At 42.9% G+C, this 144,179-nt stretch overlaps 2 protein-coding genes across 10 annotated transcripts in view; both read left to right on the top strand.

The window, feature by feature from the left end:
* The first annotated feature begins 3,775 nt into the window (after positions 1 to 3,775).
* On the top strand, positions 3,776 to 72,953 carry RNF128 (ring finger protein 128). 3 transcript variants are annotated; one of them, XM_030576055.1, is made up of 8 exons: positions 3,776 to 4,254; positions 52,676 to 52,923; positions 55,014 to 55,091; positions 64,096 to 64,167; positions 65,205 to 65,287; positions 68,674 to 68,770; positions 69,891 to 70,059; positions 71,423 to 72,953. In XM_030576055.1, the coding sequence occupies exons 1-8, from the start codon at positions 3,858 to 3,860 to the stop codon at positions 71,539 to 71,541; spliced, it is 1,263 nt and encodes a 420-aa protein (XP_030431915.1). In that variant the 5' UTR covers positions 3,776 to 3,857; the 3' UTR covers positions 71,542 to 72,953. The 3 variants fall into 3 exon arrangements, with proteins under 3 accessions (XP_030431915.1, XP_030431917.1, XP_030431916.1); XM_030576057.1 differs by lacking the exon at positions 55,014 to 55,091 and having other exon boundaries at positions 3,780 to 4,254; XM_030576056.1 differs by lacking the exons at positions 3,776 to 4,254; positions 55,014 to 55,091 and adding an exon at positions 29,676 to 30,096.
* A 17,779-nt stretch (positions 72,954 to 90,732) lies between these two features.
* Positions 90,733 to 144,179, top strand: part of TBC1D8B (TBC1 domain family member 8B) — a 54,715-nt gene continuing 1,268 nt past the window's right edge. Inside the window, exons 1-21 of one of the 7 annotated variants that reach the window (XM_030574427.1) lie at positions 90,733 to 90,937; positions 98,508 to 98,618; positions 107,340 to 107,458; positions 109,309 to 109,534; positions 110,948 to 111,188; positions 113,711 to 113,918; positions 117,058 to 117,225; positions 120,716 to 120,868; positions 126,301 to 126,451; positions 129,317 to 129,531; positions 130,024 to 130,141; positions 130,807 to 131,092; positions 132,088 to 132,217; positions 135,263 to 135,361; positions 136,595 to 136,663; positions 136,873 to 137,113; positions 138,133 to 138,198; positions 139,694 to 139,777; positions 140,985 to 141,041; positions 142,079 to 142,179; positions 143,589 to 144,179. The exon at positions 143,589 to 144,179 is cut by the window's right edge and continues 1,268 nt beyond it. In XM_030574427.1, coding sequence (XP_030430287.1) covers positions 90,811 to 90,937; positions 98,508 to 98,618; positions 107,340 to 107,458; positions 109,309 to 109,534; positions 110,948 to 111,188; positions 113,711 to 113,918; positions 117,058 to 117,225; positions 120,716 to 120,868; positions 126,301 to 126,451; positions 129,317 to 129,531; positions 130,024 to 130,141; positions 130,807 to 131,092; positions 132,088 to 132,217; positions 135,263 to 135,361; positions 136,595 to 136,663; positions 136,873 to 137,113; positions 138,133 to 138,198; positions 139,694 to 139,777; positions 140,985 to 141,041; positions 142,079 to 142,179; positions 143,589 to 144,002 — 3,384 coding nt within the window. In that variant the 5' untranslated portion in view covers positions 90,733 to 90,810 and the 3' untranslated portion in view covers positions 144,003 to 144,179. Of the gene's footprint in view, positions 90,938 to 91,534; positions 91,578 to 98,507; positions 98,619 to 107,339; positions 107,459 to 109,308; positions 109,535 to 110,947; positions 111,189 to 113,710; positions 113,919 to 117,057; positions 117,226 to 120,715; positions 120,869 to 126,300; positions 126,452 to 129,316; positions 129,532 to 130,023; positions 130,142 to 130,806; positions 131,093 to 132,087; positions 132,218 to 135,262; positions 135,362 to 136,594; positions 136,664 to 136,872; positions 137,114 to 138,132; positions 138,199 to 139,693; positions 139,778 to 140,984; positions 141,042 to 142,078; positions 142,180 to 143,588 lie in introns of those variants that run through there. The other 6 variants (XM_030574429.1, XM_030574433.1, XM_030574432.1 and 3 more) reach the window with 6 other exon arrangements.

The raw sequence follows: 144,179 nt of genomic DNA on the forward strand, positions 1-144,179 counted from the left end.
GCGCGGATTTTATGCTCAGGACCACGATCCTGATATCATGGCCAGCGGGCGCCAGCCCCGAAGCAGAAAGAGCCTTGGCGAATGCAAGGTGTACTCTGCAGGGGCCCTGCACCTCTGGGTAGCAAAGCAACAAGCCTTGCTTAGCTGCGATAATTATAGCACCGGGGTGGAGGAGTTTCTCCCTCGAACCTCCCACCTAGAGTTCGCTGCCGTCTTGGAGGACGGGGGAAAGAATTTACCCTTTGTTGGTAAAGGCATCTTCGCGGCAGAGACAGCCCCAGACTGCGAAGCCTGCTGGACAATAGGGTCCTAATGCGTCTCAGCATGTATACACCTGCGACCAAACGCAGGCCTTTATGGCCCCAGCCGCCATACTCTGTGCCTAGCCAGAGGCAGAACTCTGGAAAACGGCAAGGCCAAGGTGGTCGCAGACAAACGTCAGGCCCCCTAAAAAGCCAAAGTCAAGGTCCCTCGCAATTACCACTGGGACCAAAGACGGACCTTCCAAGGTTCGCCGGAGGGCGGTGTACCAGTCGCAGGACGGGATCCTGATCCCGCTTTCTCCTGGCATGGCCCCAGTTACTTTTAGATCGCTGGGTCCTGCGCACGATGGAGCATAGGTACCACCTTAAAATTGCTCCAGCCCTGTCCCCCTTCAGCGGACGAAAGGGGCTAGGGGTTTTACTCCCGTTATGCCCTAGTCCCCCACTCGACCACAGGTCAGACCTCCCTGGTCCTGCATGGACTCAACCGGTTTGGGATAAGGTTGAAGTTCTGCATGGTATCCCTGGGAACCATTATTCCATCCTTGCCTCCGGGGGGCTACTATGCCGCCCTGGATACGAAGGACGCGTACTTTTGCAATGCCATCTTCCCTCCGCATGGGAGATGCCTCCGCTTTATAGCCAGCGGTGAATACTCCCGGTTTACGGCCATAGTCGCCGCCTACCGTAGCTATGTCGGATATGCGTTTTTCCGTATTGGGACGATTCGCTTATCCGAGGAGACTCTGACACACAAACCACTCAGCCCGTGGGCATCGTCACGGTCTTATTCACAGATCAAGGCCTGATGATTACTAATAGAGCAATCCGCTCTGGTTCCCACGCAGAGGTTGGGCTTCCTAGGGGCTATCTTGGTCTCCTACCTAGCCGGAGCCTGCTTATCGCAACTGCGGTTTTAGGCGATGGCATCAATCATCTGAGGTCTGAAGGCTTTCCCAACGACCTCAGCTCGTTCTTGTCTCAGTCTCCTGGGTCCATGGTTGCCCGCAAGTTTGTAACCAAACGCGCCAAGCTCCGCCTCCGTCCTCTCCAAGTCCGGCCCACCTCGGCGTACCGCTTGGACAGGGAGCCAATGGTCATGGTAGTCACCGTTCCCTCGAACGCCTTAGGCTCCCTAGAGTGGTGGCTAACTCCCTCCTTGGTGTGGACAGGATGCGGTTTCATCCGCCCCAGCCCTCACTGCCCCTGACGGCGGACGCATCATCTCTCTGCTCGAGTGCTCATGGTCACCTCCGAGCTTAAGGCCTTCGGTCTTCTAGGGAGCTGGCATTCCTCATTAATGCCCCAAAAATGAGAGTAGTCCGCCTGGCATGCCAGGGGTTCCATCGGCAGCTGCGAGGCCGTTGTATCTCGGTGTTTACAGCCAACACAATGGCCAGGTGCTTCATAAGCATTCAGGGGGGACATAGTCCTCCCCCCTTTTTTGTCAGGAGGCCATCCATTTCCGGGTCTTTTGCATGGCCCACTCGATGGAGCTGGCGACGTCCTTTCTCCCAGGCGTTCGGAACGTCTTATCTCTTTGACTCAGCAGGTCTTTCCTGTCTTACGAGTCATCACTCTGCCCCATGTGAGGCGTCCCGCTTTCCGGAAGTGGAAATGGTTCCTCACACAGACCTGTTCGCTCACCGCGAGTGCAGGAAATGCCAGGTGTTCTGCTCCTTCCAAGGTCTCTCCTCGGAATCGATCTTGGACGCATTCCTGATGCCGTGGAACGGCCAACTGCATTATGCCTTCCCGCTGTTCCCACTGGTTCGTTACGTCCTGCTCAAATTCCGCAGGGGCGGAGCGTGCATCATCATGATCACTCCAGAGTGGTCCAGGCAGCACTGACATACCACGTTGCTCGGCCTGTCAGCCCAGACCTCATCACTCAGGGCAATGACAGGCTTCGTCACTTGGACCTGCAGCCTCTTCGCCTCACGTACCTGAGTCGGGGTGACAGGCAGCCTTCCGCCTGGTCAACGTACCGAGCCAGGTGGAAGCGTTTCCTTTACAGCTGCAGTACGCTCGATCTTGCTCCTGCTGAGGTCTCGATCCCCTCTATTTGGCCTGCCTCTGGCCTTCAGCGGCAGGATCTGGCGGTATCATCGCTGAGGATACTCTCAGCAGCCATCCCTACCTTCCAGCAGGCTAAGATGGACGTTCAGTGTCCCACTATGGGTTCGAGGTCCCTCAAGGGCTTGGAGCGCTTGCACCCTCGGGTGCGCCGCCCAGCCCCGCCCTGGGGCCTCAACCTAGTCTTGGCCAGACGGGTCTCTGAGATCAGAGCTCTTACGAAGGTTCCACAAAGACAAGGTGCAGTTATGACCGCACCCGGCTTTCCTCCCTAAGGTGTTTTGGCCTTTCATGTTACCCACAGCTCAACGCAATGGGCATAACCGTTGCACTCCTTGGACATCTGTGGAGTGCTCGCATTATGTTGTGCTGACAGAATCATTTCCTAAGGTGCCCCAGCTCTGCCCCGGTAGCGGGCCAAAGGGAGGGCTTGCTTGTTTTCCTCTCAGAGGATCTCATCTTGGGTGATGGCGGACATCCCCACTTGTTATGATTTGGCTCATATTTCCCCAAGCCACATCACCGTGCATTCTACCAGGGCTCAGGCTTCATCTGCCGCCTTGCTGGCTCGTGTTTCTACCCACGAGACCTGTCGCGAAGCTCCATTGGTCCTCGGTCCTTACCTTTGCTTCGCAGTATGCCCTGGTTCAAGAGAGGCTGTAGCCTCTGGCTCGGCAGTTTTATTCTGCCACATTTCACTCCGACCCCACCGCCTTTGTAAGGCTTGGGATTCACCTAACTGGAATGGATATGAGCAATCACTCGAAGAAGAAAGACGGTTACTCACCTTTGTAACTGTTGTTCTTCGAGATGTGTTGCTCATATCCATTCCGCACCCGCCCTCCTTCCCCACTGTCGGAGTAGCCGGCAAGAAGGAACTGAGGAGCGGGTGGGCCGGCAGGAGTATATATGGAGCGCCATGGTGGCGCCACTCTAGGGGGCGACCTGCCGGCCCACTGAGTTGCTAGGGTAAAAGTTTTCCGACGAATGTGCACGCGCGGCGCGTACACCTAACTGGAATGGATATGAGCAACACATCTCGAAGAACAACAGTTACAAAGGTGAGTAACCGTCTTTTTCTGACCCCTTGCAAGAGGCATTTCAGACTAAATAGGAGCCTATCCTGGATGTGAATGTGGCCTGTATGAATTAAACTCTCCTCTGGCTACTGCTCGGGGGCTGATGCAACCACCTACAAAGTGCCACCAACATACAGATGGAAACCTATAAAGAAAGGGAAAAAGCTGATGGACCATAAGAAGTGGCAGGAATATGGGGCCAAAGTTTACGTTTACAGGCACTCATAGTAACAGTAACCAGGTGTGGGGATTTTCCCCCCTCGATAAGCTATTTGTAATAGAGCTGACGCACTGAGGACTTATATTTCCGTGGGTGGTATCAGTTACCTACTTTGGCCTGAAATTTCAAACTCCTTAGGGAAGTGATGGACTAACAATGGTCGTTGTTAGTTGAAAATATCTATAGACTTCTTACATTTTATGCTTCAGTTAATAAGCAATGAAGAAGGAGAAAAAGTCCAGCTATTCCTGCCTCCTGGTTCTTGCTATTTTATTCAGAGCTGCAGAGACTGTTCCAGCCTACGTGAATCTATTCTATTTCAACACTACTAGCAACAGCACTGTGACCGAGCAATGTGAATGTGGTGTGTATGGAGCAAACTCTCCTCTGGGTATGGCAACGGGGCTGGTGGGCGTTCCTAAATCTGCTAACCTTCAAGCCTGTGAATCTAACATGGAGTTCACTGTCACGGAAGCGCCATGGATTGCATTGATTGAAAGAGGCAATTGCAGATTTTCAGAAAAGATTAAACTGGCAGCCAAAAAGGGTGCTGAAGCTGTTGTGATCTACAATGCCCCAGAAAGTGGCAGTTATCTCATCCCTATGGCACACTCTGGTGAGTACTACAATAATCAACTCTGGGAGCCTGCTAATTTCTGTCCAGTTCAATATGCCATTTCCACTGAAGGCAACCTGACATGACATGTTGAAAGTATTTTTTGTGTTTATCTTCTGATTTTGTGTTGGTTGGTTGCTACTTTTATGGAGAAGATTTTGGGACCCAAACCCTGCAAGTCCTTACTTGCAAAATTTGGCCTTTCTTATTTACTCAAAGAGTCCCATTGAGTAAGGGTTTGTGGCACCGGGAATCTTGCATTTTGATAGATTTCACTAAGTTTGTATGCTCTCTTCTGAGGACTATTAGTATGATCCAAAGCCATTCTACTCCTGGGGAAATTCTACATCACTGCACATGCACAGAATTTATGTCCCCTGCAGATCTCTTTGCTTCCTGGCAGAAAAATGACTTTCTGACGGGAAAGCAAAGAGAAGCCACAAGAGTGGTCACGTGATCCTCCCCAGTAGTATGTTTCGGGTGCCCAGCAGGGCCAGTGCTACCATTTAGGCCAACTAGGTGGTTGCCTAGGGCGCCAAGATTTGGGGGTGCCAAAAAGGGCACCTCCAATTTTTTTTAAAGTGTTTCAGCGGCTGCTGCGCTGGGAGGGAGAGGGAATCTGAGCTGCTGGCAGGCAGCCCAGGGGATCCCCTGGGTCAGCGTGCCGCCACCGGCAGGCAGCCCAGAGGTTCCCCTAAGTCAGCGCACCGCCGGCAGCCCAGGGGTTCGGGCTGCCAGTGGCACGCTGACCCAGAGGAACCCCTGGGCTGCCTGCCAGCAGTTCAGACTCCCTCTCCCTCCCAGCGCAGCAGCCACTCCATCCTATGCGATTCTTCTCATTGCCGGTGGTGGCACCAGCGGCTGGACAGAGCTCTGCAGCTCTGGTTAGCGCACATGGCACGAGCTTGTGGAGCTGGGGCGAGGAGGTGCCGCACGGCTCCCCGGGGGCGGTGAGCTGCCACAGGGGGGCACCTCAGGGCAGGGGGTGAGCTGCCGTGGGGGTGCGCAGGGTGGAAGTTTCACCTAGGGCGCGAAACTTCCTTGCACCAGCCCTGGTGCCCAGGGCAGCCGGCAGAAAGGTAAATCACTGTGGAGTGAGTAGGAGGTGGGACTGTGGAAGACCTGACGGTTGGCTCCTACCGTGTAACGAGCTCAGCTGTTACTACCGGCTGGGTTGGGGAGGACAGCGCTACTTCTTCACCTGCATGGCATCTGGGGCTGGGTAAGACCCATCCCCCAGATTTCTCCCCTGTTTGCAGGAAGCTCTGCAAACACCTCCACTCTCATGCTTCCTGCACCCATTGCTCCTCAGCTGCAGAAGGAGGGATCTCTGCACAGGGAGCTGCTCCCCTCTCTGCCCACCCCTCATGCTCAGACCCTCCTGCCAAGCCTCACCGCCCCTGCAGTCAGAACCCCCCGATGAATCATAGAATATCAGAGTTGGAAGGGACCTCAGGAGGTCATCTAGTCCAACCCCCTGCTCAAAGCAGGACCAATTCCCAACTAAATCATCCCAGCCAGGGCTTTGTCAAGCCTGACCTTAAGAACCTCTAAGGAAGGAGATTCCACCACCTCCCTTTCCAGCACCCATTCCAGTGCTTCACCACCCTCCTAGTGAAAAAGTTTTTCCTAATATCCAACCTAAACCTCCCCCACTGCAATTTGAGACCATTACTCCTTGTTCTGTCATCAGGTACCACTGAGAACAGTCTAGATCCATCCTCTTTGGAACCCCCTTTCAGATAGTTGAAAGCAGCTATCAAATCCCCCCTCATTCTTCTCTTCTGCAGACTATAAACAATCCCAGTTCCCTCAGCCTCTCCTCATAAGTCATGTGCTCCAGACCCCTAATCATTTTTGTTGCCTTCCCCTGGACTCTTTCCAATTTTTTCACATCCTTCTTATAGTGTGGGGCCCAAAACTGGACGCGGTACTCCAGATGAGGCCTTACTAGTGTCAAATAGAGGGGAATGATCACATCCCTCGATCTGTTGGCAGTGCCCCTACTTATACAGCCCAAAATGTCGTTAGCCTTCTTAGCAACAAGGGCACACTGTTGACTCATATCCAGCTTCTCATCCACTGTAATACCTAGGTCCTTTTCTGCAGAGCTGCTTCTTAGCCATTTGGTTCCTAGTCTGTAACAGTGAATGAGATTCTTCCATCCTAAGTGCAAGACTCTGCACTTGTCCTTGTTGAACCTCATCAGGTTTCTTTTGGCCCAATTCTCTAATTTCTCTAGGGAAATGAGCCCTGCCCCCCCTGCACCTGGACCGCCCTGATGATCCACCTGCACCCAGATCCCCACACTGAGTCTCCCGCACCCAGATTGCCCCATACAGAACCCTCTGAACCCACACCTGGATCTCCCCACAGTAAGCTCCTCCACACTTCAATCCTGCCATGCCCTGGGGTGTTTCTGGGGCAGGCTGGGTCCTTGCGCTGTGTCACGGTTGGGTGAGACCGCTGAGTCTGTGTCCCGAGGGGGAGCTACACAGTGGCCTGTGCTCCCCAGTGCCGTGCTGGAGCTTCCACATTTATTTGGCAAATAAAATTTGCAGAATTTTAAAATATTGTGTGCAGAATTTTAAATTTTTTGTTGCAGAATGCCCTCAGGAGTATCACTGGATCAAATGGGAGCCTTTCCATTGATTTCAGAAAAATTTGCATCGGGTCCTGTTTGTGTCTAGATTTTGTCATCAGACACTTTTATACCCGAGATGTTTTGTATCAGAGGGGTAGCCGTGTTAGTCTGGATCTGTAAAAGCAGCAAAGAGTCCTGTGGCATCTTATAGACTAACAGACGTTTTGGAGCATGAGCTTTTGTGGGTGAATGCATCTGACGAAGTGGGTATTCACCCACGAAAGCTCATGCTCCAAAACGTCTGTTAGTCTATAAGGTGCCACAGGACTCTTTGCTGCTTTTTGAGATGTTTTGGTAATCTAATTAATGTGAAGAACGAACGTACTACTTCCATTAGCTTGTTTCTAAGACGTTGCTTACACTACAAACTTATGTCAGTATAATTGCATCTCTCAGAAGTGTGGAAAATCCATACCCCAAGCAACATAGTTATGCTGACCTACCCCCCAGCGTAGACATCACTGTGTCAATGGGAGGGCTTCTTCTGTCGACATAGCTCACACCTCTGGGAGAAGTGCTCTCTTCAGCATGATTGTATAGTCATACAATAGAAGATTAATTGTATATGACGATGGAAGCAAATTACATATATATTTATAATACAGTGTATAATTCCCTTACACTCTACTAATATGATGGGTAGTGTTTACAGTTGGAATTTAAAATATTTTACCTAACATATGTGAAAGTATGGCCAATTAACTGAAGATTTTCTTTTGTATTATTAGGGGAAAGTGATTTATCTAAACAATTTAGAAAAACTGGCTGATATTGATATAAAGGATCTCCTATGGCTTTATTTTATTTTTTTTTGAGATTGTTGACTTGTCTGTCTGTAAGAAAAATACATTCTGTTTAGCTGTAGATAAGGTCTTCTGCTCAATTTCTAATGCAGGGGTCGGCAATCTACGGCACATGTGCCAAAGGTGGCACGTGAGCCGATTTTTTGATGGCATGCAGCGGCGGGCTGAGCGACTCAGCCCACCACTGCTTTGGGGTTCTGGCTGCTGCCTCGTTGCTAGCTGGGATCCCTGCCGCTGGCCCCCCTCAGCCCGCTGCCAGTCTGGAGTTCTGCTCACTCAGGCCGACAAGAGGCTGAGTGGGGCCGGCGGCTGGCACCCTGACTGGCAATGGGCCAGCAGCCGGAACTCCAGACCGGCAGCAGGCTGAGTGCTGCTGGCACCTCAGACTGGCAGCGGACTGAGCCACTCAGCCCCCGGCTCAGCCCGCCACTGGCCTGTTCAGCCTGCTGCCGGCTGAGTGAATGGAAGCCCAGACCAGCAGCGAGCTGAGCAGGTCCAGCGGCTGGATCCCAGGCCGGCAGCGGGCTGAGTGGGGCTGGTAGCTGGAACCCCAGACAAGGATCACACTAAACTGATAAGATCTGCATTTTAATTTTATTTTAAATAAAGCTTCTTAAATATTTTAAAAACCTTATTTACTTTAAATACAACAATAGTTTATATAATACAGACATAGAGAGACCTTCTACAAACATTAAAATGTATTACTGGCGTGCGAAACCTTAAATTACAGTGAACTGGGCACACCACTTCTGAAAGGTTGCTGACCCCTGTTCTAATGGAACAATAGAAACCCCAAGTGGCCAAACAAGTTAATTCAGATGAAGTGAAATCAAAAGCTAGATTTACCAGCCAGAATCCCTGAAGCATTCTTTGGCCTGGTCTACACTGGGGGAGGGGTGAGCTAAATCAGTCTGTTACGCAACTTCAGCTACGAAAATAGCATACCTGAAGTCGATGTACTTACAGCTACTTACAGCAATGTCTTCACTGCGGTAGGTCGACTGCTGATGCCCCCCCGTCGACTCTGCCTACGCTTTTTGCTCTGATGGAGTACTGAAGTCGACAGGAGAGCGCTCAGCGGTCAATTTATCGTGGCTTCACTCCAGCATTTCCCAGAAACATTCCTCATCCAGATACAGTACTAGTTGGGATGTCACAAACAGCACTCTGAGCAAGAAAAAAGGAGCCCAAGTAAGATGATGCAGAAAGCACATCCTATTTTCATTCAAATATTTCTGGTAGTTTAAAAAAAGAGATAAAAATACATATAAAAAACAAAACAGGAAAGCAGCAGAACTCTCTGAATAATATTCTCTGAGGTCCACACAGACCTCATTGCATTTATTTTTCCAGAAGACAAGTTCTGATTTATTTATTTATTTTTAATATTTCTTTTCATTGAAACATAAAAAGAAGATACATTTGGTGGTGATAATTTAAGGTTTATAAATCAATGTAATTTTCAAATTTAACATTAAATACAGCAAGGGCTAAGTACAAGAACATCAGCTTAGGAGATGCTTTTCTTTCTGTTTACTTTACATGTGGTTCCTTTCCCTCATTGTGTTTGTAGATACATGTATTTCTAAATGAAATTAAAGAACTCTTCCTTCCAAAACAAAAATCAAAACAAAAAAGTGTCCTGTGTTCTCAGTGGCCAAGACCTGTCACTGTTGGCTTGTATGAAATGAGATGCTGCTGCCCTTCCAGTTCCCAGTGTGCAGTTATCGTTTAAAAAAAAGAAAAAAATCCTTTATTGAAATGGCCAGCAATGATGACACCTAAAGGACTGCATGAGCATGAAGGCTAATCTACTCTCTTAGCCCTCAGGTGATCTCTTCAGGTCAGCATTGAATCTTAGCGGCAGGACAGTGTGAGGAAGCTTACACTGCCCCTGTGATATGTACCTGTTCGTGGATAAGTAAAGAACATCAACCTCCAAAGTAATCAGTAGGATACCAACACCAAACTGTTTACAAAAATCAGCTTTTGTGATTCCTTTATTGCTGCTGTGCATTGTGACCGACCTTTGAGAAGAATTGTTTATTAGAATTACTCATCTAATTTATTTATTAGGCCTCTGCTGCTGGTTTTCAGTTCCTCCTCCTCTTACATCCCACTGGCTTTTCCATTAAGTTAACGGAGTTTATGGTAGACTACATCTCCCATGCTACAGCAAGTGCCATAATGTGTGTATGGTCTGCTGAGTGACTCACTAACTGAAACAGGTACCAGTAAAATCCTGCCCCTTGTAAAGCGCACTGAATATTTCAAAGATAACAGATTTAAATTGGTGGAGAGGGGAAGGGGTTCCCCTGTCTGATCCATTGCCAGCTCCCACCTGTTCCTCCTCAGTTTCATTTGTCAGTGGGCATTTATGTTCTTAAATCTATTCTTAGGCACCTAGGGCTCAACGCTCAAAAGGAATTAGGTGCTGAAGTCCCTGTTTTAGGTGTCAGAGTCTTTGTTTCGAGACCACTGCAATCCACAAAATTCCAGCTGAAATCCTGTAGGCACCTAAACTCTGTCAGCACCTAAGGTTTTATAGTAAATGTTCCATAGGCACCTATGTTTCTGCCTCCCCGTAGGGTCCAGATGCCTGTCTCCTGCTTAAGCCCCAGAATGATTCACAAAGCAGCAGTAGATGGACATTTGGCCACCCAACTCAGAAGTGTGCCTAATAGATGAACTTCACAAAACAGCTGGGGGCAGGGGAAGGTGGACTTCCCTCATAACTTTTAGCCCATGGGTTAAGGTACTCACATGAGATCCCCAGTTCAAGACTCCCCTCGGCGGAGAAGGGATTTGAACAGGGATCTGCCACCTCTCAGGCAAGTGCTCTAACCAGTGGGAGATGGGGTATTCTGATGTAAGCAGTCCCTCAGTCTCCGTTGAAGCTGTTGTACTGTGGATAAATAATGAAAGAATCATTGGAGCGTGGGAACTGTATCCTGAGTCTCTCTCATCCTGGCTGAGCGCTCTAACCACTAGGCTCTGGAGTCATTCTCATGCTTGTGCTTTGAGTAAGTGATGAGGAACATACCGGGATTTAAGCAGGATGCTGCTACTTAAGTAAAAAAGATAAAAGCATGTCTTTGTAATTCAGGGCAAAACAGGCTTATAAAATCATACTACTCGGCTGCAAACCAACTCCATGAAATTCAACCAGCATTAATAGTGTTTATGGACAACACTTCTTCTGCATTGTGAACAGGAACCAACAGAGGGTAGTGATTATCTTTTCAGTTATTTTTACAAAGAACCTTTTTCATTTTCAAAATAGAATAGGAGGCTGAAGGACACAGGTACATAGAACAGGAAATCAGATAATTTGTATTGCTCACTTCTGAAATAATTCAAATATGTTGGCTACAGTACAGGTTAAGGTTGCTGTGGCAGATACATTTAACCTCAGTCTATGAAAACTAAAATTTTTAGTGGTTAATGCATTCCATGCTAATAAAGTAAATCACACTCTGGCAGACGTATGTTACATATTTAGCAGGAGTATATTTCCCTCAGTTCACACAGCTCGCCTAATTCCCCCACCCCCACCCTGTGAGAGGCAGTAGCTGTGAATTAACCACCCTCCTGAGCTTCTGCCGACATAGCACTGTCCACACTGGCTCTTAAGTTGGCATAAGTAATGTCGCTCGGGGAGGGGGGCCTAATTCACACCCCTGTGTGACATAACTTATGTCAACTTAAGCTGTAATGTAGCCATAGAGTTATTCAGTGTGTCACCGCTAAATACAAGATGGAACAGCATAATTAGTTAACACACATTTCAAGGGACCATTCAAGGTGAAGTGGCCCATTAACAACATCCAGGCATAGGAAGCGGACCAGGAGCTCGCGGGGGGGCAGCAGACCCAGGGTCTGAACCATGCCCCCAAAGCTGCAAACTAAACTGAAAACAGCTTAAGAAGTGCTCCTGTCTCCAGCACCTGGACACCCAGCTCCCAATGGCATCCAAACCCCGAATGAATCCGTTTTACTCTGTACAAAGTTTACACAAGGTAAACTCATAAATTGTCTGCCCTCTATAACACTGAGAGATATGCATAGCTGTTAGTCCCCCAGCTATTAATTACTTTGGGTTAATTAATAAGCAAAAGTGATTGTATTAAGTATAAAAAGTAGGATTTAAGTGGTTCCAAGTAATAACAGACAGAACAAAGTAAGTTACCAAGCAAAATAAAACAAAACACGCAAGTCTAAGCCTAATACAGTAGGAAACTGAACACAGGTAAATCTCACTCTCAGAGATGTTCCAATAAGCTTCTTTCACAGACTAGACTCCTTCCTAGTCTGGGCCCAATCCTTTTCAAACTAATGTGGTTTATGGCCTGGGTCCAGCAATCACTCACACCCCAGTAGTTACAGTGCTTTGTTCCAGTTTCTTTCAGGCATCTCTTTGGGGTGGAGAGGCCATCTCTTGAGCCATCTGAAGACAAAATGGAGAGGCTTCCAGGGCCTTTTATATTCTCTCTTGTGGGTGGAAGCCGCTTTGCTTTTCTGTGCAAAATCACAGCAACAACATGGAGTTTGTAGCCACCTGGGCAAGTCACATATCCATGAATGATTCAGCTTTTTGCAGGTCAACACCATCCTTTATATGTTAGTTTGAATGTTCCCACGACCGCTCAGATTTGGATTGGCGTCTCCCAAAGTCCATTGTCAGTTAAGTGCTTCTTGATAGGACTATTCTCAGTAAGTGCCCATTCTCAAGAAGCTGACCAGAAGCTCCTCTGATGCTACTTAGAATCAAACACATTGAGATACAAGTACATAGCCAATATTCATAACTTCAAATACAAAAATGATACACACATACAGCCAGCATAATCATAACCAGCAAATTACAGCCTTTCCATAGACACCTTACTTGACCTCCTTTGTACAAGATTTGGTGCAACTATAGGATCTTCATTGCAACAATGATCTATACGGTCACAGTTCATGTCGATAATGTCACGCCATGATTTTTAGTATCTAGCAAGTAATGAATTTAAGCTCTCAGGCTCATCTTCTGAAAGTGTTGTATAGGATTTTGTTTTGTTTTTGAGAATGAGGACTAAGGTCAGATACAGAGTGATCATTTGTGAAAAGTGTTCACCCACCTTTGATGTTTTTATATTTTATCATTTTCCTGTGTGAGTTAATTTGAGAACCTACTGATTGTCTGGTTCTACCCACATAGTTGCTGTTGCAGCATCTCACCCACTTTGCTTCTCCACGGGCAGCCCAGCAAGTCCCTGAAAAATGGAACCTCCTCTCAGGACACAGGCAGACAGAGACCGCGAGATTCAGGTCTGGTATATGCAAGTTGATCAAACCTTGTCACCAACAGAAGACTGATCTGGAACCTAAACATCTCCAGGTTCCGATATCCCACCCTAATCCCAATGTGTCCTTAATTCCTTAACACAGTAGCTACTTTGCTGTCAAACCTAGGAGTCTTGTACTTAATTTGAATGCTCATTGTGATTTTATTATGCATCAGTGCACGTGTAGGTGAGCGTAAACAGTGGGGCCTGAATTCAGGTCCCACTCAAGTGAATAAGAATTTTGCCAGTTGGATCAGGCTACATTCCTCTTGTGGGACTATACTGCCAACAAAACAATATAAGCAGTGTGGAGGGGTATCTTATATACACCTGTCCACTAGGAGCTTCCCAAATCTTTCAGTTCAGCTAATTTTGAGTTCGTTTTCCAGACCTGAGGACGAGCTCTTTGTAAGCTCAAAAGCTTGTCTCTCTCACCAACAGAAGTTGGTCCAATAAAATATATTATCTCACCCACCTTGTCTCTCTAATATCCTGGGACCAACACAACTGCAACTACACTGCAGATTTCAGCTATCGATAGAAGCTGGACAGACAAGCAGAGTTGTTTGTGAATCATTTCTCCAATAACAAGATGACCACTATTCTATGATGAAAACCCAGAGGACAAAGAGTTAACTTCCAATCACTGGCAAATGTTCGGCATGCTGTAGAGTTCATGCAGTTTCGTCAGTCACTTATCAGTCAGTTTAACCTTTGTTATGGTGATATCAGTCATGCTGCTGAGGTTGAAATTGTGCTAGTTTGTACAGTCAGGGAGTTCAATAAAAAATTCAGCCCGAGTTATATGCTGGAAACATGGTATTTAGTTTCCTTGTCTTTAAATTTAAAAAAAAAAAGTTTTAATATTATTGGAATGGAGGGGGAACTATTAGTCCAAGCAGCCATTTCCCCCTTATGTCTAATTCTCAGCTGGTATAATTGGTTGTCTAATCTAAGGTTTTTCTATAGCACAGGGATCAGCAACCTTTGGCATGTGGCCTGCCAGGGAAAGCCCCTGGTGGGCTGGGCTGGTTTGTTTACCTGCAGTGTCCACAGGTTTAGTCAATCCTGGCTCCTACTGGTGGGCCAAGGGATGTGCTGGCCACCCTTCCCACAGCCCCCATTGGCCTGGGATGGTGAACAGCGGCCAGTGGGAGCTGCAATCGGCCAAACTGGCAAACGCTGCAGGTAAACAAGCTGTCCTGGCCCACTAGTGGCTTTCCCTAGTGGGCTGTGTGCCAAAGGTTGCTGATCCCTGCTATAGCACATATCACTGTGCCATCAAAGCATGGTGCTGAGATTGGGCCTGATCTAAAACTCTTTGAAGTCAATGGGAACATAAGAATGGCCATATTGGGTCAGACCAATGGACCATCTTGACCAATACCCTTCTGTCTTCTGACAGTGGCCAATACCAGGTGCCCCAGAGGGTAGTGATGACTCAGGACATTTTGTTCATTTTTAAGAACACTATTGCTGCAGATTTGGTAAAACGCAAAGGTACCAATGTGAGATTTCTAAAGACAGCTAAAGCACTTGACCCACGCTTTAAGAATCTGCAGTGCCTTCCAAAATCTGAGAGGGATGAGATGTGAAGATGCTTTCAGAAGTCTTAAAAGAGCAATATTCTGATGCAGAAACTACAGAACCCGAACCACCAAAAACGAAAATCAACCTTTTGCTGGTGGCATCTGACTCAGAGGATGAAAATGAATATGCATCGGTCCACACTGCTTTGGATTGTTATTGAGCAGAACCTGTCATCAGCATGGACACATGCCCTCTGGAATGGTGGTTGAAGCATGAAGGGACATATGACTCTCTTTAGCACATCTGGCATGTAAATATCTTGCGATGCCGGTTACAACACTGCCATGCAAATACCTGTTCTCACTTTCACGTAACATTCTGAACAAGAAGCGGGCAGCATTATCTCCTGCAAATGTAAACAAATTTGTTTGTCTGAGTGATTGACTGAACAAGAAATAGGACTGAGTTGACTTGTAGGCGCTAACATTTTACATTGTTTTATTTTTGAATGCAGTTATTTATTGTACATAATTCTACATTTGTAAGTTCAACTTCCATGATAAAGAGATTGCACTACAGTACTTGTATTAATATCAGAGGGGTAGCCGTGTTAGTCTGGATCTGTAAAAGCAGCAAAGAATCCTGTGGCACCTTATAGACTAACAGACGTTTTGGAGCATGAGCTTTCATGGGTGAATACTCACTTCGTCGGATGCAATTACTTGTATTAGGTGAATTGAAAAATATTATTTCTTCTGTTTTTTACAGTGCAAATATTTGTAATCAGAAATAAATGTAAAGTGAGCACTGTACGGTTTGTATGTGTTGTAATTGAAATCAATATATTTGAAAATGTAGAAAACATCCAAAATTATTTAAATAAATGGTATTCTATTATTTATTAACAGAGCGATTAATCACAGTTAATTTTTTTTAATCACTTGACAGCCCTAGTATTTATCCATTCAGAAGTTATCTCTGCTTACATGGACTGTCTGTCTTGTAATAGTCTGTTTCGGGTTGCAGTCAAGTCCTGCTTTTCTATCCACTTGTCCAGCTGGGCTGGCTGAGACGTAAAGAGAGCTAGTGTGGTGCTAGTACAAAAAGTTTTTGAATCCTGTCAGACAGTGAATATTCTAGTATAGAAACTGATTCAAAATAAAATATCAAAATTACTCCACAGCGGAAACATTTCACTTTAATTTGATCCTTACGGATGTGTATTGTTACAGATAGAAAAGAGAGAATGTATCCTAGTCTATATTTTCTTTCTCCTTCTAACTTACTCCATAGCCATAAGTGATGTGGCTGAGATGTTAATGAGGGCAGAATTTAGCCCATTGTATTCTTGTAGCTCAGTTGTAAAAGGGACCCTGAGGAAAGGTTCTATTAAAGTTTCTACAATCCAGGTCACATCCCCCTTGGCCTTTGCAAAATTTGGCTATACAGACCCAAACATTGCAACTTGGGCCTCTCACTGTTTGAAATAACATTCCTCAGTAAGTCAGAAAAAGTGTGTAACAAAAATCATTTAGTCTGAAACAGGTCTTTGATTTAGACAGCACCAGAGCACTATCAAAGGGAGAGAACGCTGTTTAAGCCTGGCTGCGTGCCATAACCTGCTGCTCGTGTTCCGCGATGCTGACAATGTCCTCTGTTTGAACCAGGATGCCTTCCATAAACAATTCAGTGACACTGCCTCTCAGTGTGCAGCAGCCCATGCGCTGTTCCGGAACGTGGTCACTTGCCATTGAAATGGTCATTGTTCCTACTTTAGTGATGTGTTGGCTTCGCACGCACTTCTTATGTATGTGTATGACAAATACACATTTTTATTTATTTGCATTTATTAACTGCACCTGTTTAAAAGTCTAGGCGGTGGACAATGTCTCTACCTAAATCATAATTTCAACAAAATTATAAAGTATGTTCCTGCGAGGGATATAAACATAAATCTGGGCAAAGGAAAATAAGGCCTCCCCAAAGAGCATTTCCCATCCCTGCTTTCTCCCATTCCTCCATCCTCTCCAGGTAATTCTTTAAGCAGTCACTTGCTCCCCACACCACTGCCACCAAGACATGCTGGTGCAATAGGTACATCTTGCAATGTGTCATCTGACTTTGGTTTGCTGGGCCAAAGAGAAAAATGAGTTCCCACTTAAAGACTGGAACCAGTGAAATCCTAGCCCTAGTGAAGTCAATGGCAAAATGCCAATTGACTTCAAAGGGGCCAGAATTTCACCCTCTGGCACCAATCACATCCTGTTTATGCCAGGGAAGTAGGCTGTTAGCTTAAGCACCTAAGTTTCTGTGGTAGTATGTTTTAAAACACTTGCTTTCAGGATGAAAGTTCCCTTCTTCAGCTTTTAGCATTTTATAGAAAAAAAAAATCTCAGGCCCACACTAGTGCTGAGCTACACCTATCGAAGTCCCTGCAGGTTTTCCATTGAAATCAGTTGCGATTTCACCAGGCATGAGGCAGTGCTGGGTTAGGCCATTTTGTATCATGGTAGTATTGCGATGTCTGCACTGAATTTGGCTATGCTTGTAGCTCCAGCTGCTCGTGTATGGGTGTGTCTGAATTGGCCCAAGAAGTGATCCCATTTTCTACCTTATTCATTTGTTCTCAAACCTCATTCATTTTTTCCCAAGGGCCCCCGGGTGCACTATTTTCTGAGGACACAATCAGACTTTCAGCACTTGATGCTCTTTAACGGCTGAACTCAGTGTCACAGACGTATTATATGGAAATTCTGGATCCCCAGACTGGGCAGGAACTTGCACAATCTGTTAGTAAAGAGGGAAGTAAACTGCACTGATTCAATCCCAATGAATGGAAAGTCCCCTACCACTGAGGAAAGACCCCAGTGAATCAATGGGCTTAGGCCTGATCCTCTGTGGTGCTGAGTGTCCCCAAATCTTAGTGAAGTCAAGAAGGATAGAGGACACTTAGTATGTTGCATGATCTGGCCCTCGTTAGCCACCTCTTTATAAGAGCTCCTATATGATTAGTTAGTTTGTGTTACATACATTTTTCTAGCTAGAGGCAGCTTATAGTTGGTGTCATGCATTCAGCTTCAGTTTAATTCACTTGCTTCTCCCAGTCATTCTGTGGATATTTTTATTGACTCAATCTCAAAGGAAGGAGTGGCAGAAAATGTAATCCCTTGAGGTCACACATCTTGCAGAAGGGAGAAAGCGTGCTGGAGAAGTCACGTCCGTATACGACTGTAATGATCTCATACTGCACGTATGTCAGGGTGACAGAACGTTTAAAACACATTGCCTGGCCTGTAGCAGGCACTTCAAGAGCTGTCATAGCAAAGAGCTAAGCTAAACTCCCTTGGTATCTTAAGCCAAAACCACAGCTAAAAACAATGCTTGCTTTACTGGCACCTAGGACACTTGTGGAAATCTCATCGTCATGTGGCAAGAGTGGAGCAAAACTAATTGCATAGAAATCATCTTCACCAGAGCAAGCTGCCTGCCCATCCCCATTCAGCAGCAGCAGACTAATTCTGGTCCTGCTGCTGCTAACCACACCACCACCCCTTACAGTATTTGGTGACACCCCAGAATGCACTGGGGTAATGGAAAACCTAAATTAGAGTCCTGCAGTCAGTGCAAACATGGAATCTTGGCCTGCCTTTTAATTGTATAGATGGTGGAAAGCTGGTTAAATGACGACACAGCTGCGGGTGAAAGTATGGAATTGTTGTGGCACTACTGATTCTCTCTGACTCCTTGTGATATTGTTGCAGCTATTATACCATGCCATGTTCCGGTTTTAGACAATGGGAGAAAATGCTCCCCTTCCCTCCCTACAGATTGGTGCAACTCCTATTGTCTGTTAGCAAGAGTCTTTTGCAGTGTTTGTTCCTGGATGCTTATCTAATTTCTTCAGTCCTAGGGTTTCATTTCTGACTATAATTTTGAACATTGCGAGGTTGTTGTTTTTTTCATTGTTAAAAGTTATTCAGTGGAGAGGGGCGAAGGCTGCAAGGAATGGATCCAGAGCTGCTGGTCTCATAAAACTGGTCTCATAAAATTTTGGCCTAAAGCAGCACATCATGAATAGGGTGGATTCAGATCTGGGTATTTGAACTGCTCTGAAGTTTGAAGAGGTTTAGAACTAGATTTAAGGTTTTGGGTCTATCTAGGATCTATTGATAAGAACATCAAGCTGGTCCATAGTAATGCTTGTTACAACACAAACTACAGGTTTGCAAATGATGACATAGTCAAATCCATACAACAAATATCAGGAAGAATTCACCAAAATAGGCTGCCCTGACATTAGTGCCATCGTTATTTGGCAAGCACATATTACACATTGGAAAAAAAAAAGGGTTTAAATATTTACTTCAGTAAGATAATGCTTCAGATAAAAGAGTGTGGATGAAATTCCAGCCTCCTAGTGAGCCAATGGCAAAACTCCCATTGACTTCAATGCAGCCAGGATTTCACTTTGTTTAACTGAAAGTCAAAGCACACTTTATAAAACCTCTCAATGACTTACTCCAAAAAAAAAAAGGGGGGGGGGGAGGAAAGTTACACAGACTAAATCCTTCACTTAATAAATCTTACAAAGAACTCAAACAACTACAGAGCTAGGACAAAAGCCCTTCTATAGCACACTGAACCAGCTTTAAACCAATCTTGGAGGGATGTCTGGAGAGTGAATGGACTTCTGAACACTACCAGTAATTGCTTGCCACATCGTTTTTGCTTATGCAATGGTAAAATGGGATACTGCATTTCTACAGTGCCTTTCCTCTAAGCAGCTCAAAGCTTTTGCAACAAAGCATCACAACTCTCCTGTATTAGTTACCTCTGTATGTAAGGATTACTGGACCCATTTTGCAGATGAGTAAACTGTGGCACCAAAAGGTTATGATTCTTGTCCAAGATCACAGTCAGGAGTTCCAGTCCACTACTCTAGCTACTAGACAAGCTTCCTCTAACATGTAAAATGGTCCTTTCTGTGGAAAGGGAAATAGTACCAAAGAACCCCTTTAAAGTACTGCAGAGGTCTCAGCTACTACTTTGGGCAGTTATCCTTTTTATTGGTTGTGGATCGATGGTAACTGGGCTGACGGTCAATGTAGAGACTGTTTTCCTAGATTACAAAAGGGGAGTATGTGGGGGTCACACGTTAGTAAGGTTTCAGATCTGTTTTATTAATGCATCATCATGGAAAGAGAATTAATTCAGCATGAAATGAGTACAGGAAGGTTTCTAACATTTAGGCGTGTAACATTTTTTTTTAAGTTATCAATTTAAATCGTGCATTATGTTTTTATAATTTTAACTGCTAGAAATATGGCCTTCTGTGCCCAGATACTGTTTTCCTTGCACAAGCAAACGAGGGTGAAAGACTTGATTCTCCACCCTGTTACACCAGTATCATGGAGTGGAGAATCAGCCCAGTAGGAGTTTTGGCTGTACACAGAATGCAGAATCAGGCTGCTGGTGCATAGCAATGTTGCCTCTCTAAGTTACAAGCAGCGCTGAGATCCTCCAACAAATACTGCTTAGGACTGAATGTTATCAGCTTCAATATTCCTTCCCCCTTTTCCAGCGCAAATCATCACTGAGCTGAAATATATTCCCCACACAATATGAACAAACTTTCTATTACTCTGCCCTTTTGAAGTCAGGGGAATTTTGCCTGAGCAGAGAGTGAATCACTTGGCCCCAAGTAAAATAAATGTTTGTGAAATGTCTGTAATCGTAGCCATAAAGACTATCTTACAGAGCACATGCTGCAGAGCTCAAGTTACAGTGCTGTACCTCAAGCCTGTGCTAGCTGGTAAAGGGGGGGTGGACTTCAGTCCCCTGTTCATAGGCCTGGTCCACACTACGCTGTTAAACCGATTTTAACAGCGTTAAATCGATTTAACGCTGCACCCATCCACACTACACTGCTCTTTATATCGATTTAAAGGGCTCTTTAAATCGATTTCTGTACTCCTACAAAACGAGAGGAGTAATGCTAAAATCGATATTACTATATCGATTTAGGATTAGTGTGGATGCAAATCGACATTATTGGCCTCATTCTTTTACAGTAGCTACCCACAGTGCACCGCTCCAGAAATCGACGCTAGCCTCGGACCACGGACGCACACCACCGAATTAATGTGCCTAGTGTGGACATGCACAATCGACTTTATAATATCTGTTTTATAAAATCGGTTTAAGCTCATTCGAATTTATCCTGTAGTGTAGACGTACCCATACACTCCTTACTCTGTTGAGATTACCTATTGTACTGTGCATATTTGGCCACCAGGAGCCAGATTGAGACCACAAACTCATTTCACATAAAAATAACAGGAGTACTTGTGACACCTTAGAGACTAACGAATGTATTTGAGCTTAAGCTCAATTTAAGACAGTTTGTTAAGTATCTTGTCAAACTCTTAAAAGGGCTATCTTAATTATCACTACAAAAGGTTTTTTTCTTCTGCTGACAACAGTTCATCTTAATTAATTAGCCGCATAGAGTTGGTTGGGCAACTTCCACCTTTTCATGTTCTCTGTATGTATGTATATCTCCTCACTATATGTTCCATTCTATGCATCCGATGAAGTGGGCTGTAGCCCATGAAAGCTTACGCTCAAATAAATGTGTTAGTCTCTAAGGTGCCACACATACTCCTGTTCCTTTGCGGATACAGACTAACACGGATGCTATTCTGAAACCTGTCATTTCACATAAGTTGCCAAAGAGCCATAACTTTGTTTAATACCAACCTGAGCAAGTTTTGAACTGGTGACCTACAAGTAAAGGGTACAATAGCCAACTGCCAGTTTCCAGAGCCATCCAGTCCCTGTTAAAATTCCCTCCCAACTCCCTGCTGTATTTCACAAGAATTTTGTTCACACACAATAATAACATTGACTAAAATAACATTAAAAGCTGGATTTAATCAATCATCTAGTCACATGATCACATTTTCAGAATCATATTAAAAATTGATGTAAGGGGTGCTTTTAATACAACTGAGTGTGGACCAAAACATCAGATCCAAACTCCTTAGACCCAAGTTTTGTAGCTGGTTCCTATCATTATGAAATACTCAAATCTGATTATTCCCAAAACTTGGAAAAAGTCTGGATCTCTTAGTGTTCTTTCCTAAGGCCCTGTCAGATTTTCTAATCTTTATGAGCAGATCTTTGCTCCCATGCGGAACTGACTGCAGGATCGGGCCTTGGCATGTTGATTACCTTCATATAGACTATTCCTTTTATCTGAACTTTTAATTTTGAAATAATTGATCTGCTTTAATTGGAATAAATTGCCTGGAGAAGTTGTGGATTCTCCATCCTTGGAGATTTTTAAGAGCAGATTAGACAAACACCTGTCAGGGATGCGGGTTCTCAACCTTTTTCTTTCTAAGGCTCCCTCAATATGCTATAAAAACTCCATGGTCCACCTGTCCCACAACAAATGTTTTTCTTCATATGAAATCCAGGGCTGGCATGAGGAGGTAGCAAGCAGGGCAATTGCCTGGGCCTCAAGCCACAGGGGGCCCTATGAAGCTAAGTTGCTCAGGCTTTGGCTTCAGGCGCAGGTGGTGGGGCTCAGAGACCCGGGCTTCTGCCCCACATGGTGGGACTTTGGCTTTCCAACCTGGGCCCCAGCAAGTCTAATGCTGGCCCTGCTTAGCGGACCCCCCTTAAACCTGCTGTAAACCCCCCCAGAGGGCCCCAGACCCCTGTATTGAGAGCTGCTGATCTAGAGTCATGCCTTGAGTGTAGGGGACTGAACTAGAAGACGTCTCAAGGTCCCTTCCAGTCCTACAATTCAATGATTCTGTGCTTTCATGTGTAATAAGAAATTAGACATTTGGTTAGCATAGTTTAGAAGAAATGGAGAAAAGTGAGCTTCGAGTGTTCCTTGAGCTTTAGGACAATATTCAGCTTCTCTATATAGACATATAAGAGGGCTTTAGTACCTATGCTGTTCACTACCCTTTCACCACCACCAGTGAAAAAGGTTGTCTAGTCTTGCTATGGGTCTAAACCAAACCAAGCCAGCCAGCCACACTGGTGTGTGACAAAGCCAGTGAACAATGTCACACACACTCATATATATAGGATGCTCTAGGTCACAGACTCATTCGTTTGGCAGAAATATGTGTCAGCCAGAAGTGACCAGGGTATTTTTGCGCATTGAATCATACTTTCTGTTTTTCAACTGCAGGTTTCCCCTCACCCTGACCTGCCTAGTATCCGTGCATCAAAATATTATAAAAATCTGTAAATCCTCATGTTTTTCTTTAACCACATACAAACCGCTGAATTCCTCACCAGGAGAAGAGTGTAACTGTGGGTATGTCTACACTACGGGATTATTCCGATTTTACAGAAACCGTTTTTTTAAAACAGATTTTATAAAGTCGAGTGCAAGCAGGCACACTAAGCACATTAATTCGGCTGTGTGCATTCATGTACCAAGGCTAGCGTCGATTTCCGGAGTGTTGCACTGTGGGTAGTTATCCTGTAGCTGTCCCATAGTTCCTGCAGTCTCCCCCCATCTATTGGAATTCTCGGTTGAGATCCCAATGCATGATGGTGCAAAAACAGTGTCGCAGGTGATTCTGGCTAAATGTCGTCACTCATTCCTTCCTCCATGAAAGCAACGGCAGACAATCATTTCGCAGCCTTTTGCCCCTGGATTGCCCTGGCAGACGACATAGCATGGCACATGGAGCCTATTTTGCCTTTTGTCACTGTCACCGTATGTGTACTGGATGTCGCTGACAGAGGCGGTACTGCAGTGCTACACAGCAGCATTCATTTGCCTTTGCAAGGTAGCAGAGATGGTTACCATTCCTATTGCACTGTCTGCCATTGTAAATTGGTGATGAGATGATGGTGATCAGTCATATTGCACTGTTTGCAATTGGAAATTGGCGATGATGGTTATCAATCCTTTTGTACCGTTTGCTGCTGTCATGGGTGCTCCTGGCTGGCCTCGCTGAGGTCGGCCGGAGGCGCATGGACAAAAATGGGAATGACTCCCTGGATCATTCCCTTCTTTATGTTTTGTCTAAAAATAGAGTCAGTCCTGCCTAGAATATGGGGCAAGTGTACTAAAGAACTAGAAAGCACAGCCGCTCCGTGTCAGAGCCCCAGAGATCCCACAGAAAGGATGAGCTGCATGCCATTCTAGGGGGTGCCCCTGCAACAACCTCACCCATTGCTTCCCTCTTCCCCCAACCCTCCTGGACTACCCTGGCAGTGTCCCCCCATTTGTGTGATGAAGTAATAAAGAATGCAGGAATAAGAAACACTGACTTTTTAGCGAGATAAAATGAGGGGGAGGCAGCCTCCAGCTGCTATGATAGTCCAGGCAGGACATTAAAGGGTGTGGGGGAGAGAAGCGCAGCATCCTGCTGCTATGATAGTCCAGGGAGGGTAGAATCTTTCTTTAGACATGAAAGGGGGCGGGGGGGCTGATGGAGCTCAGCCTCCAGGTGCTATGATGAGGACGATTACCAAGCCTTTTGTACCATCTGCCAGGAATGACCAGGAATCATTCCCATTTTTACCCAGGCGCCCCCGGCCGACCTCACCGAGGCCAGCCAGGAGCACTCACGGGATGATGAGAACGGTTTTCCACCATTTTGCACCATCTGCCATCAGGAAAGGAAGGGGAGGGGATGCTGCTGTTCAGCTCTGCAGCACCATGTCTACCAGCAGCATGCAGTAGACAAACGGTGACACTGAAAAAAGGTGAGAAATGATTTTTTTCCCTTTTCTTTCACAGGGGGGAGGAGGTTAAATTGACGAGACATCCCTGAACCACCCCAGACAATGTTTTTGACCCTTCAGGCACTGGGAGCTCAGCCAAGAATGCAAATGCTTTTCGGAGACTGCGGGGACTGTGGGATAGCTGGAGTCCTCAGTACTCCCTGCCTCCCTCCATGAGCGTCCATTTGACTCTTTGGCTTTCTGTTACGCTTGTCACGCAGCACTGTGCTGAGTCCCTGCTGTGGCCTCTGTCTATCATAGCCTGGAGATTTTTTTCAAATGCTTTGTCATTTCATCTTCTGTAACGAAGCTCTGATAGAACAGATTTGTCTCCCCATACAGCGATCAGATCCAGGATCTCCCGTACGGTCCATGTTGGAGCTCTTTTTGGATTTGGGACTGCATTGCCATCTATGCTGATCAAAGCTCCACGCTAGGCAAACAGGAAATGAAATTCAAAAGTTCGTGGGGCTTTTCCTGTCAACCTGGCCAGTGCATCTGAGTTCAGATTGCTTTCCAGAGCGGTCACAATGGTGCGCTGTGGGATACCGCCCGGAGGCCAATACAGTCGATTTGCGGCCACACTAATCCTAATCGACATGGCAATACCAATTTCAGCGCTATTCCTCTCGTCGGGGAGGAGTACAGAAATCGGTTTAAAGAGCCCTTTATATCGATATAAAGGGCTTCGTTGTGTGGACGGGTGCAGGGTTAATTCGGTTTAATGCTGCTAAACTTGGTTTAAACACGTAGTGTAGACCAGGCCTTAGTTAAGATTTAGCCCACAATCCTGCAATCTCGTAGAATAAAAGAATAAAATGAGTAGTGTCATTGGGGTAAATTCTGGCCCAATTGAATTCAATGCTAAAACTCATGGGAGCCAGGATTCAATCCATTGACTTCACTGAGACTATGTGCTTAAAGTTAAGCATGTACTTAAGCACACAGTGTCAGCAAGGTGACAAGGTATGGTGAAGAGTTTTGTTTTAAAGGGACACTGTTAACTTAAAAATCACCCTTCTATCTCATAGACTCATAGACTCTAGGACTGGAAGGGACCTCTCTATTTTCTTTACCTGCTGTTGTAATATTAAGATCACAAGTGGAACAGATCAGAGAAGGCAGGGGGAGGGGAGGGGGAGAATTCTCTCTATACTTTTCAGTTTGTTTGCTTTGTGTATTTGACAGCACTTTTTGTAGAGTGAATTTCACTATTTCTGCTGTATGGCCAATCAGTTTCCCTTGTTGCTTGTGTGAGTATTTTGCATAGAAACAAGGAAGAAAAAAAAAATTTTTTTAATAGCAAAATGTTACTGTAAAACCACCGGAAGTGTCAGGGGATTCAAAGACAGGTGTAATACCTGATGTTGTTTTTAACTCTCATTTTTTTGGGAGGAGGAGGAAGGAGTTAACTGATTACCTTTCCATTTGACAGTGTCCCTTTAAGCCAATTTCATAAGGTTTGGAGAACAAGCTAACCATTATTTCGGTGTATCTTACTCCCGGTCCTGGAGCACTGAATGCAGCAAATAAATTAGAGCACCACAGAAATATTGACAACGTTGGAATGGTTTCTGGATGGAAATGATCAGCTTTTATGCAAGGGTGGGGTTAGACAAATATGCTGTGTTCTGGGAAGGGTGGACCAATTTGTTCAGTCAGTCATCAAAGGAAAGAAACAAGAGCTGTGTATATATGTGTGTGTCACAAGCTTCATGTTAATTTAGTAACAAGAGATTGTTTGCATTATGATTGTTACAGGTTCTGTTAATTAGGAACTACAGCTGTTTGGGACATAAAATTAAAATTTACTAAACATTGCATAAGGTACATGCAATATATATATTTTTAATTCTGTAGTATGTCCTTCTTCTGAATCTTCCCTTCTCAGCTGAAAGCATTTTGAATTTTTCCCCTGATGCCATGAAACAACAGGTGTGAGTCTTCACTGCCTGACAGTTCGGGTGTTTTTGAAAATCCCACTCAGTGTTGGCCAAACTCTGATCCTACTGAATCCACCGTTTATGTAGTTACTCACATCTGTGTAAAGTGATGATAAAACACTCCCAAACCCAGGGCCTGATTCTGCAAACTTGAACATGAATATCTTTACTCATGTGAGTAATTCCACTGTATCCATTGGGACAATTCACATGTCAAAATTACTCACGTGTGTTTGCAGGATTTTCATGGGTGTAAATGTTTCCACAAGGTGCAAGGCAGTGGAAAAGCAGGCCCAATGAGCCCATTCCTGGTTTATTAGAATTAATGAGAGTTTTATCATCAGCTACAGTGGTTCAGGTTCAGCCCAAACTCTATAATTAAAGAACAAATCGAATACACTCTTCCACATTTTAAAGGTTTCCTACTTGATCATCTTTGGAGAAATGTCTGTGCATTCTTATTTACAGTGTGTATCTTTATCAAATATGTGCCTCTCACCCAGTCTTTGGGCACACATTCTCTGTATATGAACAATAATTTCCAAGGTAAGACCTTGATCCTGCAAACTAATCTGCATGGGGGACTTGTATGCATGTGAAGCCCCATTAACTTCAGTGAGGCTTCATGCAGGCACAAGGGTCTATTTGCATGGAGCAGCTTGCAAGATCCAGGCCTAATATATTGACAATTATCAATGAAAATGAATTCCCCTCCACCCTCACCTCCCCAGTCACTTTAAGACCTAATTCTGCAAGTTTCTTAGCACATCAATGGGACTCCTTAAGATCCCAACCCTTCACACACTTTGGCACATGGGACCAATGGAACAACAACTCAAGTGCTTAAAGTTGAATACATGTGTAAATCTGAGGATTTGGGCCCATGTGACTATGAACTGGCAGGATAAGGCCCCTATAGTAACGGAACCAGAAAGTAATATACTAACTACAGAGAAACAAACAAAAGGCACATGAATTTGCATTGCAAGTTATGTGCCATATAAATCAAATACAAATAATGTAGGAACTAATAGCTGAAGCGATGGTTTTCTGTAAAATATTAAGACAGAGCACAATAAGCAGTGAGTGGACATTGTTTACACAGTGCAAATACATAATTAATAATAGGGAGCATTTATATGGCACTTTATGTTTACCGAGTGCACTGCAAACAGCTCTGTAATGCAAAGCAGAATGGGCATGTGGATAAACACTGTGTGCCTGGTTGCAGCAATGACAGTGTAGAATGATCTGGCACTGTTCCACAGCACTGGTTAAGATGGTGGGGGAATCCCCCCAGGAGAGAAACCCCCGTGGCTGTTCCCTGTGCTGCTGCTGTATCCCTGATGGGGGCAGTGGGGAAGTCTCATGGGGAGAGGTCCCTGCTGCTCTCTTCCTGGTTGGGGAGAACCCCACAAAGATTCCTCACGTTGGGGGATTCCAGGGGCTGTTGCTTGACCTTTCTTGGGATATGACCATGGAGAAGTGTGTCTGGGTGAGAGGGTGCTCCAGAACTGTTTTTTCCCCCTAGCTATTAGGGGGATCCCTAAGGGAGGAGCCCTTTTAACAGGTTTCAGTGCTGCTTCCTGCTAACTATTTGTGTGGGGGGGCGGGGTTTCCCATGCTGGAAAAGGGTCTCAGTGCTCCTGCCTCTCAACTGGCAGGGAGGTGTCTGTTGGGGGGTGGGGCAGTGTAGTGGTCTCAGCCAGAGAGAGGGTGCCTGTGTTGGTGGGGTCCCAATGCAGCCCCCACCACCACTCCCCGGATGATGGGGGGATATCTGTGGAGGAAGGATCCCAGTGCAGCCTCCTCCCCAGAAGTGGGTGTCTATGGCTGATGGTCCTCCTTGATGCAGCCCTTTGGCTGATAGGGGGAGAGAGTGTTTGGCAGAGGGATCCCGGTGCAGCCCTCCTGCACCCTAGGATGAGGGGGGTGTCTGTGGAAGAGAGGTATTGGTACAGCTCCCTCCCCTCCGCCAGTCATGGGGTGTCTGTGGCAGACAGGTAGTGGTATAGCCCCCCCAATGATAGGGTGTCTGTGGCGGAGGGGATCAGTGCAGTCCCCCACAGGTGATGGGGTGTCTGTGTTGCAGGGGTATTGGCACAGTCTCACACACCCCCGGTAATGGGGTATCTGTGGTGAAGGGATATTGGTACAGTCTTGCACCCCCTGGTGGTGGGGTATCAGTTCAGCCCCCCCCAGGTATTTGTGGCAGAGGGGGATCAGTGTAGTCCACCCCTGCAGTGATGGGGTGTCTGTGGCAGAGGGGTATCAGTGTAGTCCCCCCCCTCCCACGGTGATGGAATGTCTGGGCGGACGGGTACCAGGGTAGAGCCCCCTGCAGTGATGGAGTGTCTGGGTGGAGGGGTAGAGCTGCAGGGTTCCCCTCCCCCGTGTCTGTGGCGGAGGGTTACAGCTACAGGGCCACCCCCACGTGTCTGTGGAGGAGGGGTATCAGTGCAGCCCCGTGTCTGTGGCGGAGGAGTATAGCTGTAGGGTCCCCCCCGTGTCTGAGGCGAGGGGTATCAGGGCAGCCCCCCTGTGTCTGGGACGGAGGGGTATCAGAGCTGCCCCCCCCCGTCTGTGGCGGAGGGGTATCAGGGCAGCCCCCCCCAGTGTCTGGGGCGGAGGAGTATCAGAGCTGCCCCCCCGTGTCTGTGGCGGAGGGGTATCTGGGTAGCCGCTCCCCCCCCGCGTGTCTGAGGCGGAGGGGTATCAGGGCAGCCCCCCTGTGTCTGAGACGGAGGGGTATCAGAGCTGCCCCCTCTGTGTCTGGGACGGAGGGGTATCAGGGCAGCCCCCCCCCCAGTGTCTGGGGCGGAGGAGTATCAGAGCTGCCCCCCCGTGTCTGGGGCGGAGGGGTATCTGGGTAGCCGCTCCCGCCGCGTGTCTGTGGCGGAGGGGTATCAGAGCTCCCCCCCCCCCGTGTCTGAGACTGAGGGGTATCAGGGCAGCCCCCCTGTGTCTGGGACGGAGGGGTATCAGAGCTGCCCCCCCAGTGTCTGGGGCAGAGGAGTATCAGAGCTGCCCCCCCGTGTCTGAGGCTGAGGGGTATCTGGGTAGCCGCTCCCGCCGCGTGTCTGTGGCGGAGGGGTTTCAGAGCTCCCTCCCCGTGTCTGTGGCGGAGGGGTATCAGGGCAGCCCCCCCGTGTCTGAGGCGGAGGGGTATCAGGGCAGCCCCCCCGTGTCTGAGGCGGAGGGGTATCAGTGCAGCCCCCCGAGCCAGCGGCGGGCGTTTGTCTGCTGCTCTCCGACCTAGTACATCCCGCCGGGCGCGGGGGCGGATGCGAGGCGAGGCGAGGCGGGGCCAGCCCGCCCCTGCCGCGGGGGCGGGCCCGGCGGCGCAGTGAGGTGCTGGGATCCTGGGCGCGCGGCGGCTCAGTGGCTGTGGCTCGCGGGTGACATGCCGTCCTCGGCCGCGCTGCTGGCGCTGGGCGCGCTGCTGTGGCTGGGCTCACAGCCCCCGGGCCGGGCGGCCGCCGCTCAGGCCATGTGGACCGCCTGGCTGAACGTGTCGTGGCGGGAGCCCGGCGGCGGGAACCGCAGTGGCTGGAACGCGAGCGAGAGCGGCCTCTTCGGGCAGGACTCGCCGCTGCAGCGGGCGGCCGGGCTGCTGGTGCAGCCCGACGGCCTCAACGCCTGCAGCCCGCGCACCAACTTCAGCGAGGCGGGCGCCGGCCAGGCTTGGCTCGCCCTCATCCAGCGCGGCGGCGGCTGCACCTTCGCTGACAAGATCCGCCGGGCGGCCGAGCGCGGCGCGGCGGGGGCCGTGATCTACAACTACCGGGGCACGGGCAACGAGGTGCTGCCGATGTCGCACGCGGGTGAGTGACGCGCGGGCTTCGGCCCCTGCAGGGAAAGGGGAGGGTCCCCCTCGATGTCTGGGGCGGGGGGATCGTCCCCTCGTCAGCCCGCAGACTGGTACCCCCAGGTGCGCTGCACACTCCCGCTGCTGGCATCTAGGGCACCGCCCCCGGTCCGCTCCCGGTCCCCCGGCTGGGTTCTGCTCCCCGGGTTCTGGCCGGGCTTCCTTATCGCATGCTGCTGGCCTGGAGCTTCGGGCAAACCCTGTGCCAGACTTCTCTGGAGCTCCCGTGGAGGGGGCCGATGGCTTCCCCTTTCACGAGGCAGGGCTAGGTCTTCACGGGCTGAGTGTCGGTGCTGCATTTTGGGATTCACGCCTTGCACCCGACCAGGGCGTGGTGCTGAGCAGGTGTAGGGCAATGGGGCCTCTGACCCCGCTGGCTTGCAAGCTGAATGCATGTGGCTAAGCAGGCAGCAGAACCGCTGTTGCTGTAATGATGAGTAGACAACTGGCCACGTAGAGTGAACTGCCTTCATTAAAGCTCGGCTTTTTCTCCCCAAGAGCGAGGTCCTCAGTAGTTTCTCCAAGGTCTGAACAGAGGGAGTTTGCCACATGCCAATGGGAAGGAGAATCCACTCAGCGGCAGTGTGTGCAGGGAGTCAAAAGGGCAGTAAGTGGATTCTAAGGATTGGCAGGATATGGAGCAGGGGTGGAGTTTGGGAAAGCTTGGGAGGCAAGGAGGAGCGTGACCTTGATATAGAGAGGCTAAGACTCATTGGAGAGACTAAAGTAAGGTTGACAGGCTGTCTTCCTGGGAGCTATGGCTTGGACTGAAAGTGGAAAAATGAGTGGGACAAGCCAGACATGGGGGGATGGACTATTGTCTCAGCAGTAAGAAAGGAAGGAAGAGATTTGGGGGACAACATAGGGAGTAGGAATTCTGAGGGTTGGATGGCGGGGAGGAGACCGAGGGGTAAATTAATGATGGTCAGATGTTGCCAAGAATGCAAGCATAGGGTGGTGATGTAAGGGAGAAAAGGAGGAAGCTGGAGAGAGGGTTAACTAGTATTCTAGCTCTTGATTTTGAAAATGATCTTCTGAACACAAACTGATCCAGTCCTGAGTCTCCGGATGGCTCCAGTGCTTACTGCTCAGAACTTTCCAAAGCTGTAGCAGAGTGAAAATGAACAGAAAGCACTTGGTTTTCAGATGGGTGTTGGCCAGGGACAGATGGCATCTTTAATCTGGCTAGTTTAGTCCCCTCAAGTGACTTTGATCTAAAAGATCTTGATTTTGATCTTCAAAAGACAGGAAATCCTCATGCTTACATGCCTGTTACTCTTTCCTGAACTCATACCAATGTATCAGCCTAAACATAGCTTGCCGTTCAAGGCATTTTGTTGAATTTCTGGTTGAATACATATCAGTGTTAAATACATAAGGGGACCAATCAGAGACAAGATACTTTCGGATCTTGGTGGAGGGAAGCCTTTGTTTGTTAACCCTTTACAGGTAAAAGAGACATTAACCCTTAACTATCTGTTTATGACAGCAATAGCAGCTTAAACCTGAGCAGGTTGCTGCCTGAGTTCTCTGCGCTGGGAGAGCTGTGCATTGTCATATGGCAGCATGTGTTCAGACATACGGACTGGGGGTGGGAATTGTTTGGTTCTTTTTGCTACTAATCTAGTTAACTGTGCTCAGATTCTGCTTTTCAGTCAGTCTACGTAGGGGCAGAGAGAGAGGCTGATATCTCCTTCAGACATTTCTATTTTTAGTCACAGTTTTCCCTGTATCCCACACAACAATGAACTCTGTATGGAATTAGTATGGGTCCCACCCTTTGATCTTCATGTGAATTCATTTTACGCCTCACAACTTGTCGCTTGGCAGGTTGAGTGGTGTTTCCATTACAAGTATCGGGCCTTTTAAAAGCAGATTTACCTTCTGCAGAAGTTGGTGGCATGGGTTCCTTCCACTTGCCACAGAAAGTTTCCTATTTGCCACTGGTGAGTGGGTTTTCCCCCCAAATCCCTTATTTTTCAAATGAAGACTTAACAGTTCGATAGTCATGGTAATACAGTCAGCTAAAATTTCATGGGAAGATATCTTAAGTTTGAGGGCCAGAGTGGACATTAAGACTCTAGTAATGGAAAAAGTAGATGCTTCAAAGGAAGTTCTTTTCAGAACCTAATATTGTAAAGTGTTAACTAAGCTAGCAAACTGAAACAAAAAGAGGGTGGCTTAAAACAAGACCTGAGAAACACCTGGTGAAAATGAGGAAAGATTATTTCTTCACTTTTCAAGTGTTAAAGATAAATGGCATTTGTGTGGCTTTTTCCTGTCTACTTTTCATAAAGCACTCTTGGAGTTTCAGTCTTCCAAGTTCCTGGACTTAGAGAAGATAAATACATTCATCCTGCTTTTTATCCCTTACCATCTATAGATGAAGTTGGGGTGTGTAGAGTGTGTGTGCGCACATGCAGGTAGCTGTTTAACTCAACAAATACACTGGTGACCCAGGGTTTTCCAAAGATCCTCTTAAGAATCTTCTTGGTACACCCAGAATCCACATAAACATCTATGATGTGAAGAATTAAAGGCAGTGTTCTAGCTGTGTTGGTCCCAGGGTGTTAGAGAGATGAGGTGGGTGAGATGATGATGATGATGTTTTTTTTTTAAATAGATACCTTTAGTAAACTCTGTGGCATCAACTTTAAGTAGCTCTTACAATCAGTTAGGAAGTATTGAGGACAGAGTGATAGCAGTTCTATAAAAACTAATTGCTACCAGTAATAAAGGTGGCATATACTTAGCGCAAAACATGACTCATGTTTTGTGCTGATTCCCTTCTGAAAAGAAACTACATTGGAGAGAACCCATGGCTTGCCTTCAGGGCTTTCTCCAGACAAGCATGCCTCTTTTGTAACTACTTAAATGCCGGAGGATGGCACTTCTGCAAAACTGTCTTATTGATACAACATCATGGGAGTGCATGGTAAAAGCTTCAAAAACACCAGACCCTGCCTAAGGAACTTAGTCTTTTTGTTGGTTCTGGACAGCATGTTAAGTCTTGTGTTGTAGTTAGTGCTTTTTTTAAACCCCATGGGACTCTCGCCAGAAATGAAGTGCATGGGGCAATCACTTTACACTTTCCTCCTGCATCATGTCTGTGGTTGTTCATGTGGACAAGGAGTAATCTTCTCTCATTTCAAGATGTATGTTACCATTTGAGAATGGTGGATGTGTTTAAATATATACAACATCACTCTTTTGTCTTGAAGATATCTGGTTTCTTTGACAGAGCTTCCCAGAAAGGAGCTTTGCTGCCATGTGACTGGATATCTACTTAATGCCTATTCATGCTAATATCTATCAAGGGCTTTGCATGCAGCCTTTTAAAAAGACTGCGTAAAAGACTAATGTGGCCCAAACAGAGTTGTCTGAGCATGAGCTTAAGCACAGTAATGTTTTAGGCAATGTTCTTAAGACTGGCCATAAACAGAGTAGCAGTCATTAACAGATCACCCTTAGTTTGGAATCTACTTATATCTGTAGCCAGATGTGTTAAGAGAAGATAGTGAAGAATGTTTAACATGAACTTACAGGGATATTATGATGATATGATTATGGCATAACTATGATGTATTTTATACAAGATGGGTCATGTAAGATGTCATTAGGTTATAATTTACTCAAAATTACTAAAATTAAGTGGCAGGTGTGGATGAAAGTGAAATAAGGTGTAGACGAGAAATAAGGAGAACTGTTTGCTATTCGATCACTGTACATGTAACGTAACAACAAAACATGGAATTTGTGCACTTTCTAGTTCTTGAAATGAAGCATCCCAACAATGTGCCTGGATTCTGACCTGAAGGGATTGTCATTAGGATTGAAAAGAGAATTTTGGCTCTTCAGTACCCGCACCTCAAACATTTGTTCACCTAGATCACTGAACAGCCATCAGAGAGTAGCTACTTTTTATCACTGCTGACCTCTAGAACCAGTGTCCTAGGGATAGGAGCATCTCTTTATTAATCTGTTTAGCCTGCCAGTCCCGTCCATGGCATATTTTTCTTAAAATCCCAGTAGAAGGAGATGTGATTAGCTTAATTGAACAAGCTCTTGTTCTCCATGGTGTGTGCTGTGCTTGAAAGTTCTCCCTCCCTTTGCCCCTTGGGTATAGTTTTGAGTTTTAGGCCCAGGGACTCATACCACAATTGTTCAAGGTGTGATGGTGATCCAGCATGATTCATTATGTGCCCTGGGGTATATTGAAAGTTCCTGTTCTATTTTTTCTCCATGTTTGGGCTTGGCAGTTCTAAACCAGTGGATTCCAATCTTTTTGTCTGAAGCTCTCTCTCTGTAATTGCCTTATGGTATCTCATAAATCCTTGCTCTGTGTCATGACAATTGGAGTAGGTAATCTGTGGTGCTGCCATTCTCTCTTCTTGTGTTCTTTTTCTGATTTTGTCTCCTATTTCTCACTGTTTCTACTTCATTACCTATTCTGAGTCTTCTGATCTCTTCTCTCTCCCTACTCTCCTGCTGTGTTTTCTGTTAGCTGACTTCCAACTGCTGTATTTCCTGTGTCTCGGCCCCCTGACAGTGCTGGCCTTCTCTTCTCTTCCTAACTACCCTGCTTGCAGGGGACATTGAATGTCTGGCCCTAGCAGAGGGTAGAAATGCAAAGGAAGTGGTGCATGGAGCTGTGGTGATTCTGTGCAGTTCAGTGAAACTGTTGGCAAGGCAACAGAAGAAGCAGTGTCTTCTGCCAAGGAGATGGCAATGTATCACTGTTTGTTCTTTGGGAAAGCAGTAGCAGGAAAGTAAATGTGAAGTGAAGTTAAGATATTAAAATGCGGTTCTTTTTCTAAAATATATATATATATCTTAATAGTTCTCACCGCTGTGTGTAGTCAGTCCTGTCTGCTTACTTGGGGGATGACTCTGCAACTGTTAGCGCTTTACAGCAGTACATGGAAGGAACTCGATTCTGTTCCTCCTACTGCATCACTAACAGAATAATTTTGAGTTCAGTCAGCTATCTATCCATGCCTACTAAAGATCCTGTGGGCACAATCTGACCCATAGAAACTCTTTATTACAGGTGGTGATGCTTGGGAAGGGAAGGAAAGAAACCAGTTTGACTCTTATTCCAGGCTCAGCTTCTGGGTCTGACAATTGGAAAAAATACTTGTAAATGGAGCAAGCATATTTCATATGGAATTGCTGCTAACCTGAGCATGGACCCTGTAATGCAATATCTGGAATCACACTTGGAACAAGAAGACAGACTGAAACAAGGAGGGAAAAACATGTACAGAAATAGCTTGCTCACTAACTCCAAGGCCTTGGCTATCCTAGGATTTTTACCTCATAATTTCCTGCCATGTGTATCACTAGTGTGACCCCTCCAGAGGGAGTAACAGTGGGAATCCTAGTTTAGAGATTACCAGGATTTTGCCTACTATCATCTGGGGCTTCTCCAAAGGTCAGGTGTGTGTAAGTGAACTTTCAGCTCATTTTTTGTTAAAACCTAAATAAATGGTAAGTTGAAGTGCAGCTTCATGATATTTGAAACTAAAATCTCACATATTCTGATTTGATTCTAAATTTATTGTAGGCATGCATGGAACAGAGTATTGCAGACAGCACTTCTGGGAAGATGTTGGTGCAGGGCAGTAATGCAGCCACATTGAGGGAGAATTGGAGCAGATGGGGGGAATAGATTTCAGCTGAGGAAATGTTGGTAAAAATAGGTGAGGCTGAAATTAGATACTGTTGCTGACACAAGAATATGCAAACTGTCTTCCTGTCCACTAAGAGGTTATGGATGGAAGCTTTCATGTACAGCCAGACAAGAACAAAAGCCCTCTTGGATGGACTTGCACTTGTGTAATGTAAAATATTTTGACTCTTTTCTCCCTCACAGAATCTGTTGCCACAAAACTTTCCAACTTCTAATGTAGACTTATCTTCTAGACGTGCAATAAATGACTGTATTTTTTCCCATTGATTATCAAACTTATCTTTTGAGGTAGCATTCTTATTTAGAGGTTCAAACATTCCTGTACATTTAAGTAACACTTATTTTTAATCATTTCACTTTAAGAGGCTTGCATTATTTAATTACTGTACACACATTGAGAGGGCCAGATTAATTCTGTTTTGTTTGCATCAGTCCTATGTCTAGAAATTAATGGTGCATCAGTTTGTCAATTACCATTTTAAAAACACACACAATACAAAAATAGCCAAATCAGATAGATATAATATCCTACCTAATACCTTCCAGTATCTAAAATGCCAAGGATTAATGGAGTCTGATGTCGTATATTTATTTAGTAACGTTGTAAACATTGTATCTTATCAACAAATAAACTTCAGTTTTAATTATACTAATTTCAAGATGATGGTACCTTTCTGTGGCAGGCTGAACATGGTTTCAAAGTACAATATTATTGGCTGGTAAATGCTGACCTCTGTAACTTTTATATTGCCTTCAGAAGCAAACATGTGATTGGGGAAAGATTGAAACAGAGCAAGACTGAAGTACATAAAGTGAGTTCAGTTAGCTTTCAAGGAGTCTGTAATAGACTTGAGAGAACCAGAATGTTAAGTGGTTTTCCTATCAGAGTACATTAATCGCTGTGGACATTCCTTAAGTGTTAAGAGTAATATGTCTTGAAGATCTGCAGAGAAAGTCCAATGTGGTGATTTTTTCAACTTCCTTCTTCAATGCTCAGATCATGACTCTGCTGGCCTTGAATGACATATCATCTGACTTTGTGAGTACTATGCCTGAGGGGGCCTGAGCAGACACTGGTGAAAAATAACCAACAAATGTATCGAGGAAAGAATGCTAGCCAAGCAGGAGTGTTGCTTTCATGAAGCGCAAAAGTCAAGAGGCACAGTTTCTGGGGTATCCTGTATTAACAAACTAGGACTGTCAAGGTTCCTTCCCTGCTCTGAGTTTTAGGGTACAGATGTGGGGACCTGCATGGACACTTCTAAGCTTAATTACCAGCTTAGATCTGGTGTCACTGCCACCATCCCCCAAGCACTACTTTTTTCCCTGGGCAGTTTTGAGGGACTTCACCAATTCCCTGGTGAACACAGATCCAAACCCCATGGATCTTAAAACAAGGAGAAATTAACCATCCCCCCCTTTTCCCCCACCAGTCCCTGATGAGTCCAGATCCAATCCCCTTGGATCTAAAAACAAGGAAAAATCAATCAGGTATTAAGAAAAAAGGCTTTTAATTAAAGAAAAGAAAGGTAAAAAAAAACCCTCTGCGAGAGATTAGCATACCAGCTGCTCTCACAGACAACAGGTTCAAAACACAGAGGATGTTCCCCTGGGCACAAATTTAGTTACACAAAAAAATACCCAAATACCTAATTTGATTATGCCTCTAATTGCATAAGACAGGTTACAAAGAAGTAAACATAAACCTATTTATTCCTTTCTAAAACTAACTACTCTGATAAGAGGCTGGTTCTTTGATCTTTTTCAATCCGGCTGAAACTCTAAAACAAAGGAAAAACTTCCCTCCTTCCTTTTGAAACATCTTGTTCCCCCATTGGTTCCTCTGGTCAGGTGTCAGCTAAGCTAGGTGAACTTTTTAACCCTTTACAGGTAAAAGAGGCATTAACTCTTAACCATCTGTTTATGACAAGGACTAAAAAGGATCTGAGAGTCTCTGAACTTGGATCAGTATATGAAAAAGACGGTGGTGAGGTTAAAACCTCTAATGCCAATAGTAAAACTTGTACTGAAGGGATTAATTGCAACCAGCAAAAACAGCATACCATCTCTTAAGTTGGAGGAAGCAGTAGTCAGCAGGAAGTCCTGTTCAGACTTGTTAAGCAGCATGGTTTTTAGAAACAAGCAGTAAAGGAAACTAAACTCTAAAAAAGTAAAGGATTGAAATCAGTGGTAAGTTTTATGTTTGGTATATCCTAAAGTAGCCTGTTTTTTAACACTATTTGTGAATGGTAAACAAGCAATCCTTTGCTCCTTTTGAAAGAGAGCAGAATCATAGAAATGTAGGGCTGGAAGGGACCTCAAGATGTCATCTGGTCAACCCTCCAGGCTGAGGCAGGACCAAGTATAATTATACCATCCTTGACTGGTGTTAGACTAAGCTGTTACTAAAAACCTTGGATGACAGGGATTCCACAACCTTCTGTGAAAGCCTGTTCAGTAACTAGTTATCTTTATAGTCTTTACTAATATCTTACCTAAATCTCCCTTGCTTCAGAGTAAGCTGATTACTACTTGTCCTACCTTGAGTGAACATGGAGAACAATTGATTGCCATCCTCTTTATAATATATATAGAGATATATCTATCTCTTAGAACTGGAAGAGACCTTGAAAGGTCATCAAGCTCAGTCCCCTGCCTTCACTAGTAGGACCAAGTGATGCCCCGACAGGTTTTGTTTTTGTTTTTGCACCCCTAACTGGCCCCCTCAAGGATTGAACTTACAACCCTGGGTTGAGTAGGCCAATGTTCAAACCACAGAGTTGTCCCTCCCTCAGCTAACTAACATCTAGCCTTAACATATTGAAGACTATCAGGTCCCCCCTTGATCCTCTTTCTCAAGATAACATATCTAGTTTTTTAACCTTTTCTTATAGGTCAGGTTTTCTAAACCTTTTATCATTTTTGTTGCTCTCATCTGGACTCTCTCCACTTTGTCCACATATTTCCTAAATTGTGGTGCCCAAAATGGCACAGTATTCCAGCTGAAGCCTCATCAAGGCCAAGCCTTACTTTCCATATCTTATATGACAGTCCTGTTAATACATGCCAAAATGATACTGGTCTTTCTTTCAACTGCATCACACTGTTGATTCATAGCCAAATTGTGATCCACTATACCTTGCAGATCCTTTTCAGCACTACCACTGCCTAGCCAGTTATTCCCCATTTTTATAGTTATTCCTTTTTTTAATTAAGTGTAGTACTTAGCACTTGTCTTTATTTCATCTTGCTGATTTCATACAATTTCTCCAATTTGTAAAGATTATTTAGAATTCTTATCCTGTCCTCTAAAGTGCTAGCAGTGCCTCCCAGCTTTCACCCACAGATTTTATAAACATATTCTCTACTCCATTATCTAAGGTTTCAGAGTGACAGCCATGTTAGTCTGTATCCACAAGAAGAACAGGAGTACACCTCTACCCCGATATAATGCGACCCAATATAACACAAATTTGGATATAACACGGTAAAACAGTGCTCGCGGGGGGGAGGGGGAGGCGCTGCACACTCCGGTGGATCAAAGCAAGTTTGATATAACGTGGTTTCACCTAAACATGGTAAGATTTTTGGCTCCCGAGGACAGCATTATATCGGTAGAGGTGTACTTGTGGCACCTTACTAATAAACATCTGATGAAGTGGGCTGTAGCCCACAAAAACCTATACTCAAATAAATGTGTTAGTCTCTAAGGTGCCGCAAATTCTCCTGTTCTTTTTCCGTTATCTGAGATAGTAATGAAAATGTAGAATGGTACTGGACCCAGGACAGATGCCTATAGGACCTCACCAGATCTGTCCTCCCAATCTGATAGCAAACAATTGATAACTACTCTTCAAGTACGGTCTTTCAACCAGTTATGCACCCACATGATGTGGTTTCTTTGCATGGCTCTGTGCTCATACCAGACACAGCTGATTAAGAAAGAACACAACTGGATCCAGAGCTCTTAAGTTCATCTCTGCACCAAGTAAAAGGCCACTTGTGAAAGTTTTCACTTTCTTGAGCTTGTAACTTATTGTGTCCACAAATAGCTGTCATATAAATAGTAATTACAGTGTCTGAGCCAAGTACAGGATAAGGTGGCTTCTCCACAGCATGGGTGAGCCAAAGAGTTGCAGCTTCAATAGGTTATTAGCTCTCTGTTACAATGCAGTGCCTTGTGTTAGGGGAGTTTTCAGACTCTTGGAATGCACTGGTACTGCCCAAGGTGTGGTTATGGTGTACCAAAGCAATTATGTCTGACGCCATTGCTCTTTGGATTTACTAAACAGTTGCAATGACAAATCATTACATTTTTTATTTCATCAAGTCAGTTACTATAAGTATTTACTAACCTAGTGGTCTTTCTTGCCAACTGCATCGCATTGTTGGCTCATACCTTGCAAATCCTACATGGCCTAACAGGTTGATAACATTACATTTTGAACATGCCAGCAAGCAAACATTGTTTGACTCTAGTCAGAGACTTGGGGCGTCATTCCAGTAATGCATCTTTCAATTGAACCTGCATATTGTGTAGGGGCTGTAGGATGTAGAGAAACTCACTGTAACAAAGCAAACTAAGAGTTGTCTCTGGCTGATAAGAACTTCTGGAGGTGTATGCCAGAGGGGATTAAAGAGAATTCAGTTACTGTACTGATAGAAAACAACAAAAGTGATTTGTTATTTGTAGTGAAATTTTTTAATTGCATCTCTGAAGAGGTACACGGGAAACAATTTCACTTATTTCTGTGAGTCCTGGATAATATTTAGGTTGCATGAAAGCTTGATCCAGTAACTGAAATATATACAGCACATCACAGTACAATGTCAGGAAGAAATATTGGTGGTAGTGAACTTAATCTCATTTGAACAGAATAAATAGTATATTTTACAAAGCCAAAACTACTAACAGTTACTGAATAAGGTTAGTGAAGAGCTTTCAGAAAGGAGTATTGAGTATTCAACAAGCTCCGTGAACTTGGTTTCTCCAGAGGATTTTTATATGCTGTTCACTAGACAGGAAAGGCAATGCTTTAACCTTGTAAATTTCACTGAAGAAAAGGCAATGAGCTGTCTGTAGAACATCCTGTCTTCAGATTTTGAAATCTCCAGCTAAAATACCACACTAACAATGCAGTAAAGGCTGACATTTTAAACATCATTAAATGTTAGGCCCTGGCTCTTCGTGTCAAGCTATAGTAACATTTATATTTACCTACCATTGAGGGACAAGATATTTTTGTTAATTGTGAGATTCATCTCACAAGTGATCACTTATAATTCAGTTTAATCAAATCTAAGAAATAGAACTGGAGACTATGGAAAATCACAGAACATGACGTATCCCCTTCTGTCTCTTCTGAATGCTTAGCTTTCAGTCAATGTTTTCAGCACTTGTGGAAATGACTTTCCCTGCCTACTGTAAATCAATGTATTGGTGGGCTATGAAGGTAACCTTGCAGAATAATCTCTCTAGACAAACAAGGGTGGTGGTGGCGGCAGCAGCAACAGCAAATATGTATAATATATGTGCCAGCCAAGTTAGGAGTTGGCGTCAGTTTTGTTTGCACCCATTGAAATCTTGTAGGTTTAACATGCAGGACTTAAATGCTTTATACTGTGTATGCCTTGGAAGAATTCTTCCTACAGAATGCTGACTCAAAAACAAAAAAAATCCCTCACCAAGCCAGTTCGGTTGCACTTTTGAGTGCTCGCTGGATATCCTTTGTGCAGCTTCTGAAACAAGAGCTGAAGCACTTTTTAGGCTTTGCAGTGTCTTCCTAGAGAGAATTTGGAATTTAATAAGGGGACAAAATCTATAGCTCTGGGTTTGATACCGAAATTACTGAATGAGGTTCTATGGCTTTTGTGCAGGAGATTTGACTAGATCATGATAATCCCTTCTGGCATTTATAATCTGTGAATCTATAAGGCATAGAGGAAGAAGAATATCAAGGGAATTAATTAAATTTGTTGGAGTTTTTGAATCTGTGTTGGGGGATGTGGGGCTCTGTCTAGGATCTTAGTTGAGGAAAAATCTAGATAAAGACGCAGCCAGAAGCATTTTAATTCCATTGTATTTTTTCCTTTCATTTTTATACATCTCTTCTGTTGGCTGTGACACCTGACCCTTTATTGTGGCAGCCATTCTTGTTTTACTGGAAAGTCTTTCTTCTGGTAGAATGACTGTCCAGTCTCCAACTCTGGCTTTTCTTTACACTCTGTTCAGTCTCTACCCCTATTTCAAAACACAGAAATTGTCAGAGTGAAACCAATTAGTACTCAGAGTTTGCTACCTTACTTCTGGCAAAGGAGGTTAAAAACCTATAGTTTGCTTCACACAATTAATACTATATCATTGTTGGAGGGGGTTGCTTCCTGTTCCCAGATGCTGACCAATTTCTAGCCGAGGTCATCCAGCCGATTGTTCAAACTCGTATGTTCTCACTCTTTGTCTTCATGTGCTGCGTGAAGTGGCTTAAAATGAGATGGTGACTCCTGCACTCTGAGCAAGTACTACATCTAAGGACGGGTAGGCAACCTATGGCATGCATGCCAAAGGTGGCACGCAAGCTGATTTTCAGTGGCACTCACACTGCCCAGGTCCTGGCCACCGGTCCGGGGGGATCTGCATTTTAATTTTAAATGAAGCTTCTTAAACATTTTAAAAACTTTATTTACTTTACATACAACAATAGTTTAGTTATATATTATAGACTTTTATAGAAAGAGACCTAAAAGCATTAAAATGTATTACTAGCATGTGAAACCTTAAATTAGAGTGAATAAATGAAGACTCGGCACACCACTTCTGAAAGACTGCCAACCCCTGAGTATATTCTATACTTTGACAAGAGTTGTGGTTGATTATCCATCACTGGAAGCATTATGTGATATAGACTCTTTTTATAAGAGATGCTGTAGTTCAAACAAGAATTAATTCAGAGAAGCCCTGTGGGCTGTGTTATGCAGGAGGTCAGACCAGATAATCACAGTGGTCATTCTGGCTTTATAATCTATAGAGCAGGACTACCAATATTTGGATGTCTTTGCTTGGTGGGGAAACTAGGACTTCTGTCAGCTCACTGCTGATGTATCAGTGCTTTAATCTCTGACATTTTTCTTGCTGCTGCTGTTAGTGGCAGTGCCCTAATTAGAAAAGTTACCTGAGTGCTACATGTCATGCAGTCATTCTGTACTGTTTCTTTCCTCCTCTTGTGCTTGCAAGAAATGATTAATGCATGGGAAGAATGGTGGAGGTGGGGTTAATATTTAAGCAGTTTAGTGTGACAAACTGTTGTGCTACAGAGAAGTATAATAAAATCTTCTCCTTTCCACACAGCTGGTGTGGAGGATTTCACTAGCAACTGAACATTGAATAGTACTGATCCTCTCTTTTACTTGAGTGTTTTGCTTCTGAGGGAAACTAACTTGACATATGTTTCCTTTTTTAAAGGTTCTGGGTAATGCAGCTTGCTCTTGAGACCACCTGCTAGCCTTTGGTTTTTGTTCTGTTTGTTTTTTAAAAAACTGCATCTCTCCATTAAATATGTTCTGTCCCTGATGCATAAAGACTTGTAGTGTCGGGGAGCCAGACTATGCAAAGTGCCATTTACTGCACAAAGTTAACTGAAAATGGGGTGGTCTTTCAATTATAGTCATCTTAGGTGGCATGTGAACAGGGAAATACTTTTCAGAAAGTGGTTTGTTTTAAAACCTGGACACTATTCTAGGAGCGTGGTTCTTGCCGTACTTCCAGATTGTGGCACATTTTGATCTGTTTCCTTGTTGCATCACCAACATCATAGCTTTTATTTGATGGCATTCACATCTGAAATGGTGTCATTGTCTCACCTTAGTCTGACTAAACTAGGAAAACTGAAATGTTCCCCATTCCTCAGGCTCTCATCCTTATTCTAAACAGGATGAGTAGGCATTATGAAGAGTTCCTTCATTAAGCAGCTTCTGCCTCAGAAGATGTTTGAATTGGAGGCAAGTGTGTACTGAGGTGAGATAATGTATGGCATTCTGAGTAACTTGGATACCTTGCCAAAAAAGCTTCCTGTTTTGCCTGTCACTAGGAGATTTATGACCTGTGGAACTTAAGTTTCTGTGTCTGTTTATCACAGTAGATTTGAATACAAGATAAATCAGGGAGGCTGACAAGATGGTGCCTGTTTCTCCTGTAATGCTGGATACCTTCCTTTCTGCTAAAACTAACATTACAGGTTGGTTCTAGATTGCCTGATGTGGTTTATTCTAGTTTTCATCAACAAGAATCCAGTATGGCTCTTCTTATTTTGCCCTGGCAAGAATATATATAAGTAGCATTTGGGACTAATGTTATGACTTGCATTTTAGACTTATGTGATAATATAACAAACCCTTTTTGCATGCCTGGACAGCCAGGTGTGGTGATGCAATAGGAAATTGCTAGTAGGTTCAACTGACTGTGCTGTGTAATATATGATGTCTCTTTCTTTGAAGTGCAGAAAATGCTGGTTTGGCCTCTAGTGCTGTCTGATCTTTATTGGATTAAAATCCAATAGTGTAACCAATCATATAAGAGACTAAAGTAATCTGTCAAAATCAGGGCTTTGGAGCAGAGCACAGAGCTGGAGTACGGAGCAGCTCTGGAGCAGTGGAGCTGCAGGTTTTTGCCTGGAGCTGGAGCAGAACCGGAGCACAGCTCCAAAGCCCTGGTCAAAATCCAGGCTTTTCTGGCTTGGGAAAACAGCATATGCAGGAAGGGTGACCAGATGTCCTGATTTTATAGAGACAGTCCCAATATTTGGGGCTTTTTTTTATATGGGCTCCTGTTTCTTCCCCTCACCCCTCTATCCCCTGTCCTGATTTTTCACACTTGCTGTCTGGTCACCCTACATGCAGGGCACCTGCATTAGACACTGCACTGGTCAAGCTACATCAGCTAGACAAAAGGTAGTCAGTTTTTTTTTGGTCAAGGTATATTCAGGGTCCAGACTCTGGAGAAAATAATTTTGAAAGAATCAGTAATGATAATAAGTAAATAAAAGATATTGGGGTTTGTTCAAAAGCATCTTGTGGTCCAGCTTTGGCCCGGGGCCTGCCTATTGAGTATCCTGGCTTGGACTACATTTCAGACTTAGTGATTTCAAGAATAAGGTTTAACAATGTCACTACATGCTCAGGGTGAGGACTAGCACTTCTTTGGCTAAGACTTTCTATATTGTGCACATGTGCTGTTCTGACATCCTTGTTTACATTTTGATGTTTTTCCATTCTGGAGTGCTCCTAGCAGATTGGTTACCTGTGTTGAGGTCTTGTACGCTAGGGACGAGGATGGAGACCATCACACTTTTGACCTCATAAAGAGATGTCATACAGTGACTTAGCAGTCAGAGGTTCTGCCTAAATGATAGCAAAGATCTCAAACTGCACTGACAACTGTGTTGACTTTTCCATTTGCATGTGACACAACTTAGTTCTAGAATGAAAAAAATACCTTGCCTTCAGTGCAGCAGAGAATTGCCTACACGCAGCTTTGGTGGTAGAAAAAGATTGGCGGGGGGGTCAGAGTAACAGCTTCATGATTGAGAGTTTCATTGGCATACTTGCACTGAGTGAAGTGATTGGTGGTTGTCTTGGTAGCTTAGATAGGTTTTCTGTGTAGCTACATTCTCTGAATATCTCTAATTTTAGAGAGCCTATATTTCTAGATTAGAAGTCTCTTTCTGCCAGAAATAATGCTACAGTACTTAATCTATTGTTGCAAAACAGTTGCTGGCTCAAATAAATAAATTCTTGAAAACATTATAGTCCACTTTGAAAGACTCTCAGAGCTGTGACAGTTGAGTCATTTGATTGGCCCCCTTCCAAACTGGCTGTATTTAATTCACTTCACAAAAAGGAGACCTTTTATTATTAAATTCTTTACATTCTGGGGTTCTTGGCTTGTTTGAACTCCAAGACACTCCCACTACAGGATTAAAAGCTTCTTTCAGGCATTAGCTATTAGTATTCTGGTAGTGCCTGAGACATTGTGCATGTACAGGAAGATGACTTTCCTAAATATCTCTAAGCTAATAGTTTCTCTGAAGATTTTTACTAACGTGTGGTACTTGAGACTTGAACTCTGCAAATGCTTAACTTATTAGTTCTGTTGCTGTATATATTCAAGTATTTAAAAGGAGTTGAGACCCAAGCTGAAATTAGTAGGGCAGAGTTTCATACCAGTTTAGCATTTTAATCAGTATGATTATATATATATATATTTTTGATGTAGCTTTTGTCTTATTATATATATATATATATATATATATAAATAAGACAAAAGCTACATCAAAAATATTTTGACATATTGATGAGTCCATCAAATATCTGACTTTTCACCATATGAAGTGAGTTCTAGGCCACGAAAGCTTATGCCCAAATAAATTTGTTAGTCTCTAAGGTGCCACAAGGACTCCTCATTGTTTTTGCTGATACAGACTAAAATGGCTACCACTCTGAAATTTTTCCCTTTGAGGCTGCAGAAGCAATAATTTAATGAAGCACTTACAAATAAGTTGCTATCACTTTGTAGTGTGTTAACCATGTGGTGCAAGGAAAAGGGGTCTTCTGACACTATGGTTACTGGAACCAGTAGTTGTCAGGAGTAGAGTTGGCTGTAAGATCACAATTCCATTTGTGAAGTATTTCAAAACTTTGTCTTCATTTCATTGGAATAAAACCCCAGATTTTCAAATTTCTCCAAATAAAAACTTTTAAAAGCTGCATTTTGGGTAAATCAAAGTGTTTGGATTTTGATTTATATTATCAAAATACTTTGTGCAGTGGTGGTGTAGCCAGGTTGGCCCCAGGATGAGAGAGAGACAAGGTAGGTGAGGTAATATCTTTCATTGAACCACATTCTGTTGTTGAGAGACAAGCTTTTGGGCTTACACAAAGCTCTTCAGGAGCTGAAGAAGAGCTCTGTGTAAGTAAGTTCAAAAGCTTGTCTCTCAGCAGCAGAAGCTGGTCCAACAAAAGATATAACCTCACCCACCTTGTGTCTCTATCAAAATACTATAAGTCAAAACAAAGTAGGTTCACAAAGTCAACATGTTTAATTTCAGAATGCCTCCCTCTTGAAGGACTCATTAACTGCCAGTTAATTATTCACTAAGTTCTTTAATTTTAATGTCACAGATGAGAGACTTCAGTATTGTCCCCTGAGTATTCAGATGCATTTTGCAATGTTATCCATGAGTTTTGCATATCAAGGAGTGTCAGCCAAATGTTAGCCTTTTCATTTCTCCTCAAAAATGTTGAATTGGATGGGTGACTTCGTCCTGGGAAGCAGTGACTCTGAAAAAGATTTGGGGGTGGTGACAAATAATCACCTGAAAGTGAACTCTCAGTGCAATGCTGTGGTAAATAGGGCCAATGAAATCTTTGGATGCATAAAATGGGGCTATTTAGGGATCTGGGGCAAAAATCTGTCTGGGGATTAATCCTGTTTTGAGTAAGGAGTTGGACTAGATGATCTCCTGAGGTCACTTCCAACCCTCATATTATATAATAAACAAGGAAATCTTGAGTAGGAGTAGGGCTGTTGTTTTACTTTTGTGTTTGGCACTGGTGTGGCCACTGCTGGAATATTGTATCCAGTTCTGGTGTCATCAGTTCTAGAAGAATTGTTGGTTGGAGAGGGTGCAGAGAAGAGCCCTAAGAATGATTCAAGGATTAGAAAACATGCTTTATAGTGATTTTGAGTTTCTTGGGTTAGCCTTTGGCAAATTGTTCCAATTGTTATGGTGGATTCTCCATTGCTGGCAATTTTTAAATTAAGATTGGGTGTTTTTCTAAAAGATGTGCTCTAGGAACTGTTTTGGGGAAGTTTTATGACCTGTCAGGTTCCGTCTGGCCTTGGAATCAGTTCTCCTCATTCTATTAGGAACACATACTAATGCTAATGATTCCATGGTTAGCCTTAGAAATACAAGATATGGTGGTTGTTCAGTGACTGTTAGTACATTTTTCCAATTTAATTACTGCATTTAATTACTGCATTAAGATCTAGAAAAGTTGCTAACTTCTTATGCTGCTGTAAAAAATAGTGTGCAACTCTGAAGTAGGAATGTTGATTAGCCATTCCTGAGCGGTTAATAGGAGGATATCTTCCCTCTCCGTTCCCCCCTCAGGTTGAAAAACTTCATATATAAGCAGTGCTGCTATTTGTATGCGTTAATAAATGCATGAAAAGTAAGAAACATAGGTTTTTCTGAAAGGAAAATAGCAAATATTTGCTGGAGAATACATTGACTTTTTAAGTAATTGGGGAAACATTCATCTCTTGATGACAATTCTGCAGGAGTTAAATTTTTCTAATACTTGTCATTAAGCTCCATTCAGTTCTGTTGCATAATGTACTGAAGTTTAGCCATATGAATGAATGCAGAAAGATAAATGTTATAGAGACACTGTTTGAGACCTACATGGCAGTAACTAGATCTTATTTCAGCATCCTACAGCAAAAGGAATAGACCTGAAGTGCACCAACAAACTTGATTTTTAATTATTTACAATCATGTAAGGAAGATGTTGGACGCATATGAAGCTTTTCAGTTATGAGGAGAACAAGAAAGTCTCGTTCCCTGCTGTTAAACTGGGTGCACAGTCTGGAGGTGGTAATGTGCTGGATTCAACCTGTAGAAGCCTGCACTAGAGCCAGTGTGTGGCAGAACTTCAGCATGGAAACTTCATCATGGAAAGTACACTGCTATAGCAACTCCCTCTTTTCTCTCGAGGGAAAATATGCCTAGCAAAGCAGAAAGTATCTCAAAGGAATAGTCATTACAAAAGCAAGACTGGGATGAAGTTCGAATAACAATGTACAGAAAAAGCTGTTTTATCCAGCACTTTACTAATTGGAAAGCTCTAGAAACTGGTGTTTCCAGGTTCCAGATTCAGGCAGTGCTCACCTTGGGTCGCTCCCTGCAAGCAGCGACATGTCCCTGCTGCTCCTAGGTGGCCATGGGGGCTCTGTGCGCTGCCCCTTCCCTGAGCATTGGCTCCACAGCTCCCATTGGCCAGGCACCGGGGCCGGTGGGAGCCGCAGGGTTGGCACCTGCAGGTTGAGGCAGTGTGCAGAGCTGCCTGGCTATGCCTTTGCCTAGGAGCAGCAGGGACATGTCGCTTCCTGTGGAGCACTGCCCAGATCCAGCACCCTGTATTCCCCAACGCCCAGCCCCAAGCTCCCTCCTCCACCCAGACTCCCTCAATTGATAAGTGTAAGTCAATTTATTCCAAAGCCTCCTGTATTGACACCTCAACCTGGGACAGTCCCTCAGATTTCTTGCCTAAAAAAAATGGCTAATGTGTGGGAATCTCCTTCAATGAAGATGTGAAGACCAATGCAAAGAATTGATTTCGCTTCTCCACAATGACCTTATCTTCCTTGAGTGTTCCCTAAGCACCTCGATTGTCCACAGGCCATACTGATTGTTTTGTAGGCTTCCTGCTTTTGATGTACTTTAAAAAAAAATGTGCTGTTAGTTTGAGTCTTTTGCTAGCTGCTTTTCACGCTATAATTAGGCAGGCCAAAAATATACTTTACTTGCCAGTTTATGCTCCTTTCTATTTTTCTTAGTAGAATTTGACTTCCAATGTTTAAAGGATGCCTTTTTGCCTCCAACTGCTGCTTTTACTCTGTTTTGCCATGGTGGTCCTCTTACTGTTCATTTTAATTTGGGGTATACATTTAATTTGAGCTTCTTATGTTTTTTAAAAGTTTGCCTGCAGCTGACAGGCATTTAACTCTTGTGACTGTTCCTTTTAATTTCCATTTAATTAGCTTCCTCATTTTTGTGTAGGTCCCCTTTCTGAAGTTGATTGCTACTGTGGTCGGCTTCTTTGGTATTCACATGGCCTCCCAGCCCCAAGGATTTTAAATTTAATTATATTATGGTTACTATAACTGAGCAGTTCAGCTGTTTTCACTTCTTGCTCCACTTAAGACTAAATCAGGAATTATCTCTCCCCTTGTGGGTTTCAGGACTAGCTGTTCCAAGAAGCAGTTATTAATGGCATCTAGAAACTGTATTTCTGCATCCTGTCCTGAGATTACATGTACCCAGTCAATATGAGGATAGCTGAAATCTCCCATTATGGAGTTTTCAATTTTTATAGCCTCTCTAATCTCCCTGAGCATTTCACAGTCACCATCTTGGTAAGGTGGTCAGTAGTCTATTCCTACTGCTATATTCTTATTATTCAAGCATAGAATTTCTGTCCATAGAGATTCTATGGTAGTTTGATTAATTTAACATTTTTACTATGTTAGAGTCTATGCTTTCTTTCACATATAGTGCTATTCCCCCACCAGCACAATTTATTCTGTCATTCCTATATATTGTGTACCCTTCTGTGTCCAATTGATTGTCGTCATTCCATCAAGTTTCTGTCATGGCTGTTATATCAATATCCTCATTTAATATCAGGCACTCAAATTCACCCATCTTGGTATTTAGACTTCTAGTATTTGCATACAGCACTTATAAAATTTGTCACTTTTTGGTTGTCTGCCTTCATGTAATGTAATTGAATGGGGACTTTTTTTTTCATTTGACTGTTTCTCTTCAGTTCCTGCCTGTACTTTTTATCAATTTTTATCCTCTCCTTTTGTCTAGAATATAGAGAATTCCAGTTAATAGATCTGCCCCTATGGGATATCTGTGATCAAACCATGAGAGACTAAAGCAAATAAGGATAGAAAATAACTCTGAACAGCTTTCTGACTTGATTTGTTATTGGCATGACCTGATCTTACTCATTTTCTCTGCAATTGAACTTATGAAAGCAACAATCATTCTCTCCTTTCTTTTTTTTTTAAGAGACTTGACCTGTACTTAATTACTATATCTGCTTATAACACTTAATTAAAACTTGCAGTATATTAGACACTGAGTCAGTTTGGGGTGACTTAATATGTAACCAACCTTGGTGCATAGTTCTCATCCTAGAACATTTTTTGAATAAAAAAATCAGTTTAGCCACACAGGAGATGCTAGATAGACTCAATGCTGAATATATTTAGTAGTTTGGAGCAAAAGCAATATATCAGTTTGTAGTGCAGTGGAGTGCCTTGACTACCAAAAAAGCACCTTTTATTAAATTTTTATCATAAGAAAATTAGAATCCGCAAAGTTTGGGTGAGGTTCATTAAATGTAATCTCCTACAACTGTAGTAAAAGTGTGTGATCAGAAAACTGATTAAATATGGCACCATCTTAACCGCTCCTGCTCCCTGAGTGCATTCTGAGTCATATCTACTTAATTTACTGACACAAATGTATAAATAATAGCACCGTCGAACCAACACAGCTCTGCCATGAGACTCTTATCTGGGAGATGTTTAAAGTAAATTTTTACCTGGATTTATTCGTGGTGTGGAGGGGAGGACTGGTGGGGTACAGTTTAAGATGACTTGCTGCTTGTCCCACATTTGCTTAACTCCTCCTCTTTTAGGAATTCATTTACATTGTAAAAAAGTTGTGGAAACTTATACAACCATTCAGGTGCTTCTGCCTGTTCTTGGCATTCCTTGTCACTTGCAATGATGGAGATTCTGTTCTGGCTCATACCTACTAACCAGACTTGTAGAAAAGGAACTTGGACCATTACATCAGAACCAGACGTTAATTGACTTGTTGTGATGGGTAAACTAGGAAACATTAAAATTCCAGCTGGACATTAAAATTCCAGCTTGATTCTGCAACACTGATCCTTCTACATGTCTTGTAGAACACTTGATATGGTAGTCACTGACTGCAGCTGCACTGTGACCTAGACATATGATTAACTCTGCTGGTGTACACACATCAGTGCTAGCTCTCATCAATCTACTTTGAGTATGAATAGCAGTGTAGCCATGGTAGCTTGGGTAGCAGCAACAGAGGCAGGCCAAGTACATACCCACTGGTTTCCAGGGGCTCTGTACTCTGCATGGCTCAGCCATGCCTCTGCTACCTGTGCTACCGCACTATGCTGTTTATACTCTCTCACTAGCTCAATAAGAGCTAGCACCCTTAAGTGTATACCAGTGGGGGAGTCGCATCATAGTTCATGGTAGACGTAGCCACTGAGACCAACTTGGAAACCCATAGCAACAATTATCTTTCAGAGGAGACCTGGGTGGAGTCACGTACGTCATGCTAAATTTCTTGTTAAAATATAGAAGCCAAGTCTGTCTTTTGTTTAACAGATTTTGTGTCTGAATAAATCTTATTTGGTAGTATTGCCAAATTAAGGAGGGAGGTGTAAGAAAGCGGAACAAGGAAATCAATAAGCTGTTAGAATGGCAGTTTCTGAAATGCTGTGTTCATGATAGAGATTAAACCACTACATACATTCATACATACAGATACAAACTTCAGTCCTTCAGAACTAGGTACCTATCATAGTGACTCCCTGGGATATAAACTAAGATTTCTTAGTGATGTGGTTCCAAGGTACATATCAAAATGTACACATCCATAGTACACAGCGTTGCTCCAGGTATATTACAGTAATTTAAACATTCCATGTCAGAAAGGCGCCTTGTATAACGATTATTTGAAGTGACTTATTTACCTAGTTTGTGGGTAACAAGTGGATATCTTGAAATGCTAACCTATCTGTGAAGATAAAATTTAAAATGTAACGCTAAACAACTGCTAGCTAACAGATTAAGTGTAGAAACAGGCAGTTGGAGACTGCCATTCTACTCTTTTTAGTATCTGAGCTAAAGCGACATAAAACCACTGTTGAAAGTATTGCCTCAATCACTTCTGCTATACAATAATTTGAAACTGAAAACAGCTTCCTCTTCTCTTTACAGGGGCAAGTGACATTGTTGCAATTATGATCAGCAATCTGAAAGGCCTGGACATCTTACGCCGGATTGAGAAGGGCTTTCAAGTGACTATGGTTATTGAAGTAGGGAAAAAGCATGCACCCTGGATGAATCACTATTCAATCTTCTTTGTCTCAGTGTCGTTTTTCATTGTCACAGCAGCAACTGTGGGCTACTTCATTTTTTATTCTGCTCGAAGATTCAGGGTTGCAAGAGCTCAAAACAGGAGAGAGGTTAGTTTCTCCCATATACTTGATGCTTGCTTATTTATATCGTACATGGCATATTGTATTGGGAGATGGTGGTGGTTGTAGCTCTACCTGCAGGATCTTTCCACTGGCCTAGGGGATTCTGCAGCTACATCCGTCATGCAAAATGAAAAGGCTTGAATCCTGGGTCCTGGCTCTATTTGGGCTTGAACTGTCCATGCTTGTGGAGTCTTAGAGCCTGTGTCCAAGTCAACAGACGTGTAGATGGAAGGGGAGTTTTGGGGCTTCCACTGCAGTGCAGACATAACCTTGGAAGCTATGCATTGTGATAATTTTCTACATTACTTTCACAGAAACAAAGTTTCCTCATCATAATGGTCCTATTGCAGTTAACATGAAACTCGATAGCAGTGATTTTCAGACTTGGGGGCACAACACTATTATTTCCTAGTTGGTTATGCTATCGTTGACCTCTCCAGCTGAACCAGTGCTAGCTCCTTTCCCTTCAAATGTTTGTGAAATCTTGAGACTTGGGGTTTTTTATAGAATTCCATACTCCTGATAAACTGTCTGAATTCATGCAAGTAGTGAAATATTTATTTTAACCCATGACCATCTAATATGCTATTATAATGCAGTCCCCAGTGTATCAAAAGCTTCTAGTTCTAATAGGCTGGCTTCCCAGTGAACATAAGACCAACTGTCCCCTGCTTCAGTTGTGGAAAAATAAACTAAATTTACTTAGTTCATACTCTGTTACTACAGTGTTAATAGGCATCAGTTTTCCCACCACTGGAAGCAACTGAACATTCATATTAAAATTCATAGATGTAGTGCATGTACTTTCCAGTTGTTCTTGCATTATTACTGTGACGCTTATGTATACAGTAGAACCTTTCCAACTTGCTATAATTTTTGTGCTTTTTCCCTACCTCAGATTTAGTAATAGATGCGATAGTTACTCTACAAAATGACACTACAGACTATTTCATGAAGCTTATACTAATTGTCTGATATAAATGAGCAAAGTACAATTGGTGTGTGTGTGTTTTCATTTGTTTGCAAAATCCAGTAACTTGTAATGAACCTCCCCCATCACTAATGCATGCTAGTAATGCTCTGCTGTAGTAGTAGTCTTGCTGCTGCTCCAGGGGTATGTCAGAAAATATAGTGACACTTGAAACAGCAGAAAACATTCTTTCCTTAAAAATTTCATGCATTAAGAAGGCTCTAAAAGTTTAATCTTGCAAGTTCTATAGTGTGCTCCTTGGAGAGGATTATAAAACACTGAATGGACAAATGCAGACGTAATTTTAAATGCATTGGTTAAGGTCGCTTTTGTGCTGCTTTAGGTGAGACATCCCAGTCTGAGGATGTTTTGTGTCTTTAAAATGCCAAATATTCCCCAAACTCTCTTCCATGGAATTACAAAAAGCCAATTTTTATTATCTGGAACACTTAACAAAACATCTGCTCCAATTGCTTGTTTTGTACAGCAGCTGTAATAAACGTTATCCCTAGAGCTGTGACCTAATAATAATGCTGATATTAGATCAGGTGATAAAACTTTTTCGGCTATTAGCATTTCCTGTCTCCTAGTTTTGTGATAAGACACAACACAGAGACATTCAAGAGTCTTCCAAGCCAGGTGCCCACACGAGTTTCCTATTTTAGAATTTTTAGCAAAGAAGGAAATTGCTTTCGAAATTTAACATTAATAAGACACTCAGCAGAGGAAATTCCTGGATTTCAACTTTTGGTGTCAAAAGCATGTTGACATATTATAAAACTGTTATCTTAGATTTTAAAGCCCCAGCAGGGACTTGCATGGAAACTTGTTGACTAATTAGTAACTCTTAATATCAATTATGTGGTAATTAATGATCAGCTAATGTAATTAATACAAATCATGTCTCCAGTTTGACTGCTTCACGGTTGATATTCTAGTCACAAAACTTCTAAATCTCGGGGACAAATGTATGAGAATCTAGTCCTATTGTTTCTTCTCCCCATGGAAAGCATAGGTAAATGGCTGTAGTTGCTAGTAGGCAGAAGGGCTGAGTGTGCCAAATATGAACAGCCGTTTCTATGTGGTCCTTTTTGTGTCATTCCAGAGCCTACCAGAACATGTGATCCTCTCTGGTGACTTTGCAAGGGCTGTTCTCTCTCCAGCCTTCTTTCCAGGACTTCCGGTAAAGCCCCAATCTTCTGGAGCTTTGAAAAGAGGATCTGATAAACAGTTCCCTCCCCCAACCCATAGTGCAGTAAAGAGACACTTGAGGTAACAGGTGGTTTTCTGATTGTCTCTGAGCAAATCACAGATCTGGTGCTTGGATACTTGTGATTGATAAAACAACCTGCCCTTCATCTCAGATGATTTCACTGATAACCCTCCCACATAATCCCCTAAATGCACTTGTTCATCCAGTCCATGAACTGGACTGCTTGAAACAAGCTGGCATAGGTCAAAATTCAAAGAAGAATCATGAGAATGTCATAACTGTGTCACTGTACTAGCAAACATAGTCATAACTTCTAAATCTAGTGAGTGGGTAAACTGACTCACTAGGAATGTAGCCCAACTCCAGTTAACCTACATTACAATCTCCATTCCTGGTACTCTGTAAGGTTAGAGAGATGGATATAAAAATGTTTCTTGTGAATCTAAGCAGGACAGCTGAACATGAGTTATAGCATGATGATAATTGTAGATTTTTAGCTCAAATAAGTCTTCAATATGTAGTTTGAGAACCTCTTGTTTGTAAGTTTGAGCTCTTTACTTATGGATATTAATTCTAATAGAGTACCTCCAAATCTCATGGCTATGGGTAATGTCAGGGGATCTACTGCTTCCATGAGGTACTAGGTGAAAATACAGCAGATAAGGTTCAGGTACAACATCTGTGAAATGTGCTTGACAGTCTGCTAGTTTTAATCAAACTAGACATTTGTCTTGTTCTTTTACGTAAGAACATAAGGGTGGCCATAGTGTTTCAGACCAGTGTTACATCTAACCCAGCCAGTATCTTGTCTTCAAACAGTAGCCAATGCCTGATATTTCAAAGGGAGTGAATGAAATGGGGCAATCACTTGATGCATCCCTATCATCCGGTGCCATTTGGCAGTCAAAGGCCCATGCAGAGCATGGTGTTGTGTCCCCAACCAGCTTAGCTAATAACCATTGATGGACCTATCCTCCATGAACTTATCTAGGTTGTTTCAAACCCAGTTATACTTTTGGCCTTCACAATACCCTCTGGGGAATAAACTGGTTTTTAGTTGAATTCTTTAGCCCTTGTATGCCATCGTTAAATCTGTCTTCATTATCAAGCCCCTTTAAAAGATAGATGTTGAAAGCAGGGTGAGGGAGCTGTGGGGAATACTCAGAAGCTATTATATGCATCCTTTGAAGTTGCTGAATTAGAACACTGACAAGTTTCTACCTGTTGGATGTAATACATGGTCAGATGGATTCCTTAAAATGTATTGCATTCTACTGGGATCTGAACAATACTTTAGAATGTATGGTTTCACATTTCTTAAATTGCATTCTAGCTTCTTAACAACTATGATTTTTATTTTCATTATTTTTCTTCAGTTTGGCAACTGAATTACATAAACAAGTAATGCTTACTCTTTCTACTAACCTGCACAAATCATGTACAGCTAATTTAGATTCAAGCTGAAAATTAGCATTGGGAGGAATTGGCATGTCACCTATAAGGTAGCTTCAACTGATCTGTTCAATATAAGGAGCTGAAACAGTGCTTCAGAAGGAAGTACGTTCACTAAACTTACCTTCAAATCCAGACATTTTAGATTGTCTGTCATTTCTCTACCGTATATCAGAGAAGGGTAAAACATGCCAAAACCCAGAGGGGCAGTTGGGAGTATTCTTTTTTCCTCCCAAATCATGACTACTTGAAGCTTTAGCACTACTAGTGGCTAGATAAATTAGTGGTGGTATGAGGCAGATCTCTCTTCAATGAACACTGGCTGGAAAAGCATGTTTTTTAAAAAGAAAACCAAAACCCAAAACAACCCTCATTTATTATTGTTTGGTGTGTGCCCAAGAATGTTCTTGCTGAATGGCTTTACTATGTAAATACAAAATCCAGGAATGAGATTAGTTTTGTTTAAGTTTTTATTAGCTCTTGAAAACAGTAAACATTTGCTGAACAGTACAAATAAAAACTTGCACTTCCAAAACTTGGACTTAGGCTTTGGCTACACTGGTGCTTTACAGCGCTGCAACTTTCTCCCTTAGGGGTGTGAAAAAAACACACCTCTGAGCGCAGCAAGATACAGCGCTGTAAAGCGCCAGTGTAAACAGTGCCGCAGCGCTGGGAGCGCGGCTCCCAGCACTGTAAGCTAATCCCCATGGGGAGGTGGAGTACGTGCAGTGTTGGGACCACACTCACACTTCAAAGCGCTGCTGCGGGAGTGCTCTCGCGGCAGCACTGTGCACTTGCAAATGTAGCCATACCCTTACATTATTCACTGGACTCGGCCTTGGAAATGTCATGGCTTTTCTTTATACAAGCTTTGATAGGGAACTGTTCAATAGTCTAGGTGAACATGTGTTTTGGAGATTGAGTCAGTTTTGTGATGATCATTAATTATTCCAAATTTCAGCTTTCCCAGTAGTGATCAATAACTCCCAAACCGAAATGGAGGAGTTTTGATAACTGGAAAGACAGTTTCTTATACCAACTTTAACTATGCAGCTCCTAGTCATTTTGAGGACTGCAGACAGTCTTTGCCTTCAGTATTGTTGCATCATTAGATCTACTTGCTGGATTCAAGTCTTTATTCCAATATCTGCTTAAGCAGAAAAACTGGATTGTATGCAAGGATCTGAGAAAGGGTCTTTAAGAACTGGAATGAATTTGTATATTGGACAGATGGATGAAGGCATTCTAACATCTTGTGCTAAGCAAGTGTGCTTTCAAACCTTGAAACATTGAGGAGTTCCTCAAGCAAATGGCAAAGGGATATAATTTTAGGTTAGCATAGGCTTGTCCAAAGTGACCTAGCAATGTAAGGAAGCATCCATGAACTTATTTGAGTAGTCAATTTTCTAAACATGAACTTATTTGAGTAGTCAGTTTTCTAAACTTTCATTATTTGTCTAATGATGCTTTTTGACTACTTGGTTAGATTATTCTTAATACTCTTCCTATAATTCTAATACACTGGAACTGATCTGTGCTGGCTTCTGCTCTTTCCCCACGTTCTGATCTTGACTTTTGTTTTCTATCCACCACAGCACTCTTTTTACAGTACTTAATTATCAGAACATCCCTTGGTGGAAAAGCAAGGTTTGGCTGTCTGCCCAGTGAATCAGTATTTATTAAATGGCAGTCTAAAAATGCCTTTAGGTCCATCTTGCAAGTTCGTAATAAAACAACTGAAAAATGAAAGGTTTTGTTTACTGATTTGAGCTATGTAGTTTGTTTAAATCTAAATAGGACCCTAGTTATTGCAAACTGATATCTTAATGGTATACATGCTAACCTTAATGGTGGGTGGGTGGGTGGGTGTGTGTGTGTGTGTGTGTGTGTGTGTGAGAGAGAGAGAGAGCGATTTTCTCTCTCTCTCCGAGGTCCATCTATGTGTTGTGAACTTCTTGGTAAAAGTAGAATGTCTCTCACTGCAATCTTTACTCTTACGCAGGTAAATACACCAGTTTAACAGAATAAGCAGGTAAACTATGTGACTGTAGAAAGGCAGATAGCAAAGAAAAGACTAGAAAACGTCATTATTCTCTCATGAACCACATGATTCCCTCACTCTGCAGAGTCCTTTACTGTTCTTTCAAGAGGTTTATAGTTAATGTGGGGTGTGGGAGAGGAGAGACACCTTTTAAAAACAAAACTTGACAACTTCTGTTACCTGAAAACTGAAATAGACTTTCTTAAGAGAGGACTTGATTCTCATTTATACCAGGAGACACTACAGCACACTGACAGAGTAAAGGGGTCTTAAATGTAAACGAGAATTGGGCCTAGCGAATGTGCAGAAGGAATAATCTGCATGATCAGCAAATCCTTAAGGGTTCTAATAAGCAAGGAAGGCATTTCTGGATGTTAATACTTCCAACAATTGAAGAGGGCTTCTTACACTTACAATTGTATGAAGTAATAGTAAATTAATCTGTCAAAGGCAAATAGAATGAAACATAAGACCCATGAGGGAAGTGCCAATACTAATTAAAGGATGTCCATCTAAAATATAGCCCATTCTAATTTAGCTTACTGGCACCAGGAAATAACTAGTGATAGTACTTAGTTCACCATAATTAGTTCAAAGTTTAAACATAAATGCTGTCATACAGATGACAATGCCTCAGAAGTGACCCACTTAAGATGATATAGGAAGCAAGGTGACCTGCATCAGGGCAATGCCCAAGTTTGTGGGAACAATAATTAAACCACTGTGCCTGAGGGTAGTGGAGCACGGCGTGTCATGCAGATGTCTTGCCTGGATTAAAGGAGGAACATAAGGAGTGTCAGACCTATTTGAAGATCCTTCATCTCCAAGTACCAGTGATGATCCTCTCGGAGGAAGAACAGGGAAAGGAACTTGACAGCATCAGTGCTACCTTCCATGATGGAGGGACAGAAATAAAAGCTGCTTTGTCTCCTCCCCTCGCTTCCTTCCATCTGGGTCTGACTCTCCTGTTTAGACCAGGCAATGGCAAATCCATAATTTTGCAGACTGGGGCATATTCTTAACTCTAAATTGTCAGTGTGGATGGAAGCCAGGACAGGCTTATTCTGTCTCTGTCTGCTTCTTGTTCTCTTCCACCCAGATAAAAATTCATTTACTTTCATGAAAATACTTTTTGTTGAAGGTTGACAGTCAATTTAAGCCCTTAAGACGTGTTCATTTAAAAAAAAAATTAGGCAAGCGCTGAAGTTAGGGGAAAAAAAAGCATTAAGGTTGCCTGAGCTACCTTAATTCAGCCCCCTTGTATCTGCACTGTGATGCAGTCTTGAAATACATGACTGCATGCTCTTCCGCACAATCCCTGCCTCCATTGTATAGAATAGGTGGTGCTCCCTGAATGAGCAGCTATTCAGTATTTTATCTTCATTGACCAATGTGTGGCCCGTAACTAATTCTTTCACAGAGAAAGCAAAATGCCCTGACTTTAGGGCAACCACAATACGAAATTTCAAGTCCCTTCTCCAAGCATAGAGTTACAAGAGCTGCTTAACAAAATGCTGTTAATTTAACACAGGGAAAAGTATTTGCCCTAACATTATTCTAAGAAATGGCTGAATAGTTCTTACTGAAATTTTCAAAAATCAGCCTGAAGCAGACACTTGGTGTGTGGGCTGTAAGTTCTCTCACTGTTTTAAGCTTGGTGACAAAGTTATACAGTTAAAAGCAGGAACTCACAATGGAAAACGTTGGGTAGTCTTAATCTTAGATAATGCTACTTGCACTGCCTTTAATGACAATATGGAAACTTCAAGGCTGTACGTGAGGCAGACTTCATTTCAAATTCAAATAGTGTAACTCCAGACAGTGACGCAACTCTGTGTAGTTCTCCAAAGGCTACGGAAGTTCAGGACTCTTGTGTAACAGAACAATTTCTAGACTATTTCCTCCTCTTTCACAAACTCCTAAATTATTACAACAGGGCAGCATGTTTAAAACAAACAAAAGGAAGTATTTTTTCACACAACGTGCAGTCAACCTGTGGAACTCCTTGCCAGAGAATATTGTGGAGGTCAAGTCTGTAACATCTAGTTCTTCTTTGAGCCCTAAGTTCATGGAGGATAGGTCCATCAATGGGTATTAGCCAGGATGGACAGGGATGATGTCCCTAGCCTCTGGTTGCCAGAAGCTGGGAATGGGTGATGGGGTGGATCACTTGGTGATTACCTGCTCTGTTCATTCCCTCTGAGGCACCTGGCATTGGCCACTTTCAGAAGACAGGATACTGGGCTAGCTGGACCATTGGTCTGACCCAGTATAGCCCATCTTATGAGAGAACCAGGGTACAGCTGGTGTCTGTCTTACAGGATCTTAGCAGAGAGATTATGTTCTGAAACTTGCTCAGAAGTGGACACTCTTAGAAAAGTCTCTGTGCTAGAAGGTTAACTAGCTCAGTGGGAAGGGGTGTCTGAAGGAATTCAGTGATGCAGCTCTCAGAGACTTCATTGTGCATAGCTGACAGCACAATTAGAAATATTTTTGACTATTGTCAGAGTAAGGGACTGTGGAGTTCCTAAATTTAAAGTTTAGCTTGGAAGTCTGCCAATGAATTACTGTGTGGGAATTGTGGCACCGATACCAGGTCTAAATTGGAAACTTTGACATTGATACCAGATCTAAATTACGAATTGTCTGAACATGTGTGGCTGCTATTTTTATCAACTTCTTTCCAGATTAAGCCTCTAAACGGCTTCTTTTTCTGGTATTGATCACCAGCTGATATCCATGGCCAGGGTATGTCTTTAATGGGAGCACTGAAACTACTGCACCTGCTTGTGAAGCCTCCAGATCCAGGCAGGAAAATGGAGGCACAGAATCTAGATGCAAGTTCCGAAGCAGGAACTCTCCAGAAAATGGTCATTAAATAGTGGTTTAGCTCTCTACATATTCCTACTGTTCCTGTTAATGTTGACGTTAGAGTTGACTCTTGTCAGTGTAGTTTGAGCAGTAGTTTAACAAACATTATTGCTTCAACAAACTCAAAACATTTTGTTTTAAAATGACTAATAAAGCCAATCAAAACTCCTGTAATGTGCCCATCCTGACATGAACCATGTGGATTAGATGCTGGTGTAAATTTTACATAGTCTTTTTTCAGTTGTCATGATTTAGAGAACTATAAACTGGAGATATAGATATAAATAAAATATATATGCTGTTCTGGCCAGTAGATAATAGATGGTATTGATATTGCTGTATACTTACTACTTCTATTGAATGTACCATACTCTACATGAGAACTCTGTGGAACTGTGTGTCATTCTTTGGGGCTCTTCATCTATTTGTTAGTCATACAGACTAGCTCGTAAGACCACAATAGAGAATACTTCCATGTGGTCTTAATCTCAGAAACACCTTAAAATTTTCTGTTTTTGTTCTGCCTTACGTTGCAGGTATTAGTCTTCATTCAAATAGAAACAGCAAAGTGGCGTTATAAGGATGTTCTAATTCAACCAACAAAAAAACTTTTAAATCAATTTTGAGGTTTTTTGTTTGAGGTTGACTTGTCAGTCTGTTCTAGCTGAGTTCATGGCCTCTGTGTATTTTGTGGAAGTTACACCTTGCTGTAGAATTGTACTAAGCATCTAGCCCCTTTTTGTTGCAAAGATAACTTTGAAAATGGGACTGGAATGCAAACTGATGCCCTGTTGCCTTCCTGAGTCAATAACTCTGATGCATGAACTGCCCATATTTCTATAAATTGTTTGCTTCGTGTGAAACCTAAAGACGACACTTCTTAAAACGGTTAACTAATTCACTCCTGATAACTTTAGTATAAAGAGAGTTTATGGGCTCATACTACAGCTGCAGTAATCTCACTTTTCTAAGGCTATGTCTACACCAGTGCTTTTATCAGTATAACTTGTTGCTCAGGGTTGTGAAAATCCCACTCTGAGCGATATAAGTTACACTGACAAGCAGTGGTGTGGACAGCACTCTGTCGGTGAGAGACGCTGTCCCACTCGTTGGAGGTGATATAATGTCGACAGGAGCGCCCCCATCAGTATGGAGCAGCTACACATGTGATCTTACAGCGGTACAGCTGTGCCATGCTAGTGTAGACATGGCCTAAGTGTCAAAAACTACAAGGGCCCCTCCATTCAGCTGTCAAACTCAAGCAACTTCCTTGCTCCTGCTGACTTTCTAGAATAGTTATGTATTATCACTACCAGAATCTTAGTTATGTTAAGAAATAAAAATGTAGGGAAGGGATAAAGTTTCAAAACTAATAGCCCAGATTCTGTGCTGATTGTGTTTACATTCACACGTTGGCAAACTCAACATTTTAACTTGTAGCAGAACATCCAGTTTGCTGCCGAACTTTGATCCACCTTGCCTGGGCTGTAAAGATCCTTATCACTGCAGCACTGTAGCTGGGTCTGCCTGCTATGACTTCATGTCCTGAAGCGGTAGTTACCTGCAAACTACTAGGGAGAGGTTCATTATGTTACTGAAGATAAAACTTTTGTGACATTTTAAGCAGAAATACAGGCTTTCGTGCTAATTGAACCCTCCACAGTACCACTGATTAAGAATAGCTGTTAGGCAAGCTGAACTTCCACTGTTTAGCCATTTGTGTGTGCCTCTGTCTCTTGGCAGCCTGAGAAAATCAGATACATTGATTGACAAGGTGGGCGAGGAGGAGGAATGCAGTCCCACTTCTTTGCTGGCATTGTAGCTACCTTGTAAGTTTTCTAGGGCTAGTCTTTGATAGTACAGTCTACAGGTTTTCCCTAATCTGTCCACAGGCTTAGATTAAAAAATAGCTTTCACAAAGATGCAAATATTACATGTGCTAACTTGGGTCAGTCGCCAGATAAAATTGTTTGTTTGAATTTTTCAGTGTACAGGTGCAGTTGGTGCTAGGAAGCTCTAGGCTCCTGAGCGGTTTGTAGAGATTATGAAATAAACTCATTTCAAAGGTTTGGTTCAGAGGGCGTGTTGAGAGTAGTTGAGGAGCTGACTGGTAAAGAACCTTGCTTTTATCAAAGTGGCAGTCTGTGCTAGGAAGTGACAATACAAATTCACAGCAATTGGATGTATTAACTCCCTGTAATTGAATTCTACAGTGTTCCCTCTTTTGGGTTGAGTTAATTTGAAGGTTTTAAATTAACACTGCTAGATCTGATGCAACTTAATCAAGATACGATTGTGTATGTTTACAAAACTGAAATTCCTTGGTTTTGTGTATTTTCTCAGTGAAAAGCCTTTTTAAAAACATTTGGGGAAAGCATGTGGCATGTACCTTAAAAGCACAACAGCATAAACTATCCAAAACCTAAGTTTCAGGTATTTTTTTCTGCTTAATGTTTTTGATGCATAAATAGGCAAACTTTCTCTTCAAAGGCCACATTGAATATCTATGGATTATAGAGACACCCCTGGTTACATTAGGATTTTTTAAGTCATTTATAGGAAAATTCATTCTGTAGTTTAATCAACACTTCTCCTTTTTTTTGTTTACAGAGACAGTTAAAAGCAGATGCCAAAAAGGCTATTGGACAGCTACAACTGCGCACGTTAAAACAGGGGGATAAGGTATAATTGACAAAATAAATTCCTTATATTCTTTTGAAATGTAATCTGACACTACATTGTCCAAACTTTCCTCTCCTTTTTTTTGATAAAGTTGGCTGTACAAATATCCTAAAATCTTCCTGCCTTAAGTCAAGTGAAACGGAGTGCAAACTCAAATCAGTTTTGAGCCCAAGCCTTCCAAAGGGCATATAACTTGCAAAACTGTAGTCTATAGCAAAATCTACTCCATTCTCACTGTGAGATTTTGGCAGATGTAACTAATGTAATGTAGTCACAGAAGGGAGTTGGCAGGGGTAACTTGAGCCAATGGCTTCATTTTAAATGGTGTGGTGGTTGGTTGTGTGTGTGGTGTGGTTTTTTTTTGTTTGTTTTTTTTTTAGTTGCGCCAAATGCTTCTGATCTTTGGGCATTAGCGCATACAACTAAATTTCAGTTTTGGGTTTTTTTTTAAAGATTCAGAAGTCATTCTTCAGTGGAACTGAGAGCATCTACACTGCACTGCAGTGTGAGCTATGGGGTAAGGGGTGCAAATACTAGAGCACATCGAAGTGTTGCACTTTAACTGCCCTGTATAGATACCTTTTAGTTCGCTCCAGCAGTATCTCAAGTCGCATTAATTTAGTCCTGTTTAAAACATAGCCCTCTTTCAAACAAGACTATGTTAACGCAAACACTAGACACTTGAACTGCAATGCTTCAGAACACTCTGCAATTTACACTCCCGTAGTCTTCACTGCATTGCTGTGTAGCTGTACCCTTACTTCCTTTTGGCTTTTCTAAGGTTTTAAACACCTGTCCACTGATTAAACAAGATATTTTGCTGTTGATAAGTCATGGGTTCCCTTTTTAATGCCTCAGATTAAATGTCAAACCTACTGGGTTGGTAATTCATTGTATATATTTGGATTTGAGACCTGTTCTAGCTTTCTCTGGCTAGAACACTTATCCTGAGATTAATTTCCAGAATAAATCTGTGTGCAGCTCTGTTAATCATGAATCTGTCTCAGGATAACTAATGACTTGTACTCTTTGTTTAGGAAATTGGTCCTGATGGTGATAGCTGTGCAGTGTGCATTGAAGTATACAAACCAAATGATGTAGTGCGTATTTTAACTTGCAAGTAGGTTATCTTCTGCTGAATTGCCATGTATATTTTAAATGTTAAAATGTGCTTCCCAAAACCTTTGTTAAAAGACAGTAAAGGATGCAACAGGGTCTAATCTTACTATAGTTGTTGCCCCACCAAAATAGCCTTAAATCTCCCTCTCACGTTTTCAGATAAACATTAAAAATTGTGGAAGTACATAATAAAGGTTGCTTATTGCCGTGTAATAACTTTCAGTGAGAGTGATGGATTCTTAAGGTTGAAGAATTTTACCACATAGCTTGTGTGAAGGATTTCCTAGCCTTTTTAAACATCAAATTGGCACAACACTTCTATGCTATGTCCCAAACTCCTAGGTCTTATGGCTTGACTCCTTTTCAGAGGTTCTGACTTCCTGCATCTCCCACTAGTTTCATTGGAATTTGGGGGGTTACTTGGCACCTCCGAAAACCAGGCTGTCAAAGTGTAAATGAACAAGGCTTTTTGCTGAGATTTATGGTATCTCATGGGCAGCACATTTGAGCGTAGTCTGTATTGTATTGTATTTTTCCTCTGCGAGTTTATCATTAAAAATAGTTATGAGATAGCTGCACTTCATCCACTTTCTTAAGATAAGATGATGACCAAACTAAAATTATAAATATTTTCTGCAGAGATCTTATCAGTGTCTTCTTTCATCTTCCCTGCATATCCTAGTCGTCTACTCCCTACTGAAGTCCAGCGTTGAAGTACTAGTACTTTCTTTGGCTTTATTACGCCTGTTGCTATTTCACAACACCAGTTCAGTGTGCACTACTTACATTCTCTATAATTAAGACTGATTTATAACTATCCCCTGTTTTCCTTTTCTCATAACTTGCCTAAATCTCTCATTTTGGGAAGGGTTGGCCAAAATAGTCCAGCTGTCTTTGAGTTAAAGCTAAAATTATTGTTCTAATAACTAAACCAGTTCAATTTGGAAGCTTTCCTGGGTTTGTACAGCTCTTGCTCTACAAGTTAAAGTTGAATGAAAATCTGAATTCAACACAGGCATCCTGAACTTGGTCCACTTTAGCAACTGAACTTTGAAAACTTTGGAACAAGAGAAGCATTTATCTTGATCTGGAGTTAGCTTTCAAAATCTGGTCACATAATTCTTGTGTAAAAAGCAAGCAAAAAAATAGCATTCATCCAATGTTTAGGCTGAGAAGTTCTGACGGTAGGACAAATCCAAAGTTATGGTTGATCTCTCATCAACAGTAGGAAGAAAGCCACATTGAAGAGACAGTGTTATGTAACTGTCAAATACATTATCTAATACAAGCTGGAATCTTTATACATAACCTTACATAAGTGAGTATTTGTGTAAGCATGCTGTGCCCTACTGCCATGCAATAGGAGCTCTACATTAAGACTTGATGACACTAAGAAGTTGACAAAAGCAATTATCAACAGATCTCCACGGTCCAGTGCAGGCACAGTGTAACTTAGCAAAAGCAAGCATGTCTCAGGAACACTTAACATTTTTCTTAGTACTAAAGTATGTTAGCAGTTAAATAGCTTTCAGCAGCAGTCCAAAAAACCTCTTGCTGACAGTGGTATTTAACAATGGATCAACTTCCCAGAGTAAAAAGGCATCGAGTCAGGGTTTTAGACGCATTTAAGTTGATAGTTTGAAAAGTCAGCTACTCTCTTCTACAAGACCGTGTCAATAAGCAAGCTCGGATATGTCTACTCAAGCTCTAATTGCACCTTATGATTGCACTGTAGAATACTCTAGAGACTGTCCCTTTTCCTTACCTAGTTGCACTCCAGACTGAAGGTTGAAAGGACAAGTAATTAAATCACTTATAGCTAGACTACAGTTAATGTGAAATCATGCATATATTTTTCTTATCTTCCCGTTCCCCGTCTCCTAACCCAGATCCATCACCAATTCAGTGTGCATGTGGTAGGCACTTACATGCATGCCTGTGTATTAGTCATGCCACATGTAGTGCTACAGTAGAACCTCTGAGTTAAACACCTCAGGAATGGAGGTTGTTCATAACTCTGAACAAAACGCTATGGTGATTCTTTGAAAAGTTTACAACTAAACATTGACTTAATACAGCTTTGAAACTTTACTATGAAGAAGAGAAATGCTGCTTTTAACAATCTTAATTTAAATGAAACAAATACAGAAGCAGTTTCCTTACTTTGTCAAATCTTTTCTTAAAAATCTTTCCCTTTATTTTTAATAGTTTTAGTACAGTACTGTATATTTCGCTGCTGCTGCCTGATTGCGTACTTTTGGTTCTAAGTGAGGTGTGGTTGACCAGTCAGTTCGTGACTCTGTGGTTCTGCTGTATGTAGTCCTTGTGTATGCGCCCACTTTATGTACTTGTATGTCCATGCAGCCATGTGTACTTACAGTAAGCATGTGGGGATGCAGTCTTCCTCATCAGGATGAGGGCATGATATTATCTGAGGTTTTAGATTTCTTAGGTTTGTTATGTGTTTGAGTGACAAATATGTTTCTCTTAAATCTAGGAGTGAAGTATAGACTTCGTTGTTAACTTGGCTTATATAAATTCAAGGTTTATCCGCTTGGGGAAATTAGTGCTCACACACAGACTTTAAGAAAGGGTGTGACGCAGGTTACATGCTGACTTGCTCTAGTAAGGTGTGTTTTTGTTTTTGTTCTTAGAGAAACTAACAAAAGCACCAGACATTATGGCAATTACAGGCTCGAACAGTTATAGATTAGTCATAAGCAACAGTTGGTTCAAATAACTAGTTATGTAACTTGAAGCAACACTAGGCATGTGTGATACATCTCATGTCTTGGAAGGGTTAATTTTGTCCTTAACTAGTCTTAATATCTGTTAATATGTAAGCATTCCTTTTCCAGACCTCTGGAAGACAAACTTCAAAAAGCTTATTTTGAACTTGAATAAACAGAACCACAAGTTATTCTACAGTGATTGATGGAGCTGTTTAACTATTTTGGGGACCCACTCTACTTAGGCTTTACTAAAAACTATGTTGTCTGTTAGCTCTCCTGTAACACTCCATGATCTTCTCCTCTTTATAGTCTAGGTCTTATCCATCCAATATCACAGTATCTCTTCATATTTGCACCTTAAAAATATAAAGGCTCCTAAACTTTCTAAGGCTGTTACTGTTCAAAATTAGAATATCGCCTTTAAATCTTCCCTTATCTGTAGTTGGTGTAACTAAAATAAGCAGCAACAAATGTAAATCTATCTTAAACATTTGCAGTGTGTTACTGGGGGACTAAAAGTCTATGGTATTGAACAGATGCTATGAGAGCCATTGGGATATTCAGTAATGTTAGGTTGACTAAAATATTTAGTTCTATGATAACCAACGAGTGTTAAGACTGAAATAGTGATGGTTCACTTTTTTTTTCCTACCAGCCATCTCTTCCACAAGACTTGTATTGATCCCTGGTTGTTAGAACACAGGACATGTCCTATGTGCAAATTGGACATACTTAAAGCTTTGGGAATTGAGGTAGGTTATCATTCTTTCCTGGTGACAAATGACTTAAGAAATGTTAAAGTGCTAGTATAATGTATCAGCTGATTTTTTTTTAGGTACTCCTAGAATATAGAGAATAAGCTCTGAGACTGTGAATGTCTCCCATAGTAAGATATTACCATGTGACACTCGAAACAGTAAAGAAGACTAACCTCTTGGTGAAAACTGCTGCTGGCAGGCTTAATAGTTGCTCATTGGCTCTTTAAAATGTTTTGTGACATGCTCCGTTGTAGATTAAAGTGTAACAGAAAAGAGTTAGTAGCTGCTTTTAACAGCAAACCTATTTGGGTGGGTCTTATAGCAGACCAGGCTAGCAGATGTGTGCATTTGAGAGTTCCAAGTCTTATTGCAATAAATTAGTTGTTAGTGGGGTTGGCCTGCATTTTTTGGCAGATTCAGGTAATTAACACTTTCCCTCCATTCCACCACCCCTGCAGCTATTTAATTAAATCCCCAGGAGTCTTTAGATGACCAGAAGGCTGGCAGAGAGCTCTTCTCCCTTCAACAGATGGCTTCTAATAACATACTTTTAAGGAGCTTGTGTTTATCAGAGACTGTCAATTTATTATTAGGCACCTCTGACCCAGGGAAGTGCCAGAGTGAGACACTGTTGAGAAATCAACTGTACTATATTGTGTGTGTTTGGAGGAAGGGGGAATGGAAGTGCAGAGAACAGGGGTGCACAAGGTAACAGGTATCTGAACCTCTTCCAGTTTGCTTCACTGGATGGTGTCAGTTGAGCTTTCTCTTCTGCTGGGTGTGTAAAATAGATTTAACTTGTCCTGTAGCAGCACCTTGAGAACTAGGCTTAGCACCAGGGTTTGCAGCACTGGCCCTGAAAGAGACCCCAATGGAAGGCAGTTTTTTCGAGCTGATAGTTGCTTAGCCCATGAGCCTCTGTTCCATATTTTATCTCCATTAGTTTCACTGTGCGCGACTCAGGAGGGTTGCTAAAAGAAGGCAACAGGCATGTTGCTGCACTTGTCCTGTAGACACAAGGTTTAATATGACAGCAGTGTTGGGCAGGTTACAACTTCATAGATAAAATGGACAATTAGTTGCACCTTATTTTAAATCATTTGACTTTACAAAGGTGGATATAGAAGATGGAGCAGAGTCTTTCCAGACCACGGTGTCCAATGAAGCATCGAATAGAGCTTCACTTAATGAAGAGGATAATCGTAGTGAGACTGCGTCATCTGGATATGCTTCAGTGCAAGGAACAGATGAGCCGACTCTAGAGGAACATGCATCTTCAGAGCGTAAGTATTCAGTGATCCCTGTGTCTGTCAATTTGTTATACAAATTCCATTAGCCCCTCATTGCACGTTCTCATACTGCAGGACAACTTCAGTTTTGTTTTGGTATGGCTATTTAAATTGCCCCTACACAGAAGCAGAGTACGTTCAGGCGAGTCAAATTCTAGTGAAGGCTAGTAGTCAAAGGTTATTGTTGTCTAGTGTAAAAAAAAAAAAAAAAGCTTCCTAGAAAAAGAAGTCTGATAGGAACACAGGTCTTATGTGAATATTGAAGAAGGCCCTTAACCAGTAAAACAAAAGGTAGGACGCCATTCTTGAGGTGGAAGTTAAGGGAAACACCAGTGGATTCAACTTTAATTCTGCTTAGATCCATGCCCAAGGTGTCATCTCAGCAAAGTCTCTTTGAAAATGTAGCGAAATTGCTCTGTACTTGTATCCCTTGTAAGTTTTATCTTCCTATTAAATTCAGCTTCCTAAATGGCTCAGTATTTTTGCTGTTGCTTTATCTGGGCTTTTCTCACCTGAAAAACTATTTTTTTTTCTAATGGACTCCAGAATGATGTTGAAAAAGGCAACAAGCAGAGAGCTTTTTTGCAAGTGCAATGGGAAATGGTTCAAATGAATAATTAGAAACAAACAATGGGAAAGCATGGTATTTGCTGCCACCTGTTGGGTGTCTTGCCCTGGAAAATGCAGGTGGAATTGTTCAGATGAGCTAGTGTGCTCTGCTCAGACTAGAGAAGTGGCTCTTTTTTTCTTTTATTCCAGATTCTTGAAGGCTACATTTTTACATCGCGCACAGCCAAACATTGGCCACATCAGTGTATTTATATAGTGATTTGAAATAGCTTAACTCTTACTCTCCTTGCCACTTAATATTTATTTGCATTTCCCTCCAGCTCTTTTATGCATTTATATTCCCTGTCTTTTGTTTCAAGTTTTAGTGCATTGTAGCTAGCTTGAGGCTACAATACCTGCTACTTTTTGTTAAGCTTCTTTCTGTCTTCATCTCTTATCCAGGATCTAACACACAACACACCTGGCCCTCTCCTCCATATTGGGTGTACTCAGTGAGATGTTAACGCAAAAGTAGTTGGCATTATAATTTATTCCCAAAGGTGCCAACAGTGAGGTAGTGGGGAGAGGACAACAAACTGCAGCCCATAAGGGTCTGGACTTCATGTAGGGGTACAAAGCAACATTTCAGTTGCAACATGTTAGCGTATGGCTAGTAGGTCTGTCTGTATAGAGAGTGTGATGCTCCAAAGAGGAAAAGTGTGTGTGTGTGTGTGTGTGTGTGGTTTAGGATAATTTAGTGAACCAAAAGCTATTTATTGTTTTTTTTCTTTTTGTTTCATCCTAAAAGATGACAATCTGTATCTTGTAAACAATGAGTCCCAGTCTCCAGAAGTGGAGGTCCTTCCTCACCTTGACAACCCCAGCTTTGAAACAGATGAAACGCGCGTTCAAGAAATCAAATCCTGAAAATCTGTCAAGCAATGCGGAATCTGAACCCTTTGTAGCAAACTGCCAGTTGTGGTCATTATGTACGTCAAACAGTATAACAAATGAACTACTCTGTAGCAGCAGTGTTGCATTGGAAATATTGGGATGAAATGAAATTTTTTAATAGATCACAATTACATGGTTTGAAAACTTAACCTTCTTATTTAAACCTTTTTATCTTCCTTATGGAATTTAGTGCAAGTATTCTTCAAATAAAACTCTCAAAGGAACATGTGAAGAAAACCATCTGATTTTAACATTGAACCAAACCTTCCTAAACCAGCCATTCTTGTGCAGCGACATTTCCATTCAGCCTGTGAAAACATACGCTGCTTTTTTAAATATTGTACTAAGTGGATTCTCCTGTAGTAACTGTCTCTGTGAGAATTGTTTGATTTGGAGCTAATAGATTTAATATAAAGATCAATTTTGATCTTGTTGTAATAGAAATCTGTCTGGACTTAATTGTTTTGTGTAAAACAATGATCATGTTAACTGTCACTGCACCAAATTAGTAGAACAGAATTACAAACTAAATGCCTATCAACCTTCTCTTGCCCCCCCAATATTTTTGTGGAATATTAAACCTATTTCAGATGAGGTAAAGGGTCTAATCCGTCATATAATGTAACATATATTCCTAAACCTATTTGAAGGGTTTTAAATAGCAGGTCAAGTCTGACTTGCAAATATTGTAAAGGGAACAATTCCAGAAGTGCTGTTTTTTGTGGGTTTTTTTTTTAAATACCCTATTCACTTTCTCAAGCTTCTAACTTGTGAATTAATGGACTTTTGAATGGAGTCTGAAGGCTATCATATGGCTCAGGGGTTGTCTAGAGAGCTGCAACACCAGCAATGTTTGCTAGTCCACACTTTGTGGGAGTCTGAAATGCTGAAGACTGTCAACTGAGAGTGAAGGTCTACAACTACTGAATAGAACATGGTAAGGCAACAGGTTGTAAAGAATGCTACTGAATATTGAGGAGGGTGTGCCTAGTTTAGCAAACTGGATACACTTGCAATGACTCAACTGATTTCCTGTAAATGAAGCTATAAATTGCTGATAGTTTTCTAATATTTGGGGAGAGTGGAACACAAGGGTGCCTTAGTACAAAGTCTAGAGCCTCATCCACCAAAGGTAACTAAGTACATCTATAAATGCACTTTATTTTGTGTCTTTAGTCTTTATTCTGTGGATTTGTTCCTAATACTAATGCTAACAGAATTTAGTCTAAGGAACAGCAATAATTGTACTACTGTTTGAATCTCTTGGGAGAAAACAATGCATTTTCTTACTTCTGTGTAGTATGATTAAAAATGTTGTAAATATTTCATGATTTGTACTGAATTCCTTTGAATATGAAAATGTAAATAAAACTGTATTCAAATGACCTGTCCGATACTCGTGTATGTTTGTATAGAACCACTTTTATTACTAAATTCTTCTTCTGGGTGGACTGTAACCAGATATTTCAGTGCTTCTCATTCCTTTTTCCATCCACAATCCCAAAACTGTTTGGTTTTTTCTCCTTATGTCCATATCTGAGAAGAATGGTGTTTCAAAAACCAAAAACATCAGTTAGATTGTAATACACATGATAGGTAGTATACATCACCCATAACATAATAGGTAATACTATTTTGACAGGTTTATTGTTTGTGCTGAAGTAGTGCTGAGGGCCTAAACTCATTTTAAACCATTCTACAAGCACAGGAAATGATAGTCTGTGGCCCAAACAGCTTCCAGTTTGAAGAGACAAACCATAACAGGTGCATGGAACAAGCTGGAAGAGTTGGGGGTTGAGAGAGAGGGTGGGGGTATGATATATTGTAGGCTAGCTGAATATCTAATTCATAGGCAATCTGTAACAGCTCTCACAATGGCCTGCGGATGTCTGTTTTCTGTATGTACCATGGCAGAGGAATTTTAAGAAGGGAGTTGGAGGACGAAGTGGCTTTAAGGATTTTTTACAAGCTTGCCTACAGAAGGGGTGGCATGGGAGAAAGACACAATCAAAGGTGGTATTTCAAGAGCAAAAACAAAGGTTGATGGGATAACCTAAAAAGGGATCGGTAAAGCTCTAACTCCAGTTCTAGAAGATGATATGGAAAAGTAGCAGCTATTGTTAAGAACTGGTATGTTAGCTTGGCGATGTGCACCCTTCATCAATATGTTTTAAATTGATATTGCACACCTTGAAATACAGTGGCAGAAGTATTACAGAATTCCATGTGGCTGTTCAATGGTACATATAATTTTAAGAACTATTGTACCTGTTTAAATAATTGAAAGTATTAAGATGATAAACACACATCCAGTCAGTGTATGTGTCCATTAAATAACTCTTGCAAAAATTACTAGATAATCTGCAAGCTCTCAAATATTTTTTCGTGGACCACCTGAAAATTGCTGAGGGTCTCGGCAGACCACTTAATGACTTTTCCAAATCTTGTTTGTACCTTTCACTGACTATTGTAAAGCGCTTTGGATAAAAGTGCTATATAAATTTGTTCCACAAATAAAAGCACACAACTCATAGTTTAAGAACAGTAGTCTTACCTTTCTAATGCGATGGATGTGACCTCTCTCCCCTGCCACAGCAGCCCTCGAGTTAGGGCTGGGAAGGGGAGGGGAGATCTCTCCCCTGCCACAGAGCTGAGGCCGGGATGGAGGGCTCTCCCCCCAACAGCCGCAACCCTGGAGCTGGAGAAAGTCGCCTCTTTCTCTGGCCACTGCAGCCCTATTATCCCAAATTCCTCCCACTGCCTCCTCCCATCTGCCCCCTATTCCCCCCCAAGGCCACCACCTCACCTTACATATGTGTCTTCTCCAGGGTCCAGGCAGCTAATTAGTGGAGCAACACCTGTGCGACTCCAATAATTACGTGGGTGGCCCTTCATTATCTCGTGTGTGGTTGCCCAGGCTTGCACCTTAGAGGGAACTGTCTGTAGACCTCCTGAATGGGGCTCACGGACCACAGTTTAGAGCAGTGGTTCTCAGAAAGCACTAGTCATCTTGTTCGCTCAACTTGTGAATGAAGTTGAGTGGAATCAGATTCTGCACATTGATCCACTCTGTCTCCACTAACTGTGCGTCTCCACTGGTTAGGAAGGATTGGAATGTGACAAGCATGGAGAGCGGGCAGCCTGACGTGAATCAGTATTACATGGATATTGGTCATAAAAGGGAGTTGTGCAAGCTGAAACAAATACAACGAAGGATAATGACAGCTCTGTTTCTCAAGGACTCTGTCCTCCTCCCTGTTATGTCAGTAGCTAAACTTCCACTGGCTACAATTCAACAAAAGCAAGATCTGGTCCAAACTGACTAATCAAACCACAGGAAGTCTAGTTGATAGTAATGTATTTTGCAGTTCCTATTTCTGCTCCTTTCTCTTGTAGCTGGGTTTCTCCATATGAACATAGAATCCTAAAGCCTATTTAACATTCTACAGTTCTCTAAAGTGCAATAGTTAAATTTTCTCTAATATTTCTGCTAGTAATATAAAAGGTTGAGTCTGGATCATAGGGGCACATAGGTGGGGCACATACTCTGCTATGCATCTCCCCGTTGCTCAAACAGTACATGAAAATAATGTTGAATTGATTTTACTGAGATTGTAAATGCTCTGGGGTAGGGCTGGTGTGCCTTATCTTTTGTAAAGTGCCTAGAATACATAAGGCATGAGATTGGCAGAGGCAGGAGGAGAATGGACCAGTAGAAAGACTAAAGATCGTATGCATACATATATATATATATATAGTGGCTGGAAAACGTATTCCATTGAGAAACAGCATGTGGTCAGATTACTGTAATACGTATGCACACGAGGGCAGAGTTAAACGTGTGTAAGCTTACTCCTCTCCTCTCTCCCCCCTGCACCGCCCCCAATATTTCCTCCCTTTGCTTAACAGGCTAGTTTTAATATCGCATTGACACACTTTTGCATGGGCTAAAGTCCATTTGTAAATACTCTAGCTCGGCACATTTCTTAGTGCATGCACAGTGTTTACATCCTTAAATATCTCCATATGCCCAACAATCCACAAATCAAAGTAACGTGTATTTTGAGAAACAATGGTCTTTCTGTTTTCTTTCGCTTTACCTGGAGTCCAGAGGAGCTCATCAAAAATGAGAAAAGGTGTAGAAAGCCTAACCTCAGAGGAAAGGTTAATAAAAAAACCCTAAACTTTTTTTTTTTAATCTTGAGAAAAGAAGCCTGAGGGAAAGGGAGGGGGGACCAATAAGTCTTTATGTTAAGGTCAGTTATAAAGAGGATGGTGATCATGTTCTTCATGTCCACTGAAAGTTGGACAAGAAATAATTTTCATAAATTGTAGCAATGGTGTTTTAGGTAAGATATTAGAGGGGAAAAACTTTCTAAGAATACTAACAGGCTTCCAAGGGAAGTAGTGGAATTTCCATCACTGACCAGGTCAGATAAACACTTGTCAGGGATGGTCTAAGTATACTTGGTCCTCACTCCGCACAGGGAGGATGACTAGGTCTGTTTAGGGGAGAGGGGGCTTTCCAGCCCTCCATTCCTGTGATTCTAACACCACCAGCATCACAGTCCATGTATTTGTATTAATCATAAGGCTTTGCATTATTTCCTTTCTAGTTGGTCCTTAACTGACCCTACCTGTGACATTACAAAGTTGTGCAACACATCCTTATAAGTGTTTACACATCCTTATAAGTGTTGAACTGCCCACTTTGTATTTACATAAAAATTATTTGGCATTATGGAGGTATGTAATGTACAAGCAGTGATAGGAGTGGCCCTCTAGGCAAGCTAGAAATAGGAACTTGCCTGGGGCTGGGGTTGGTCCTTTGTTAACCATTTTTATTAATAAACAATGTGTCTGAGGCTTGGTCCTCTGCTGTAAGAGAACAATAACTGACATATAATCCTAAAAAGCTGTAGGGTTCTGTCTTATTTTGCAGTTCATTTGTTTTCATAGTACATAGTGCATGCTCCATTAAAATCTTTGCAAATACAGAGTACAGGGAATACTGTGGTACTTGCAAATGGTAATGGCATAGACCTTAATGACTACCATATAAGCAGTAGGTTACCACTGGGAAATCTGGATATCTCCATTTTGATTCTGTTCATCGAGAGAAACCAGAGCAGATTAGGTCCACTCATGCTCCTGTGGTATGCTCCTGAAGAAATTCTGCTCAAGGGCCTTGAGTCAGAGACATACTTGGGTTCTTTGCAGGAAATCATGTTGGAAAAATTTCTACTCAATGAGATGACGTGTCAAAATAGGTCAATGATGTGAACTGTCGTGTGTGCTATTACCTTTCATAACCCAAGACTTTTCAGCAGTGAAATTTTGAACACTGTATTGTTCCTAACAGTCTGAAAGGATTTATTTATCATCTACGGGTATGTCTGCACTATGAAATTAGGTTGATTTAATAGAAGTCGATTTTTTAGAAATCAATTTGATAGTCAATTGTGCGTGTCCCCACTAAGAGCGTTAAGTCGGCAGAGTGCGTCCACAGTACTCAGGCTAGTGTCGACTTTCAGAGCGTTGCACTGTAGTAGCTTTCCCGCAGTCTCTGCCGCCCATTGGAATTCTGGGTTGAGCTCCCAGTGCCTGATCGGGCAAAAACATTGTCGCGGGTGGTTCTGGGTACATGTCGTCAGGCCCCCCTTTCCCTCCTTCCCTCCATGAAAGCAACCAAAGACAATCGTTTCGCGCCTTTTTCCCTTGGTTACCCATGCAGATGGACATACCACGGCAAGCATGGAGCCCGCTCAGCTCACTGTCACTGTATGTCTCCTGGGTGCTGCTGGCAGATGCGGTACTGCAGTGCTACACAGCAGCATCGCCTTGCCTTGCCTTGCAGACGGCAGATGGTGCAATATGACTACTAACCATTGTTGTTGTCCCGTGGGTGCTCCTGGCCAATCTCGGTTAGGTCAGTTGGGTGCGCCTGGGCAGATGTGGGAATGACTCCAGGTCATTCTCTTCTTTAAGTTTTGTCTAATGGAGATTCAATCCTGCCTGGAATATCATGCGGGTTGGAGGCTTCTGCCTCAGGCTGCTCTCCCAGTCGGCAGCACTGCGCAGTCACACTTACTCCCATGGCTCATGAAGACTGGACAGTGTAAGGAGCAGTTCAACTACAGGCTGAGCAAGTGCATCATGGTGGTAGAATGTGCCTTTGGACTTTTAAAAGCTCGCTGGCGCAGTTTACTGACTAAATTAGACCTCAGCGAAACCAATATCCCCATCATTATTACTGCTTGCTGTGTGCTCCACAATATCTGTGAGAGTAAGGGGGAGACGTTTATGGTGGGGTGGGAGGTTGAGGCAAATCGCCTGGCCGCTGATTACTCGCAGCCAGACACCAGGGCGGTTAGACGAGCACAGCAGGGAGCGCTGTGCATCAGAGAAGCTTCGAAAACCAGTTTCATGACTGGCCAGGCTACAGTGTGAAAGTTCTGTTTGTTTCTTCTCGATGAAAACCCGCTCCCTTGGTTCACTCTACTTCCCTGTAAGCCAACTGCCCTCCCCTCCCCCCCTTTGATCACCGCTTGCAGAGGCAATAAAATCATTGTTTCAAATTCATGCATTCTTTATTAATTCATCACACAAACGGGGGGATAACTGCCAAGGTAGCCAGGGAGGGGTGTGGGAGAAGGGAAGCACAGGGTGGGGTAGAGTTAGCTGCGCCCCCTAGAATGGCATGCAGCTCATCATGGAAGCGGCATGTCTGGGGCTCTGACCCAGAGCAGCTGTTTGCCTCTCTGGTTCTTTGGTAGGCTTGCTTGAGCTCCTTAAGTTCCATGCGGCACTGCTGCAGGTCCCTGTTATAACCTCTGTCCTTCATGCCCCTGGAGGTTTTTTAAAATATTCTGGCATTTCGTCTTTTGGAACGGAGTTTGAATAGCATGGATTCATCTTCCCATACAGCGATCAGATGCAGTACCTCCCATTCGGTCCATGCTGGAGCTCTTTTGCGATTCTGGGACCCCATGGTCACCTGTGCTGAGCAGCTCGCCACGCTGACCGAACAGAAAATGAAATTTAAAAGTTTGCGGGGCTTTTCCTGTCTACCTGGCCAGTGCATCTGAGTTGAGAGTGCTGTCCAGAGTGGCCACAGTTGAGCACTTTGGGATAGCTCTTGGAGGCCAATACTGTCTAATTGCGTCCACACTACCCCAAATTCGACCCAGCAGGTTTGATTTCAGTGCTAATCCCCTTTTCAGGGAGGAATACAGAAATCAATTTTAAGAGCCCTTTAAGTGGACAAAAATGGCTTTGTTGTGTGGATGGGTGCAGGGTTAAATCGATCTAACGCTGCTAAATTCAACCTAAACTTGTAGTGTAGACCAGGCTTAGGCAGAGGTTCTCGAACTGTGGTCTGTGGACTACTAGTCGTCTGCAAGCTCTAAGGTGAGCACCTGGGCAGCTGCACATGACACTGATGGGCCACCCAGCTAATTAGTGGAGCCATTCAGGCATGGCTCCACTAATTAAGTGCCTGGATCCTGGAGATGACACACAAGTGAGGTGGTGTCCATGAGGGGAATAGGGGATAGGTGGGGGGGGGAGGAATTTGGGATATGCAGCGCTGCGGTGGCCAGAAAAAGAGGCAACTTTCCCCAGCTGCAGGGCTGCAGCTGCTGTGAAGAGACGGCCCTCCTTCCCAGCCTCAGCTGTGTGGCTTCTGTGGTGGAGGAGAGGGAGAGATCCCCATCCCCTTCCCAGCCCCAGCTCGGAGACTTCTTCGGTGGGGGAGAAAGGGCACAGCCATTGCATTAGAAAGGTAAGACTACTGATACACCTCTACCACAATATAACGCTGTCCTCAGGAGCCAAAAAATCTTACCCTGTTATAGGTGAAACTGTGTTATATTGAACTTACTTTAATCCACCAGAGCACGCAGCCCCACTGCCCCAGAGCACTGCTTTACCGCGTTATATCCGAATTCATGTTATATCAGGTCACGTTATATCGGGGTAGAGGTGTATTAAAATATGAGTTGTATGCTTTTATTTGTAGAACAAAAAACCCTGTAATTATTATGTTTTTTTAACGTGGCGCTTTTATCCAAAGCACTTTACAATAGTTAGCTAACGGTATAAACAACATTTGGAAAAATCATTAAGTGGTCCGCTGAGACTCGCAGCAATTTTCAAGTCCATGAAAAAGAAAAGATTGAGAACCACCTTAAAGACTAACAAATGTATTTGGGCATAAGCTTTTATGGGTAAAAAACCTCACTTCTTCAGATACTATCCTCTCGTGTATCCTGGCTGTTTATATAGTCCCAGCTCCTGCTGGGGGGTGATATTACTTTCATCCAATTAGCCCCTCAGCTGTATCTCTACTCAGTTAATTAGCCGCCTCTGCCAACTGACTGTCATTCATCAGGTCCAAATTAATGTACACTGTTGGGAATTTTAAAAACCAGGTGCACCAAGTCAGCTCCTGACTCAACAGACTCCAGGGAATGGTCCATAATGTCCTTGAGGGCCTAATCATGCTCCATGAGATCCTTAAATGCTTCAGACAAGCGACTGCTTTTCAGTGCTTCATGCCTAAAGTTACCTTCATGTGAAGCCATGCAGCTGGTCAGGGCAGGCCCACGCTTGGCACCAGTGACTAGGGCATGGGTCTGGCTATAGCGGTGGGAGGATGGATGGATTCAGCACATCCAGGTGCCCTCTCTCGCTGCAGGGTTCCTATGGAAAGCCACCTACAACATTCACCTGCCTTCCCTTAGTAGAAACCCCCTGGGAAAAGCAAACATGGCCTGGCCTAACCTCCCCCAGGACTGAATTGCTCTTAGGCTGTGTCCACACTGGAAACTGGGGTAGGATAACTTATTTTATATTGCTGTACATTTACATCCTACTGCTAATGTGTGTATAAAACTACAACTACAATATCTTCATTAGCATTTTACATTATGTTAGTAACCCTGTGTTGGCTAACCCATGACAAACACACCTTTTTTTCCCTAGTGGTGACAGGCCTCCACAGTGAAGCTACATCCTACAGGTCAATTAGCACCCCATTCTGAGGCACGCCTGGGTAAATTGAGGCTGTTTTAGGGTTAAACCCAGTGGAAGCTCTGGGAATGGATTTCTCTTAAAGCATGTTTGCCCTGGAGTTTCTTACAGTGATGTAGCTACACTGCAATAGATGCCTAGTGCAGGCCCTATTGTAGACATGATGCACTAGTTTAAAAACAGTTTACATCAGCACAGCTTACCCCAGTTTAAGCCCTTGATAAGAGTTAAACCTGATTTCTTCCCAAATTCTGCATCTCCGCTGATCTCCTGAGCTTCAGTCAGTGGTGCTTGGACAAGCAGCTAGAGCTGGGCAAACACTGCCAAGCATTTTCTGTGAATGTTTGGCTGAAGTTTGCTTTGACTGTGTTTGTGCTCACATATGCTCTAGGGACTGGGTTTACTGGCAGGAGTGTTCTTGGAAAGGATGACATTTAATAAGTCGCAAACTGAAGTATATGTGCCAAAATTGATTTCTGAATATGTAATAATGAATATTCACACTGAAAACTGGATTTGAAGAGTTACGCCCATTGGATCAGAGAACTAAATTACTTGCAGTACCATGTGACCTATACCACCAATCAGAACTGCTCACTAACAAACCACAGCCTAAGATTTCTTTAGCGAATGTCTGAATAAACAATACATGAGGGAAACTGAGTTGTTCACAGACAATTCACAAAGAGACCAAATTTCTCAGATAAATTATTTATTGTCACAAGCTTGTGGGAAGCTCCTTCTTTTGTACCTATCCTATATTAATCCTAAACAAAGAGACACTGCTCATGCACAGAACGCACGACTGATGATGCATTACTGCTCCACCAACAAATTTCAGTGACTGAAGCGCCAATACCATTTAAAACAAAACAAACAAATCTAAAACACCCAAGACAGATCTAGTGATTAGAGCAAGAAGTCAGGAGTCCAGTCCCACTTGTGACACAGTGTTTTGTGTGTGGCAAATCACTTAGTCATTCTATGCCTCGATTTACCTGTCTGTAAGATGGGGAAAGTAGTATCTACCTACTCACAGAGACGTTGTGAGGCTTAATTAAATACTCTTACAGCTGGTTGAAAATATGTCACCATTTTTGTGACAATTTTGTCCCGTCTTTGGCTGACATTTGAAATTTAATTAACCAAAATTTCTAAATGAATTTTTACCAGCTCTATAGCTACTCAAACAGGGTGACATATTTGCAAAAATTCAGTTTTTTAACTGAAATGTTCATATATGGACTGACCTTTTAGTTGGAATTCAAAATTTAAACGAAAAAAAGCATAAAAAAATGTGACCAGCCCTATTTAAAGTTTATAAAACACTTTGAGTGAAACCATGACCCTTTAAAGTCAATAGACGTTTGCCGTTGACTTTGATAAGGCCCAGATTTCACTATCTGGGATCCTCAGGCAGAAGGTGTTAAATAAGTGTAAAGAACTGTGGTTACTATTATATAAACACATACGTACACCCCTTCTATTTGGTGTTTCTCTTCCTTTTTTTTATTTTTCTATCTACTGTCCCTCCTCTCCCTTCTTCCTATCTGATCTTCTGCCTTAGGTAGATCTGATATACTGACCTGCAGGTACAGCAATTGCTACTATCTATAAGGTCATCTTGATAGTGTTATGTATAGATCAGGCAGTGGTATGATCATGTAAGCACATTACAAGTGTTACCATTCACATATGTAGTCTTCATTGCTGACACTCCCAGCTTTATGTCTATATTCTGAAAAAAAAAATTTTTTTGAATGGCCGATTATGTGAATTATAAAGGTTATTTCTGGGTCCCTTTGGCTATTAAATTTGAATTTTCAACTCTTCTCCACAGAAACCGTTCTGCATGAGTTGGCTCACTTTTTAAATTAAGTGTAAACTACATTTAAAGAGAGGTCCAAACCACCCCCTACCCCTAAAAATCTATTGTTGCTGATACTCTTATGACGCCTTCATAAAAGAAGGGAAGGGAGAGATTTTCCACTCCCGTGTCCCCCAAATAGTGACCCATATTAGCGTCTTTTTTTAAATACACTGTGCTGCAGTTTTAATGCACCTTGTGTGGGTAAGAATGCAAAGCTTTCACAGAGTTGATGTTAAACATGCAAGAAGCAGTGTGGCCTAGTGTCTAGAGCACTGAATCGTGACTCAGGAGACATGGATTCTGTTTGTGTTCTGCTAATAGCCTGCTGGGTGACAGTGGGAGAGTCATTTCCCTTCTCTGTGCCCCAGTTTCCCCATCTATACAATGGGGATGCTGATACTGACCTCCTTTGTAAATTGCTATAAAATCATAGAAGATTAGGGTTGGAAGAGATCTCAGGAGGTCATTTAGTCCAACCCCCTGCTCAAAGCAGGACCAATCCCAACTAAATCATCCCAGCCAGGACTTTGTCAAGCCTGACCTTAAAAACCTCTAAGGATGGAGATTCCACCACTTCCCTAGGTAACCCATTCCAGTGCAGGACCACCCAGAGGAGGGGGGAAGTGGGGCAATTTGCCCCAGGCCCCGGGCTCCGCAAGAGCTCCCACGAGAATGGCTGAGGCTCCCTCCCTGGCCTCACCCGATCCCATCTCCGCCCCTCACCTGGAGCCTCAGCGCATCCAGCAGCGTCCCAGACAGCTTCAGCATGGCTCCGGTGGGGCCCTGAGCCCCGCTTAGAGCTGTGTGGTAGGGGGGTGGGGCTGTGAGCTCCGGGCCGAGCGGAGCCCCCCACCCCTTACCACGCGACTCTGAGTAGGACGGGGCTCAGGCCCCTCTGGAGCCACGCTGACTCTGTTGAGGGACGCTGCTGGATGCGCTGAGGCTCTGGGGCCAGAGGGAGCCAGGGGTAAGGGGACAGGGCCGGGGGGTTGGCTAAGGGGCAGGGAGTCCCAGGGACAGTCAGGGAACAGGGAGGGGGCAGAGGTTGGGGGAGTGGTCAGGGGACAGAGAATGGGGGGATTAGAATGTGGGCATTCTGGGGGTCTGTCAGGACTCAATGGGGGGTGGATAGGGGTTGGGGCAGTCAGGGGACAGGGAGCGGGGTGGAGTCCCGGGGTGGTGGTTGGGGGGGGGTGTCTGGGGGACAGTGAGGGGACAAGGAGCAGGATGGGTCAAGGATTCTGAGGGGGGCAGGTAGTTGGGGGACAGGAAGTGGGTGGGGGTCAGACAGGGGGCAAGGCTAGGCGGTTTGAGAGGCACACCCTTCCCTACCCTAAAGCTCATTCAGCAGTTTGAGGCTTGCAGAAGAGCCAAGCTGTTAGTTTTTCCATTAGGGCTACCATCCCTTAGACTTCTCAAATGCCAAATTATAGTCTACATTTAATTTCAGTGCCATAGGGAGATTCATGTCGGGGAGGGTAGCGTCATTTAAAATTAGACTCTGGGGGAGGGATCACATGAGAAGAGCAATATCCTTCCCAACCCTACCAAGGGAGATGCCCCCGCCCTGCATTCCCTGAGGCTTCAGAGGGGATAATTCAGTGGTTCTCAAACTTTTATACTGGTGACCCTTTTCACATAGCAAACCTCTGAGTGCAACCCCATCCTTATAAATTTAAAACACTTTTAAATATATTCAACACTATTATAAATGCTGGAGGCAAAGTGGGGTTTGAGGTGGAGGCTGGCAGCTCGCGACCCCCAGTAATAACCTTGTGATCCCCTGAGGGGTCCTGACTCCCAGTTTGAGAACCCCTGAGGTAATTTAATTTTAGCACCGTGTGTCCATTCACATGCATGTGCTATTTTGAGCATAACATAGGCTCATCCCAGATTCTGGAACAAGCTCAAATGCTCAGTTCGTGGAGTATGTACATAAGCTATACTAAAGACAAATGCACAGTAACCGTCTCCAGTTTGTGAGGGACCCCATGGAGCCAGTCCCTAGGAAACAGATAGATGCATGGAAGTTAAGTCCGTTAATGGCTGTTAGCCAGGATGGGTAATGAATGGTGTCCCTAGCCTCTGTTTGTCAGAGGGTGGAGATGGATGGCAGGAGAGAGATCACTTGATCATTACCTGTTAAGTTTACTCCCTCTGGGGCACTTGGCATTGGCCATTGTCAGTAGACAAGATACTGGTCTGGATGGACCTTTGGTTTGACCCAGTATGGCTGTTCTTATGTTCTAACCTAAATGAACCCAAAGTTGTGGAGACAGATATGAGTCAAGGAAGCCAGCAGAGTATCAGAAACCTGGAAAAATCTCTGACTGGATGGGCTCAGGCATTTGGTCACAAGCTGAGGTGGTTCAAAAGTTTTGGATTTATTTTAAGCAGAATTTTTTTATTGTTTCTTTAAACAATCAAACACAGCAAGCAGCAAATATTTGGCCACACACTTCTGAAACCCCAAACCATATTCAGGTTTTGGCAGACTAATTTCAGCTTTTCAATTAAAAAAACCACAACAAATTTTGAAGGAAAGCAGATATTGTTCATGATTTTTTTTCTGCTTTTCAAAACCCCCTAATTTTCGATCCAGAAAAAGTTTTGATGGAAAATATTTGTCCAACCCTTTTAATGAGCTTTAGTGCCTTTTAGCACTAGCTGATACTGAGAACCAGTGATACCTTGTAAAGAAGTTTTCTCAAAACTAGGTTTGTGCCGAGATGCAGAATGTTAATTTTTCCCAGGGCTGCCTGTGGGGGTAGCGGGGGGCGGTTAGGGGCGGGGGGAGGGGAGTGGGGCAATTTGCGCCGGGCCCCACAGGAGCCCTCACGAGAATATAGTATTGTACAGTATTGCAATTTTTTTTATGGAAGGGGCCCCCAAAATTGCTTTGCCCCAGACCCCCTAAATCCTCTGGGCGGCCCTGCTCCAGTGCTTCACCACCCTCCTAGCGAAATAGTTTTTCCCAATATCCAACCTAGAGCTCCCCACTGCAACTTGAGACCATTGCTCCTTGTTCTGTCATCTGCCACCACTGAGAACTGCCTAGTTCCATCCTCTTTGGAACCCCCCTTCAGGTAGTTGAAGGCTGCTATCAAATCCCCCCTCGCTCTTCTCTTCTGCAGACTAAATAAGCCCAGTTCCTGCAGCCTCTCCTCATAAGTCATGTGCCCCAGCCCCTTAATCATTTTTGTTGCCCTCCACTGGACTCTCTCCAATTTGACCACACTCTTTCTGTAGTGGGGGCCCCAAAACTGGTCATAATTCTCCAGATGTGGCCTCACCAGTGCTCAATAGAGGGGAATAATCACTTCCCTCGATCTGCTGGCAATGCTCCTACTAATGCAGCCCAATATGCCGTTAGCCTTCTTGGCAACAAGGGTGCACTATTAACTCATATCCAGCTTCTTGTCCATTGTAATCCCCAGGTCCTTTTCTGCAGAACTGCCACTTAGCCAGTCGGTCCCCAGCCTGTAGCAGTGCATGGGATTCGTCTGGCCTAAGTGCAGGACCCTGCACTTGTCCTTGTTGAACCTCATCAGATTTCTTTTGGCCCAATCCTCCAATTTGTCTAGGTCACTTGGGACCCTCCAGCGTATCTACCTCTTCCCTCAGCTTAGTGTCATCACAAACTTGCTGAGGGTGCAATCTATCCCATCATCCAGATCATTAATGAAGATGTTGAACAAAACCAATCCCAGGACTGGCCCCCTGGGGCACTCTGCTTGATAACAGCTGCCAACTAGACATCGAGCTGTTGATCACTACCCATTGAGCCCAACAATCTAGCCAGCTTTCTATCCACCTTATAGATCAGGGGTAGGCAACCTATGGCATTCATGCCGAAGGCGGCACGCAAGCGATTTTCAGTGGCACTCACACTGCCTGGGTCCTGGCCACTGCTCCGGGGGGGGGCTCTGTATTTTAATTTAATTTTAAACAAAACTTCTTAAACATTTAAAAAACCTTATTTACTTTACATACAACAATAGTTTAATTATATATTATAAACTTATAGAAAGAGACCATTAAAATGTATGACTGGCATGTGAAACCTTAAATTAGAGTGAATAAATGAAGACTTGGCACACCACTTCTGAAAGGTTGCCAACCTCTGTTATAGACCATTCATCCAATCCATACTTTAACTTGCTGGCAAGTTCTGTGTCCCCCTCCTTGTTCTATGAAAATCTATGAATGAAAAGTGCTATATATGAGACAGGTATGATTGTTAACCTTTAACTGCCCTTCCTTCGCCTCTATCATTTTCTGTCTTTTGTTTTAATATAGATTGTCACAGTTCTTTGGGGACTTGGATTTGCTCTTCCTGTGTGTCTGCACTGTCTGGGACATTGCATCCTGTAAATAACATTGCAGAGGGAATGCATGGTTCATGCCAGGACACAGATTGCATCACAATCCTTGTCTGTGGCTGTAAGGAGCAGGCAGTGTGCATGTGTTGGCAGGAGCTGCAAGTGTGTGTGTGTGTGTGTGTGTGCTGACAGGAGAAGCGTGTGTGGGTTGGGGAGCTGGCAGGACTGGTTGTGGGGGCCGGGACAGGCTGTGTCTGTGTGTTGGGGGGCTGGCAGAGACAGGCTTTGTGTGTTTGGGGTGGCAGGGACAGGCTGTGTGTGTGTGTTGGGGGTGGGAGGGAGAGCGTGTGCATGTGTGTGTGTGTGTGTGTGTGTGTGTGTGTGTGTGTGTGTGTGTGTGTGTGTGTGTGTGGTATGCCCACATCTCCATGGTATGCCCACAACTTGAATACTGTGTGCAGATATGGATGCCTCATCTCAAAAAAATAGATTGGAATTGGAAAAGGTCCAGAAAGGGGCAACAACGATTAGGGGTATGGAATGGCTGCCATATGAAGAGAGATTAATAAGACTGGGACTTTTCAGCTTGGAAAAGAGACGGCTAAGGGGAAATATGATAGAGGTCTATAAAATCATGACTGGTGTGGAGAAAGTAGATAAGAAAGTGTTGTTTACTACTCCTCATAACACAAGAACTTGGGGTCACCAAATGAAATTAATAGGCAGCAGATTTAAAACAAGTAAAAGGAAGTATTTCTTCACACAATGCACAGTCAACTTGTGGAACTCCTTGTCAGAGGATGTTATGAAGGCCAAGTCCATAACAGAGTTAAAAAAACACTAGATAGGTTCATAGATAATAGGTCCATCGATGGCTATTAGCCAGGATCGGCAGGAATGATGTCCCTAGCCTCTGTTTGCCAGAAGCTGGGAATGAGCAACAAGGGATAGATCACTTGATGATTACCTGTTTTATTCATTTCCTCTGGGGCACCTGGCACTGGCCACTGTTGGAAGACAGGATACTGGGCTAGCTGGACCCTTGGTCTGACCCAGTAGGGCCATTCTTATGTTGTGTGTGTGTTGGAGGTAACAGGGGCAGGCTGTGTGTGTGTGTGTGTGTTGTGCTGCTGGCAGGGACAGGCTGCGTGGGTGTGTGTTGGTGGGGCCGGCAGGGAACATAAGAACGGCCATACTGGGTCAGACCAAAGGTCTATCTAGCCCAGTATCCTGTCTACCGACAAGTGGCCAATGCTAGGCAGGACAGGTGCTAGGGGTTTGAGCGCCCTAGGTGGACGGCAATTTCGCCGCCCTGTGCGCTGGTCCCACGACTCCGCTGAAGCTGCCACAGTGGTGCCTGCGGAGGGTCCGGTGGAGCTGCCGCAGTCGTGCCTGTGGGAGGTCCACCGGAGCCTTGTGAGCCGCCGACCGTCCGCAGGCACGACTGCGGCAGCTCCACTGGAGCTGCGGGACCAGCAGACCCTCGGCAGGCACCACTGCGGCAGCTCCACCGGAGCCGCCTGCCGCCCCCTCCAGCAAAACAGCACCCACCATTTATTCTGGCACCCTAGGCGATTGCCTAGGCTGCCTAAATGGTAGCGCCAGCCCTGATGCTAGGTGCCCCAAAGGGAGTGAACCTAACAGGTAATGATCAAGTGATCTCTCTCCTGCCATCCATCTCCATCCTCTGACAAACGGAGGCTAGGGACATCATTCCTTAGCCCATCCTGGCTAATAGCCATTAATGGACTTAACCTGCATGAATTTATCCAGTTCTCTTTTAAATGCTGTTATAGTCCTAGCCTTCACAATCTCCTCAGGCAAGGAGTTCCACAAGTTGATTGTGCGCTGTGCGAAGAACTTCCTTTTATTTGTTTTAAACCTGCTGCCTATTAGTTTCATTTGGTGATGCCTAGTTCTTGTATTATGGGAATAAGTAAATAACTTTTCCTTATCTACTTTCTCCACATCACTTATGATTTAATATACCTCTATCATATCCCCTTTAGGGGAGGGGCTGAGGGGGGCTGCCCGGGAGCCAGCGGGGCAGAGCCGGGCACGCCCAGGGAGGGGGCTGCCCAGCCTGCCCCGGGCATAGCTCTTGGGGCGCCCCACTGGGGTGTGATGTCTGGGACCCTGCTCCTAGGGGGGCAGCTGCGCCTTCCCCTGCCTGCCCAGGCATCTGCAGAGGAGAGGGTGGCTGGCAGCGACGACGGGTAACTGTTGACAGTGGGGGCGGGGCACAGGTTAAAGCAGCAGTTTTCAAACTTTCAGAGCTGAGCCCCCGTCCTCCTCATTTCCAAGCTGAAAAGTCCTAGCCTCTTTAATCTCTCCTCATATGGGACCCATTCCAAACCCCTAATCATTTTAGTTGCCCTTCTCTGAACCTTTTCTAGTGCCTAGGGACAGGCTGCGGGTGTGTGCGTTGCGCGAAGCCCACACCTCTCCCAGGCCCTGGTACCAAATGGCTGAGGTCGGTGCCAGCCCATTTGCAGACAGCCGTTGGGAGCCCCACCGCCTTGTCACAGGACAGGGTGTGTGGGGCTGGCAGAGACAGGCTGTGTGTGTGTTGGGGATGTCAGGGACAGGCTGTGTGTATGTGCTGGGGGTGTCAGGGACAGGCTGTGGGTGTGTGCATGTTGGGGTGCTGGCAGGGACAGGCTGTGGATGTGTGCTGGGGGTGTCAGGGACAGGCTGTGGGTGTGTGCGTGTTGGGGTGCTGGCAGGGACAGGCTGTGTGTGTGTGCTGGGGGTGTCAGGGACAGGCTGTGGGTGTGTGTGTGTTGGGGTGCTGGCAGGGACAGGCTGTGTGTGCTGGGGGTGTCAGGGACAGGCTGTGTGTGTGTGTGTTGGGGTGCTGGCAGGGACAGGGTGTGTGTGTGTGCTGGGGGTGTCAGGGACAGGCTGTGTGTGTGTGCTGGGGGTGTCAGGGACAGGCTGTGGGTGTGTGCTGGGGGTGTCAGGGACAGGCTGTGGGTGTGTGCGTGCTGGGGGTGTCAGGGACAGACTGTGTGTGTGTGTTGGGGGTGTCAGGGACAGGCTGTGTGGGTTGCGGCTGGCAGGGACAGGCCGTGGGTGTGTGTTTCGGGGTGTGTCGGGGGCAGGCTGTGTGTGTGTGCATGTTGGGGTGCTGGCAGGGACAGGCTGTGTGTGTGTGTTGGGGGTGTCAGGGACAGGCTGTGTGTGTGTGTTGGGGGTGTCAGGGACAGGCTGTGTGGGTTGCGGCTGGCAGGGACAGGATGTGTGTGTGTGTTGGGGGTGTCAGGGACAGGCTGTGTGTGTGTGTTGGGGGTGTCAGGGACAGGCTGTGTGGGTTGCGGCTGGCAGGGACAGGCCGTGGGTGTGTGTTTCGGGGTGTGTCGGGGGCAGGCTGTGTGTGTGTGCATGTTGGGGTGCTGGCAGGGACAGGGTGTGTGTGTGTGTTGGGGGTGGCAGGGACAGGCTGTGTGGGTTGCGGCTGGCAGGGACAGGCTGTGTGTGTGTGTTGGGGGTGTCAGGGACAGGCTGTGTGTGTGTGCTGGGGGTGTCAGGGACAGGCTGTGTGTGTGTGTTGGGGGTGTCAGGGACAGGCTGTGTGGGTTGCGGCTGGCAGGGACAGGCCGTGGGGGTGTGTTTCGGGGTGTGTCGGGGGCAGGCTGTCTGTGTTGGGTGTGTCGGGGATGTGGACTTGCACGGACAGGCTGGGGGGGGGAGCGGGGGTGTCCGTTGCCCGAAGCCCGCACCTCTCCCAGGGCCTGGTACTAAATGGCCGAGGTCGCTGCACCCTGCCACACCCCCGCGCCCAGGAGGAAACTGAACCGCCCAGTGGTCGGGCGGCGGGGGTACGTCCCGGCCCCGGCCCCGCCCCCTCACGGCGGCGCGCCGGCCGCTGGGGCTGGTAGTGCAGGGCGGAGCCCGGACCGCGGCCGCCGGCGAACTACATCTCCCGGCGGGCCGGGCGGCGGCGGGCCCGGTGGAGCTTGGCAGGCCGGCGGCTGTGTACGTGGGAGCGGAGCGGGGCATGAGGCGGGCGCCGAGATGTGGCTGAAGCCCGAGGAGGTGCTGCTGAAGAGCGCCCTCAAGCTGTGGGTGCTGGAGCGCGCCAACCGCTACTTCGTGCTGCAGCGCAGGCGAGGCTACGGGGAGGACGGCGGGGGGCTGGCAGGTGAGCGGCCCGCCCCCGGGGGTGCAGCGCCGGCCCGGCCCGGCCCGGCCGTCTCGGGGCGGGGCAGCCCTGGCGAGGGCGGGGCTGGGAGCCCCTGTCCCGGGGAGCTCGTGGCAAGCGGGGAGGGGCTGCCCGGGAGCCAGCGGGGCAGAGCCGGGCAGGCCCAGGGAGGGGGCTGCCCAGCCTGCCCCGGGCATAGCTCTTGGGGCGCCCCGCTGGGGTGTGATGTCTGGGACCCTGCTCCTAGGGGGGCTGCTGCGCCTTCCCCTGCCTGCCCAGGCGTCGGCAGAGGAGAGGGTGGCTGGCAGCGACGACGGGTAACTGTTGACAGTGGGGGCGGGGCACAGGTTAAAGCAGCAGTTTTCAAACTTTCAGAGCTGAGCCCCCGTCTTTGCGTTACGATTTCTGGTTGCGGCCCCCCCCCAATACAAAAAGAGGTGAGATAGTGCTCCTGAGTCCTGCCGGGCCGGGCGGACGCCCAAGCCAGCTGGCATCGCTGCTCCCCCCCCCCCCCGTGTTCCTCTGAACCCACCCCCCAAGGAGGCTCATTGAAACCTAATGCAGAATCTTCCATCCTGGTGGGGAGAGGTGCGCTATCCGGCCTGTAAGACAATGAATCCTGACTCCAGAATGAACGTTGGTGGGTCTGGATATGCCATCCTTGTGTTGGAGATGTGGATAGTGCTGGGCACACAGGTCATTTGCAGGGAAGAAAGGACGTATGAAAGGAATCATTAGTAATCCAATAACCTCCCTAAAGACTGCAACAGATTTCTAAGAAATACAGAGAAAAACAGGTTTGGGTTTAGGAATCAAGGGTGATTCTGGTCATAAACACCACTGTAAAAGTGTCAGGTTGTTTAATTATGAACTCGCCTCTTCTGGTGAAGGACTGTTTTGATCAGCAGCTGCTGCTTTTGTTGGGCAGTTAAGTGCTTTTCCAGGGAAGGTAAATCATGTATGTGCATTGGCCTCTCTCTTATCCTAGTTTTAAATCTGGCATCTTTGGAGACCAGAGTAAGCCCTACCCATTGTCACTCACTTGGCCTGAAGGTTATCTTTCTGTACGCTGCAGCTTATTTAAAAATTGTGATTGCAACTAAATGTAGAGCTGACTCCAGAATTTAAAGTTCACTCTTTTAAAGATGAATGTTCTCCACTAAATAATATATATTTATTTATAGTTGTCCAAGTGTATGTTCTGAGCTCTTGTCTTTTCTGAAGGTGACGTCTCTGTGACTAGTTCTATGTCCTTGATGATATTAATCAGTATGGAAGGACGTGTTCAAATATATTCCTACTGTGCTCCCCCTAATCCTTGTGGCATTACACAGTTGATGCTTGTCTCTTTCACCATTAGTATCATGGCAACTCTTGTTTAGAAAAATGTCATTGTGGAATGGCCAGAGGATAACATTGCAGAGTATTCTTGAAATAAAATTTTATATAATGAGGGTTAGGAAGAGATGGTCTATGAAATACATGTTTGCAGTTATATATGCTTTCATGGCTATACAATATGTACTTTCAAGATGTTAATTAACATAATTGGCTGTTTGTCTAGTTTTTAGATCTTTATATTGCTAGGTGCCATACACTAAAAGCTATACTTTATCAAACACAGTGAACATCTCCCTGGGTCAGAGTACAGTCTTGCTCCACTTAGTGGCCTCCCCTAGACCACACCTTTTAAGCAGGATCCCAGTCCTACAATCAGATTTGTGTATGTGAGCCCTGTGGGTCTGATTACAGGATCAGGGCACAAGTTTATAACCAGTTGGTGACATGCTCTAAATCATGGTTTGTTTCTACACGCAGCATGTTTAGTATTTGCTTAGTAACTGTGGTAGGTGAGATGCCAAAGGCCTGTGCTGGTATTTGATTGTCTTTATGTAATCAGTCCAGTGCGCACTCTTTTCCTTTCCCTTTTTCCTTACCTTTCTTAGATGAGACCCCTTCCTCCCCCTAACTATGCAGCATGCTTTGAAACTTGTTTGGCTGTTTCCCCTTCCTCATAGTTCCATGCATGGTAGGACATCAATATGCATTGCCTTATGTGCTGCAGGTGCCAGTCTGTGTCCGCGTTCTCTGGCTGTTCTATCTCCTGCGGAGGTGTTATAGGATCGCAGCTCAGATTTTTCCAAAATGCACTGTTACAGATACGTTTAGTCAGAGTGGCAGATGTGAATGTAAAAACACAGTCGTGATGGCAGCAAAGCTGCAAGGTATATGCAGCAGTGTTTGTTGTAAGTGGAATCAGATGAAAATGTCCTGACCTGGTTACAAAGACATGGCGATACTTGTAATGCAGCCCGGACCTTATTTAGAAGAGTAATATCCCTGCACTAGTCACATGAGAGAACTCGCTGTAACAAAAATACCAGTCTTTCAATGAAGAGGTAGAATGATTTATTTGCTGTTGTTTTTCTGGCTGTCTCAATGAATGCTCAGCCTTTCAGCTTGAGGTTCTTAGACAAGATGGAATAATCAGAAAAAAAGATTTTGTGGATAATATGCATTGCTGGAACCAGATCATCCCTGCTCAGTACACTAAGCCATGAGTCTCATATGAGTCTCAGAAAGGGGGTTCCTTGGAGGTGAGGAAAAGAATTACCATTTTCCTTCAGGGTTGAACTTCTTAATGGCTATTAATGCAGTCCTGAGTCCATAGTAGTCCTTACTGCTGTAGCCAATTCTGTAGGAGCCATGGCTTGTTAATCCATATTGTGACCCTGCTGTCTCTTTTTCCTGGACAGTCCACAACCCCAGAAACATGGAAGGAGCCGCTGCAGATCTGGACTTATTTGCATGAGCTGGAGAAGTCTTGTCCTCCTGTCTATCTGTGAACATGGATTTTACCCTTAGTAATTTCACCAAAAGAAAATTTGTGTTTTAAAATGTAATCATCTAGTGGGAATGAAAGGCAGTGTTTTTCAGTGACAATGTGCGTGTCTTTAATAGAATTTCTCTGAGACTTATTCAAAAGTACTTGGATATGGCTGCTTAATCTTACAGGGAGTTTTTTTTAGCATGATCGGCAGGGCACAGGAGATGAGTGATTTGGTGTGTAATAGTGGGATGGCTGCTTTTCAACACTTGATAGATGGCTGCTGCTGCAGTATTAAATGTATGGTAGAAAGGATTTTACTGGCTTCTGTTTTACTAGACTGAACCTTTCAAATGGCTGGCTTGCAGCAGGTTTCCAACTGTGGTAGAAAATAGGATGAAAACTTACTATGTTAATAAGGGTCTTGTGTGATCTGTGCAGCACTTAGTCTTAGCCTTCCAGCACTGTTGAGTAGCTCCCAGCTGTTGAGAATTATGGGAGTTGTTGTGGAACAGAGGGGGCCAAAGCAAGAGGAGAAGAGTGATGGGGCTGGATGTGAGGTTGGTGAGGTATGCTGGAGCAAGTCCTCAGAGGGATTACTAAAAGATGCTATTGCAAAAACGACATGATCTAGAATCTTTCACTCTGTTTTATTCATTAGTGATCACTGAGAGCTAGCCCCTTACAGCAGTATTTTAGAAGTTAGTCATTAAGAATAATTGAACTACTAAGAACATTGCAAGCTGCCCTCAGCATTTATAAAATCTTAGCAGCAGAGAGAGCTGCCTGGAAGACTGCACAACTCCTAAGTTCCACTGGGCCTGCAAATGCTGCCACAACCAAAACCTTTTCTAGTCCTGGGAAGCTAATCATTTCTACATTCTCCTGGGACCTAGTTGTTTTCCTTGATCCTGCAGGAGTTCTTAAACTCTGCAGGAGTCCTGGAGACTCTCTATTCCTATGGCACTTTGTAGGACTAGAGAGTGTCCTTGGTGTTCCAGAGTTTGTTAGCAGAACAGGAGGAGAGAGATGCAGCTTAAATGCTCTTCAGGGTTGAAGCTGTAGTCAAAACCTTCTTTCTAATAGAGCTGCTGGTAAAGCTGCTCATACTCGCTGGTCCTGGAGCAAATACTAGTCTTTCTGCCTATTTGTTTTAGGGAGAACTTCTTACTACTGTCAGTCCCAGCTTCTTATCACAAATACTTGTATATAAGCCTACTCGGTCAGTGGTTTTTTTTTTTAAGCTGATGTTTATACTTAACTTGGAGTAGGGGAGACGGACTGATTCACCAGTTGGTTTATTTGTGTAATTTAAGGTATTTATAAGTCCAGATACGCCAGGATTTTGGCTTTTTGTATTGCCCATAGCATGTATTCAGACTTACGCAAATTTTAATTTATGTAGCCAAGGGGAGCATTTCAGTACAATTTGTAGTTAATATGTGAACAAGAAAGCTCCAGAAAACAATAAGTGGATATTATTTTACTTTCAAATAAATCAAAGGAACTGAAAGGATTTGCTTAAGCTCCCCGCTTAAAATCACCTCTGAGCTGAGGTGAAGTTCAGTGGCAATACATTTTTTCCAAAAATTATGAACATGTGAAAATAATAGGTTATAACGTAAGTCCTGAGTATATACTTGAATTGCTCAGTGTACGTAAAAAGTCATGATGTAACTTTAAATATATTGGGCACTGCAGTATATAAATAATACATTTTCGAAGCTGTTTTTAGAAATACAATTCGCGGTTTCATTACCTGTTTCAGCAGAAGCTGACATGATACCAATACTCCTATAAGGAGCACTGAACTAAGTCTGACGTGAAGCAGGACTTAGTAAATTCAATTGCTGTTTGAAGGTTGAAGAAAACAGGGTTTTACAAAGTTGTAAAGTGCTATTTTAAATTTAAGAGTAGTTTTTAAATAACTCAGTTAATCAGAATTTATCTCTCTATCTGTTACTTCACAGTAGCTTTAAAAGTCCCCTGATTTCTCATACATTCACATGGCATCCGGAATTCTTGAGTGAGAGCAAAATTGTAGAGACAAGCTGGAGATAGAGTTCTTCTTCAGCTCTGTGTTGCTTGGAAAAGCTTGTCTTTTTCACCAACAGAAGTTGGTCCAACAAAAGATATTATCTGACCCCTCCCCCCACTTGTCTCTCTAATATCCTGGGACCAAAACCGCTACAACAACACTGCATACAGTATTTATTTTAGGCTATTGGGAAAGCTTGTTTCCTTTTGTTGGTTCTTCAGCAGCTAGTGCTGGCAGGCAGAGAATTTCTTACCGAAGTGTTTTTGGAAAAAAATATATTTGAAGCCACTCTGCTTTTCTAGTCATGTATTCTGTTTTTGAAGTAATACTCTCCTCTCATACTTTGCCTGGGATATTTGCATGAAACAGAATCTTTGTTTTTTGAGGTTCACCTGCTTTTATTTCCTCATCTGAAGTTACACCATGATGTCAGAGGAGTGTATGGTGCTGGGAAAATTGTCATCTGAAACTGTGGATTACAGTTTCAAGTGGAGAATAAATAGAGGGGAGAGAGGAACTCTGCAGCACAGATGCTCCTAAATTGGCTGCAGCTGAGAAGCACACATTGCAATTCAGCTGGGAGGGGTTGACAAAGTTGGCTTTAAGTCACCTTTGCCCCTCAGCTGAATACTCGGTTTGCCAGATGCTAAACCTGTCCCTGAAATAAACTTGAGCATCCTTCTGGATGCTGAATTTGCATTGTGCAAAAGCTATTCCATTTGCCTGTGAAGTGTCTTTTGCTCTTCCTTATTATTTACTTGTGTTATGATTGTGCCCAGAAGCCCTAGTTGGTCTTATATTTTTTTATACATTATATTTCAAATGCTCTAACTCTTAGGTCTACGTCTGGGCACCTAAATAGGGCCCTGATCCTGTAGACACTTACGCATGTTCTTAACTATAATTACCTATTGGGCACAGGTATCAGAGGGGTAGCCGTGTTAGTCAGGATCTGTAAAAAGCAGCAGTGAGTCCTGTGGCCCCTTAAAGAGTAGCAGATGTATTGGCGCATAAGCTTTCGTGGGTGAATGCCCACTTTGTCAGATGCATTGGGCACAGTGGCTCAGCACTTTTGAAACAGGCTGCTTATTCAGGTGCCTAAATATAGATTTAGAAATCTATTCTTGGCTTTTATTTTTGCTTGGCAACAAGACTTCCTGTCTAATCTAGGACATACCTAACCCGTCCCCCACAAATGTCTGCTGGCTTCCTGTGAGCTGCAGGTTTGCCCTTGAGCTGTCCAGTCCTTTAAGCCCAGACTATCATGAGAAACTGCTGCATTTCTCTTCATACCTCCACGCTTTCCAAAGAATCTTCTTGATTTGGTGGTGGTTTCAGACTGGGTGTCTTTTGGGCATTGACTTGAGTCATTGTAGGTTTTCTCTGTTTTTTGTTTTGAACAGCCAACACCTGGTTGCCCCTGTAATGTTGCTGCCTCTGGCAGGACACATCTGAGAGTATAAATTCAGGACAAATTGCTTAGAGCAGGGCAGTCACAGTCCAAACCAGCCAAACAGAGAGGACTTAGGTTTTACCCTATTGGCTATCCAAAAGTCATACAAGCAATTCCCTCCATACTCCAGTTCCCTTGTATCCCCACTAGCATTGCTCCTTATGGGGATGAATGGTTATGAAAATACTTCACTAATGCTACTTAGAATCAAACACATTGAGATACAAGTACATAGCCAATATTCATAATTTCAACTACAAAATTGGTAGATGCATACAGATACCATAATCATAACCAGCAGATCATAATCTTTTCATAGACACCTCACTCGACAACCTTTATATAAGATTTGGTGCAACTATAGGACCTTGGTTGCAACAATGATCTATATGGTTGCAGTTTGTCAATAACGTCACAGCCTTTCAGCCAGTTTATGCCTGCATCTGTAATTCCCCCTTATGATGATGATCTTCATAATGTGTTTTCTGTATCTGCTCATTTTGGGGACTGATAACATGACTGAAATCAACCCAACATTAGTTTCTTGAACCTTAAAACCTAGTGAAATGTTGCCAGCCTTTGTAGTGGATATTGAGAATGTTTTGGCATTTTGAGCAGTGCTGTTTTGTAGCAGAATATCATAAAATCACCCTTTTAAGATAAGTGCTTGCATCAGTCTTTGCAAGTGGTGACTTTGCAAATATATCCTTGTGCCATATATCATAGCCGAAAACAATGATACTGGGAGAATGGCGAGAGAGATTAACAATCAAAACAGCTGCTAAGTCAAGGCCGAGTGTAAAACGAGCTCAGTGTTATCAATAATTCAGTAAGCAAAAGCTCGTCAAACAAATATAAACATCTGTTTAGCATTTTAGTTCTTAATGTAGAGAGTATAAAGGCTGGTTTACGACAGCAGAAAATGTGAGTTTGCTCACTTACATTTTACAAAATTATTACAGTTTGCAAGATAAGATTTGTTTATTTGACATAAATTAGTTACCGATCCTTAATTCCTCTTGTTTTGTATTTTTCTTTGGGGGTTTTATCTTGATAGGAAGTGCAGCAGAATAATTTTGAAAAAATAATAGCCATCAAAAGAAAAACGTTTGGTGTGGAAGAGTGTGTTACTTAGCCATGTAATATCCCATACTGAGTAAGGAATGCAGGATTAGAATCTGAATGTCTGATGCAAAATCCTAATTTGACTCTGTTTAGTAAACTGTCTAAAACTGTATCTTAAATACAACAGGCCTTCTCATGGGGACACTAGATGCAGTCTTGGACTCTACATCAAAAGTGGCTCCATTTCGTATCCTGCATCAGACACCGGATTCTCAAGTCTACTGGTTCATTGCGTGTGGTAAGTATGATTCTTTATTTAGAGGCTAAATGTTTTTTAAAAGTGGCAAATCTTTTCCTTAATGCCAATATACCTAAGAATGACACGTAAACATCTGGTGGGATAATCCTGGCTCCTCCCTCAAACCCCATCAGATTTTAACAGTAAAACTGCTCACCTACCTTGAGAAAATGGAAAACCTGCCAGCAGTTGCTTATTTAGGGCCCTGTACTGCAAAATGCTGAGTAGTTGAATGGAAGTTGGAGAAAATCTGCACCATGCAGGATTGGGCATTTAGAAGTCCAGCATGAAGTGTTTGATTTTTACTTCTATGGCCTATTTTTTCTTTCCTTTTTATTAATTTAAGAATGTTTGTGGATCACAGAGAATGGAGAGATATACCTGCCATGCAGACAGATGATTGCAAATACTGAGTCTCATTTTGTTCCAGATATTTTGCATTTAATAAATTATGGCTTATACTTTTGAAGTTATTTTTATTAAATAATGAGACAGGCTTGTACAAACAGCATTTCACTTCAACACTGAGAACTACTTATCTCTGAGATGTCAAAATAAAAAGCATGCAGTGGGGGAGGTCTAGGTTGGATATTAGGAAACACTATTTCACTAGGAGGGTGGTGAAGCACTGGAACGGGTTACCTAGGGAGGTGGTGAAATCTCCATCCTTGGAGGTTTTTAAGGCCCAGCTTGACACAGCCCTGACTGGGATGATTTAGTTGTTGTTGGTCCTCCTCTTAGCAGGGGATTGGACTAGATGACTTCCTGACGTCTCTTCCAACCCTAATCTTCTATGAGTCTATGGTTATATATAAAAGGTTATAGGCACAAAGGCAATTTTTTTTCAGTGTAACCTTTGACAAACTCACTAATTACATGAAAGAGCAAAATTTTGTTGGCATTATAAAAAATGTATTAATGCTATTTTTCCCTTCAGTACTTAGCTATTTTATTTATCTTAAAGATAGCTGAAATTCATAAATCATCTAAAAAGACTTCAGCAGTCCCTTTCTGCTGATAACATCCCCATCCAGAATACATTTTGCCCAACAGCTTTATATTTCTGAAGAGGATATAAAGCTAAAGTATTGAGAAAATAGTATGGAACGGTCCCCTCATTCCTGATGATTTTTGTAGCAGGAGTTTAGCCAGCAGCAGATTTCTGCTAGTTGATTTTAGTAAAATTAATGTTCACCTCAGTTTCAGCATTCATTCAGTTTATCCCTAAACCAGTTAGATCCAAGTATATTGACACAGTTAGTTGCACAGACAGTGCTAGGCAAATACACGCCTATACAAGTACTGGCATTCTAAAGAGTTTATAGTGTTAGGGCCTGATCCAATACCCACTGAAGTCAATAGACAGATTCCCATTGGCTTCTATAGGTGTATAGATGTTATAGCTGATGTTTCTATTTCAGTGCAAACGTACTTGGAACAGCCTTTCTCATGAGTATTTAGAGACAATGGAAGCTGAGTTGTGGGTGCCACAACCTTCATCTCTTCTAGGGTGGGGTTGGCGTTGGAACTATGCTTGAGCAATACAGCAGTCACTTTCTAATTTTCCTGTTCCAGTAGGTTTTGGATTAACATAGGAGAGCTCTTCCATAACTAAATATCAGTAATGTTCAATAGGCAGCTACTCTGACAAACTGTGCAGGTACAATACAGGTAAAAATGGCCAGTATGTTCAAAGGCACACTATCTCATCCTCCCTCCTTCAGACTCACCTCTTTCATGATGCCTACAAAACCCTGCCTGCTATTATATCTAGAAGGGTGACAAGCTGTCACTGTTGTACTAACTCTTCCATTCCTGCCATTCTCCCTCACTTGTCTCTACTCTGAATTTGAAAAAGGGGGTGGTGGGAGAGGGAGAAAACCATCAACAAAATAAAACACAACTGTATCAATCATTACCATGTTCTGTTGTTAGATCCCTGGCCCCAGCCTGGGTTTGTTTGTGTCTGTTAGTTGTAAGCCCTTGGGGAAAAGGTCTGTGGGGAGATTTTCAGAGGTACAGTGGGAATTCTGTACAAAACTGATATTTGAAAATCTACCTTGACTCTTTACATGTATTTGCCAAGCCCAGTGCGACCCCAGTCCCTTCCTGTGTAGCTCCAGTAGGTAATAAGGAAACAAGTTATGACCCAGTATTTGGTTGTTCTGCTGTGCAGCATTTGTTTTGTGTCTTCACATAGATTCCCTGCTTTCAGGTGCATCTCAGTTTTTCTAGTGTTGTGAAACTGCTTTGGTATTCTCCCTAGAGCAGAAGTACACAGCTTTTTCTATTCTAAGCTGTGCATGGTCCATGCAGCTCAACGGAGTTCAGGAGGAGGGTGATAAATTTGCCCACAGGAAGTCTGAGCTCAGCATGGGTGGGAATAAACAGAAAAAACAAATAGGTTAGAAAAAATACAATCTTCTGCTTGTTAAAGTAAACCTATTTATAGCAGGAGTTGAGTTCCTTCTCCTCTCACCCTTTCACTCCTCATTCCTTTCCATTGTTTTGTTTCCTGCTGGCTGATGGCACAGCGTTTGATCTTGAGAGCAAGGTCTAGCTTCTCTAAGGCCTTGGCTACACTGGCACTTTACAGCACTGCAACTTTCGCGCTCAGGGGTGTGAAAAAACACCCCCCTGAGCGCTGCAAGATACAGCGCTGTAAAGCTTCAGTGTAATCAGTGCCGCAGCGCCGGGAGCACGGCTCCCAGTGCTGCAAGCTACACCTGTAGAGGATGTGGAGTACGTGCAGTGCTGGGAGAGCTCTCTCCCGCGCTGGCGCTCCGACCACGCTCACACTTCAAAGTGCTGCCGTGCCAGCGCTTTGAAATTTCAATTGTAGCCATACCCTAAGCTACTGTTTTGTGGGCACATTTTATTGATTCAGCATCTTCCCCTAGAGACCAAACTTTTGTCCCTTTTATGATTTGCTTAGTCTCTAGTTGTCTAGTGTCTCAGTTCCAGAAGCTCAGTGAAATAGCACAGAGCCCTGCTGACAGTGCTGAGTATTTCCTAGACACAGTATATTTATTTTGCAGTTAGCATTATCTCTTAACTGTATATTTACTAACTGCTACTCATGTCATGTTTTATATATTTATTTGATTTCACACGTTATCTAGAGCAGTGCTTCTCAAAGTGGTGGTCCGCAGACCGGTGCCAGTCCGCGAGCCATTGGCTGCCAGTCTGCGGCGAGTTTCCTCATAAGAGCATCGAATAGAATGATAATATGGCACCGGTCTCTGGCACATTGGAAAAAAAATTGTCGGTCCCCCACATCAGATAGCTTGAGAAGCACTGATCTAGTGCTCAGGGAACCCCCCAAAATTGAAAATGCACCAGTAAATTCTAAACGTTTGCAGTGTCACATTTTAGTTCATCAGCCTTTTTCCCAGTTAAACCTTTTAAGTTAATAGACTCTTTAACAAAAACTAGACACTCAACTGAGCCAGAACACTACAGTTAAATTTTCCTCCAATCTCCAGCCCTTCCTTTAGATGCCTTTGGGAAAGATAAACTTTGTAGCATTCCCAGAGACACTTCATACCATATTGAGTCTTACACACAAATAATTCCACTATTAAATGCTGTGCTATAGTCACATGATTTTTGCTATCCAATATGTATCAGAATCTTCTCTTCAGTTAGACAAGAAATCAGACCCTATTGTACCATCAACTACTTAAAAAAGACATTAATACCATATTCCTATATTGTAATATGAAACCTCTCTCTCTGCAATCTAATCTAATCTCCTCCTGTGCATGCTTTTCAAGGCTGTCCCTAGAGGATAGTGATCAATAAGAGACCTAATTTTATATGGTGTAACACACTCTCAAACATAACACTTTTAAAAGCAAGGGAAAACATGAGTTACTAGAAAATGAGCCATTTGTAAACTGTTGGTAAGTAAAATCCTAGGAACATTCCTGGGGAAATAATACGAAGTGGTTGCCATAAAATATACTCAGTTGATGAGTGCAGTAAAAATACTTATAAATGAATAAAAATAAACATGTACTATTGAGAATTCTGTTGCCATGACTTCAACCCTTAGGAAGCAGGAAAAGGGGATCTGCCTGCTGCTAGTACTTGAAGTTATATCACGTTTGTGTTACATATAGAAGAGGTAATCTAAAAGGCTGTATAATGGCTTTGTCCCTTGCATGAGATAGTATCCAGTTAATAAAAACAAGAGACTAAATTGCTTTCCCATTGTTACATTGTAATGATCTAAGGGCTAGTCCACACTGGCAGTGGTAAAGCACTGCGCAGCAGCGCTTAAATGTGCCTTGTGTGGTTGCGGCGCAGCATTGGGAGAAAGCTCTCCCAGCGCTCTAAAAAACCCACCTTCATGAGGGTTGCAGCCCCCAGTGTTGGGGGCGCAGCTCTGCTGGGGCATTGTTTACCGTGGCGCTTTACAGCGCTGCAACTTGCTGTGCTCGGGGGGTGTTTTTTCACCCCCCTCAGCGAGAAAGATGCAGCGCTGTTAATTGCCAGTGTAGACAAGCCTTAAAAGAAGTGTGTTAATGGGATTTTTAACTTTGCCTGAGGCCTACTTGCTATTACGGTAACCTATCTTGTGCATAATTGATTCCTGGTAGGCACACACATGATGATAGTCTTATTGTTCTTTTCACTGTAATCATGTTTAGAGCAAGATTATTATTCCCATAAAACCTGTGGTCAGTTTTAGCAAATAAAGTAATTAAAAATTGTAATGTCAGATTTTTGTCACCATCAGAGAATTTACAGTCATCCAGGGAGAAACACAGGCTTTTAGTGGAAAACAAAGCACAGAGCCTATGTTCATGGTGTTTTGTTGGGTAGTATGAGGGCACTACTCAGAATATTGAATGTGTGTGTGTTTATATTTTATTTAAGAGCATTCTTCTCATGTTTCAGCATGAGTGTACAGGGGAGATAATGATGTCTTTAATTGGGCAAACAATTATAAAGCAACTGTCACGGAACTTTTGGCAGGAAAACTCAGTGTTTGACAGTATTTATTGGCCCAGTATAAAGCATTGCTTTATTCACGTTACATTTTTTGTGAGGTTTAATGACTGTTAATAACACCGTGGGGATGCAGTTCTTTACAAGACAGCTCTCATTCCTTGAGAGTAGGCGTTCTTCAGGAAAGTCTGAATTTTTTTAGAAAATGTGTATAGAATTTAGATTGGTAGAGACAGATCCCAGCAAAGAGCATTTATTTGTGTATATACCAACTAGTTGGTGAATCAGAAGTCTTCACTTTTATTATATACATAGCCCCATGAGCATTCAGAGCACTTCACAAAACATGTGAGAAGACATTGCAAACTAAGTCAAAAAGTTACCTATTCTGTGAATCTTGTGATATAAGTAATGGGGACCAATCCTGTGGCCTTTACTAACACAACTAGCCCTGTTGACTGCGGGGAGCTACTCACTTGAGTAAATGCTGCAATACTGAAGTCTGCACAATTCTTCATCTCTTCTAATTTATTAATATAAAAATAGAACATGCATAATTAACCCTGGATAATAACTGTAAATGAAAAAGGTGATATGTAGTTTTGCTGATACCTACTGGAATTGCTGGCCTGTATTCTCAAAAGATAGCTAGAGTAGTATAACCTAAACACTGCAGAGGATCCAAAAAACTTTGACATGGCTACTTTTATCTTAAAACATTCTGCAATAACAAATGCATTAAAATACATTACTCCTGTGAAGTAGATACGTGTTATGCCATTTTGCAGATGGATAACCGGAGACTGAGGGAGGTTAAGTGACTTGCACAAAACCGCACAGCAAGTCAGTATCAGAGATCGGAATAGAACCCAGGAGTCCTTGCTTCTCAAACCAGGTTTCCAGTTAGTCTGGAGGAGAAATCAAAACTATTTTCAATATTCCTGTTCACTTTTCCTGCTGTAAGATATTTTTGACATTACCAGATATGAATGCTCATAGAAAAACCATTCAGAATGCTGGGCTCTAAGGAAGAGTTTTCCAAAGTGCCTAGTAAGTTAAGAGCCAGTGACACTTCAAAAAAAAAAAAAAAAAAAAAGAATTCCTCCACCAGAATACTTCCTCTGGCCACGTCTGTGCTAGAGTTTAGAGAACTGCCTTAGATTCTTAGTGCATAATCTGATAGAGAATCAGTTTTGCCCTATTTTTGCAGTATTAATTACGCTTGACATTATTTTCACCTTTTTGAAATGCCAGTGCAACTCCATCATAAATGTCCAGCTTCTTTTTAACTGTACTTAGAGGAATTTCTTTTCAATCCCAGTGTAGTATTAAATAAGCCTGTGAAAACCACTCAAACCTGCTTAAGGTGTCAGTCTTCATAAAATGAAATGGTAAAGATGTGGTCAATGGAACTCTCTGATGAGGAGGGAAGTGGTGATAGTGCATTCATGTACTGGGCCTGTTTATTTCTAAGCAATTCCTGTAGCGTATGAAAACTCGTAGCCTCTTAACATTGTAGAATCTGCTTACCCAGAAGTGCTGAATAAATCCTTACACAGTCAAAGCCATTTTATGGAAAAACCACCCAACTCCTAAGAATAGTCCGAGTATTGCACTCAGCTGGATTCTCATTGCTGCTGTTTCATAAACATCGTCTTTACTTCAGTAGCCTTATGATTGTAGTTTACTAGCTATTATCGCTGGCAGGGCTGGTCTCTGAGTATACCATAAACCGTTTTGACGTACTGACATTTCACACATCATAAAACTAGCTAGCAGCTAATATCTTTCTTTTGTATGAAATTTAAACTGCTGATCAAAACACCTTACTGGAAAATGCATGTGTTTTCATTGAGGGAAATTTCTTTCTCTTCTAAAGTGATGACATTCCTTATATGATGGGTGACAGCTCTCTGAAAGCAAAATCCTTGTGAGGAGATCAAGAATAAAATGATAAAGTATTTTCACCAGAATAACAGTGCATGGGAAATGAGGTAATGAGGCTGACTTTGGCATTTGACCTATGAGGAGAGTTGAAAGAATTGGACATGTTCAGTGTAGAGAGGAGAAGGCCGTAGGATAACAGTTTTTAATATTTAAGTTTATTATAAATAGGATGGTGATCCATTGTTCTCTAAATCCACCAAGGTTGCGCAAGAAGTAATTGGCTTAGTTTGCAGCAACCGAGATTTAGGTTTGATGTTAGGAAAAACTTTTTAACTATAATGATAGTTAAACACTGGAACAGGTTACCTTGGAAGGCTGTGGAATCTGTGCCATTTATAAGAACAGGTTAGATAAACATCTGTCATCAGGCATGGTGTTGGTAAATGACTTACAGCTTGTATAGGTTACAATCCTGCCTGAGCACTGGGGGGCAAGGCTAGATGACCTCTTGAGATCCCTTTTACCCCTACATTTCTATAATTTAATTACTGCATTTATATGCCCTTCATATTTTGGATGATGAGCTTTATCGTGGATTGTACAGCTTACTTTCTAAACATTGGTTATGTCAAATTATTTCTGATCCTGCATGCATGCAGAGAAGGAGAAGAAAGTATCTTTTGCTTTCAGTACATTGGGTTTGCAGGAAGTGCAAGAGTGAAAGACCAGTGATTCTGGGTAGGCTAGGGTGACCAGACAGCAATTGTGAAAAATTGGGGCAGGGGGGTGGGGGTAATAGGAGCCTATATAAGAAAAAAAGACCCAAAAATCAGGACTGTCCCTATAAAATCGAGTAGGCCTAGGGTAGGCCCAAAGACATTTCAAGGATCAGTCAGTTTATATGAATCAAAAAGGCAGTGGTTTCTGCGTCAGGGAGTAGCAGACACATGCATTCTGTATTTTGAATGGAATAAGATTTCTTTACAATTGTGGAAGCCAAGTACAGCACAACACTACCCACTTTGATTTTGTGGTGTAGACAGGACTTGAATTGTGTCGACAGAACCACCGTTCTTTCTGAATTGTGATCACCGAAGCTTTAACATGATTAGGAATATGATTAATATGTGACTTGGTCCTACATCACAAGGTCGAAGCATGACATAGGCATGTTGAGTGCTACTAGGTGGTAATCAGGTTCTACCTTATGATAGCTTTATTTAGACAACGTAGTTGTCTATAGAATGTATCTGAAGAGGAAGAAACTTTGCTGTATCTAGAACAGTAGTTTCCAAACTTTTCACTAGGGAGACTCCCCAACTGCATTTTATCTTTTTTTTTTTTTTTTTTTTTTTTGCAACCCACCACTGCATACCCACCCTATACCCCAGCACCACAATCCTAAGCCTGGCCTGGTGCAGAGCAGAGCTTCTTGGATCAGGATGATTGGAAAGCGAACCTGCTCCACACTCATCCTGCAGCAGCAGCTCTCATCCTGCAAGACAAGGCCTGGCTCCTCACTCCACATGTTGTGACCTGGTGCATGGGGTCCCAGCACCACTCCGTTTTGGCTTGGTCGTATTTTGCTCTCCAAACCTGCCTGCCTCCCTTTCACACCGGGCCAGGAGAAGTGCATGTTTGCTTAGGCCCGGACCCTGTGATGGGTTAATCTGGCCTTGAACATGGCAACCCAACTAGAATCTTCTGATGTCCCACTGATGGGTCGGGACCCGACATTTGGGAAACACTAGTAACTATGATCAGTGTGCTAACTACTACAGTTTTGGTTATTTGTCCAGTGTGGACAAGGCCTTTGTGATTTTTTGTTTAGGTGAAGTTTATTTCTTAAGCTTTATTAACCTGTTACTCTTTTATCAGGAGCCAGCAGAGAAGAAATAACAGAACACTGGGACTGGCTGGAACACAATGTTATGAAGACCTTATCAGTGTTTGATTCAAATGAAGATGTTACTAGCTTTGTACAGGGAAAGATAAGAGTAAGTAGCATGTAGGTGATATAACAGAGGAAAGCTATGACTTTTCACTCTTCAGAAACACATACATTTTTTAAAGACATTAGGGGAGAACATTGTGGTGCAATGTAATTCTTTTTATGCAGTACTGTATTGCAGTTGGATAGGAGCAATGGAATGGGGTGAAGCTATTTCACTTCAAAGTTAAGTAAAATTGATAGAGACAAATTCCATTCTTGCTGGTAAACAAAATGTATCAGTTGCCTTCAGTTAACTGTTTAAAACTTGTGGAAAAAGAATATTCTGCAGCAATAATAATAGACACAGCAAAATGAGGCCATACACTAATCTCGAGGGCCTTTCCCTGTCTGTCTATATGCAATGCTGTCACAGATGCACAGGATCTTCTCTGTGCCCTAACCTGTAACCAGGGATCCCTTTAGTATGCTGGGCACCAAAGACCCACACAGTTCCACATGGGCAGGCCCTTAGCCTCCAAGACTCTGAGACTGGGCCTTTGGCACCAGCACTCCCTGTCTTTCTCTGTGATTCCCTGCAGTGAATCCAGCCTAGCCAGACTCTTGTGGGAGGCTTGGACTGCAGTCCTTCAGAGCACAGTGCTCTCAGAGAGTATTGACAGCCACACAGGCAGCATCTCTAAAGCAAGATAATTCTTTATTGGTCACCTGGCTACAGAAGCTGAAAATCCTTAGTTTGGCACAAAGAAGCAAATATTATGCCATGGTCCATCCTGGCAAAGCCAATGCCATCATCCTAGCTGTGATGGATTCCATCCCTTGCTCTGTCTCCCTGTTTCCTTTGGCTTCCCAAGTCAGGACTCCTGAATCCCTCCAAAAGTGCAACCGTTATTCCAGTTCAGTTCACATATTTCATCTGCTGGGGTTTCCTGCTGTTTGGAGTTGATTGTTCAGTCTTTGGGATGGGGGCTCTTTTTGTCTTGCAGGGTCCTGTGTTGATCTGGGTTGGTTTCAGCCAGATCCTTAAGGATCCAGTCATGCAGGCATCAAGGTAGTGCACACACCTGCTGTTCCAGGAGCAGGGTTAACCCTTTTGCACCCACTCTGCACAGAGGAAAACTGAGACATGCCTAGGATTCATAAAAATATTATAGAAAATGCACCCTTTGTCACAAACGTGATAACTTTTGAATGCTGCATTTGATCAATTCCAAAATTTCAGAGAATGTTTGAATGGTGGGGGTTGGGTGGGGGGGGGTTGGGGAACTCTGGTCTGAGAGGTACAGGGGGATGGGTGGGCATACAGCTCCTGGAGGCGGGGCACAGAGCATCCTGGGATTGGGGGAGTAATGGGGATAGTGGTACGAGGGGGAAGTGCGCTATCACACAGAGACTTTGGCATGAGGGGGTAAGTGGAGAATGGGGGGCGGCCTGAGGGGAGGATTGCAGGGAGTCCCTAAAATAGAGGGGGATGGAAGGGTGGCACACAGGGGGCTTGTGGAGGAGGTGGGTAACGAAAGAATGCAGTGAGCCCCAGGTGTGTGCAATGACCTTGGCCTTCAGAAGCAATGCAGCGTGTGACCTTCTAGTAGTAATCCATAGTTGTTTTTATAGCACTTTCCATTAAAGGATAACAAAGCACATTACAAATACCTATGAATGTAGCTTCACAACACCCCTAGTGGGGTAAGGAAGCTTCATTATTCCCATTTTATAGATGGGGAAACTGAAGGTAAGTGTCTTAACCATGGTCGTACAGGAAGTCTGTAGAAGAGTCTGAAATAGATGTAGGCCTCTGGACTCAGTCCTGTGTTTTGTCCGCAAGACCATATCCAGCACAAAATATGTTGCATAGTATGTTTTTTATATATATTTTTTTGTTTGTTTTGCTTTTAGGGATTGATTGCTGAAGAAGGGAAAGGTTCTTTCATACAAGAAGAAGATCCTGAGAAGTTTCGTGAAGCTATTCTGAAGTTTGAGAAGTGCTTTGGATTAGCAGAGCAGGAGAAGTTGGTGACCTATTACTCCTGCAGCTACTGGAGGGGGCGAGTGCCCTGTCAGGGATGGCTTTATCTTAGTACCAACTTTCTTAGCTTTTACTCATTTTTGCTGGGAGCAGAAAGTAAGTTGGCTCAGTCACTCACCATTTTATTTTATATTTTTCAAATTTGAAGTAACATTTCACACCCATAATCCTTTGAGAATAAAACTTAGTTATTTTGCAACATGACCATCAAATAAAACCAGTGTAGAAAAAAATGAGCAATCAAAATAATCAGTGGGAATACATTATTTACAATTATTTTATTTGCATGTGCATGTGTAACTCACTAGTGTGTGTTACTTGTCTTTCTCTGACTTGGATTCTCAGAGAACATGGGTCTGGTACAGCTCTTAACTGAAAATCCTGGGTCTTTAACTCAAGCTGTAGAGATTCATGCTTTCAACTCTTGAGGCTCCTGGTTCAATTCCTGTCACATGTACAAATTTAAAACAAAAATAATCTTCCCAAATAGAGGCATTATACATTGCTGATATTTTCACACAACTTTTTGTGTGTAAAGTCATTTTGATTGTTCATTTCAAAAGTATGCATTTGTGAGCAATAACTGTGTGACTGAAAGCTAGAAAATGTGAAGAAGGGTGCATAGACTTAAAAGCATTTATATATTTTCCTGCCAGTACATGTATGTAGTACTCATGATTGCCAGCAGAAGGCACAGCGGTACATCAGAAAGACAGGCCCCTTAGATATAAATGGTCTGCTTGCTTTAAGAAGCTTTATTTTAAATGCACTATTAAAACAGAACAGCCTGCCTGATATTATAATTCATGTAGCCATTTGCAGTTTTACATTGGATCAAAGAACAGAAAGTGTAATCTAGTACTAACATATGTGACACTTTTTGATGTATTTCTAGCGGTGAAATTCTACCTGGCAAGCTTCCTGTAACTCTGAAGACAGCCTGTGATGTTCTTGTACTTGTGGAATAGCAGTAGTTTCAGTTTTTCTGTACGCTTATTTTTGAAAGGGCACAAATGACTGAGGTCCCAATCTTACTGAAGGAGCTGAGCACCCTCAACTCCCATGGCAGTGAATGGCAGTTGAGTGCGTTCAGCATGTGGAAGGATTGGGCTATAAAACAGGGAAAGCAACTATGTTGGGCAAGCTTATAGAACCCATTTTAAATCGTATCTTACCTCACAAACAGTTTCACTGAAGCCAATGGAGTAGGTGTGGAATAAGGTACTACTGTATAGGAGAGAGGATTATTACAATTTGGCCCTTATTGAAATACACAAAAGCTGCTTCCTTTTTCCCCAGAAACATGCAATACAATAAAGGCTGTTCACTGGCTCACTATAACGCTTTCAGCCATGTTAGACTTTCCTACTCAATAGTGATTTAACTGTGCTGTTTAATTACATTTTATCAGAGCTGTTGACCGCTTGTTCCCTTAGTGTTAAGGAAAAAGTGTAGGCGGCTAATGAGCAGTGAGAAGTTACTCACACCTGCTTATACTCGTATTTTCAGTAAAACTCGTTATCTCCTGGGATGAAATCTCAAAACTTGAAAAGACCTCCAATGTGATCCTGACAGAGAGTATTCATGTGTGCTCCCGTGGGGAGGATCACTACTTTTCCATGTTTTTGCACATTAATGAAACGTTCCTTCTTATGGAGCAGCTGGCAAACTACGCTGTAAGGAGACTTTTTGACAAGGAGACATTTGAAAGTGACCTAGTCCTCCATGATCCTCTACAAATCACCAAGAGGTAATTTATTGTTTGTGGAATGTCAGCTGTGTGCACAGTAGAGTTCCAGGCACAGGAAGACACAGTCCTTGTCTGAAGGAGCTTACAATAACAGCTTTGCTAACATTTGTCTTGTACCCAAGTGTCCTCTTAGATATTGGGTAATGCAGAGTATTTAAGAAATCACATGAATATAATGTACACCGCTATCTCAATAGAACGCCACCCGATATAACACAAATTTGGATATAACGCAGTAAAGCAGTGCTCGGAGGGGCAGGGCTGTGCATTCCGGTGGATCAAAGCAAGTTCAATGTAACAGGGTTTCACCTATAAAGTGGTAAGATTTTTTGGCTCCCAAAGACAGCGTTATATTGAGGTAGAGGTGTATAAGAAATAATATCAGCTTTATTCACAAATATTTATGTGGGTATCTCAACATGTCTACTGATTCTTCATGGTGAATCAGATTAACAAAAACACCATTCAAAATAAGCACCAATGCAGAAATTGACCAAATCTGTGCTAATAGCACAGGGTTCTCCTTCTTTGAAACAGAACTGAACACCACATGATGTTTACTCACGCAGGGAACATACACTAAACACAGGAGAGGTTATCTTCATTGTAAATTCTGTAGGAAAGTTCTGTTAACCCGGTCTTCTCATTCACTTTTGTCAGATCCGATGCAGGCTGAAGTCTGGAGAGCCAAATTTTGATCTTAGATATACAAGTGTAAATCTGGAGTAGCCACAGAAAAGGCAGTGGAATTGCTCTGGATCTGTACAGCTGTAACTGTAATAATAGCCCCAAGTGTGCATTATTTTATGGTATATTTGCATGTTTTTCATTTTCAGAGGCTCTTCTATGGTAAAGCTTAGTTTCTCTGAGTGTATTTTAACAAATCATTAAAGCTAACAAGTTGGTTTTCATGGCCCAGGTTTATAAAATCCTTTCACAATTTATAGGCCAGAATTAATTGTAATTCAAGACTTTACATCTGTACCTTTTATTATTTTTACACAGAAAACAGAGAACACATTTGGAACAGGAAAAAATGCAGAAAGCATTATTCAGTACTGTCATACAGTCAAAGCTTTTTAATAATAATAGGTTTCTTGATAGGTTCCAGAAGAGAGAACCAATTAATACATGAGTATAGAAAAAGGGAGGAAAATCTTATTGCTTTATTCTCTGCTTTAAAGGATTTCAGTGGATTTAAAGCTCCAGATTTACATTTGTTTACGTCCTGTATAAATGAGATCTCTGGAGAGGTTGCATTCTCTAGATAATAATTGTATTCAAGGTTCTGAAATATTTTTGAGAAAAACATTATAGCAAAATTCATTTTCAAAAATGTAGTGTCTTAACAGCAAGTGGGGATAAAAAGCAAGAAGTGATGATGTGATGTCACTGAAGAGTAGCTTGCTGATGAAAGAATGGAAAGGAGAGGAAAGGGCAACAAACAATTTTTTCAGCATATGTTAATTGGTTAACAAATGCATGGGCCAGATGTCATTGGCAATGGGTGATGTAAGGTGTTGGAGACTCGTGACTGGTTTTCTTACTATTGAATTGTTTTGGGTAACATGAAAGATCAGATCTAAAATATCCATTGGGTTTGTCTGTCTCCTGGGCCAGTGCAGGCTTGGTCCCTGTAGCATATTTGACACTATTTTCTCAACTCTAGTTTCAAGTAGTGTGGCTTCCACAGCTTTCAATGGAGGGATTTCCAGAAGTCCAATACATTTCAGCAGGGGCTTCAGCAGGAGTGGGGCTGAAGTCCTGAGCCCCAGCTTCTGGCAGGTGTGCACAGGCTCTCAAACTTCTGAAGATTGTTGTATGCAGCTTGGAGGGCCAGTAAGTTTGTCCACCCCTGCCAGATATTATACTTGTTTTATATTATAATTCCTGGCTGATTGACATTTAGGTTTGGTAGCAGTGCTGGAGATGGATGTTGCTCTCCTGCCAAAACATAGTTTTTTCACTGCATTTATATATGAATATAATCTTCTCTTTCTGAAGCATTATCCTGTGGCAGATGTTTCTTATACATGCACTCACAGAGGCTACCTTTCCCGCTAATCAATTCTTCATCAAGTCAAAACTGGTTTAGGTTTAATTGGTTTATTTCAGTGGGTTGAAAAGCAGCGCTGATTGGGCTATTAGAAAGTGGTAACTTTTTACCTAATTTAGGCCTCCATACAACAATCCATCCCCTTTCAGCAAAGCTCTTAATCATGTGCTTAACCTTAAGAAAGTTCTTAAATCCGATCGATTTAAATGGAACTTCAGCATGTGTTTTAAGTATATGCTTAAATACTTTGCTAAAATAAGGTGTAAGCACAGTCAACTCCCTTGGGAATTGATTGTGTTCAGACCTCACTTAGTGCCTTCCAGGACTGAGCCTGTAATATATTTGAAAACATGGGATATAAAGTTTTAATATAGTCCCCTCCCAATACAGTTCAGTTTTAATAAATATAAAGTGATATTAAAATAACTTTGATTTTCCTTCTCCTCCTCCCCTTTTTATCCATTAGAGGCCTGGAGAACCGAGCCCACAGTGAGCAGTTTAGTGCATTCTTCAGGCTACCCAAAGAAGAGACCCTGCAGGAAGTGCATGAATGCTTCTTATGGGTACCTTTCTCCCACTTCAACACATTGGGAAAAATGTGCATTTCAGAGAACTACGTCTGCTTTGCTAGCCAGGATGGCAGTCTCTGCAGCATAATCATTCCCCTAAGAGAGGTATTGCTAATTGCAGTCAGAGCCACATACATTGAAAGTTTTATAATTTGTATGGATTAAAGTAATTAGCAATTTACTTTTCTTTTAGTCAAGTTTCTCATTAGAAAATTGAATCTGTTTTTATTCAATTTATATGATGTCATGTTTTCTTGGTGCCAGCTGTATTAAGCTAAAAATCCCACTGCATGCAGAACTCCTTTCACTTTTCAACTCAAAGACAACTTTCAAGTCCCTCTCTTTTTTTATCCTCTGTTCTTTCTAGGTAAGCAGAGGATCTTTTAATGTCTCATCTTGCACAAGTCTCACAACTTGTACTTAAACTGGGAATTTGTCTTTATAGCCCGAGACTTATGGTCAAAAGCAAAGAATTGGAGGGAGTGAATATTTTGGAGTGATTGGTTATGGACCCTTTGGAGTCTTTTCCCTGTAGGTCACCAGCTTAAATCTGACTGCTGTGGACAGTGATTAATCAGTGCCATCTGTTCAGAAGCTTATGTGAAATGAGTTTGATAGTGTCTAGTTCTTAGTGGACAAATGTTAGTTCACCATTACAATTGGCATCCTTAACAGACAGACTAAGGATCATAAGGTAAAGACTGTGGGCTTGTCTACACTGGCAGTTTACAGCACTGCATCTTATTCGCTTGGGGTGTGCAAAAACACCCCCCTGAGTGCAGCAAGCTTCAGCGCTGGAAAGTGCCAGTGTAGGCAGTGCACCAGTGCTGGTAGCTACACCCCTTGAAGAGGTGGTTTTTTAGAGCGCTGTGAGAGTGCTGTGCCGTGACCACACAAGGCATGTTAAAGTGCTGCCGTGGCAGCACTTTAGCGATGCCAGTGTAGACTAGCCCTGTGTTACAGTCTAGCTTTGAATGATCTAGGGCAGAGATGAAATACATTTGAGGATCAGTGCATGGGAAGATTCCCCTGTCCCTTCCCGTGTGGCATGTATTCTGTGGATTGAGCTTATATCAGTCTCCTTAATGTTGTCAGCCTCTAACTAGTCCCAGATATATTCTTGAAATATATACACTGGAAGTTACCAAGACATTGATTAGTACCTTTGTATTCTCTTCATACGTGCTATACATGCTTGCAGCTTACTAGACATGCTGGGACAGATCTTCATATGGTGCGAATTGTCATAGATACACTGAAGTCAATAGAGCTATGTTTACACCAGCTGCAAATCTGCCCCACTATGTGCTATTAGAGCGAATTCCTTATTCAATTGAACTGAATGTTTGAAAGTATTAAAAGCCATAATATACATAGGTCCAAATTAATTTCTTGTGTAACTTAGCAAAGAGTCCTGTGGCACCTTATAGACTAACAGACGTTTTGGAGCATGAGCTTTCGTGGGTGAATACCCACTTTGTCGGATGCACCCACCAATGAAGTGGGTATTCACCCACGAAAGCTCATGCTTCAAAACGTCTGTTAGTCTATAAGGTGCCACAGGACTCTTCATTGCTTTTACAGATCCAGACTAACACGGCTACCCCTCTGATACTTGTGTAACTTAGTTGACCTTCAGTGGGCATATAACAGGAATATATTTGGCACACTCTACTTAGATATTGCAGTTCATGTGATTTTTCTATTGGCAGTCTTGCAAACGGGCTATTGCAAACTGTAATAACAAAGCATAACAGACTGATTTAAAGAGCTGACTTCTTAATTCCAAGTTCTCTCTCCGGAGTTGTTAGGCCCTTATAGAGTTGTTTCATGTCAGCTGGTTTTCATCCTTCACCTCTGGTGGTCAAAAAGGAGCAGCAACAGGAGTGAGTCTAGCAATTCACAGTCATGTTACGAATTTAGGATTTCCTGAAAAGCACTACATTAAAAAATGTATTTAACATTATAAATCATAACTTTCCCATCATCGCAATTAAGATCAGCTTCAGCTGTCATTTCCTGTGATAGATGTGTCTAGGAGGGTATTCTCAGTGGAGGATCCTGCCTGTGAATTCTGCTTCATGCGATTATTTGCAGGAGCCAGAGTCTGGCTTCTTTCAGAAAACTCTAATATGCACCAGGTTCAGCAGGCACTTGAGGCCATATTTTGGAAAGTGTTTAGCACCAGTTATGTTGGTTTTTTTTCTAAAAAATCTGTCCCATAATGAAGTTTGGGTTTTATGGGAATAACATTATCTTGTGCCAGAATAGCAACAGCCCATTTTGTGCAATGATAGTTTAAATTGTCTGTCTGCATTATTAATTCTGCTTATACAATGGTCCACTGTGCTCCACGCTGCTCACAGGTTTCTGTCTGTGCATGCTGTCATGGTTAGCAGGCTAACTGCACTGTTGTCCCTTCTTGGGTTCTCACTGAGTGTACCCCCACACCAGGACCTGGGTTATAGTCCCCTGGGTATCAACTGTGACTCTTTCAGAAGGTCCAACTGAGAGGAGTTTCCCTTTGGGAGCCTCTGATAGCAACTGATTAAAGTGACTCAAACAGTTTCTCCAAAACAAAGAATTATTTTTTTTTCACCCAAAGATACAAAGCCCGTAGAGCCAAGGTATAAAAAAGAGTCATACATGCATATTTTCTTATCTAAGCTTAAGCTCGATATCCCTGGGTCCAACTTATTCCCCATCTCTAAGTCAGGAAAAACTTCTTGCCTGCTTGCAGCTGGCTCCTTCTGTCTCTGAGTAAGTCTTCCTAGCCTGTCAGCTTTTTCACTGACAATACCCTGGGGAGCCTACCTTCTTTTTCTGCAGGCTAGCCTCTATATAGGGCTTTAGTGTCTACCCTTTGATCTTAGGGTCAGCCCTAGCTTGGATGGTGCCAGCTAGGTAGCTTCTTCCCCTACTGATGTCCCAGCCATTGTTATCTTAACTCCTATAAAGTTGTATACCTAATGCTGCCTTATCTGTGTCTTTGTTTTTATCTTTCCTGCTCTGTTTAAAACAATCTCTCTTTACAGCCTGCTTCAGTTCAACTCTATGCATTCAGACAGGCATCTGTACAAAACTGAATGGTGAATCCAAGTCACACTTAATATTCATAAGGATAATGCAGATAGCTTCCAGTATGTCACACACGCACTCTCAATAGAATTTTTTTTTGCAAGCCAAGCTGACAAAATTGGGTAGGAAGATGAGATCACTAATTCATGTGTCCTTGCCTCTTCAGGTCATAGCAGTGGAGAAGGCTGATCCAGCTAACAAAGGAGTCAGCATTAGTATCAAAGGAAAAAGAGCTTTTCGTTTCACTGAGGTTAAGGATTTTGAACACCTGGTAGCAAAGCTTAGAATCAGAAGTGGAACAACTTCAAGTCCACATCACACTGCAAGTACAGAGGTAACAGCACAGCTAACTCCTAATTCTTTATTAACTATTTATGGAAAGGGTGCTGACGTGAGCACTTTGTCCATTCTTGCATGGAGGCTGACTATTGTGTAATTTAAAGTAGTGCTATATGTCACCAATTAAAAGACACAGATTTAAATGAGACATGGGCCTGCATCAAAATCCCAGATTGCAGTGTCTCCAAACTTCAAAGGATTTGAAATCTGAATTTTGCAAACACACCACATACTCAGATCTGAAAAGGTGGATCAGCTGAAGTGTTTCTTTTTGACACTCACTGCTTCAGCTGGCAGGAATTCTGGGAGGCTCTGAGAAAGGTCACTGGATAGCAGTGGGGCAATCTGATGTTGAGCAAGACATCATTCCGTGCCTCATCTACTAAAGGGTTTGTGCTGAATGCATAACAAAGGGGAAGTTACAAGCATGTGTCATAGCTTATTAGCCCAAAGCAAAAGAGTGACTGAAAACCCTATCATTCAGACTGCTGTAGTGCTTCAAGGAAGTAATGCTTGGCGTACATCAGGACTGAAGAAAAGTATGAGCTGGGTGCTTCTCTGGGCACACAGACTGTTCACACATACTAACAAATGTGCTTTCACTGGTGACTTTGCATTCATAGGGGAAGGGGAGGAGGAAAGAGAGAATTTTTCCGCCTGGGAAGGTTTTCTGGTTTGAGATCAGACTTGTTAAGATTGGTGAGCAATAAATAAATAAACCTGATAGACTTCCTGTTTCTGAGTCCCAACAGGACCGAGCTGTGTTATATGTAGTTAAAACACAGAAATCCCATCACAGGGAATTTGAAGTATTCCTTCCCAGTCCTATCTCAGCTGCTTTTTCAGAAGACCAAATGGAACAGTAAGGATGGTACTGTGTTAGGAGATTAGCCTGCAACTCGAGATCCCACATTTAATTTCCTATTCTTCCACTTGCACAAGTCACTTAGGGCTTGTCTACACTGCTGCGCGGGGTCGATCTGAGATACTCAACTTCAGCTACGTGAATAGCATAGCTGAAGTCGACGTACTTAGATCTACTTACTGCGGTAAGTCGACAGCTGATGCTCTCCCGTCAACTCCACTTGCGCGTCTCGTTCTGGTGGAGTACCAGAGTCGACGGGAGAGCGCTTAGCAGTCAATTTATCGTGTCTAGATTAGACACGATAAATCGATCCCCCCCACTGGATGGATTGCTGGCGGACAGTGTAGACAAGCCCTTAGTGTCTGCGTCTCAGTTCCCTGTCTGTAAAATGGGGATAACATACATTAAACATTATGAGGTGCTCAGATATTACGGTGAAAGGGACCATAGAAATACCTAAGATACATTTCCTTCAATGCAAACAGTCAGACTTTTTGGTTAAAAATTTTTTTTAAAAAACCCCCTTCATAATCTCTCCCATGAAAAGCCAAAAAACACTGCCTGGTTGTAAAATCAACAGTGTAAAGTCATTGGAGCTTCGCAGACTTAACCAGTAAAAGCAGCAAAGAGTCCTGTGGCACCTTATATCGTGCATCCAACAAAGTGGGTATTCACCCACGAAAGCTCATGCTCCAATACGTCTGTTAGTCTATAAGGTGCCACAGGACTCTTTGCTGCTTTTACAGATCCAGACTAACACGGCTACCCCTCTGAAACTTGACCAGCTGACTCATAATGTTTACAGGATGATTGTGAGGCTGCTATTAGATGTGAACAGATCTGTGCAATAGTGTTGTGTATTGGGCTTTCCAGTTTCAAAATGTATCCCTCAGAACAGATATGTGGAACTTGCCATTTTTATAGTGTTTCTTCATACTTTCCCTGTAGGCTTCTGCATTTAGGGCTTTGCTCTCATTGAAATTGATGGGACTTTTTTCTCTGACTTTCAGTAAGCTAACTCATAACATCCCTTCATCAGTAATCTTCTGCTTTGTCTGACCCCAAATACAGAACATGGTCTGCTAAGCTTTAACTTGCCATATCCTAGTTTTGGAGTGACATGACTTTCCATAGGACAGTCCTACCTAGGTCTAACTGAATGTGTGTTGGAGAGGAATACAAATGAAAAGTGCTGGGTAATTCTGCCTGCTCTATCACTGAGAATATAGAGTCTCAAATGTAGATCCTGGCAAAGCTTTATACTTTTATCATTTAGAGACAACACATTTACTCCTGTGAGTCCTCCTACTGACAAGTACGCTTATGTGAGCATGGCGGATTTGGTACTTCAGCCGTTGAGGAGATTATGTACCATTTTTCATTTCCAACACACTTTTGGACATCAAGGATGGTCCCCTTCCCTTTCCAGAGGGGCATGCTGCAAGATATTCCCCTGGACGCAGGGATGTGAGCCAGAGTTGAGCAGATAGTTGCTGTTATCCCAGTGGTTGCCTATAACTTTTTTGTTCCAAACCGAATATTCTGATAGTATGGCAGCTGGGTGGAGTTAATAGTTCCTAATAGTCCAGATGGGCCTCCCACTCTGCTGCACCCAGGTCTAGTAGTTTATATAACATCGATAGTAGAGGAACAGAATCGGTCGGAATAACTTGTGAAATAGTATCCATGAGCTTATGAAGCGCATACCCTGGATCAACACAGAAAAACTGTGTCATGAAAGGCTTATCCTCAAGGTTCCATTCTTGAGGGTTAGAAATAACAGGGGGGAAAAAAGGGTTTAACTTGAACAGAAATGCTCCCTAGCTAGGGGTGCAGCACAGTTCTGTGACGTTTGGGTGCTGAGCTCTGCCTTCTCAAAAGCATTCACCTTTGGAGTGGCCACACACACCCAGTTACATGCCTTTGTCTATATTACTTGACTAATAATCAGTTTGTCTATTTTCCTCCTTAATTGTGCTCTTAGGGTGGAAAAGATAATTGGCTCGGTATGCATACAGAAGGGAATATTTTGAACGGCAAAGCTGCTGAACGCAATACATTTTGGCATTTTACTTTGTTTTGCTTATAGGTTTTGAAGTAGAATATTTCTCACCTACTAGGCTCCAGACCTTGCTTCTGAAATCCTGTTGGTAGTATCCTGTGGTAGGAGAGCATGCAATGCATTGAACTGCCAGTACAGTACTTGGCAGTTTCCGTCCAGCTCCCATTTAAATCAATTGGAGTCTTACTTTTCATTTCAGTGGAGTTGGATCAGGCCCTCATCTTTTTTGCAGCTCTCATTTTCATTAATGTTAATGTATGAATAAATGTTTTGGTGTGGCAATAAAGAAAGGTGGCTTTTTCAAGTGCTGCCGCTTAAATTTAAATAGGAAGCTCTACAGATCAGGACCACTTCGTGTCCTATTGGCTCTGTAAGATTCCAGGCAGATTTGTTAATGCTGTTTAAAGTTTAAATAATAACAACAATGCATCTGATAACTATTGTAATTTTGAAAGGTGCATAACAAGTGGTACTTGAAGATGAAACATCAACTGTTATCAGTGCAGTTTCTTGCAGGACTTTTTAAGCACCTCTAACAGCTGTTAATGCATTCTGCAGGTTGCCACTACTTCTGACTCTGACAATCTGGTGGATTATTATGAAGGACAGTTGATGGCAGGTCAGAAAGGCGGCAGCAGCAAGACTGTTAGCACAGAAGCTCTAATGACCGTATTCCACCCTCAGGATGCTGATAATCTTGACTCTAAAATGGTAAGAAAGAAAACAACTTTCCACAACCTTCTGAATCTAACAAAAAAGGATTCAAGTAAAATTGAAACTTATTCCAGAGAAAGCAGCTGATTTCTTTTATGGCTTTGGCAATTTTATCTTCTCTGCCTACTCTATATTATACTCTACATTTCCACAGGGGCCTTATGTCTTGCTGTATTCAATTTTCTGCTCATCTTGTTTAATAATGATATGCCTTATCTTCCCACAGCAAACTTCTTTCTGCTCCTCCACCCCCTCAGGGAGGAACTGTCTGTTTATTATGTGACAGCGAGCAAGTACTTAATTTCACATTCATTTGAACTGTCAAGACTTAAAACCACTAGAAATGGTTTGAGAACAAGCAAAATTGTGATCCAAACATCAGCTCCATTTGCTTACCTCTTTTCAGTCTCCTGACTTCTTGGTAACAACATTATGATTTGGAGAAAATGTTTCTCACAGCCCGGAGCATATCATTTTGTTAAAGGTGAAACAAAGTGGGTTTGTGGGAAATCTACTTCTTTATTGTTAACTTCTTTTAAAAAAAAATCATCTTGCTTTTCACATAAAAAGTCCAGTTCTTGGAAACAGTGGAGCTCTATGAATGACTTGAGAACCAGCGGATTATGACATTGCGGGAGATTAGGCTAAAACTTTAACAATTGAGAGGGGAAGGGGTTTTTAGTCACTGTTTGAAACTGTTATTTGTATTTTCACCTATGAAGCCAGAATGTCTAATATAGGGAGAAAGGATGTCTTTGTTAAAGGTGCAACATCCCTGCTTCCTCAATTAGGGCTGATTTGAATGCCCATTGAACCCAGTGGAATTTCTTCCATTGGCTTCAGTGGCTATCGGATCAGGCCTTTACTCGGGGAGAGACCTTACAACCCGGGGAAGATCACACATGGCATTTCTGATATTTAAAAGAAAAAAAACTTTTTGTCTGGGGGATATGAGAACCCAAACTCTTCAGTTCCCATTTCTTTTCCCTTTTGCAGATCATTTTAAAGTGCTTTAAAAGGATAAATTCTCAGTGCTGCTTATACAAAATGCAGCAGCAGTGCAAACACTTCCACCAGACCGTGGAAAGAGCTCATGTAGTGGGTTCCCTACTCATTAATCTCTCTCCCCCTAAGATTGCAGAGTTCGTAATTGAGTTCATTTGTAGTGTATAAGTCTTGTGCTTTTCAAAGGGCCCTATCCAGCACTCGTTACTTACTCCATCGCTTCGATTCAGCCTGAGTAAGGAACTGAAACTGCCACTCCTGCTCATGCAAGTAGGCTTTACTCATGCGGTACTGATGTTCAACTGGATTTCAGGAGAAATATATCCTTGTGTTTTGACAGAAAGTAGCCAATGTATGAAATTGTTCTCCAATTGCATGGCAGGTAAATATTTTAATCCAATCTGTACTTTATATGGAGCTAAAAATTTTCAGCCATCAGTTCAGCTACTCAAACTAACCCAGACTTCCACCTGCTTTATATTTTCTTGTTATTAATTAATCTTTAGTACTGTTTGTTTGGAATTGTTATATAGAACAGTTCAGTACTGAAGAACACTGTTTATAAATAAATAAACTCAAGACAGGAAAGAACAAGAAAGCACAACATGATAAAGATGTTGGTGCCTCAGTTGTACCTCTGCCATGCTTTCCAGCTCCCATTCCCAACGCTGTTCCAGATCTGTCAAACTAGGATAACACAACAAAGGGTGATAAAGGATAAATGTTAAATCAGAACAACCTGTTTTGCCTGCCAGGTTTGTAGAACATATTGCTTTATCTATGTAAGAACTAAGTATGATTATTATTATGGTAAGTAAGGAACAATTTGTGGTATGTTGAAAGCAAATGATTTAAACAAATAGGCCATGATTTAGCGATGTAAGTAAGCAAGTGCCTACTCCTGCAGGAATTCTGCACCTCAAAATTCTATGCACAATATTTTAAAACTCTGCATATTTGATTTGTCAAAATAACACAATATAATCACTCCACATTCAATTACTTGGGTAATTTATTTTAAAATACCTGTCAACAAGTATGTCAACTACAGATTCCTCCTACCCCCCCCCCCCCAAAAAAAAATTCCCTAAGGAGTAGAGAGTTAAAGAAACCCCTACAATAACCCAGTTCCAGTTGGGAGATATTGGAAAGTGCAATGTGGGGCCCACCAGAGCCCCAAACACCTGCACCCTTCTTTCCCTAGAGCCCAGCCTTGGGGCACCCCAGCTCAGACACCTGTACCTCACTCTGCCCAGAGCCTTTACCTCCCCCCCAGCTTCTGTACTGTCCCTCCAGGGGATGCAGTGCAGCCCTGCCCTTCCTCACCCTTGACAGTGTGTGGTCTCCCAGGCCCTCTCCCATAGTTGGGCAGATGAGGATCAAGCTGGGCAGCCAGAGCGTGCAGAGCCTACATCCCCACCAGGCTGGGTGCAGAGTACAGCAGCCACCTACTGACGGCTGGCAGCTCTGCTGCCCCAGTTCCGCATTGGAAACATGAAATTCTGCGGAGAACATTAATTCTGTGCAAATTCTGCATGGCGCAGAATTCCCCAGGAGTAAAGTGTCTAACTTCAATCACATGATTAGCCCCAGTGACTTCACTGAAACGACTTTGCAGCATCAGGGCCTCAATACACCTTCCACAATTTTGTTCAAACCTTTGAACTAGGTTCATTATACAAAGAAAAGATTAAGACTGAAGGCAACTGATCCCTTGTGATCAATCTGGATCCTACTTCTGCTTCCTCATTCCTTTCTTCCTCTCCATTTTTCTTGTTGCAATTCCTTCTGTTACTCTCTCATTCTCTCGTCTGATTTCCTGTTTTCCTCATCCTGTTCCTACCCCTAAAGATAAATCTCATTCCACCAAATTGCTCCACTGAGAAGAATTTCTTATTTTTCAACGAGCTCTAATAAAAAAATGGTGTGAGGTGTTCTAAAATTAGCCCAAGTTACAATGACTTTTTATGTGGAAACACATGCGTGAGAAATGGAAAACTGCAATAGAATTCCAGAGGGAGCTATACTGAGCATCAGACTTTTAAACACGGAGATCACTGCTTTGTGTTTAAATATTAAATTCTCTCATCACCCCTATGGGCTGATGTGAAAACATACTGGTGGTAGACTTACTCTTCCTGCAGGCTTCTTCATAGCAGAGCCTAGCTAATGCTGTGACCTTTTTGCCTCCTAGCAAACTTTCCTGGCCCTCTATTCACTCTTTTTTTTTTTTACTGTTAGTCTCTTCACACAGTGCAGACTTTCCCAGAGGCAAATCTTTCCTGGGGCAGTTTGTTGTCAAAGGGCTTTAGCACAATCATTCAAGTAATTGTTGGAAATGAAACAAAGATAAAGTTAACAAATTACAGGAGCTTTGTATTCTACTAGTAGCTTAGTTACTTAAGTGGCGTGTTCTCCATTGTGGGTTTGGTTATATTTTATTTCTACTGAAAATGCTTGTTGTTCTTTGTTAAAATCCAGCATGTTTGCTGCTAACATATAGTATTCTGTAAAGATAATCAGTCTTTTTTACAAAGTCTTCCTGTTTGAGTATAGCAACCCTTGAATTAACATGGAAGGTCCAGACTCTCTCTCATTGTAATAAATGAGAGTGTGACCCTGATTTCAATAGGAGCTACACCATAATTAGATAATTCTTTGAGCCTTAAATTTTCAATATTGCAGGGTGCTGTGCAGCATCCAAAAGGAGTTTAAAGCCGCTCAGCACCACTGAGAGTGTCCACCAGTGTCATTAGTACTTAACTTCAGTGGGATGGTCCAAAATTAATTGAGCTGAGCCAGATTTCTCGAGTTTTGTCTTGCATCATAGAGTTGTAGCCAAGGCCAGCCTTAAAATTTGCAGAGTCCTATCTGCCAGAGAGTAGTTGGAGAGAGGGCCCCATCTCTGTCATTGCCAAGGGAGAAGTTGGGCAGTGCAGAGAATTTTGAGTTTTCTAGGTCCCACAAGAGCATGGGTGGGGACACAAGTTGTTGGCGGTACTGCTGGGGCTTAAGGGCTTGATCTTGCTCTCGTGTGAGTCAATGGAAAACTTCCCTTTGAATTGAATGGTGAAGGATCGAACACCAAGCAGGTTGTTGGCATAGTAATGTCAAATGGGAAGATGTGGGCCCATGGTCACCTAGTCAGTGCTTGTACTGGGTATGGCCTTTAAAAGGGACATTCTACCTTCCTACGTTATTACATTGCAAATATGAGAAATGTTGCAGGAGGTATCCTAATGAGGTGAATAGGACACCCATTGCATCAAGCTATCACTGCCCAACCAGGGGGTGTGTTACATACTCTTGTGAACACTTTTATTTACAAAAATACTAAACAGAATGATTTATATCTAGAAGGATTATTTTAAAATGAAAAATACCTTTGATATAATTTATCATGTTTCTTAATTAGCCCTGCTATTTAATCCTTTGGATTCTGATCCTCTGCTACACATTTCTGCTGTTCTTGTCCATCAGTTTCTGTTGAAATCAACAAAGTCTTACCCTTAGGACATTCCTAGTACATGAAGCAAAACAGATGGTGTTTTCTACCAAAATCTACCTGAAACATTCAACAGCAGCCAGTGCTTAATTACTTTATAACCATAGCCTTTAAGATTCTGCTTGTTCTTAGCTGTTTTATACTGACAGCTTTGACTTAGCTGCTTCCGTCAGGACAGAAAATGAATAGACTATAAGAGAACTTGGATATTTTTACAAAATAAAGCAATTTAAACAGCTGTTTTAATGCACTAAAATTAATTTTAAAAAGGGCTAAGGGAGTATGCAGTAGGTTAACAAACTAGACTTGTGCCTCTGGAGATCAAGTACAGAGTCTCACAGGTTTGTTGGTCTCATTCTAGTCCCTTGTGAACATCACAGAACCATAATTTAGTTCATTCTGAAGTCCAGCAGTGGAATGGCAGTGGTGACCTAGGTGCTGTATTGACAATGCTTTTTGGAGCATTTGGGAGAACTTTGCGGGCAGGCTTTCCCAGCACCTGTCTGCACTGTCATACCCACTGGTTAGCTGTGTTGCTCCTTTGCACTGTTAATCCTTTCTGGAACTGTAACACTTCCTATACCTTTGAGAATTATGTAGACTTCATTGATAGTGTCAAAGACGAAGAAACAGGCTGGGCTGTCTGCATATTGATTTTATAAACTTTTTGCAATATCAGACAATATAGACCAAATATTTTAAGGGAGTGTAAAAGTCTACATAAGTTACTCTGTATTCAGTAGGTCAGATTCTGTTTCCATTTACACCAGTGTAAATCCAGAGTAACACCACTGATATCAGTTCTGTCGCTCTCAATTTATACTGGTAATACTGAGGGCAAAATTTCACCTTATACTTCTTAATGTGTGAGCAGACTTTTTCATTATGCTTAATGGGCTTTTTGTTTTTGTTTTGATAGTTGAAAGAAAAAATGAAAGAGCAGTCCTGGAATATCCTCTTTGTAGAATGTGGACGTGGCGTTAGCATGTTTCGGACAAAGAAGACTCGAGATCTAGTTTTAAGAGGGATCCCAGAGACCTTACGAGGAGAGCTCTGGCTGCTCTTCTCAGGTATTGAATAGTAATTAACATGAAATAATTTTATGGAGTTGTACTACAGAAATATTCTAGTCAACAATCAAACGCACTGCTTCATAAACTGCTGTTCTCTGCCAGAAGTAGACAAGGATCTTGCTTTTATGCAAGGAATTAAAACCAAACCAAATCTGCAGTCTTTACAGTTGGCAATCAGAGCTACTGACTCCAACTGCTTTTAAAATTGTAGAGGTAAAAATGTTTGTTTGTTTTCTTGGTGATAGGGTACATGCTGTATCCTTAAAGTTCAAGGGAACAGTTAGGTTGGAGAAGACACTCTGTGTATGTGTGTACTGCAACTGGGATCCTGGGTGGACAGATTATCTCTAGCATGACTACAGATAGTGTACTAAAAATAGTAGTGTGGACGTTCCGGCTTGATCTGGAGCTTGGGTTCTGATGCCTATTGGGTGGGTTAGGTTTGAGCCCGAGCTTCTGCCCCAAGCCAGAATGTCCACATTGCTATTTTTAGTGCACTAGCTTGAGTATGGCTTGTATGAGTCTGTCTACCCGGGTTGGGACACTCGCTCCCAGATACAGTGTAGACGTACTCTTTAAGACTGTGTCCTCACGTAGCAGGAAAAACATATTTGCTAAACCAGTTTTAAATCTTTTGTCAGGGATGGCAGCTTCACAAACTAATAGAGTTTCTGTAGCAGAGAAGTATCAGAGGGGTAGCCGTGTTAGTCTGGATCTGTGAAAGCAGCAAAGAGTCCTGTGGCACCTTATAGACTAACAGACGTTTTGGAGCATGAGCTTTCGTGGGTGAATACCCACTTGGTCAGATGCATTCTCTGTAGCAGCGAATTTGCCCCATCTTTGCAACTATTTTCTAGACTAGGCACCTTGAACCAAAGTACAGAGCTTACAAACATCATGTGCTTCACTTGCAGTGTTTCTAAAGATGCACATAATCTCTTGTGAAAGTTACAAAGGTACTTTTATGGCCTTGTCATTGTATATTTCCCCAATCTGAACCTTAGAGTCCAAAAGTTGGGGTACCAGCATGAATTCCTCAAAGCTCAATTACCAGCTTAGAACCCGTAGCGCTGCCACCAATCAGGACTTGGAGTGCCTGATAAACTCTGATCCCCCCAAAACTTTCCCTGGGGACCCCCAAGACCCAGACCCCCTGGATCTTAACACCAGGAAAGTAAACTCTTTCCCTCACCAGTGCCTCTCCTAGGATTTCCCTCCCTGGGTTACGCTGGAAGATCACTGTGATTCAAACCCCTTGAATCTTAAAACAGGGAGGAATGTCCCTTCCCCCCTCCCGTTTCTCCCTCACCCAGAGGCAATACAGATTCAAGTTCCGTGAATCCAAAACAAAGGGATTCCACCCTTCTCCTTGCTCCCTTCTCCTTGTTAAGTACAGACTCAATTCCCTTGAGCCTCCACAAGGGGTAAAAATCAGACAGGTCTTAAAAGCAAAACTTTTAATAAAAAGAAAGAAAAAGTAAAAGGTGTCTCTGTACTTTAGATGGTGAAAGTTACAGGGTCTTTCAGCTTATAGAAACTGGAAAAAAAGCCTCCTTCAGCAGAAATACAATTTAAAATACTTCCAGCCAAATACACATTAGAACTCTACCAGCCAGATACACATTTGCAAATAAAGAAAACCAGTTAAAAAGACTAAACCGCCTTTCTCCTTGCACTTACTACTTGAATAGAAAATTAGAGCCTGTACTACGTCTGGTTACTCTCGGATCCCAGAGAGAACAAAACCAAACCCAAAAAACACAAACAAAGGCTTCCCTCCACCGAGATTTGAAAGTATCTTGTCTCCTGATTGGTCCCCTGGCCAGGTGTTTGGTTCCCTGTTTAACCCTTTACAAGTAAAAGAGACATTAACCCTTAACTATCTGTTTATGACAGGCCTTCATCCCTGTGGTATAATATTTGTATTGGAATGCTTCACAAACACTAATTACTTTATCCTAGCAACACACTTACGAAATAGGGAAGTATTATCATCTGTGTTGTACAGATGGGGAACTGAGCGATTAAGTCACTGATTTTTGGAAGTCCTGAGGTCCTGCAGCTCCCATTGACTTCAGCACATGAGACACTCACCCAAATGACTTGCTCAAGGTTGCATAAGAAGTTTGTGGCAGAGCCAGGAATTGAGTACAGGTCTGTCTGACCTTCCATCCAGTGCCTTGACCACAAGACTCTTTACCCCAATATCAGAGATGATTTTGTAACTCTTCTAGAGGTTCAGTTTATGACAACAATCTTAAAAGTAATTTACCTAGCATGTTTTAGCTCATGCTGAGTAGTTCTGAATGCAAGAGATTTGTAGTTGCTAACTGTTGTTGAAGTATCTATCTGTACATTTATTTTTCACTTATCAGCTTTATCTGAGCACCTATGGTATGTGATGGCATGAAAATTTTAGAATTTTCAAAAAGTACTTCACATTTGGATCATGCATGTCTCATAAAAGGCTTGGTCAGTCCACTACCAACTTTTCAGGGAAGAAAAACATTGACTCTACCAGAAAACATTTGTAAAATTACAGATGGAATGGGGGCCTTTTTGTGGAAATCAAGAGAGAACTTAGGGTCAAAATCTGATTTATAATAGAAAATAACCTACCACCGTATTTAACTTGAGCCTAGTTTTCTACTTTGCTACTCTTGTAATTCCAGTGTAACGCTACTGATCTAAAAAGTGTTACTCTGATATAATACTGGAGTAATGTTCTGGGAATTGGTCCCCAAGGCTCCATCATAGTCCATATAACTTCAATAAGTACTCAAAGCTATTAGATATATTGCAAAGATGTAGATATTCAACTCTTTCTGTCTTCTAATGCTGTGCAATAAAACATATTGGCAGGTGCCGTTAATGACATGGCTACAAACCCCGGTTATTACACTGAACTGGTGGAAAAGTCCCTAGGAACATGCACTTTGGCTACTGATGAAATTGAACGAGATTTGCGTCGCTCCCTACCTGAGCATCCAGCCTTTCAGAGCGACACTGGTATTTCTGCACTCAGGAGAGTTCTTACAGCCTATGCATACAGGAATCCCAAGATTGGATACTGTCAGGTAGAATACTCTTCAGATCATGTGTATGGGTCTTCTAAACATCAGTAACACTAATATTTAATACCAGTATAGCGATGCCACACTTCATAAACTCGTCACATAAATCCCTGGGGTTTCTTGCTTCAGTGGTTTACTGGTGGTATAAATTTCAAAACATTATACAACATTGACTTTCATATAGGGTTTGTCACCAAGTTCTGCCCGTACCTGTGACATGATTTTATCTGCCGTAAATCTTGGATTTATGCTAGGTTGACGTTATAAATCTACCTTTATATAGCTTAAATGTTATATCAGGCATTTTAACTGTGTTGCAGCATAAGTCTGGTACAGGATATAGTTGCAGCTTACCCCAACTGAGCTGTAAAATGATGCAATGTAAACTATGCTTTAAAAATGCCTATGATTATAGCATGCAGTAAACCTGAAATGCACTGCATGCTCTTACTGTCTTTCCTTGCCAACACCTCTTGCCTTGATTGAATGTTGTAGGCAATGAATATTTTGACATCCGTGCTGCTACTTTACGCTAAAGAAGAAGAAGCTTTCTGGCTATTGGTTGCTGTATGTGAAAGAATGTTACCTGATTATTTCAATCGTCGAATCATTGGTAATGTTTCTGTCTTCTAGCAGTTTTTAAAAAATAAATGTAACAATCACATCTTGAAACAGAAGTGAAGAACTAGCTAAAGTATGCATGTGTGGAAAAATGCTGGATTTAGTTCACTGCTGTAGTTTAGAAAGAAGAGTTGAAAATAAACAGGAATATTCCTGTTTGTGCAGGAATTAATGTAGCGTTTTATTCCTGAGTTATTGCTGTAGAGAGAAATTATTCAGGAAATATTATAACTTGTACCATATTACCGTTTTCCTGGATTTGTATTCTTGTCCCTGATTCTGCTGGCCAATGTTTCGCGCTTTTTTTTTTTTTTAAGGTTTTCTCTCCCCTGTTGCAAACAAGGGACATTGACTACATAGGAGGACCAATGGAGCTGACTATGTACTATCAAAAGGAATAATATACTACTTTGGTGTACAGTTATGCTAGATACCCACACGTTGTCTTGATGGCTCCTAACAAATTCAGGTCATGCAGGTGTTTGGTATAGCCACACACCCAGATCTGCTCATGTTATACCTTATGTCATACCATGGCAGCAGCTTGACCTGTTTTATAACGAGGGTATGGTTGTGCATGAGCCTGATTCCTGGGAATGTCTGCTGCTTTATTTCCTATATTAAGATTTGGGTGGCTGTTTCGTTGTCCTCCTGCAGGGGCCTTGGTGGATCAGGCAGTGTTTGAGGAACTCATCAGGGATCACCTATCTCAGCTGACGGACCACATGACAGACATGACGTTCTTCTCGTCCGTCTCTCTCTCCTGGTTTCTTACACTCTTTATCAGCGTGCTGCCCATTGAAAGTGCAGTCAGTGTGATAGACTGTTTCTTCTACGATGGGATAAAGGCAATCTTGCAGCTCGGTCTGGCAGTACTGGACTACAACATGGACAAGTTGCTGACCTGTAAGGATGATGCAGAGGCAGTGACTGTTCTAAGCAGGTATTGGTGTATTCATCATTCCTAAATGCAATTTGGAAAGATATGTACCTACAGGTAGGTTTGCCTCTTAGAAATGGCTGAGAAATCATTAGGCCTGGAATTTCAAAGGAGCCGAGGGAGTTAAGTCTTCAGCTCACACTAAAATCCAGTGGAATTTGTGCGCTCAACTCCATTAGGCTCCTTTGAAAATCTCAGCCTTAGTTGTTACCTCTTCTTCTAAAACCACAAGCACTTTGTACTGTTTAAAATGGATACAAAACCTACACTCATGCATTTATAACCCCCTACCCACCTGCCTTTGCACAGCCATCAAGCTAGTAACCGAAGCACAGTTTTACAGCTTATGTTTATTGAAGCTTACATATAAAGAAAGGGTTGGAGTTTGATTTTTAACTCATATGATCAATTTGAAATCCCTTCTTCCTCAGTACCCATACACAGTTCAGCTGGAACCAATCTCTGCTGTTATGCTGATTTAACAGTCATTTAAAGATAAACAACAAAAATTATAAACTTGTTTTTAACAGCTTCGTCTAAAATTTTGCCTAGCTGTAACATGTCTCTTTTTGCACATTTTATCCAGCCCGCAGCAGTTCAATACATTTTAAAGGGGCTCACGGTAATTTGCTTCTCAGCAGCAAATAGGAAATGACTACTCTGTGGAGCTGTTTCTCTGTAGATTATGGTTACTCTTGTCCATGAATGTTGATTGAGGATATGTGTAAGTGATCAATGCGTGCAGATCAGGACCCAATTTAGCAGAGGCCTGTGGGTCAGATAAGACTGACAGGTCCCCATTCACCATAATCTTAGTCTTCCTTTCCCGCATAAATAACCCAGTCTTTGCTTGCCCCCAGACAGATATTCTCTTTTTAGTGCTCCCTCTCCATCCACTCTTTTCTTCCCCAGCTTATTAGACTCAGAGATGTTGTCGATTTCACTTTGCTTTGGCAGTCAGCTCTCACTAACGTTATGTCTGTGTCACTTTTGTGCAGATTTTTCGACAGCGTCACTAACAAGGACAGTCCATTGCCTCAAGCTGTGCAGCAGGCTTCAAACCTGAACGATACAAAGAGTTACCACCCAAAAGTGGACATAACCGACCTGATCAGAGAGTCAAACGAAGTGTGCATTCTTTTGTGTATTATGTTTTGTGTCATACGTTTGCATTTTCTCATTTGCCCTTTTTAAAAATTGTTTTACATCAGCTGAAGTAGTTACAGAATCATAGAAGCTGCAGAAACAGCAGACCACTCAGATCACTAGTCCATCCCTTCTGCTAGTCCCCTGAGCTTTGTCCAATCTAATTTCCTAAGCTATGGTACTTTTTTATTGTACCTGAAATGTACTGGGCTGGCAGTCCTGGGGAGCACAGTCCTCTAGGCACATGGCAGGCAAAGCAGTCAGTTGGGCTAGCATCCCCCAAGTCAACCCATTATTCGTGGCAAATTGGCAGAGGCAGAAACTTCAATCACAAATGCAAGACTCTGACCTCTGCAGATTGCAAGAGGTGGTGGAAATTGACATTCTAATGTCAGCTGCCAATTTAAGGAGTTACTTATGCTCCATATTTTGGAACAGCAGTGAAGTAGACATGATGGGGAGGCAATACCCAAGTCAGAATTGACCATGATCTGCTGTTTAGGTTTTTACCACTTCCTCTTCCCCCTCCCTGTATGAGGCTGGGTTTCTTCAACTTCTGCTGGTTTGTGGCTCTCTGGTCTGGTAAGGAAATTGACTTAGCTTCTGTTTGTTCTTCTTGCTAACATGGATTTTGTATGAGGCATTTCCTTCCTTGGGATGATTTGGAACTAGGCTGTAATGTCTACTTTGAAGCACTTTTTGGTTTCAATTTCTGCTGAGCCCATTTAGGATGAAAGGCTATACCAGAGAAAAGAGTAATCCACATTCTCTCTTTACCTGTTTCTTTCCATCGATATGAGATACCCTTTTCGACTTCGACTGGTTATTGTTCCAGTGAAAGGCCTAGAGCAGTGCCTCTCAAACTTCTGTACTGGTGACTCCTTTCACATAGCAAGCCTCTGAGTGTGACCCCCCCTTATAAAGTAAAAACACTTTTTAAAATATATTTTAACACAGCTATAAATGCTGGAGGCCAAGCGGAGTTTGGGGTGGAGGTTGACTGCTCGCGTTCCCCCATGTAATCACCTTGCGACCCCCTGAGGTGCCCCGACCCCCAGTTTGAGAACCCCTGGCCTAGGGCATATTATTTTCAGTGAGGGCACTGGAGAACAAAGTGGAGTGTTTTGTGCTGAAGAGCAGCTTCTGAATAAATGTACTAACTTGGCCGTGAAGCTAGCTGCTCGTGGTATAATTTGTGGAGAAGACTAGAATAAAATTCAAAGTCTTTTGATTCCTGATAGGAAGAGAGGCATGGGTTTGCAGTCTGAGCACAGGACTAGGAGCTGGACTTCTACTTGTAATTCTGACTCTTGACGTAATCGCATAATGTATCTGTGCTTCTTCTTTTTTCCCTCCCTGAGAAATGGAGATATCGGTCTAGTTTCTACTTTCTCAAGTGAGCAGAGGTAACATTTATTAATGTTTGTAAAGCATTTCGAGATCTTGGAAGGACAGCAAATTGTTACAGGCCTGACTGCCTTTCTGTCTTATGGAGTGCAACGTCTTAGAAGTCAGTGAGAATACTCACTGGGTAAAGGATCACCAGGAGAGCTAGGTGCAGTGGTTGGACAAAATGAAATTTCATCAAAATATGCTGCTTCACAAAAATGTTTCAATGAAGTTTTTGCCAAGAAGGATCACAGAGAGAGACTGAGGCTTGCTATAGTCTAGTGGTTAGGGTACTAACCTGGGATGTAGGAGACCAGGAGACCCAGGTTTCCACTCCCTGCTTTACCTCAATCAGGGATGAGTTTTGTATTCCAAATCACTCCCAATCCAGCAGAATAAGGACCTGAACTGGAGTCTCCGACATCTTGGTCCAGTGTCCTAACCACTAGGCTGTGGAGTGTGAGGGTCTCCCCTCCCACACTCCTGATGAAAGAGACTATTTCAACACAATATTGTTTCCACAGAAGGTTGTGGTTTTGTTCCAAAGTGGAAGGAACACAGATTTCGAAACCTTGAAAGTTGCTGCAAAAGGGAATTATCGTGCAGCCAGTTCTAATGACTAACTCTGAGTAAGGGGCTAGAAAATATGCCTCGGCTGTTATTGCCTCTCCTGGGTGTTGTGAAGATGAGTGAGGCTATGTCTGAAGATGAAAAATGCGAGAGCCATGTTTAGTTTGTATCCTTTTATGACTTGGACTCCCAGGTTCATTCATTTTCAGGCTAAATCATAAAGGAACAATTTTTAGTTTGTACATAGAAGACCCTGTAGTTCTTAATGTATTGCATCTATTCAGGATTAGATTGTAAATTTACAATCTACCCCTAATGAAGGGCATTGAATAGCAGCCCTTCCACAGGAACAGATCAAGGACCTTGTTGTGATGGAATTGAAATTCCCTCCCTGATTCCCCCTTTGCTTCAGGAAGGAAGTAATCTGCTTCTGGTCTTCCTTCATCAGTTCAACCTTGCTGGCCAGCATGTGGAGGACTCTGATCATTACCCACCCCTGCCTCCTCACTTACGTGGGAGGGGTGTAACACCCCATCAGAGATGACTTCTTCCTCCCCTTCCCCACACATAGATGGACCCACCCCTTGCAGGGTGATTAAGAGGGCACCTTACACCCCCTTAATCCCCTGTGCTGGTGTGTACAGAAAAGGACAGTCCCGTCTCTTAAAGTATCTCTACACAGCAAAGCAACACCTGCAGCTGGCCTGTGGGGCTCGGGCTGCTGACATCTGGGCCTGGGCTGGAGACCCAAGGGCTGGGACTCTCCCACCTTGCAGGGTCTTAGAGCCCAAGCCTGGAAGTCTGCACAGCAGTGAAACAATCCCACAACCCAAGCCTGGCGAGCCGAAGTCAGCTGACATGGGCCAGCCGCGTGTTGACTAGTTGTAGTGTAGAGACACCTTTATTCATCAGTGAATTTCCAGAGCCCAGGCTTGCCTTGTGTCAGTACGGCTGGTCCTACTGCTATTTTTATTGGCAGGAAAAGGAAAAATATCCACATATATGAGCAGCTCTGTGGCTGGAAGTAGCTGAAATTCAATTTCAGAGTTTGGGGTTTTTTCCCCATAGAAATATGGTGATATTCGATACGAGGATGTCGAGAGCATGCGCTGCAGGAACAGGCTGTATGTGATCCAGACCCTAGAAGTTACTACGAAACAGAATGTGGTAAGTGTCCTGAAAGAACGGAAGCTGTGAACCACGTGCAGTAGCATATGTTGCCTTTCCTCGGCTGGTCTTCCTCCCTTTTGGAAACTGCCAGTGTATGAATGAGGATGACCTAGAATATCCACAGATGAGTGAATAACTCCTTGAAGGCTGAAATCCCTCTCTTATGGGTGTCTGTAGTAAATGGGGGTTTGGTCCAAGATGGTTTGAATCTGTGAGCTGCTGCTCTAGGTATTGGTAACACCACAGGCTTCCAAGGACTCTGCACTACATTTCTGTGACTCTCTGCACTGATCAGAACGGGCTGATTTGTATTTCTGTGTGCTGCTGCTAAATTGTTAGTGTTCCCTTAGAGACATGAGGTAGCGTAAAAAGCCTTTAGTGACCCAGTGAAACACTGAGCACTAAGGTAATAACAATTAATAACTTAATTTAATTGTACATTCCGTTTTGCAAGGAAGAAAAGGAGCAAAGTACTAATAACCAATAAACCACCAATGAAACACCACTGAGGAGATAACTATATTGCAATATAAAAAGGATCCCTTTTTAATATGTGTACTTAGATATTGAACTCTTGGTGCCAGTAGCTGCACGTGCCCCTGGAAATTTAAACTCCCTACTGTGAGTGAAGTTTGCAGTTGGTTTCCTTTGCTTGCTTGTTTCTTCAGTGGTTGACCCCAAGTAAATAGCATTAAACCCAGACGAATACCTCTTTCTACAGTAAACAGTCACTGGAAATGCTGCAGTAACCTACTGTGAGCACTGAGACCGTAACTGTTGTATTTCTTGGCTGTGGTTAACATATGGTGAATGCGGATGCTGGTCTTGCAGCTGCAGTTGTGTACTTGAATTCCTCATTCTCTGTAATGAAAAATAAACTTTGTTTGCATGACCTGAAAGTGCCATTTGTCCCTTATGAATGAAGCCTCGTATTGCATTAGTATACATAATCTGGTATATAAGAGTTGGCTTCTGGTTTCTATTGTGTAGGATCAACAGCCGCATGCAATGTGCTTTGACTTTATTCTTCTCTTTGGGTTAGTATGTGGTCCTTGACTTGTTTCCAGTCGAGATTCTGTACTCAATTCCCTAATTGTAAGCTATAAAAAATCAGTAGGAAAATTCAAACAACCTCTATGCGAGCTAAAATCTTGGAGAGCACTGGAATAAGACTGTAGAGCAAAGAGGGGGAAAGTCACCATTTAATTTTTGTATTTTAATTTATTTTAGCTGCGTGTTGTGTCCCAGGATGTAAAATTCAGTCCTAGTGACCTGGAAGAGCTTTATGAATTATTCAAGGTAACGTGCTGTTTTTCTTTAATGCCCTCTGTATTTAGGGTCAATTCTAATAAGGAAACGTCACAATTCCAACCCAATGAAAAGGAAGATTTAATTTATACACTTTACAATGTCATCCTCAAATAACACTGGAAACAAACTTAAAAATCTTTTTTCCCCAAGCAGAATTTTCCTTTCTCCTGGTCTAAAGCTTTGCCTTTTCTTTGTAGAAGGAGCATTTTCTGTCCTGTTACTGGAGTGCAAATAGCCCTGTCCTGAGACACCATGACCCCAGTCTGCCATATCTGGACCAGTATCGGATTGACTGCCAGCAGTTCAGGGTCCTCTATCACCTCTTGAGTCCATGGGCACATTGTGCAAACAGGGACTCTCTTGCACTGTGGACATTCAGATTGCTGGATGAAAATGCCGATTGCCTTATAAACTTCAAAGAATTTGCCTGTGCACTTGGTATGAGACTATCAAATGCATACACTGTATTGATATGGGCTTGATCCAGAAAGGTACTGGGTTCCATCAATTCCCTTTGTTAACCATTGGAATTGAGAGTGCTCAGTATCCTGCAGGATCAGGCCCAGCTATGGACTAAATGAAACACTTGGCTTACAGAGTATATTTATAACTTCAGATGTGGGGATTGCTTAGGCTGGTTGACAATGGTTTAAAATGATTAGTGCATGCTCTGGTTGTGCCCTCTATATATAAAGGGGGCAAAGCAGTTTCTGTTATCCTCTGATTTCACATTCTAGTAATTTTTCTGAACATTGGGCTGAAAATTTCCGTACTTGGTCTATATTAATGCAACTTTAAGTATGAAATTCCCGAAAGCTGGGAAGTTCAGAAGTTCAGGTTCTGAACAGTGTTAACTTGCCCATATTGCACAATCTGTCTGGCTGATTAAAAATACTTTCCATGCTATGTAACATCACACAGACAGCACGTGCAACCTAGCCAAGTTAATGTAATTTTTACTGACTTCTTATTTATTTAGCTGTGAATTAAATGCAACCTTAATGTTGCATTAACATTTTTTTTTTGCACGTCTGATATTCTGGAATGCTGTTGTGTAGGAGTAAATGTTTAACAAAAACACCAGCAAAACATCACTGTGATATGTGATTTCCTTATGTGGCAAGTGCATTGTTCTGTGTATTCAGCTCTGCCTACGTTTCTGTCTGCCATGCCTGCAATTTTAACCATTACTGAGAAGGATTCTCTAGCTAAATAAACGCGACTCTCTTTGTCTAGGTACTAAGAGGAGATTTAAAATGTGTTAACATGTGAAACATCCATCATTTCACAGTGTAAACAAACCCAAGGTCAGCTGCATGGGATAATACTTTTCTTCAGCCTCCTCTCACATGTCCAACTTCAGTCATGCTCAGCCATTCCTGTGTTCATGCTAGTCGCGTTTTCCCCCCAAGCTTTGAACTAATTGAATGGAACGTCTTGCCTTTCTCCTCTAACAGATGTCATGTATAATGGAAGTTTCATTGACAAACTGAAGCTGCTTTTTAAGCTGCACATCCCTCCAGGTAAGTTTTTGGTAGTGTTGTTTGAGGCGTTTTCTCTTGACTACTACTCTCTTTCCATCACTCTTTTTCATTCTTTAATTTTCCAGGCTTGCACGTTCCTCCTTGTTTCACTAGTACAAAGTGCACACTGCAGACCCACAGCTGTAGTACCAGGGCCTGCTTTACGCAGTGTGGTGTATTCCACTGGACCAAGAAAGCCCTAGTACGTTCCTAGAGCACTTCTGCTTTGTCCATAGGGACAACCATACCCATATGTTGTTTGTGCTACCAAAGAGTGCTTGTCACTGAGTTTGTGTTATACTCTAGGTGCTTTTCAGAAGCCTCATGTCCTTATTTTCAGCCACTGATTTTGCTACTAAATTTGTATCTCAGCTCTGTTACATTGTATCGTGTTGACTTGTCAGTATTTTGCCATGAAAGTCTGGACAGAGATGACATGGAAAAATGCAAAATCTGGTTTGATTTCAGAGGTGATGTAAGACTATAGGACTTGAAACTGTACTTAATCCAAATGATAAAGCCCAGGTAAAGTCTAGGAAGGAAGGTAGGTCACCATACATCTAAAGATGCACCTTTTTTGTAGAGACATTTGTTCACTAAAGACCTAATCCAAAGCCAACAGAAATCGATGGGAGTCTTTCCATTACCTTCACTGAGTTGCAGACCCAATCCCTAAGGCCTCTGTTCAGCAAAGTACTTAAGCACATGCTTAATTGTCTTAACTTCAGTGGGGCTAAAGCATGCGTTTAAAGTTCAGAACATGCTTAAGTGCTTTGCTAAATTTGGGCCTTAATGTGGAAAATATTCTGAGGAAAGGCGGGATCTTTTGGGAGCTTAACCATCAGTCTGGGAGTCAAGTAATCGTGTTTCTTTTGCCTGCTCTGCCAGATCTTGGGCAATTTCCTTAATCTCACAGGGGGGTTATGAGTTTTCCTCACTTTTATGTTTCTGAAGCACATTGAAATCCTCAGCCAAAAAGTACTAAGCCCTGAGCCTGCAAACGGGTCTGCACAGGCAGGCCCCACTGAAGTTTGCAGATCTCTAGAGAGGTGGATCCCTGCACCTGTATGGAGCCCTGCTGACTCTGGTGAGAATCCACCTGCACTGATTCTGTTGCAGTATCAGGGCCTAAATCGGTGCAGTTTATTTATAAAAAATGCTTTGTTTCCATGTTCTTTCAGAAACCTTTACTAATGGCTGTTCGCGGAGCATTTTGGTGCCATTAGTTTTGAGTACAACTTTGTCTAGCAGTGGGATTGGACTGAGGAATTTCATCTCCACGCACTTAGAGATTGTGCGAAATGTTCTATATTCTTTTTCTCTTTACTGTTGTTTCCTTTTTTTTTCCTTTCCCCAACCCACTCCTTTAGTTCATGTAGTACTGAGAGACCATAAGAAAGTTTCTTGGCAGTCACTATGTTGCCCTTTCCAGTATGTTGATGGCCTAGGTACCACTATGTCCGCTTTTGATTGATTGCACTAATTTTTCCTGCAGCTTTTACTGAAGTGGAATCTCTAAGCCCTTCCAAAGGTGATGATCTTTCAAAAGAAGAGCTGATTCATTTCAGTCAACTCAATGGTAAGCCCCAGCATGCTTGGTTTATTACAAAGAATTAGTGATATTCTATTAGCTCTACTGCAGTAGAGCTCAGTCACCCTAATCAGGACTGGGGCCTATTGTGAGAGGTGCTGTATTAATGCCCATGAAGACACAATTCCTGCCGCCAAAGAATGTTTATGTAAAATGTACCTCCCAATGACACGAATCCTTTATAAAAGCCCCACCCTTGAAGATCATATATATCCACAAGGCAATGCAGAAGTTCTCCATAAATATCCACTTACTCTCTTCTCAGAGTGTTTTTTCTGTATCACTGTGTGTTGCCTCAGGTTGAAAAGCTGGTTAATGGCTAGATTTTGTGGAATACCACAATAAGCAGTACTTAGTTATTATTTCATGTGTTTATTTATATTATGGTAGCATCTAGGAGCCCCAGTCATGGGATATAGAGGTGGGTGCTATACAAACACACAGAACAAAAAGACCCAAGGAGCTTACAGTCTTAAGACAGGAGACAGTGGGTAGAAACAGACAGATGGGAAAACACAAGGAACAATGAGAAAATACTGGTCAGCGTGATAGGTAGTGATCTCAGCACACCAGAAGCCTAATCATTGTTAGGTTTTCTTTTTGTTTAACTACTGCCTGTATGCTTATCGCTATACTCAGAAACAAAGGAAGACTCCCTACCCCAGGGAGTTGAACATCTAAATCCATAATGTTCTTGAGGTTTCAAAAACCACCTTCTCCATTTCTGAAGTCCCATGCAAAAAGAGGCAAGTCCCAGTTGCCAGGGATCTATACAGAATATTTCCTTTAGGAAACTCAGTCATTGCTCTTCTATGGAGTTGACTTCCCTTTTCTCCTTCATAAGCTGTGTATGAGAGGTTTAGCTCCACAGTAGCAGTACAATATCTGCAGTAAACATTCCACCAGCCTCCACCAGTCTTGAACATCTGGGGGCGGAGAGGTAATGGGGAGGATCTGAGACTATGCAGCTGACTCTGGCTCCTTCTGTTTCAGCTAGCTCTGCAGTATGGTTGGCAAATCTTGCTTTTCAGTGCATCCATATTGCTGCTTCTCTGTCACAGCTGAATTCAATATACAAGCAAGCATGTGTCTTAAATAGCCTTGTTGAAGAACGGAATTTTGATAAAGGGAAACACAGTATAAACTCAATCTGTGAAAGAAACACCAAATACTTTTTTTTCCTCTTCAAATGTAGTTTCCTCTCCTGTGGATAGTCAGGAAGCTGATGCTTTGAAGAGAAGCCCAGAAAAAGGTAAAGAATCGCGATCAGCAAAGTTAGACTCTCAGTGACGCGATGTTGCGTTTAGGGGAGAGAAATCGGGCACATGTGTGGAGAGGAAATGGAGCATCTCTGCAGCATGGCTGCTCCTGCTTGATGGCATTAATGTCTAATCTCTTTGTATTGTTGGGCTTACTCGGGGCAGGTCACAGGTAGGGGTTATATTCATCTCTATGCCCACAGGTCTGGCTAAGGCTGTTGAGCAGGAACTTGACTGAGGGTACCAGCTCATTTCACATAACTCACTAACATACACCTGTTGACTTTTTGTCATTTCTGTCTGATCTGGTGTAGATTTGAACTGATAACCTGGAGGAGAAACCTCTGTGTCTGTTACCAGCTGAAACATCAAATGATTCCCTTCCCCTTCCCATGGTTTAACTCATGTTTTAGAAAAACCAAGAACATTTATTACTGAATTGATACAGATTGTGTGGTCAAGTAATTTCAGACTAGACATTGTTCATGGAGAAACATATCATCTTGACACTTCGCAAAAACACTGTCCATCTTATGGGCCAAAACTGGTACTCCTAACCTGAACTCCATAAAGGCTTTGGAGAGAAGCTGGATTTGAATTCTCACATCAAAATCTGTCCCTACAATTGAATCCCAAGCTTGGTTGGCGAATAGCCAAAATCTCACAAGGAAAATTGACCTCAGGGTATCTGTACCATTTTAAGATTGTGGAAATTCACAGGAGTTCCATTGTCTTGCGCCAAAATCCTGTGAGAATATCTCTCTGCCACTGTCAGATCTGAACGAGAACCCTAGCCCCGACTCTGCTTCTCACCTGAACCTTGGCCTAAATGTCAGCCCATGTCTTTTCATAGTTCTGTATAGGAAACCTTGTGCATTGGTTATATTTCTTTTCTTTAATATGTGATGATCATGTCCAAAAGAAAATATAAGCCAAATGTTCCAGGACACATGGGAACATCTTCTGCTAAGAAGTCACAAGTGGAATATGTCAGAGATCCATTAGTTCTGAAATATTCTTTTCTCTCAAGTAGGTAAAGAGAAGATTGATATTCAGGCCTATCTGAAGCAATGGCAAGATGAACTTCTTAAAAAAGAAGAAAATATTAAGGATTTGCCTAGAATGAACCAGGTAAAACTGTCTCTCTGACTCCTGTGTCAGTCTAGTTTTTCGCTTTATCTCTCCTTGAGATCAGCTTAATGGCTAAAAGGCTGTGTGTTCATAGGGTTTCTTCACTTTGAGTCCTATACTTTAACCACTAGACTGTCTTTCTAAACTGTTATAATCCTGGCTGAATGTTTTCATTGCCTCTAGTATTCATTAAGGGCGCTACGTCTAAGTGGCTTAGGCCTGGTCGACATATGGTGTCTGTACCAGCATAACTGTCAATTAGGTGTATGATTTTTTTTGCCAGTGGTTATTCCAGTACAGCTCCTAGCCTGAATGCATACCTCATTCTGAACCACTATAGTTAAACGGTACAAATTTTGTATCAGGAGAGGCCCTCAGGAGCACAAGTCACTTGAAGGGCACGTCTTAAAATTCCACCATAAGGGTCCATTACAGGTAGCGAGCTGTTGATTCAGGTCTCCTGTAAAACCACTGCCCCAGAAAAAGCAATGTACTAAGCACCAATCATAGTAAATCATCGCTGTTGATTTTTCGAACAGCTGCAGTCCGTAATCAAGACTTTAACCATGACAGAAGTTCTTGTTTATAACCACATGGTAAATGCTATACGACAGGGTTCATCTGTTGTTCCTGATACAGAACTCTAAATATTGCAGTAGCAAACACAGCAGAAGGGGACCCTCCATAAAGTTTCTCTTCCGTTAAGGACAATCCTGTGAGCTGAGTTGTGCTCATGCATTTCCCAAAGGTTTATACGAGTATTTCTCATTTGACTGAGAATTTCATACAGACCGTTTTTATTGTTCAGGTTACTTCTTCAGTTAGCATAAGATGAGCAGGCGGTGCGAGGTTATACTTAATGGCAGGAGGGGGCACAGGGCAACAGAAGCCCTGTGTTTAATCTTTGTCTGAGACGAAAGACAAATCTTGCCATCTTCATTCCATTTCCCTGATAGTTCGTGCTCTGTTATTTACGTGTTTGCCAGAGTTCTCTGAACATGACTTTAGTTCCCATTTATAACACTCAGCCTGGTTCTTATGTATTAAGGCATCGATGGAAGGGGGAGAAAAAATCAGTCTTTTTCTGACTAAGACCCTTTGTTTGATTCTAGAAGAGTGTCTAAGCAATCACTTACCCGTTAGAAAACATTTATAGGAATGACTTTAGCGCCATTACAAAACTGCTGCATGCATCTCTTTGATGGATGTAATAATGGTCCATTCTCCCTTCCGGGTAAGGTTAGGCATATTTCAAAGGGGGAGATGGTCATGGTGCTTTTAGAGGATGCTTTTCCATGAGAAATTATTTTAAGAAGGTGGCAATAAAGAACAGTAGCTAAAAAGAAAAGCCTGTTGCTAGGGCTTTGAGTTGATGTTCTCTGGACAGTCTCCTCCTTAACTCTCCCTAGTTCCAGTTCATCCAGTTCTCAAAGACTTTATACAACCTGTTCCATGGGGACCCTGAAGAGGAGTTGTTATATTGGGCTATAGCGACTGTCACCAGCCTCTTGCTGAAGATGGAAGAAGTTGGGAGAAGGCTACAAAGCCCGACTTCGCCAGCCAAAAGCCCAGCTTCTGCAGCAGACTCCAGCACGGGCAGCCAGACCATGCTAAAGAGAGACAGTGCGCCCGAACAGACTGAGCGCAGGAGTGTGCACAGCCCTCGCAGAGATAGCCAGGAATGGTCTTTTGCCTTTGAGCAGATCCTGGCATCCTTGTTAAATGAACCAGCTTTGGTGAGATTTTTTGAGAAACCTCTAGACATAAAAGCCAAGGTAGAAAATGCTAAAACTTCACAATTAAAAGCGAGAACCAGAGTATAGGCGTTTGCTTTTTTTTAACCTTCGCACCCTATGTAATACAAAGGCCATTGCTGTGGAAAGTGAGCATTGTTTATATTGAGAATGAGATTTGAGGATTTAGCTTTAACTACCAGATAACAATGTGTGTTGAAGTAATTAAAAACACTTTGAAGCACAATCACATCTTTGTGTTGTTCA

Source organism: Gopherus evgoodei, chromosome 9, assembly GCF_007399415.2.
Source record: "Gopherus evgoodei ecotype Sinaloan lineage chromosome 9, rGopEvg1_v1.p, whole genome shotgun sequence".
Classification (NCBI taxonomy): Eukaryota; Metazoa; Chordata; order Testudines; family Testudinidae; genus Gopherus; species Gopherus evgoodei.

Bases quoted from the DNA above. Each gene is read 5' to 3' on its own strand.
- RNF128 (XM_030576055.1), top strand. From the start codon at position 3,858: ATGAAGAAGGAGAAAAAGTCCAGCTATTCCTGCCTCCTGGTTCTTGCT. The intron at 55,092-64,095 runs GTAAAGCCCCAA...TTTTGTTTACAG, and splicing joins CCTTCTTTCCAGGACTTCCG to AGACAGTTAAAAGCAGATGC. The intron at 64,168-65,204 runs GTATAATTGACA...CTCTTTGTTTAG, and splicing joins CGTTAAAACAGGGGGATAAG to GAAATTGGTCCTGATGGTGA.